The sequence below is a fragment of the Sturnira hondurensis genome, unplaced genomic scaffold, assembly GCF_014824575.4.
Source record: "Sturnira hondurensis isolate 20B ecotype Veracruz unplaced genomic scaffold, ASM1482457v3 Scaffold0019186, whole genome shotgun sequence".
NCBI classification, from domain to species: Eukaryota; Metazoa; Chordata; class Mammalia; order Chiroptera; family Phyllostomidae; genus Sturnira; species Sturnira hondurensis.
This window is the reverse complement of record NW_028091817.1, coordinates 1,367,078-1,511,256: the sequence shown is the minus strand read 5'-3', so window position 1 is coordinate 1,511,256 and position 144,179 is coordinate 1,367,078. Positions and strand designations below refer to the sequence as shown.

Sequence of the window (144,179 nt, the reverse complement as noted above, 5' to 3'; positions counted from 1 at the left end):
TCAATATAATAGAGGCTACATATATAAAGCCTAGAACAAACATCATATACAATGGAGAAAGACTGATAGCTTTCTTTCTAAACAAGATAGGAATGTATGCTTTCACTTTACATGGTTTTTGAAGTTTTAACCAGACCAACCAGACAACAAAAAGAAATGAAAGGCATCCAAGTAAGAAATAAAGAACTAAAATGATTTTTGTTCAGAGATACCTTAATCTTATATACAGAAAAGTCCTACAATTTCTCAAAAAGCTCTTAGAGGTAACACATTCAGAAAAGTTGCAGGACACACAATCAACACTCAAAATTTGGTTGCATTTCTATGCACTAGTAATGAAGAATCCAAAAGATAAATTAAGAGAGCAACTTCATTTACAATATCATCAGGAAGTATATAATAAGACAGGAATAAATTTCACCAGGGAGGTTGAAGACTTATATGCTGAACAGTATAAAACATTGCTAAAAGTAATTAAAGAAAACTTAAGTACATAGACATCTTCTGTTCATGTATAGAAAGAACTTAATATTGTTAAGGATGACAACATCACCCAAAACACTCTACAGGTCCAGTGCAATCCCTATAGATCCCAAAGGCAGTTTTTTTTTTTCAGAAATAAAAAAAAAATCCATCTTAAAAGTCTACGGAATCTAAAGAACCCTAAGCAGCCAAAGCAGTCTTGGAAAGGAAGAACAAATTTGGAGAACTCTAGTTTCTGATTTCAAACTACAAAGCTACAGTCATCAAAACAGTGTAGTAGTCCTGGCGTAAAGACAGACATATAGACCAATGGTATAGAATAGAGATCCCAGAAATAAAAACTCTCATACACGGGTCCCAACTACTCCATGGGAATGGACAGTCTTTCCAATAAATAATTCTAGGAAAAGAGATAACCACAAAAGAATGATGTTGGACCCTCCCCTTATATCACATATCAAAATTAGCTCAAAATAGGTGAAAGACCTAGGCTGAAGGGCTAAATTATCAAATGCATAGAAGAAAACAGAGGGGAAAATCACCATGACATTGGATTTGACAATGATTTCTTTGATATGATACCAAAAACATAGACAATTAAAGAAAAAAACCAGATAAATTAGACTTCACCAAAATTAGAAACTTTTAAAAAAGATTTTATTTACTTATTTTTAAAGAGTGGGGGAGGAAGGGAGAAAAACATCAATGTTTGCAAGAAACATTGATCAGCCAGTCCTCTTGCTCTGACTGAGGACTGAACCTGAAACTCAGGCATGTACCCCAACTGGGAATCAAACTGGTAACTCTTTGTTTTCAGGGACAATGCCCAACCCACTGAGCCACATCGGCCAGGGCTAAATTAAGAACTTTTGTACATCAAAAACACTATGAAGAGAATGAAAAGACAACTCACAGAATGGGAAAATATATTTGCAAATCACATACATAATCATATATCTCATAAGAATTATATAAAATCATATATGTAATAAGAATTAATATCCAGAATATATAAAGAACTTCTACAACTCAAGAACAAAAATACAAACCACCTGCTTTAAAAATAAAAAAAAAGACTTGAATAAACATTCCTCCAAAGAAGTACAAATGGCCAATAAGTACACGAAAAGATGCTCAGTGTCATTATTAACTTAGGAAATATAAATCAAAACCACAATGGGAAACCACTTCACACACATTATAATGGCTACTATAAAAGAAGGACAAACGGAAAACAGCAAATGTTGGTGAAAATGTGCAGAAACTGGAACCTCTGCACATTGCTGGTGGAATATAAAATGGTGAAGATGCTTGGGAAAACATGTTGGCAGTTCCTTAGAAAATTAAACTTAGATTCATCATATGATTTAGCAATTCTATTTGTAGGCATATGCCCAAAAGAACTGAAAGCAGGTACTTTTAACAGATACTTGTACATCAATGTTCATAGCAGCATTATTCACAATAACCAAAAGGTAGAAACAGCCCAAGTGTCTATCTTGGATTGATGACTAAATAGATGAAATGTGATGAAATGTGATTCTATAACGAGTGATGGAATATTATTCATCCAGAAAAAAAGAATGAAGTTCAGACACATGTCACAATGAGGATGAATCTTGGAAACATCATGCGAACTTCAATAAGCCAGGTGCCAGAGGACAAATATTGCACGATTCCACTTAGATGAACTGTCTAGAACACACAAATTCATAGAGACAAAGAGTAGAATGGAGGTCACCAGGGGCCAAGGATGGGAAGGCATGGGGTGTTAGCATTTACTGGGCACAAATTTTCAGTTTGCGATGGTGAAAATTTTCAAAAATAAACAATGGTGATGGTTGTACAGTATTGTGAATATACTCAATGCTATTGTTTATACCCTTAAGGTTGTAAATTTTATGTTATGTATGCACAATAAAAAAGAAGTGAAGGGAAGAAGACATGTATGAATCCATGACTGAGTGACACAGGAAAAGGCAGAAAGGACAGGAAAGCCCAGGATGGCAATGTTGGTGGCAGAAAGTGTCAATGGAGCAAATGAAAGTGGCTCATTTGCAGAAGGGTGCAATGGTAAAATGATTAAACTCCTGGTGAGGGTGTCAGTAAATTTAGTAGTGGCTTCTGGGAGGTTGAGGGCAAAAGATATGTTAATTGAGCTATTTCTGACTTCGAGGAGTCAGGATGCCCCCATTAGCTTGGGTGACAGGAGTTATGTAAGAACTGTTAGACAAGGGGAGGTGCAAGAGGCACTCTTCACAGCCACCCCAACACGTCTCCAGATCTAAGCACAGTGACCCCATCGGGACCCATAAGAGATTTCACACACTCCTCTCACTACCTTCAGTAGCGAGAACCCAGTGCTGCCTCCTCTTGTCTGCTCTGTGACCACACCATCCCGTGTGTCTGCCTCTGCCTCCTCTCCCTGCTGTCTGCCTCGCACAGCTTCCAGCAATGATGCCACTCACTCTAGCTCTTCATGCTCCAGCTCAGCAAGCCCCTGCCAGACAGAGCTGTAGTCCTCACCCCTTGAAGGATGGCAGGCAGCCCACAGCTCTCTCCTGCCATCAGCTGTGGCTTGCAGCCTGCATGGCACAAGAACAAGCACCTAGTCTGAGTAGACAGACAGCCTGTACTACTTCCATGGACACTCGGGGCATAGTGGCCAGAGGTGTAGCTTGGTTTTTCTAGAAAACAGAACTTTCTGTTTCAGAGCTAACAACATATCTGAGAGGCAAGCACATGCGGGTGCAGGCAAGTGGCAAGGGGAAGTGAGGTGAGGGAAGAGAAGAGGGAGATGTTACTTCATGGGCGCTTACTTCCTGAAGAGCTTGGAAGGGGTGGGGTGGGTGTGCAGGCAGGCTTGCTCACAAGCCTCCTTCAGAAGAAGGTCCATGGGAAGGGGTAGGTTGTGCCTTCCCAGTTTCCTTCTTCACTGGTTTCCTTTTGTCAAGGTCCATCAGTTGGGAGTTATCTCCTCACTCTTCCAAATTTTGATAGGAAGCCAGGTCTTAGACCCTGCAGTGAGGTGTGTTTGTGAAATGGGATAGCTGCCATGATTTGGTGGTCTTCCAAAAGAGGTGTCTCCCTGATACCTCTGGAAAAAGGGTCATTACAGGTATAATTAAGTTATAAATCTTAAGATGAAATCATCCCTGCATTCAGGTGGACCCTAAGTCCAATGACAAGTGTCCTTATAGCATAAGGGGAGGAGACATGGAGAAGGTCATGGGAAGATAGAGATTGGAGCTATGCTGCCACCAAGCAAAGGCCACCTAGAGCTATGAGAAACTGAAGGAGGAACAAACAGGTCCTCCCCCAGGCTCTGCCCAAACCTGGATTTTGGACTTCTGCCCTCTACAGCTGTGGGCGACTAAACCCCGCTGTTTCAAACAGCCGAGGTTGGGGTAATCTGTTACGGCAGGCCTAGGAAATTTATACAAGGGGTGGGTAGGCATCGATGGATGGGGCTGTCCACAAAAAGAGAGAGAAAAAGGGAAGTTGCAGAAGTTTGAGGTGAGCCAAATGTGTATACCAATACAACTGCTTTTGCAGATCTGTGTGGAGGGCACAGAGCACAGTATGGGGTGCAGCCCTGCTTGTGGGTGGCAGGTGGAAAGTGGAGCTGGAAATCAAGTGAGGCCAGGAGGCGGGGAGCTGGGAGATCAAAGGCAGTTACTGGTTCATTAAAAATGGATGCTGTTGTCAATGAGGATTTATGGCCAGGGATGTAAAGAGAAAAAGCAGGATAAATGGATAAATACAGGGTTGGAATGAGCTAAGGGGTGGAGATGAGTTCCGGTGTTAAGGGGCTCTCAGCAGCCATGATTTGGCAAGAAGTGAACAGATGAATGTCTTGCATTTCAGGTGGTGATGGGGGACTGGGAGAGGTTGGTCTAGGTGTGGGGAAGGGTGGAGAACTCTCCCATTTGAGCCCCGAAGGAGGCTGGGGGAGGGTGCAGTATGTCTCTGGTAGGTAGATGCCACTGGGCATGTTTCAGTGATGGTGACAAGCTGGGGGAAGCAGAGAGAGGTTTAGGGTAGGAAATAACCCTGGGCAGGACTCGGAGTTCCACCAAAGCTGTGAAGAAGAGGAACAGGTATGTCCAGGGTAGAGGGTCTAAAGGTTACCAAGGACTGCAGCTAACTTAAGCTTTAAATATGGTGGGAATTTTTTCCTGTTAAGGATGCAATAGCAAACTTCATGGAAGTCCATGGGTAAGAAACAAAAAGGAGGCTGATCACAGAGGGAACTATTGGACAACCAGAAGCCTTCCACATTTCAGGGGGCTAAAGGGCTGCCCTGTCCAAGCTGTCAAACATTTCTTCCTGTCTCCCCACTCAGTACCAGCCCTCCGGCCACCTGGGTTGTTCCTACCTTTAGCTTGCACTCAGCTGGATAAGGCTTGCCGCTTCCTGCCCTGTGTGTACTATGTTAACGCGTGGGTCCAAATGGCTAATGGACTGTCTTTGGCAGGAATTTGACCCTGAGCCCCGGATACCGGACCAGCTTGGCTCCCTGTGGCCTTTAGACTCTTCTCCTGACTCAGGAGTCCACCCCCAACCAGTCGGCCGGGGCTGAGACAGGGCCACTGACCAGGTTGATAAGGCTGCCTAGAATAAACAAGGCCACCCGGGCACACCCCTTTCATGGTGCTGTCTGTGTGTGGTAGGCTGAAACATGCCACCCAAGACATCAGGTCCTAGCCCCAGGAATTAGGAATATTGTAGAACCGAAGAGGGGATTAAATTAAGGATTCTGAGATGGGAGATTATCTATATGGGCTCTAACTAAGGATATATGTCTTTACATGGGAGAGAGGTGGAAGGAGAATTCACACACACACACACACACACACACTCAAAGGAGAAGGCTCTGTGGCAAAGGAAGCAGAGTAACATGGCCATAAACCGTAAACCAGGGAATGCCAGCCAGCAGCCACCAGAGCTAGAAGAAGCGAGGACCTTCCTGAGGGGCACAGTCCCAGTGACACTGCCACCACAGCCCAGGGAGGGCTGCCAGCTCCAGACTTCTGACCTTCAGAACTGTGAGAGAACAGATTTGTGTTATTTTCTGCCCCAGTTTGTGGTGACTTGCTGCAGTTGCAGCCACAGGGAGCCCCTGCATCCGAGGGAGGGGAAAGAAGGGTGGACTAGGCACCAACACCAGGGCTCCTGAAGGGAGGAGAAGCCAGCAGACCTTGGGGATGTGTGCAGGGGCTGGTAGTGAGGATTCAGTCCCACAGACGTGCTGTTGAAGGCCCCGTGGGATGCCCCTGAAGGGCAGATGCTTGCCCTTGAAAAACAAGGACAGGAATACGATGTACTAAACGCTACAGTAAAGATTTTAGGAGGCAACAGGGTGAATAGAAGATTTGGGGCCCCTTCAGGAGATCTTGTTATCTTGTTGTGTGAGGATGGAAATGGTGTGTGTAGGAGGAGAGTCATGAACTCAGCACTTAGAAACAGAGAGGACCAGATGCCTAGAGTGAGTTGGTGATGCAAACAAGAAATCCCAGCCAGGCACTGACATGTGAACACACACACACACACACACACACACATGCCCACGCACGTGCTTGTGTGTGCTCGCGTGCCTACACCCTGCCCTTGGAGGTGTTAGGATTTTGTTTTCAGTATTGTTTTACTTTGCAGCTGCAGGCTGTGTCTACATAAGGCCAACACAATTGGGCAATTCAGTAAAATCATTAGTCAGACTAAAAGTTCAGCAAGGCAGAGCGTATAGAGCAAAGAGCATGAATTATTTACTCCAGTCCCTCCCCCTTTACTTTCAAAATGCCTGGGTATCACATTATGTACAGAGCAGGAGACAGGCTGGAGCCAGCAGCAGTGGTAACACATCTCTACCCTCACACAGTGGAGTGTATGACACACAGGCCAGAATTAGAGTTTGGATCTGTCTCACTCTGAAAAGCATGATTTTTCCACCAGTATTGGGACTGAACAAATACATGCACTCTTTGAGACTTCTGAAGCAGTTTGCCTGAGATAAAACACATCTCAGGAGAACTAAGACACTTGGAAAGGTGAGGGAAGAAGTTGGGTAAGAAGCACCCTCACTGTATTAGAGGCAGCCTGCTTTCTGTACAGACCCCACAGATAGCCTGGAGCTGTGTGCCAGGTGTGCAGGCACAGACAGCATTCATTCACTGGGTGGCAAGGGCTTTGCCCTCTATGGCAGTCTCAGAATACAACAGTCTCCCTGCTCTAGACATAGAAGCCGTGTCCGGTTTCATGAGGAACCCGCTTTCTAAGTGTAAGGCTCGCTGCCCATATTCCACAAGTAAAGACAGTGCTCTGAGAAGCAACTGTCAAACTGACACAACAATTGTTTTCTTTTTCAGCTTAGGCACTTCTGTGTGGGTAGTTCTAGTCACATGCTGCCCCCTGCCTCGGCCCCCAAAAGCAAGCCCAAGGGTTACCAAGTCATTCACCATTACATAAAAACTCTATTCAAATTCTCGAAAGCCTGGTGTTGACATGCCCTACTCATTTTACTGAGACTTTCTGAACCACTAGGATCCCTTCTCAGAGTGGTGGCCAAGGTTGATTAACAGGGTAACCTCCCCTACATCAGAGAAGTATAAATAAGTAAGGGAGAGGACACATGAGCTGTTGGGGGGGAGCATGAATTTCCTCCCTAGCCATTTGTTCTGTCAAACCTATCTGTGTTAATCTGGGTTCTCTGGAGAAACAAAACCAATAGGACTAATCAATGGATGACTGATTACAAGGAACTGGCTCGCACAGTTATGAAGAAGTCCCTGGCCTGCAGTTGGCCAGCTGGAGACCCTGACAATATAGTTCTAGCTTCAGTCAGGCCTGAGAAGCAGTCCCAGTTCAAGTTCAAAGGCAGGAGAAAACCAAGGTCTCATCTTGAAGACAATCACGCTGAGAGAGCAAATTCTCCCTTCCTCCATCTTTTTCAGGCTTATTCAGGCCTTCCCCAGATTGGATGTGTCCCATCCCCTTAGGGGGTGGGACATCTGCTCTATTCAGTCTACCCATTCAGATGTTCCTCTCATCCAGAAACACCCTCACAGACACACCTGAAATAATGTCTAACCAGAAGTCTGGGAATCCCCATGGCCCAGTCAAACTGACACATAAAATTAACCATCACATCACCTGCTTCTTTACTTGTTGGTTTACCCTACTCTTCTGATCCAGAGCAAGAGGGTCCCATTTCCTCCAGGTGACATCTCTTACTGTCCTCATCCTTGCCTCTCAACCCCTAAGCATCCTTGAAAATTCCCTCAAGGCAGGGAAACCAGCAAAAAGAGAAGTTTCATCTTCTAGATATCTATAACCATTGTGCAGAACAGGCTGTGGATACAGGGAAGGGGAAACAAGATTATAGATGGCAAGCAGATCAAACCACATCAAATACTGCGATGAGGATTCTTTGCAGGAGAGAAAAAAACACAGCACAAATGGCTTAAGGCCAAAAGAAATCAATTGACTCATATAAATGGAAAGTCTAGAAAAAAAGCACCTGGCATCAGATGTGGCTGCACTTAGGGGCTCAGATAATATTGCTAAGGTTTAGCCTGTCCCCTTCTCTTTGCTCAGTGTTCATCTGTGGTGGCCACTGTCTCACAAAGTCCCTCTCTTAGGTCCGACAAGATAGCAGCCAGCAATTCCAGGCTTGTATTCTCATATATGTAAGTTCAACAGTTCAATTAAAAGTCCCAGACCTGACTCTCACAGTAGTGACTTGAACCCTATGACCAGTCCTGAACAGACCCCCATGGTCAAGAAGATGCCATCCTGCCGTCAACCAAGCCCAGATCATGTGTCACTGTGGTAGCTGGTTTTAGCTTCATCCCAACACTGTGGGCTGAGAGCAGAGGGGCTATTCTGAAGAGAAATCAGGGTGCTACCAAGGGGAGGAAAGTGAATGACAGCTGGTGGTGAGAATAAGAGGTTGTCTACTACATACAGTTTTAAAAAGTATGTGTGGGTACTTGAGAGTAATTCTAAGACAGTTGTACTCACAGCAGGGCAGGAGCACTCGGCTACGTGGGCACACCTTGTTGTTTTTCACAGCTAGGTGCTGCTACTAGCATCTCGTAGAGATGTTGCTAAGATACCATGATACCCAGGACGGATGCCCACAACAAGGAATTATTTAGCTCAAAAGGTCAGCGGCACTGAGGATGAGAAACCCTATTCTAAGATCTGGAATGCAGCCGTGAACATTGTGGCCTGTGTCATCAGAAAGAGAGGTTTCTGTCTGTGTGTGCTGAGAATGCATGTGCCCTTGCAGTTTAGGGAGATTTGTTGGCCTTTGAAGTGGGAACAAGGCCCTGCCTGGATCTCTAACTTTCCTGTGACATCCACCTGGACATCAGGAATTGTGACCATTGCAATGGCCATACTAGATTCCCAGTGACTGGGTAGAAGAGTCACAGAGGATATCTTACAAATCACGATTGTGGGCGATAATTAACAGCAGATGGTGAGCACTGGCCTGTGATCTGGGAGAAGGCTGGCCCAGTGGCTCAGCATATTCTATCCATTCTATCACATAGTGTTTGGAGGAAGCCCTCTACCCATCTGTACTTTTTGTCCTATTCCTTCAGGCTGGCAGGAGTGGCCCAGGTTTGGAGCTTCTGGACTACATGCCTTGGGGCAGACGTGCATCTCAGGAAGGCAGGGGAAGGCCCACATCATCGCCCTCTGTGTCATCAGTTAGGATGCATTTAGCTGCCAGTGACTGAAAGCTCTCCTCACACTGTTTTAAGCAGCAGGCAATTTATTATTTCCAATAACCATCAGCCCAGAGGTCCAAGTTTTAATTCACTGTAGGTCAATAATTGCAGGCATCCCATTCAGGTACCAAATGCCCAGAGCAAAAGGAGGGACCCATTTCTTACAAATGAAGACCTTGCCCAGAAGCCACCTAGCATACCACCTCATGTCGAGTCGGTCAGGATCAAGGAACGGACTCATTTCTAAATCAATTCTTTGCGAATGAAATGGGATTGCAGTAGTCGGATTGGGAGCCTAAACACTTGGAGCAGAGTGGATACAGGGTATCCCCCTAATGAGCACAGGACCCGTTTTGTAGAAGGCCTGTGATGACCTTGGCAAACCCAAATTGCCCTCCTTGGTATGTGAGTAGCAGAGTGAGGGTTGCAGCTAACAACCAAGTCTGTTGTTATTGTTGAATCTTATAGGAGAAAATTTGTAAGTTTGAGTCATAATGGGATTGGGCAATATTTGGCTATGAATAAAGAACTAGTTTAGAGCAATTCACAGAGGTGGGGGTAAAATGAGCATTTGTCTTGCTGGCGATACATTAAAGAATTCCTCAAGGATGGGCATAAGCAGAATATTTAAGAATATCAGAGTTAAAAGAAACTTTAGATTTTATATCAGATATATGTATGTTTTTTATCTGTCCAGTAAGTCTCTGGAGAGTAGCCCAAAACTCTTAGTTTCTATAATTCTACAGAGTAAATTCCAATATATCAAAGGCAGAATTTAACTAATTACTGTGCTGCAATGTAACAAATATGCCCCATGGCCTGATGGGAGACAGAAGGACCCTGCTCACTTTGACTGAGAGGATTTCACACCTAGGGGTTGTCATTTGTGATATTCCATTCCCAGTACTTCTGCATTCTTTGGGAGCACTGAGAACACAATAAGGATATAACCTGGCAAGATGCTCAGGAAGCTAAAGTTTGGACATTTGTGGTACATTTTTTAAAAAGTGCAAACACAAATGAAAAACCAGAGCCCTGAAAAAGCAGCGTGCCCATTAGGTGCAAATAGCCATCCCTTTATTAATTTTTCATTATTACCAATACTGAATAACCTAGCTCTAATTTTTAAAAAGATTTTATTCATTTATTTTGAGAGAAGGAAAAGGGAGGTAGAAAGAGAGGGAGAGAAACATCAATGTGTGGTTGCCTCTTGCCTGTCCCCCACTGGGGACCTGGCCTGCAACCCAGGCATGTGCCCTGACTGGGAATTGAATTGGCGACCCTTTGGTTTGTAGGCCTGTGCTCATTCCACTGAGTCATACTAGCCAGGGCTGGGTCTAATTTTGAACGCAGGCACACCTCTTTTAATTGTGCTTTGCTTTACTCTGCTTCACAGATTATTGAATTTTTTACAAATTGAAGGTTTGTAGCAAACCCTGCATTTAGTCTATTGACACAATTTTTCAATAGCATTTGCTCACTTTGTGTCTGTGTCCTATTTTGGTAATTCTTATGATATTTCAAATTTTGTTATTACTGTTGTATTTGCTATGGTGGTCTGTGATTGATGATCTTTGATGTTACTGTTGTGATTATCTTGGGCACCACGAGTCACTTCCATATAAGGCAGTGAACTGTGTTCTGGTCGCTCCACTGACTGGCCCTTCCTCATGTATCTCTCTCTCTTCAGACTTCCCTGTTTCCTGAGACACAACAATAGTGAAATTAGGCTGATTAATAACCCTACACTGGCCTCTAAGTGTTCAAGTGAAAGGAAGAGTCATATGTCTCTCACAGTAAGTCAAAAGCTAGAAACGATTGAACTTAGTGAGCAAGGCACAGCGAAAGCCAAGACAGGCTGAAAACTAGGCTGCTTGTGCCGAACAATTAGCCAAGTTGTGAATGCAAAGGAAAGTTCTTGAAGGAAATTAAAAATGCTACTCCAGGCAACACATTAATGATAAGAAAGCAAAACAGACTTATTGTTGATAGGGAGAAAGTTGTAAGTGGTCTGGATAGAGATGCAAACAGCCACAGTATTCTGTGAAGCCAGAGCCTAATTCAGAGCAAGGCCCTAGGTCTGCAATTCTGTGAAGGCTGAGAGAGGTGAGGAAGCAGCAGAAGGAAACGTGGAAGCTAGCAGATGCTGGATCATGAGGTTTAAGGAAAGAAGCTATTTCCATACATAAAAGTACAAGATAAAGCAGTAAGTGCTGGTATAGATGTGGCAAGTCATCCAGGAGATCTAGCTAAAACAATGAAGGCAGCTACACTAAACAATATATTTCCAATGTAGACAAAGAGTCTTTTAATTGGAAGAAGCTGCCACCTTGGATTTTCATAGCCAGAGAGGAAAAGTCAATGCCTGGCTGCAAAGCTTCACAGCTTAAGTGCCCATCAGTAAATGAGTGGGTCAAAAACTGTGGTACATTTACACAATAGAATACTATGCGGCAGGCAGAAAGAAGAAAGAATTCTTTTGTGACAGAATAGATGGAACTGGAGAGTATTACGCTAAGTGAAATGAGCCAGTCAGTGAAAGACAAATACCATATGATCTCACTTATAGGAGGAATCTAATGAACAAAATAAACTAATGAGAAAAATAGAACCAGAGGCATGGACACATGGAACAGAGCGACAGCTGCTAGAGGGGAAGGGGGAAGGGGATAACGGAAAGAAGGGGAAGGGACTAGTCAAAGAACATGTATGAATGACTCATGGACATGGACAACAGTGTGGGGATTGACTGTGGGGGTTGGGGGTAGGAGTAGGCTGGACAGAGGAGGGCAAAGGGAGAGAAACCGGGACAACTGTAATAGAATAACAATAAAGAAAAGCTTCAAAGGACAGGTTGATTTCTTGTTAGGACCTAATGCATCTGGTGACTTTGCATTGAAGCCAGTGCTCAGTTTCCATTCCAAAATTCCTAGGGCCCTGAGAGTTCACTAAGGCTGCTCTGCCTGTGCTCTATAAATGGAACAACAAAGCCTAGATATCGGCACATCTGTTTACAACATGGTTTACCAAATATTTTAAGCCCACTTCTGAGATCTACTGCTCAGGAAAAAAGATTCCTTTCAAAGTATTACTGCTCACTGACAATGCACCTGGTCACCTGAGAGCTCTGACAGAGGTAGGTGTTCAATGAGGTTGGTGTCATTTTCATGCCTGCTAACACAGCATCCACACTGCAGCCCAGGGGTCAGGGAGTAATTTTGACTTTCACATCTTATATGTAAGAAATACATTTTCTACCCTGGCTGATGGCTCAGTTGATTTGGAGCATCATCCTGTACCAAAAGAGTTCGACTCCCAGTCTGGGCACATGCCTAGGTGGCAGGTTCAGTTCTCAGTCAGGTTGTATATGGGAAGCAATAAAGTGATATTTCTCACCCTGGCTGGTGTAGCTCAGTGGATTGAGCATGGGCCTGTGAACCAGAGGATCATGGTTCAATTCCCAGTCAGGGCACATGCCTGGGTTGCGGGCCAGTTCCCAGGAGGGGGTGCAGTTCCCAGCAGGGGGCACACAAGAGGCAACCATACATTGATATTTCTCTCCCTCTCTCCTTCCCTTCCCCTCTAAAGATAAATAAATAAAATCTTTTTAAAAAAGTGATATTTCTCTCTCATACCAAAATGTTTCCCTCTACCTTTCTCTCTCTTCAATAAGCATATGTGAGGATTTAAAAATATATATACCTTGTAAGGCTAAAGCTGCCACAGATGCCACAGATAGTCATTCCTCTGATAGATCCAGGAAAAGTAACTGAAAACCTCTGGGCTGGATTCACCATCCCAGACACCATTAAGAACATTTGTCATTCATGAAAAGAAGCCAAAATACCAACATTAACAGGAGTTCAGAAGAAGTTGATACAACCCCACACGGATAACTTTGAGGGGCTCAAGACTTCAGTGGAGGAAGTAACTGCCCATGTGGTGGAAATAGCACAAGAATGAGAATCATGGGTGGAGCCTGGACGTGTGACAGGACTGCTGCAATCTCTAGATGGAACTTGAGCAGGTGAGGAGTTGCTTCCTGTGGGCAAGCAGAGAGTAGTTTCTTGAGATGGAATCTATTAGCGGTAGAGATGTTTGAAATGACAGCAAAGGAGTTAGAACACTACAGAAGCCTAGCTAATGAAGCAGTGTCAGGGTTTGATAGGGCTGACTCCAATTTTGAGAGACGTTCTACTGCAGGTAAAATGCTCTCAGTCAGCATTATGTGCCACAGAGAAATCACTCAGGAAAGGAAGAGTCAAATGACATGGCAGCCACACCGTGTCTGGACTCCTGAACTCCAGAGATTGCGAAATAGTTAAGTGGTGTTGCTTAAAACTGCAAGTACGTGGCAATTCGTTTGTCAATTTAGTCCAGTTTTCAATCCCAAGCTCCTAAAACAATGCCAGCCCAAAGTTATTCTGAGGGATCCACAATGGTAGACCCTCAATAATACAGTATTGGGTGAGTTATGTTGAGAGAGTGGGGAACCTTCTAACTAGAAAATAATTTCATAGAATGTGTCAGACTTCTATTGCTGCCTAAGATACATGCTCTATGGCAATTACTGTCTTGTGAGGAAAGGAAGGGTGAGGGAGACAGACAACTGAGAACATTATACGGTAAATAAATTAGTAGATAAATAATGCAATATGCTGGGCAGTGTTACATCGCAGAACTTACAATTAGAAATTATACAGCATGTTAGGGGTGCTGTGGGGACAAGTAGAGCAAAGGAAGGGCTGAGATGGGAGATGGAGTTAGACTGCAGAATTCAGAGAAGAGTCATGAGGTGGTATTTGAAGAAGAACGAGAAGGAGAGTTCCAGTTGAAACTTTGAAGGAGAGTTTCTCCAGGTGGAGAAAGAGCCTAGCACAGACCCCAGGGCAAAGCCACCAATGTGGTTAAGGTGGAGACAGCAAGCAAGGGGCAAGTCCTAGATGCTCAGGTCAGATGGTAATGGGGTGTTGTTAACCACTTGGGGCATTACAGGCCATTTCCCCTGTGTGAACTGAGAAACTACTGTAGCAGGTGTGGAGGGAAGGGGTGGGAGGAGCTGACTTGTGATTTCAAATGATCCCTCTGAAAGCGGTGGCACTGAAACAGACTGTAGGGGAGCAAGGTTGAGAGTAGAGAGTGGTTGAAGCCACCCAGGTAAGAAGTGACGATGACTGTGCAGACAGTGAGGTGTGGCCGGATTCTGGATATATTCTCAAAAAAATAGTCAGCAGGATTTTCTGAAAAACTAGACATGGGGTATATGAGGAAGAGGAAGGTGTGACAGTTTCAGCTGGGCCAATGGGAAAAGCAAAGTTGCCACCAACCACATCATGTGGAAAGTTGCCACCTTCCACATGGTGGAAGGCTCTGGGTGAGGAGATCTGGGGGGACAATCAGGAGCCTCACTGGGGTAGTGCCTGTGAGACACCCATACGGAAATGCTAAGGGCGCCGCGGGGCAGGCAGGCCAGGAGCCAGCAGAAAGTCTAAGCCTGAGAGATGTCTCTGGGAGTCACCAGCACTGAGGCAGTAGTTGCAGCCATGTGACTGGGTGGGATCACCAAGGGGATGAGTAGAGAGAAGATCAAGGATGAGCTCTGGAGGCCTCCCATGTGTAGAGACTGAGAAGCAAAAGAACCAGCGAAACTGGCTTCGAGGCAGCAATCAGTGCAGTGGGAAGAAAACCCAGGAGCAGCCTGACTGGAAAGTGACAGGGAAGCGAGAAAGCACACAGCTGGGTCCCAGGCAGCTGAGAAGTCAGAAAAGGCGAGAAGGGAGGATAGGCCACTGGGTTGAGCCCAGTGATGGTCACGGTTGACCTTGACAGGGGCTGCTGTGGCAGTGGTAGGAGGGAAACCCAGTGGATGAGGGTGAGGGCGTGGGAGGACCGCAAGTGCAGGTGACTGTCTCAAATCCTGCTGGAAAATGGAGTGGCACCCCACAAAGGAAGTGGAGTCAAGGGGTTTTTGTTTGCTTATTTTTTTTAAAGTGGGAAACAACATTTTTGTGTATTTTTCAGAACGATTCAGTTTCTTATTAAAAAAACAAGAAATCAGTGTTGAAGGAAAGACAGAGGACATTTCTGGAGCAACTTCTTGGAGCAGAGGAGAGAAGAGTGGGTTAGCGGCACAGACTGAGGGTGCGGCTTTAGGTTGGAGCAGGGACAGCTCACAGGGACAGGGAGCAGACTTCTGGAAACCACTGGTGGGAGGCAGGGTTTAAATGTGTCAGAAGTCTGGAAATTCTGTTTTCAGTGCTTTCATTTCTCAAAGAAGTAGAAAGCAGGGTGGTGAGCTGAGAGAAAGGACAGAGGAGGAGGTGTAGGGCTTGAAGAGCCAGGAGAATGTGTGGAAAGCCGGAGCTGAGGCGGAAATGAGGGAACCTAGGAGCTTAGGGGGGCACCCTTGAGTCCTGGATCCTGAGCTGCAGTGAGGGGGTTCCCATGGTTGCACATTTTTTTTCACTCACCTTTAGCCAGCCATGTGCAGATGTGAGTGGGCAAAGAGTCAGCTCTCACCAGGGTTGAGGTTTCCACCAAGCTGGTATGAGAAGTGGAGGGGCAAGGAGCAGGCTGAGTGATAGTAGGCGACAGAAAGCCAGGGTGTGACCAGGTAAGGAGGCAGAGCAATGCCCTGAATTCGAACCCAGGAAGCCTGATGTGCCCCCAGCACCCACCTGCTGAGTGGGGTCTGCTCTGTTTGGAAGTTGGTCTTTACCAACTTCCTGGTTCAACATGCCACCTTGTCTCTTTTCTCAGCTCAGCCCAACCTTCCTACTGAAGCTGCTGCACAGTTCTGCTCTTTATCAGAGGCTCCTGGGGAGCATGTCCATCTTCAAGTACTGGCTATGGTGGTTGACACTTTAGCCACTGGGACAAGAGCTGTTGGTTGATGGGGCCATCAGGGACTTTCAAGTGACACAGTTGTCCCAACTTATGAGTATCACTGACCCATGGAACATACAAGCTGGGGAGAAAGCAAAGTGAATACAAGGGTCAGGAAAGAGACAGGACTGTGGAAGAGGTGGGAAAATGGGGCCCCTGGTGGCAAGGAGAAGCCAGAAGCCCAGGGAGCGCTGGAGTGGCTTGGGACCCTTCACTGACTAGGCTGGCCACCCTGGCCTCCTGCTGTGCTCTTTTTGATGTTGGGGTCTAGTCACTACCCACATGTGTATCAAAGTGACCTTTGTCTGGGAGTAGGCCTAAGGGCCAGATGGCAGCACCGTCACAGAGAAGCGAGTGGATGGAGTCCCTTGACATGTTGTTCTCCACTTCTCCCGCTGCTGCCATCAAGAACTAAGCCACCAACACCCTCCTACCTGTCCTGCAACCCAGGTAATCAGAGATTAGACTTGGCTGATTCTTTCTTTCTCAGGCTGTCCCAGCCCTTGGCGTGTTGTAGCTGTCTGCTGGCGTGTGGTTGCACGAATACATGTTAGGGCCTTTGATCTCTGGGCACAATGACATAGATTTACCAAATGTTTGCCTACTTCTGCCTCCTTGAAAGGCTGACTTATAGGATGCAGCCTTTGCCTCCCTCCCTTTCTTGAAATATGAAGTGCTTGTGAGTAGCCAAGGTAATATTTAATATTCTGCCAACGAGCCTTTGCACTTGCTAACAAATGAACTACATCCCGGCCAAATGGTCCACAGCTGTTTGGGCTCCTCTCTTTCACTGAACAAATTAGCATGAAAATACCTCACAGAGAATGCCAAGTGTCCCTTTGTAGATGAGGGAGCAGGGAGATTCTGGGTGATAAGACCACTGTCTGCAGGGGCAGAACTGCTGGGGGCAGCTGGCTTCTCCTTCCCAGAGGGTCTGGGCAGGAGCCGAGTGAGGCCTAGTGGTGGCACGCCCTGGGCCAGGCAGAGATGAGGATGATGCAGGGAGGGGAAGCCTTGACCTCTGCTGCCCATGGAGACTCAGGGTCAAGGGCTTCTGTAAATAATGGGCTTGGCTGGCTCCCTTCTGGCTCTCTGATCCAGAATAGTTTCCCTAAATGATTTCTAAGGAAGTAGTCTAAGGAAGTAGAAGTGTCTTCCAAGAAATATTTTATTTGGAAAAGAAGGCTGCTAAAGTTTAAAGGTGCTGGTTTGAGCACTTTTAAAGGGGACTGACTTTAGTTCCGGGGGTGGCTCTGCCTTCCTGGAAGAGGTGCTAGCTTGGAAAGATATCCCAGGGGCATCTGATCCCAGGCTGATTTGTTGTAAAGAGCAGGTACAAAAATGCCCTGGGTTTCCATCTTGTTAATAGCCTTGTAATAAACTGACCTTAATCCCAGCCTGTACATAAATAGAGTCTTTTTTTTTTTTACTATGAATTGGGGACCACAGGTGTAATATGGTCAGGATAACTTTACCAGGAGCAAAACCTCTGGCTTGATGTCTGTGTTAAGGCGGGGAGGATCTGCAAGTCTACATACCACTTGGGCTCCACTTTTGCTAGGACCCTCCCCCAAGGCCTGGGGGCCTCTCCAGGGGCTCCAGCTGTGGGCCCACTTCTCCAGAGCCCTGACCTCAAAGACTCTGAGGAACAAACTAGAGGCCGTTTCCCCTTCTACTCACTTCCTACCAAATTTCCCAAACCTACCTCACGGGAAGAAATGGCTGGCTCCTGATATGGGCTTGGATGGACCTGAACCAGCCTGTGTTGGTCAAGAAGGGGTACAGACCTCATTCTGGACCCTTAGGACCAGCATCTCAACTCTGGGACTTTCTTACTAGGTTGGATAAGAAGTTGTCTCCCAGCCACATAATTCTCCACCCCAGAAGCAACCAGCTGCTGGTTTTTTGGGGGTTTTTTTGTACATTTTCTTCTAGAGCCATTTTAGGCACGAGGGCAGGGATGTTTGAGTGTTTTGTTCACAGCTGCATCCCTACCATCTGGCACAGCACCTGCCACAAGGGAAGTAGTCAATACACACTTGTGAAAACAGAAACAAATAATTGTTCAAGGGGGTGTCTACTCATAATGGAAGACAGCTTGCCAAGAATGATGCCAAAAACAAGTGGAGAGAATAACTTGCATCCTGGATCAAGCCATGCCTGAATCAGATATGCTTCTGGATCTTTCAACTACGTAAACCAACACATTTCTTTTCTTGATTAAGCCAGTTTCACTTGCATTTTCTGTCATTTGCAATTATCAGTCTAAACTGATACCGGAGAGCTGGCTAATAGTTAACTAGTGAGGATGTGCTGTGCTACAAGAATTGCTGTGAACTCTTCTTCTAGTCCAGTTCTGGATAAGATCATCTAGATTCTAGAGGTAAAAAAGTACAAAATGGCACACTGAGGAGCTTGAATGAATGTTAGCCATCATTTGGCTCTGTTATAGAGTAAACAATTTCATTCTTATTTGGAAAGTGAATTCAGATCATCCAGATGAATAGACATGTGGGATACCCAGATTGGAGAGACTCAGGTCAGTGGGGAGAGGAAAGAGAGGGGGTGAGAGTAAGTTCCTGCTCTGAGCCTTGTGGGCAGAGGCACTGCATTGAGAGGGGCTTGGGGTCATGATGCCGAATCAAAGGCAATGCCTACTGTTTCAAGTAAAGCTGGTGCTCCGAGCACACTGCATCATGTGGTGTGACTTCAGCAAGGACTGGCCAGGTTAGACTTTTGTTCAGGGCCATGCAGTGGGGTGAGTTCAGGCCTGGCAAAGGAAGACAGGGGGACAGGACCAATGGAAGAGGACTCGCCTCAGTGAATGGTACCACTTTGCCTCCCAAGCTGGGAACCTGGATCCCAGGATCTTGTTTCTGTGAATCACCCTGCCCAGGCCTGTGGATTTCCCTCTGTGCTTCTGTTCTCCCTCTCCTTCACCTGCCCAGATTCAGACCCATCATCACTCACCTGGTCTCCTCAGTTGTCCCAAACGACCTTCCACAAACCCAGTCATGCTACGTCCGTTTGATCCCTCAGTGTGGAGGGGGAGTCAAGTGCAGACTACTTAGGCATACATGAAGTCAGCCATACCTGGTCCCTCAGCTTCTCTTCAGCCTCGTCCTCTGTCCCTCTCTTGCTCCTGTACATGAGCTACGAAGAAAAACTGCTTATATTCTCCCAGACTCTCCATACAACTTCACACTGGCCCTTTGCTTCCCTTCATCCCTCCATCTAGAATGCCTTCTCCCCTCTCTCTTTCTTCCTCATGTTTGGCCCAATATCCCATGGTCTGTATTGCATTCTCTACTTGGAACACAAAAACCCAGCTGAGGTGATGCAGACACTAGACTGATCTGTGAAGAGCAGAGGGTGTGAGTAGGGCACGGGAGGGTTGTGGGCTGGGTGGAATTCTCAGGGGCACTCCGATCTCCTTAGTGGGGAGTGAGACCTATAGCCAGACCAGCCCTGTGGTGGGTGTGCAGCCCTAAAGAGAGGACCAAGGGAGTCTTTAACTAAAGGGACACAAGAACCAGGGCCACGGAGAAGCAGGTGCTGAAAAGGCCCCAGCGAGGCTGAGCAAAGGTAACCCTGCGGCAGGAGTGTGTGAGAGATGGAGTGCCCCTCCCCGCTGCCCTGCATGGCTGCCCTCTCTCCTACATGTCTGAGAGTTGACTCCTTGGGGTCAGGGCCACGTCTCAGTTCTTCTCTTTGTCCCACACAGGCCAAACACAAAGCACCCTGGTAAGTATTTGCTCAGTGGATAACAGAGTGAATGGCTGTTGAATTAACACACGCCGCAGAAAGTTGCTTCTCCTCTCACTTAGCTTTGTTTTGGTTTATGTGAGTTGTTTGTCAAAGCTGGGAAGGGGTAGGACCCTTGTTTCTGATGTTCTCCCTCAGAGTCTGTCTGAGTCACCTTGCTCTCTTCAGAGGTGCAGAGTAGGGAGGAGTTACCCAGCCAAATACTTGGTTCTTCCTCCTCTGAAGTTTCCTGTAGAGTCCTCTCCCTCCTCCCCTCCCCCTTCCAGTCCCCAGCTCATTTCTTGCTTTGCCTCAGTGAGAGGAACTATTAGCTCAGAGCAGGTGCAGGAAGTGCCCCTGCCTGCAGCGCCCTCTGGGGGCTGTTTGGTGAGAACAGACTGGTTCTTACCCAATGGGCCTAATGGCCCATTTTTACCCACCCAATCTGGCCAATCAGCCTTCTTGACTTCCTCTGCACTTGGGGCCCTCTTCTCTCAGCTTCCACTTCCGAGGTAGACCCCTGATTTATTAAACCAGATTAGGGTTCCATTCCTTTAAAGCTGAACCTGATGCATTATGGCTCCTACACCACAGAGGTAAGCACTGAGCTCATATTTGCAGGGAATGAATCTAAACAACGACTTTAGTGGAAGATGATTAGGGAAGAAGCCAAGAGAAATGATGGCCAAGAGGACAGCTTGACTAAGGACTCTACTGCTGGGTAGTTAAGTCAAGATAGCCCTGAAGATGAAGAAAATAATGAAAATTTACTCTAATTTGGAAAACAAGACTAAATAAAATCAGGAGGAAATAACAGTAACTCATCTTGATTCAACTCTGGCCATTTTCTTCAAAAAACAGGCTGAGAGCTGCATCTGTCCTAGATTCAGACCCTCAAGTGCTGGTCTGTGAGCTGAGCAGAGACCAGGGCTCCGAAGCCACTCACTCATTCCTTCCTTGCATCACTGATGGAGCACCTGCCACATGAGCACTTACTGAGTGCCTTCTGTTCCAGGTGCCTTGACCCAGCAGGGAGAAACAGACGTTTCTGCCTTACTGAGCTTATAGTCCAATGGCGGTGCGGGGGGAGGGTGGGAGGAAGCACGGAACCGGTGAAAAACCAGGTGAGTACAGCTGTAGGTTGCATATTTTGGGGTGCTATGGCAGATGAATGCAGCAGGAATGGTGGTGGGTGGGGTGGTGGTTTGAAGATAGAGAAGGCAAATTCCAGAAACAAATCAGAGCTGTGGGCTGGTGGCCTGGAAGTACTTCCTGGCTGATGCAGTCCTGGGAACACAAGTTGTACCAGCAGCAGGAGATAAGAATGGCTTAAACGCTATTTTTTCATGTAGCCCCATTATAAATGCCTTTCCAAATCCATTCATTCTTGATTGTGACTAACAGACCCTGTCCCTCTGACCATGGAACCCAATGGGGTTCTTCATTCAAAAAGCTTGAATCGATTACCTGCTCTGTGACATGCACCACTTTAGGTGCTGTGGATACAGTGGTGCGCAGATGAAGTCCTGGCCTTTGTGGAGCTTGAATTCTCAGGGGTAGACAGATAATAAGTGGTAACGAGATAAATATACGGGTGGACATAGAACGTCTGATGGTGTCATTCAGTGAAGTCAGAAGGGGATCCTCAAGCAGAGATGGATGGGGCGAGGACTCCAGGCAGAGGGCAGAGGAGACACCAAGGGTCCCAGTGGGGTTGCTCCCAGCATCTGAGGAAAAGCGAGGTGAGTGGGCAAGACAGTGGGGTAGGGGCAAGAGAGTAGTGCCAAGATGGGCAGGGAGCAGGGCCGGGTTGTGTAGGCACTATAAGGACTCTGCACAGCATTCATGGAAGAAAGGAAGCCTTTGCAGGGTGCAGAACAGGGGCCTGATGTGGTGTGCCTGATGCCCTGGCAGGACCACACTGGCTGCTGTCGTGTGGGGCAGATGTGGGAGGAGAATAAATTGGATGCCTGTAGGCATATGGGACATGGGGGGTTAAAGGAAGCCAGCAGCAGTGGTCAGGTGGGGGTACATTTTCAGAGAGCTCAACCTGGTGACCTCAACAGACTGCAAAGTGAGCAGGACCCAGGCTAGGCCCATCGGAACGCAAACTTGGGGTGGTCCGATGCTGCCAGATGCCTTGCCTCTCAGATGGCCTGTGATGTGCACGATGAGGCCCAGCAACTGAGTGACAGAACCTGACTTAGAAATTGAGTGTCAAAGGTTCTTTGATCCAGAACATCACTTTACATATATTTGGTTAGAAAATTGTGGCAAAAAGATGCTGGAAATTACAACCTGTCCAACAGGAGGTCAATTACATTTGGGTTTCCAACAAAGCAGCAAGTATATTGTTCCTGCTTAACATCTATTCTAGGCAGATTAGTAGATATAAACTTATTTCAAAAGTTTCACAGCTGACAGATAAAGACCAAAGGCAGCATGCCAAATATCCAAGCCAACTGTTGGACCCTATGTGGTTTCCACTTGCTTTTATTTGGTTGCCTGGTTGGTTGACACCATAGATCCCACTAGGCAGGTGAAGAAAACGTGCCACTCACAGATGAGGAACTTTGTGGGGAATCACTAACTGGCCTGATTCTGGAGAAAAGACCAAGGCAACACCCCGACCCAGTCCTCAAGGCCGATGGTGTTCTCTTGGGCAGTGAGCATGTCATTAGAAGAGCCAAGTGAGCATTTTCCAAAGGCCTTTCTGCCCTGAGCTCCTCCTGCAGGCAGTTACAGGCATTTCAGCACCCACAGTGTTGGGAGGGGATGGGAGAGGTGGTCGCCCAGGCTGAACTCAGGAGTGTCTCCTATGATGCCAGTTGGCAAGTAGAGAAAGCTGTGCTCTGCCCCTGGTGCTGCCACCTGGCACCTAAGTGCTGGGTCTCAGCTGTTTTTGCAGCAAAGCAAATAGGAAGTGAGGATGCTGGGCAAGATGTGTTGTAGAGGAAAGACTAAGGTAAAGCTGGGAGGTGTCACACAGGGCAAAGGGTTCTGGTTAGTAGGTTTGGGAACCACCAGTCAGGTGAACTCAGACTTTATATTTTTAACCTCGAGTCTTCCCAAGGCCTTACGGTGTACATGCACCTAGGGACTCCCCAGGAGAGCTGTAGTAGGCACCGTCTCCCTGAAATACCTGGTAAAAGCCCTTGGGGGAACATATGCTTCACCCGCACGGGAAGTGCTGACGGGAGTGGGGTCCTTATGATGGAACAACTGTCCGTGCTGGGGTTGTTGGGGTCAGAGGAGTGTGAATTCCACATTCCACCCTGGGACATATAGGGCAGGAGTTTGGGGAGGGCCAGTGCAGCTTCTGAGAGGTGTGAGAAGCAATGAGAAGTCAGCGAAGTGGCTTCACATTGAAGTTTCTTGGAGAGAAAACTGGTGAGTATTCTGGGATTGAGTAAGAAGCTTGGTTTTCACATGTTGGATGGATGACATGCCATTGGTATTTTCTAAGCAGGGGGACAGGTCAAAGACTCCCTCAGGAAGATTCCTTTGGCGATGGTTTTGAAGGAAGAAGGGAGAGACAAGATGATTCTGAGCAGAAGGTAGGGTGGGGACAGGTGGGCCACGGCCCTCTGCTTTTGGGTGCACAGATATCAAAATTCCAGGGGGCTCACTCCCACTACCTGCAAACAGAACCATGTGCCTGCCTTCCAGCCTTCTGCTAGCTCATAAAAGAGGGTCCAACGTTATCAACTCTACCAGGAACTGTCCAACTTCAGCATAGATGACTAAGTAAAATGACATCAGATACTCCATTCTATTACACTCCTTTACTGCAGCAGAAAAAGAGAACCAAAGCATTTTACAAAAGTCAGGGCTGCGACAAATTATGCCATGTTCTTTCCAGACACTCCTGTGCCATGTCCCCACGGTAAACAACCCAGACACTGCCAACAGGTAATATTTCAGATAAGTAGAAACAGGGATCAGACGCTATCTGCAATCATTCCAGAAATTTCTGAGATCAGGTATATTGCAACAACAGTTTAAATGTCGTTTAAACTCTCCAAATTAATTCTTACAGGGAGAGTGAGTAATTAAAACATTCTGTTAAGCTTCAAGACCTTCAGGCAAGTAGAACTGGAGTGGACGAAGGGGCACATGTGAAGGGCTGGTGGAACCGCAGGTGACTGTGTCACATCTGGCTTCCGGGACACTCTCACATCTCCAAACCAGGGGCAGCCTCACCAGGAGTCCAACTCGTGCTCTGGCTCTCAGAGCTGCTGGACATGTGGAAGCTAATTACTGAATTCAAAAGAGGCCAGGATGAGAATATGTTTCTCACTGAAGGGACAAGAACATGAGCTCCGCTCACCTTTTTCTGGCTTCCCTTTGTAGACGGGCTTGGATGAGCTGTGCAGCAAAAGGGCGCTGACCATGTACACAGGACTAAAGAGAACAGTGAGGAAGTTGAGCCGGAGGGGTTTCTACCCTTCCAGGAAGCAATGCTTCAGGCTCCCCCAGTATTTGACAGTGAACTATAAAGATGCCTTTGACTCCTTGGAGTTTTTGAAATGCTGATATGTGCTGGGGGTGTGCAGGGACTGGCAGTTCAGTCTGAGACTCCCTAGGCAACCATTTGGAATTCCTCCTCTGAACAGCATGCGACAGCCCGTCCTTGGTATTCTGTCATCGTCTGAGGGGATATGCGGTTGAGAATATGTATGGGGCAGAGAGAGCTGGAACTGGGGGCCCTGGCTCATTCACAGGGAAGGGGGTGCTGCAGCCAGCAGTGTGTATGTCCTTTGACATGGTCCTCGAGGGACCCGAGGCCACAGAACCACAGATACCAGAGAATGAGTGTTCACCCTGAAAGGTGGGGCTGGCAGCTGGGGCTGTGTGCGTGGTCAGGGGCAGACGAGGAGGAGGCACACCTGTTCATCTATACGAGGAAGAAGAAAACCGAGAGGGGTAGGGCTGGAAAAGAGGTACATAAAGCCCCTCTAAGAGAAAAAATATTCTCTCCTTGTGTTAATCAACTGAGTTAACCCATTTCTTACTTGAGGGGCATTTTGTATATCATCATTAAAAAATGTGTCATATGACCATTAACCACCAAATCATTTTACAACCCTGTACTAAATCCTGGTAATTCTCTTGCTCCAGAATTACCAAAATATTCTTGCCTAACAGCAAAGGGGAAAAGTTGTGCATCTCCTGGTGTTTTTGTTTTTTTCCCACATGCCATTGTGATTTCAACCCTAAGGTTCTCTCTTGTCACTCTTCCCACCTGGTGGCGGCTGCTTACAGGTGAGCATGAGCAGCAGGAGCAAAGGCAGATGCCAGAGGCTGCAGAAGAACAGTCTCCTGGAACTCTTCCGGTCTGCATCCGTGTAGAACCGGAAGCCCAGGTAGGAAATATACACGTTGATGGGCAGCGAGATGGCAGGGAAGGTCCATGTGGTAACATCCAGGATGGGGGCTGCTGTGCACAGTCCGATCAGGGCCAGGCAGTGGCGCAGGGCAACGCGCCGGCACAGGGCTGGGTGGGTGACCGACATCATGCAGTAGCCCCCTCGAGAGTAGTCCTCTCGGAGGCCCCAACTAAGTGCGTTGAAGTGGGGAAACTGCCAGGAGTACAGGATTCCTCCCAAAAGACATGCTCCTGAGCGAGGGTTAGAGACAAAGGGAAGCAAAGATGTGTCATCAGAAACTTGACAAAGGTACCATTTCTCTCACCCCACTGCCTCCCCGCCCCCCAGGCACTCTGTCTCATTTCACTGGATCTCAGACTCTCTGTGGGCTCTGCTCTTAGCTCTGTTTGCCCAGCGTGGCCTCCCATCTGAGACAGGCAGGGTCAAGGAGCTGAATGCCCTCCAAGACCCCCCAGCCCCAGCTCTCCACCTCAGTGGGGAGGTGCCTGCACTGGGCATGCCTGGCTTCCTAGGTGGGCTGCCCCATTGCAGGACTAAGAGCACCTGAGGCTCCTGCCCAGCACCACAACAATGTAAGAAGCCCCTACACATTTGCAAACATGTTTATGGTGGGCTGCCCCAGTGGGACCTCTGCTGGGCTTTCAGCTCTATGTCCACACACTGGGCCTTGCCAGGGAGGTACTTCAGCATGTGCAAGGACACTCCAAGCCCACCTAGCTTAGCTCCCCAAGGTCCCACCTCAGAGTTGTTGGAAGCTTCCTGCTCAGCACTGACAGAAAAGGTATGTAGCTCCAGGCCTGTCTGGGGGCACTCTGGTTTTTGTCTGTGTACCTAGTGATGATTCCACCAGGCACTGCTGGAGCCCCAGGGCCGGTGCCTGGCACATGGCTCTCCAATTCCCCAGAGCCTGCATGATGTGGCAGGCAGAAGGCACCAGAACACTACACGTTAAATGAATGGACTGGCACAAAGGACCTGGGTTTCAGGGTAGAATAGTAACCTGTCTGTAGTTTTGCAGTTTTCCAACAAGGACACGTTAGTACCTTGAGCACCATTTAGCCCTTTTCTCTAGAGCAGGGCCTCCCCACACCTACACAAGTATAGTGAAGCCTGCTACTGACGGAGCACAGTCATGTGAGACTTTATGGTTGATCTCATTTAACCTGACCATAGGATTGCCGGTGAGTTTCAGGCTCCTTAAACAAACAAACACACAAACAGATCAGATAATGGCACATTCTCCAAAGGTGAAGGAGGAGTTCAAAACGAGCCTCATACAAAGAATGGGGTCCGCTACACTAAGCTGCCTCCTTCAGTGTCAGACAGCAGGGGCCTGAGTCACTACTGAGTAAGAGATTTATTACTCATTCAGTCACATCAACATGTCTACTGAGCGCCCACTAAGTGTAAGCACTGGGGATGAAACAAAGCCATGTGTTCCTGAGGCACTGAGTTACCATCACCTCTCCAAGGCCACATTAGTGGACGCCCATCAGCACCTCGGCGCTGTGCAAGCAGAAAGACATGCAACGCCGGCCTGCAGCACAAGGTCAGGAGACTGGGGGAGACTGCCGTGAAGAAGGCCATCTGAGCTGGGCTCCCAGGGAGAAGAAGAAGCCTAGTCCCGAGAGGGCTCTGCACGGGCCTTAGGGCAGGGAGATGTGCAGTGCAGTGAGGTACTGAAAGGACATGAGTCCTGTAGTAGTGTTCACAGAACTCTACGACAAAAGGGAAAAGGTCAGTTTTACTGTATGATAATTTAAAAAATGAAATAGAAAAGGAAGGCACATGTGGCTGCAGTGCAGAGAACAATGGGAGCGCTCCCCTCAAAGCAGCAGAGTCACAAAGGACCATTCCATGGAAGAACGTGTGAGCCTGTGAGGTGGGGGGACTGTGCCAGGAAAGGAGTGTTGGTGAAGAACACACCTGAGAGGTCCAGACCAAGTAAGAAGGATTTATCAGGAGATGAGATGAACATGGTGGAGCAGATACGGACAGAGCCTGGACTAGCATGGGGTTCGGGTGGCAGCAATGATAGGCCATGTGCACAGAGATCAGGAGCAGAAGGAGAGGGAGCGTCAAGGGCAACCCCTAGGTTGGGAATCCCTGGCAATGAGGCTCACTGAGAGGATATAGGGAAGTGGGGAGGGCAGCCCATGAAGGTGACCTTGGGTGAGCCCTGAGGGAAGACATCTGGGAGAGGAGCTGGGATGGCTGTGGGAGGGTCTGGACAGGATGTGTACCCAGAGCCGCAGCTGTGCTGAGTACCCTGGCTGTGTCTCCTAGCTGACTGTGGACAACTCCTCAAGCATGGGTTCCATCTTCGTGTCTGTGGAGGTGGAGTACCGGAAGTGCTCAGTACTCCTGCAGTGGAGGGCCTGAGATTTCTCAGCGGGAAGCCCCTGTGTAAGAGGAGCTGCTTTAGCACCAACAGCCCCTGGGCCACTGTTTCCAGCACTGGTACGTGAGACCACTGACGGCCAACTATCAGGATGTGGTCCACTCCCCACCTCCTCCCTCCATGGAGGGTCTTAGGTGCTCTGACTCCCAGCCTTGTTTCCAATGCTGAACCATCGCCTGGGGGTCCCCGATCAGAGACCTGACAGTTTATGACCAGTGTCATCTACCCAGGGAAGTGCTATTCCACACAGACAGGCGGGAACTTGTAGCCACAGTCCTGTTTCAGGTAATCAGGCTCCTTGAAACCCTGCATCCGAGGGACTGTACAGAAAAAAGAGAGGGATATGGCTATGGCTACCACAGAATTCACCAGACAGAGAGCAGTTTACATGACTCAGAATCACCCAGAAAGTCAGTCTGGGCTCTACAGCCCAGAAGGGCCCCACAGCCCAGAAGGGCCCCTGTTGTGCAGAAGCCAGTGAGGGTGAGAAACGAGCCCCTCTTTTAATCTCTCCCCTGTCTTCCTCAACAGAGTGAGCTGCAGAGGGATAACAGGGGCAGGCTTGGTGCCATCTAAAAGAAAGAACAGTGATTTTCATTCACAATGTTCTAGGCAGGGCCTTCGTCATTTCTGAACGACGTACACCAGCAGGTGTAATGTGGGGAGGAGGACTTGCATGGGTATAAAGTCTGAAGAGGGATGGGCCTGCTCTCTTCCCCCAGGATAGCTTCCTGCAGGTTCTTGAAAGTCAACTGAGTCTGTCCAGTGTGGGAGGAAACAGAATAAAGCCTTGATTTTAGGGTTCCTTTTCAGTAGAGCCCCCAAATCTGTGTGAACCCTATTTATAAATAACATATAGCTATATCTTAGTTCATGCAAACACACTGCAATTTTAATGCCAGTACTAAGAGAGGGAGCTACTATTTGCTGACTCCACGGGTAGGTGTGTGATGGGGGTCACCACATGCACACCCAATTCTGGGTACTAGAAAGGTGGCAGCCACCAGGACAAGCCCTGTTTAAAGTTTAGAGGGACAGACAGACATAAACACAAGCAACAGCAATGAGCGTTATTTACTGAATCAAAATCGGGTGACAGTGTAGTTAACTGCTCAGGGAAGGCTTCCCAAAGGTGACATTTGAGCCACGACCCAACTGGCTGGAAGCAGAATTCTATCAAATCCTGGGAGGAGACACTGCAGGCCTGTCTGGAGGGCATGGAGGTTGGAGTGAGGGAGGGGAAGCTAACAGACGGGCCTGGGGATTTGGTGGGACTGACGCCAGCAAAGCAGGTCACCATAGGAGGGTGGGCAACAAATGGCAGGAGACAGCGAAGAGTGCTGAGGGGGGCTGACCTGATGACTTTACTTAGGTGGCGCAGTCCGGGGACATGCACAGGTGAGTGTGCTCATGGTGGAGACATGAAGAGTCCTGCTTCTGGCCTTCCAAACTGTCTCTGGGACATCCCAACCAACTGCCTCATGGCTGTCATGCCCTTGGCCCTGTGTAGAGAAGTTCCGCCCTCGTACAAGCTCTCCAATGCTCACGGCAGCCCTTCCTTAGGGGGTTTTACTCTCATTTCATAAGTGAGAAGATGAATCAACTCGCCCAAGGGTGTTCAGCCCAGTGAACCAGCCTTTCTAGAAAACTGCCACCACATACTGACTGTAACATTGGACTGCTAGATGGTGATCCAAACGCCAGTGGAGCCGAGCAGAGGGACACATGCTGGAAGGAGAAATTGCAGGGATGCTTTCCAAAAAGCCCTGGTACCTTCAAAACAGTTTGTTTCAATTGTAGGCATACCTCGTTTTATTGTGCTGTGCAGACACTGCAGTTTTTACAAACTGAAGGTTTGTGGCAACCCTGCGTTGAGCAAGTCTATCAGCTCAGACGATGGTTAGCATTTTTCAGCAATAAAGTATTTTTAAGCTAAGGTGTGTAAATTGCTTTTTTAGACATAATGCTGGTGCACCAGCAACAGACTACAGTGTTTCTCTTGACAGGGAGCAGCCTTGGGGGATCAGAGAGCACAGAAGGGCAGGCCGGACCGTCCAGGCACAACTGAATAGTAAGCAAGGAGGAGCACGGGAGACTGCTCCTTGAATTTCGATGGAAACATTGGATGCTCTCTGGATTTTAAAGGGACCAGTGCAGAGGAAGGGCTGTTAGAGACTCTCAGGGCATCGGGTCACTGTGAGGCTTTGAACGTGAGGTATGTGGCACAGCCAACCTGCAGCTCACCAGCCATCCTATGTCCCAAAGGCAGGACTGTATTACCGCTGGCACTTATGACAGTCACAAGCACAGGAAACCAATGAGACCAAGATGTGTCCATTTGAGCTGTCACCAAAGTGGCTGAGAAAAGGCAACATCAGCTGGGAAACCGGCTTCGAACTGGCGAAAGGATCAGGCCCAAAGGGATTTTCCTTGTCTTTTCTCAAAGCCCTCTTTTTAGTGTGCCAACTGGGGTGTTCCATTTGGTTCAATACACATTTTTCAGTTATGTTTCTGCATAAAACAACAATTTAAAAAACTCCATAGGAGTTGCGTACTGCTTTCTGTGTGAGAGGAAACTGGGTATGGGTTTGGTTCCTGTCAAAGAGGAACCAAAGAGCTTTAGAAATCACAGTTTAGCCTTAATGGACTGTGATCAGAATACCAGCCCCTTCACAGTTCTACTTGATGGGCTGCAACTGCCTCTGCTCATCTACACGATGTAAAACAAACGACTCTCTCCATCAAGATAAGGTGAATGAGAACAGGGAGACCTGAAGTGGTCTAGGGGCAGGGTGCCCACCTTCCTTGTGTGGTAAACATAAAGCACTCAGTTTTCTTGTTCAAAGGTGTCCCCTCTACCCCGGAGCCATCTATTTTTACTGAGCTGATCTTTGCTAACAACAAATACTCATATGCACCCACTAGTGATGGGTGTAGTCTGTTCTCCAGGCCTTCAGCTGGAGCCTGGCCAGGGAGAGATGACCCACAGGATAACAGTCTATGAATGTGAGATCAGGGGCGGGGCGTATGGGACTCATAGGAGGAAGACCAAAATCAGCCTTGGAGAGGTCAGGGAAGGCTTCCTGAAAGAGGAAACCCTCCAATTTGTAAATCAAGATGTGAAAATGGTCTCGGAGTTTCAATCCACCCATACAAACCTATGGTTTTGTGCTTCTATTAAATGCATTTCTTCATTTCCTACTTAACAGCAGAATCTTTGTACATATTTGTTTTAATCACATCTGGAAAAAATGTATGCTTCCTTTATTTTCACAAAATATTTGTTGGTCTATGAATATATAAAATACTGAAAGTTTGTGAAATAGGTGACATATTTGTAGCTGTTGGTTCTCAGAGGACAGCAACTTCCCGAGACCAGGATGCCAAATCCCAGCTTGAAGGCAGCTACGGAGACCGTCCTGGTGTCCAGGGTGGTGTTTATTTCTCTCCACACAAAGGAAACATTAAAGAGCACATTTACTCTGCGGTTCGTATGGTGACAACTACAGAGAACCCTTATCTCATGTCACCTTGCTCTGACAAGGTGGATTTATCAGGGGGCGGAGCTAACCAATGTCTCCTTGGTGACTCTTTGAAAATACATGTATTCCCAAACTCTCTGCCTGAATCTGGAAAAGCTGCCACAGCATACTCCCACCCTTTTGTTGTTGAGCAAGGCCAAGGCAGCTCTGGCTAAGTGGTTTCTAAGAGAATGGAGCCGAAACTTTAAAGTTGGAGCTCAGACTCCACATGTGATCTTCCCAGGAAAACTTCTGGAGTGCAATGCGGTGGTCTCAGCCCGCTCCTCTGTTTGCAGTGGGCTTTCTTACATTCTTTCCCTTCCACCCGAGCCCATTCCCTGCCAGTCCCTGTTCATGCAGGGCCTTGACAAGGATCAGGGAACACAGCTTCAGCGAACCTTGGTGCTGAGTTTGGAGGCCATCCCCCCAGTACAACAGGCTCCCCTAGGTGTGGCCCTTGGTAGCTCATCCATTCCAAGACTGGTTACATTTGTGCTGTCAGGGTTACATGGCTATGTAAACTGGGGGCTAGCTGGAAAAGCAGACCCAAACCCAAAGCTTCATGCTCATGGATTTCAAAGCCTTCCTTTTGAAGGCTAACACAAAGGAGCCTGTGAAACGGATCAGCCTCAATGGGGCAATAGACTTCGAGGGCACCACAAATAAAGGGAAGAGGATGTGGGGCCAGTGTATCAACTGCGCAGCCACAAAAGGGGAGATTAAAAGTCCTCTGGAAGTGGAAAATGGAGCTTGGCAGTAACTGCTTACGCTTGGAGACTTCTGTGCAAGTGACCCAGGAACAATGGAGGGCACAGGAAGGGTACACGAGTGCCCTCCCTCCCCTCACCTTGTCATAATCTTCCTACTGCCTTGTGGAACCACTGGGGGGTGCATTTGAAGGGAAAGACAAAAGTAAAGGAAGCACAAAGCTCTATCTGACTCTAAAAAAAGTGCTTCCCTCTCCTCTTCTCTTCTTACCATCCCCCTAGAGGGCAGTTTTGGACACCTGCAGGTTCTTCCCATCTTATCGCCCAACACTAATCTGTTCTTCAAACCGCACTGGTGAGATGTGCACTCGGTGCCAGGCACTGTGTCCACTAGGCTGCCACACAAGGCGCTGGCTCTCATTTCTTTCAGGGTTGTCACTTGCGGTCAACCCAGCACACTGACAAGACTGGGGTATACTCAGTACCAAAGTTAGCCTTCAATTACCCTGCCAACCTCAGGTCTAGCAATGCATTTCCAGCCTTTTGTGTTTTTGTCTTTGGGGAGGACAGGGCTCTAAATATTGTTTGGCATCCTAATGAAAACATTCCTTCTTCATTCTGTCTTTAAAAATATTTATCTTAGCCCTGGCTGGTGTAGCTCAGTGGATCGAGCACGAGCCTGCGATCCACATGATCATGGTTCGATTCCCAGTCAGGGCACATGCCTGGGTTTGCAGGCCAGTTCCCAGCAGGGGATGCATGAGGGGCAACCATACATTGATGTCTCTCTACTTCTCTCCTTCCCTTCCCCTCTAAAGATAAATAAATTAAAAAAAAGAATTTGGAAAAAAATATTTATCTTAATTCATCTGAGGCTCTAAGGCTAGTCATGAAAAAAAAACACACACAAAATGGACACACTCATTTTTTAGTTTGATTTCAAGGAAAGCACCACTTTACAGGAAATCTTTAAAAGTGCTTAGGTTGAACAGTCCTTGTATTTAGTAGGCCCTCAAATATTTGTTGAATGAAAAAGTGAATAAATTGTCTTTATCCTATTTTCTTATCCTGAAATAAAGGAGGTAAATAAAATAAAACAGTATTTAACATTTTGTAGTTTTCCAGCTGAGGCTAAAAAAACTCATTCTCTTTTTGTTACTAAAACCATCCATCTGCCAAATGTCACTTCCTGATAAGAGCCCATTTCTAAGTCCTCATTTGTAACTGAATGTTGTCTGACATAATTAATGTTTACCACACAACAACATTTGAATTACAAACCAAAGGCAATTTACAAATCAGCTCTCAAGACTGTCACCTAGGCCCATGCCGAAAATTCCCAAGATTTGGGATATATTCAAATTTAGGAAAATCATAAAACAGAATCTGAGCCTTTTTAAGAAATGGGGTTGATGGAAAGAGAGGTGGCCTCAGCAAGGAGGAGGGGGAAGTCTTTAACCTGATCCCCGGAGACACTAAATAGACTCTGGAGATAAACACTGTTGAGGCCTAATGCACACAGCTCCAGGCCTTCTGGGAGCGGGGAAGCGTGCTGTCCAGCGCTGATCTGCAGCGCCCCTTGCCCACCCCAGCAGGCCCTCTGCTGGGCCCCGTGGGTCCCTTCCCTCCCACACACGCTGTCCGCTGTGTGTGGAGCCCACCCAGGCACCAGCTGGCCAGACCTGGGAACAGAGGTGAGACTGCCATGTGGCCTTCCTGAGTTTTCCTGGGTAAGCATTTCTACTATTTTCCAGTTAACAGCAGTTTAATGTAAAAAAAAAAAAAAGGCAACATGTCATTAGACAGGTGGGAGGAAAAGGCCCCACCAGGGAGGGGGAATGGATGCAGAGAAAAACCTTTCTGATGATGATCTTTAGACAAACCGAGCATGTGCTGGGCCGGGGCTGCATTTGAAAGCAAGGCCCTCTCTAAACAACACTTCCACTGAAGCTGTCTGTGCTGCATCCACAGCAAGAAGAGCATGCTGCTTCTCGTTCTTTGTGAAGATATAAAACAGCAAACACCAGGAACAACTAACACTGACCTAGTGCTCCAATTTCCATATGCCAACCAGTTCGATTTTCTTCCTGCTCCCAGTCCTGCCTTGCTCACCCCGTGCTGGGTTAACCAAGGATGCAGCAGTGAGCACAGGTTTGGACCCTGCCCACTGGGGCACCTAAAACAAGGAGACATTGTTTTCACTATCTGATAGGAAAGTACAAAAACGCAGCACAAAACAAAACAAAAACAATCAAGTAGCTGTGGGGGAAAAAATCAGACCCTCAGAGAACCATAATCCCTCCCCACCCTCGTTAGGCTTCAGGCCTTTACTGGAGGAGGGGAGGCGGCAGAAGCTGTCTGGTGCTCAGTCTGGGGTCCTCACCAGCCTGGCAGCCACGGCACAACTCACAGCCAAGCTAGCCACTGGGACAGGGAGAAGGTCCTTCTGAACACCTACTTCCTAACTCCACAAGCCACTGGGACACCCACCCTCTTCTTCTCAAGCTATTGTACTCGCCCTCTGTCCTTTGTCTCCGGACTGGACAGGGAGCTTCTTCAATAGAGAATGCTGGCAGGTTCCTATGTCCCAGCGGCCCTGAGCTCATCCTCTTCAGTCCTGCCCACCATCTACTGAGCCCGAGGAAAGGACTTCTAAACAGGTGCACACGACTGAGTGACAAAAGGCGGCACTGGGTGCATGGAATCCTGGCTGAGTAGCCAGGGAAGGTGGGGCCAAGGCAAGGAACAGATTTGGGTGATCGCCATCCTTTGGACACTTGCCCTTCATTCCCACCTGAGGGTTCTCTTGTGTTCCCAAGCTGCTCTTCCCAAGGACAATCCGATTGATGTTTCATTAAATACTCAAAGGATGACATTTTGACTAGGGAGGGCAGGAGGACAGGAGGTGAGAGAAGACACTCAAGTTTGGGAGGACAATACAGGTGGGCTTCAGCAACTCACTGATTTCTAGCACCATGGAAGAACCAACCAGCTACACACCAATTGTGGTTAGGTCCCCAGCAAGTGGAGCCCTGCAGCTTTCCTGCTCCTGCCTGCAGTGTATCTACCCTGCTTTTCCACAGGGCAGAATTCCTCCAAAAGCCTCTCGCCTCCACTCTGGCTCTCATGCCTACAAACCTCTGTGTACATGCTCTTCTTGCTTCTTGGAAAGCACTTGCCCTTCTCGGGCAAGCTTACCGTGACTTAATTCCAAAATCACTGCACTCCAAGACCGCCTTAGGTTGTCTTGCAACCCTCTCAGAACCCTTTTCCTGCTAAAGGCTTAGTTCAGTCAATATTTCATTACCTACTGACACTGGGTGAGATGTGATCTGCAAGGACTGGATTTTGGTATATTTGCACCTCTCAGTCCCCTGTACACAGCAGCTCTACAGCTGCACAGTGAGGCTGGGAATGAAGGTGGGGAGCCCCAGCAGTTCCTAGTCCAGGCTGTTCTGGGAGGGCAGTCTCCCAGCCTCCCTCACACCCTCCCTCCTGCCCCCTTCTCTTCCTACTATCAGGACGGTTCAACACAGTATTCTCACCCCAACTTCTCTACTCATGGGCTTCTCCAAAGTGATCGGTCTTCGGAGGTTCAAAGATAAAACATTTTGGAGATACCACTGAAGAAAGGACACCCCGGGAGCCATTTTTTTCTTAGAAGGATTCTTTCAAGCAAACAAGTCCCCTATGATAAGAACTCAGATGAGAGGCAGACCCTCTGTGGCTAATACACACGACATCACTCAAGCATCTCAAATAACAACACCTGCCCAGGGCCTTCACCCAACCCTGGGTGTTTCCAAGGCAGCTGGAGCTCTCCACTTGTCTTTTCAGGCTGGTGGTTCTCAAGCTCTGGATTTTGTGCCGGGGCACTAGCATCACCTGGGACCTTGTTAGAAATGCAGACCTGCAGGCCCTGCCCAGACAGTCTGAGTGAGAAACCCTGAGGTGGTTCCAGGAATCTTAGTTTTAGCGAACCCTCCAGGTGACTCTGATGTGCACCAAGTTTGAGCACGGCTGTTTCAGACTTCTACTAGACCACAGGAACAGTCTCACACAAGACCCTACTATTTAAAGCACAAACTCACACGAGGAAGATAGGTGCAGGCTCACAAGGACACCCACTGACCTTTCTGTGCAGTGCTGTCTAAATGAGCTCTCCGTGGGGTGACAATGTTTCACAGCTGCTGTCAGTACAGCAGCTAGTAGCCACCAGTGGCTGTGGGCATTTGAAACACAGCTAAAGGGACTGACACTGAATTTGTGAGTTTATTTAGTTTCAATTTAAATTTTAAAAGCCATATGTGCCTAGTAGATGCCTCATTAGATACTGCAGTTCTAGAAGACAGAAAAACTACATAAAATCATGTTCAACCTAGTTCCTAAAATCCCAGCAATAAAAATCTTAAAACTGGATTCCCTCAGATGCCTTATTTCTTTGTATCACATCCTCCTGTGTGGTACCCTGGGCGACTATTTGGCAATTGACCATGGATTAACCTACTTTTGCCATCTGTAAAATTGAAGGCATTTACATACCCACTCATTCATTCAAAGACTTCATGCTTATCTCAAGTTTGGTCTATCAATACAATGTTTTGAAACTTTCTTTGAAGCAGTTTGAAGCATCATGTGAAGTAGCAGTATTCTTTCAGTGTAAACCCGATGAGACTTTAGGTATGTAATCTGATCTGTGGTCAATTAGAACGGGGACAGTGAACTGTGCTGTTACTGTGTCTGGCGATGCGTCTTTAAGGATGTAAGAAAAAGGATGATACAAGTCCATCTCACACATGGCCAAAGGCACTTCTGTGGCTGCACAGCTCTTAGCTGTCCCTCTTAAATCTGGATTACAGAAAGACTATATCCAAAATTTTATGTAAAATGCACCTATTAGCAGTTTAGCCAAATCCAGATTGTTCCTGAACAATAAGGGCTTCTGCCTGAGTGGCAGCTCCTAAAGGCAGGACTTTGAAAGCTTTTTCCCCCTCTAGGCTCTGAGGACGCAACTCCAGCCCATATGTGCTGAGGCTCCACTCTTCACAGGCAACTGCCAGGGAGTGGGGCAAGGGCACTGAGCCCTCAGCAAGAACCGGGGTCCTGGACCCTGCACAACACAGGTGCCACGTTCTCTATGGCCTGGATGAATCTTCAGGGATACTTGTCCCTGCAGCTGTACCACTTGCCCCTGAGCCTGGCCTTGCCTGGGATTTGCTAGACAGAAAAGGTAGTTTGAGGTGTCTTGTTCCTTTATTCCAGCTTAAAGGAGACTGAATAGGGTTTTGGGCCTCCTGACTGGGTACAGGCCACCTCTAAGGGACAGGCGGGTGGCTCAGAGCAGGGCACCCAAGTGTGAAGTATGAGAGTACAACACTGCTGTGGATGGAGTGATGCTGGGCCATAAATAAAAGTTACTGACTTTTATTTACGGCCCCCACCCTGTATGACTGGGCCATCACTAGAACATCTGGAAGGGGCAGGAGGGGAGAGGAGAGTTGGGTTAGAGAGACAGGGAGTTTGGATCAAGTCAAGGTTGAGGCTCCAGGCAGAAGTGAGGAGGGGGAGAAATCTGACCAGGAGTTCGGTAGGAGGCAGGATTGCTCTTTAAATTTACACTGTATCCTGAGGCTTGGGGAAAACTCAGACATCACTTAGTCCAGGGTTCTCAGACCAATGTGGTCCACCCTGCCTCTCTCACCTGAGACAGACATACCGATGAACCCAGCATTCTTTTCCACCAAAGCCAGGAGGCACCTCAGTCTTCCAAACAATAGCCAGGTAACAATCATTGCTCAGAGTCTGCATACCAATAAAATCTCATGAGTTTTCCTGATCTGTATTAATTTACCCACTGTATAAATCAGTAGTACTTAATAATAATTCACTTAATCCTCACAACACCAGGAGAAGAGACCATTATTAGGCCCATGTAGGGAAGATAAAGCAACAATAGCATAAAGAGGTCAAGTACGTTCTGAAGGGCAGCCAGCTATTGAGTGGTGGAGCTGGACTCCAAACCCAGGTGGCCCTGCCCCAGAGCCACCGCTCTCAATCACTCGGCTCTGTGGCGAGTGAGCCTCTCACGTGGACGAGACCAAACCAGCATGTATGTTGTAGAATTACTGCATTTGCAGATTCATGGAATGCTGACATTTACAGGATATGAAAACCATTCTGAGAGACAATCATGGAAAAGGTGTAATCATCTTGGTAAGCTTGCCAGATCAGAGTCTAAGAGCTTTTGTGAAAAGTTTCAGAAATGCGGCTTACAGGCAACGATTTACGGTCCCCTGCCTCTGATCTCTCATGTGAAAGATATGTACTTGCACACATTGCAGGAAACCTCACCACTTCCTTCCTAAGTGTCGGTCAAACACACTGATTACCTGACTAATTAGGCTGCGAAACTTCCCTTACAGATGGTGAAAATGAGCTATTCCACCCCACAAATTTCGTTGTGACATACCACCAAAAACATGTAGGAAGGTCTCAATGGTTTTACTGTGGGCAGCATGAACAATTTAAGCAAATCATATAAAAATAAATTAGAAACTAATGAAAATAATCTGTTCTTTCCTAAGGGGGGAAATACCCAGAACTGGGGGAACAAGGGAGCTAACACAGCAGGCCCACCAACGTCGGAACGTCCCCTTAGCAGGACAGGGGTGTGGAGGCCTGGGCCCAGGCAGCTCTGTGGTATGGGGCATCCCAAATGCCTCACCAGTGCTAACGTGGCTGGTGGTTTCTAGGCACTTGCTTTTTATTGTACCTGTCTGTTTTCACAGGCTGAGACAGAGCTGCTTCCCCAAGTCTCCAGAGAAAAGCCCAGAAGACCTAGTCTCCCATTAGCTCAGGATTTCAGACCGCCCTGTCTGTGCACTGCCAAAAGAATCAGCACTGAACAGAGGGGACTTGAATGCTGAGTACCACAGGTCAGGGAAGGCAACATTGCTGGCCAGCGCATGCTAATGCTCACAGAAGAGCCTCTGGGCGCCTGGATGAGGCACCTGTGCTGCGTGCCTGCTAGGCAGAAGCTGAGCCATGTGTGAGACACTCACCAGCATCGAGGCTGCCAGTAGCTGCCGTCCAGCCCATGACAGGTGGGATGGCTCCAACGATGGCTCCAACCCACGTGTTGGCAATGCTGATCCTCTTCAGCGGGGTGTAGCAGCAGGTATACAGGAAGATGTTGAAGAGCCCCAGGACTCCTGTGAGTGGGTTCACCCCCCAGGTCAGAAGGGCAACTCCTGGAACAGCACAGCAAGTGGCAAAGGACACAGCAAGCAACGGGCTGGGGAAGAGCAGAGAACACAGAGCTGTCACTTTCCAGGCTGGCGAGCCATACAGTGTAGTCAGAGCTGCTGAGGAGAGACTGCCCCCTATATGACGGAGTGACCTGGGAGGTAGTGCTGACACGGCCTCTCCCTTTTATGGGGCTTCTTCACGAAACTTAAAATAAGGACCCCCAGTTGTGGGACATGTGGTCCTCCCTCAGCTCACCTGTATAGGAGAGGTCGTCGCCTAATTATTGTTTCTCTTCATGGGGCTTTCGTGAGGGGGGACATGTGCCTGTGTTGCACAGCACTGTTTTACAGTCTGCAAAGTGATAGCTATGGATAAAACCCTCAGAACATGGTATTGTGAGATTTGGGCAAAACCACTCTGGAAGTAGTTCTGCCCATTTATTTATACCTCATTGGGAAGCACCACCTAATTAGTGATGATAGCTATGGCAGTGAGCCTGCTCGAGCCTCTGTAGGACATCGCAGGCTCAGTGTGGTGCCGGTGCTGAAACACGCGCCGCTCTGCAGTGCCAAGGCTACAGCTGGGTTGTGGGTACGGGGTTTCCAAGAGGAGGCCGCAGTGTTATGAATGGAAAAGAAAATTGTCAAATAAAATTATAAAATGGTAGTGAGGATTATAAGCCCAATTCTCAAGAGAGTCTACTTTTTCAGCGTAAATGCTGTACAGAACCTTGTGGAAGGCTTTGTGAAAATTTATATAAATTGGATCTACTAGTTCCTAAGTCTATGCATGTTCATTTACTCTTTCTAAAGAAGCCTACAAGAGGTTACTCAAGCCTGCCTTCCCCTTATAGGAGCCATAGTCCTGCTGCTGAGGAGACTGTTTCCACACCACTGAGCCAGGCTGCACTGCCTGCTCACTGGGAAGTGAGGGTCACGGTGTGTAGCTTCTCTGGGGCCTGGTTTTGGCCACAGCCAGTTCCCCAAAGAAGACAACCATCATTCACCCTCCCTCGCCCTGTGCACAGAGCTGCAGTGTTCCCACGGCAGGGCAGAAGCCCCGTGGTTACAAGTTAGAACTCAGCTGGGAACGGGGTTGGAAGAACAGGAAAGCCCATTCGCTGAAAATGCCAAGTGAAGTCAGGGAAATGGAACACAAAGCTGGCAGTGCCTTGACCTCCAGCTCCCACTTTGATATGGTGACCAGCACTCTCCTCATAGGCCTGTAGGCACTCTGCCCTGGAGACAGAGCCCCGAGGAGGGGGGTTTGAGGAAAAAATGGAACCTACAAGGAATATGTTGTTGTCAAGATGCTGACTGCATTGTCAGCCCTGAGGGCCAGTTTCCTCCTCTAGGCCTGGTTCCCTCTTCTTTCAAGACTTGTGGTCAGTGACTTCCACAGCCCTCCCTGCGGCCCCCTCTGTCTTTACTCTGCCTTTTCCTTCCACCACTCCCACCCTGACCGTTCCCATCTCTGAATCTGCTGAATGACCCGCATCTCCACTCCTGCTGGAGACAGCCCTGCGATCACACTAACTAACCCATGTCAAGAGGATGGTGCTTCAGTGGAGTAGGTTTCCTCTCCCATTCCTCGCAAGTGACTGTTTTAGCTCCTCTCCATCCTTTTCCGGTCGCCAGATCCACTCTGGCCCTTGATGCCTGCAGCCGATGTCCTTCCCTCTTACATAACAGAGACAAAGTGCCCTCCTCTTTCCTTGTACACCTTCCTCCTATTTGGGAGGAGGAGAATATCTTCTCTATTTTTAAAGACAAACTCTCCACTTTTGCTCTTATTTAATCCCCTCCTGAATCTGTCCTTATCTTTTATCTACACTGTCTACTGACCTTTTGCATCCTCAGCTCAATTACATTGTTCGTGTTCCCCCAGAGTCCTCACTATCCCTCTTCAAACCCAAGCATCCTGATGAAGCAGACTACGTGTCTTCATTTCCTTGATCCTTCAATTTCCTGTTGGCTCCTCAACTCTGTTTCAGCACCTACTGACACCAATTTCTCACCTGGCTTCCCAGTATAGCAAACAACATAAATGGCACCTCTGTGTTGTTCATCTCACATGTGTGCAGAGAGGCAAATTTTTACAGCACTGCAAATATTACAAATGTCTTCTTCCAATAATGTAGTTTATGGCTTATAAGAACAATTTTTTTTTTGCCCTGGCTGGTGTAGCTCCGTGGATTGAGCGCAGGCCTGTGAACCACATGATCACGGTTCAATTCCCAGTCAGGGCACATGCCTGGATTGCAGGCCAGATCCCAGCAGGGGAATCACGAGAGGCAACCATACATTGATATTTCTCTCCTTCTCTCCTTCCCTTCTCCTCTAAAGATAAATAAATAAAATCTTTAAAAAAAACAACAATTTTTTCCTTATGGGATTCTAAAAAGCTAGTTTTATTTTGGGTGGGAGAAAAAGGTAGTTCATAAATATTTTTATTTCTCCTCAATTGAACCCTGTGTGAAAAAAAAATACAAAATAGGTTTTTCATTCCATGATCTTTGGAAGCCAGCTGGATTCCAAAGTACTAGTGTTATGAAAGCCCATTCAGAAAAGCACACATGAATTTAATTTACTGAGATAGGCAATTTTATGTCTTACTTTCATTTCTGACCCTTCTCAAAATTACAGAAAACCTCATATGAAGCTTAATTTTGGGGTTTAAGTCAGTGTGCTCAGGGGTGTGAATAAAAACTGAGTGGGCTGACAAGGCACGTTCGTGGAAACGAGACCACTCAGGTAGGTAGCCAGGGTCATTCTCAGCACCTTGCTGACCAGAGGAACCCAGTCCCTCCTGGTCCTGGGAGCCTGGACTGGTGGACGCCTAGGCTTTCTCATGGGGTGGGCAAAGGGGCCTCAGTTACAAACTCTGAGAGGTTTATTTCCATGCTATGCTTTATTTTTCCTAAAGCATATTATAAAAGTAATATATGTTCATTTCAGAAAAATTGAAACTACCAAAAATCAAAAAGAAATTCTAAACTATTTACTCAGGGAAACATACTGGTTAATTTCTTTCTAGCCTTTTCCTAGTAATATATCTACTTAAAAATAACAGAACATACTGAATTGTGGTTTTGTTACCTGCTGTATTTCAATAGATCTTAATAATTTCCTATGCCTTTAAGAATTCTTTTTCTTGGTCACCATTAATAATTATACAGCAACCTGTTCTATGGATATACCACAGTGAATTCCATCAAAATACCCTGTTTGGACACTTCCTATTTTTCCATTTCTTTAATTAGAGATAATGTTGGGATGAATACTATATACACAGACTTTTGTTCACAGTGCACCAATCAGGATAAATTCTGAGGATAAATTCCTCCATGTGAGGCTACTGAGCCAAGTTTCAGAGATCTTGCGCACTTTAGGGACTTGGACGTGCGCCACAGGTCTCCACTGCAGAGTTTATACCAGTTGACACTTCCACCGGCAGTATCAGGAAAAGCCTGTTTCCAGAACCTGCATCACTACTGGGTATGGCATTAAAAACAAAACAAAAATTAATGTAAAATATGTTTACTGAGATGGATGATCCTCGTTTTACAGATGAGAAACAGTCAATAAGCAAACAACTTGGAAACAGAACATGTACTCAGGCTCACCTGCTGGCTCATTTAATCCTGAGGTACCCCCACCCCTACTGGTATGTGGGGCACACAGCAGATGTGGTGGAACTTACTGGTTGGTTCCCTTATTTCCTGGGTCTGCTGAGAGCTGGAATCTTTAGGCTGGTTGCAGACTCTGGTGGGGTTTCAAAGCTCCTTCAGTTTACCCCACTGTGTAAGTGGCCTAACTTTCTCCTACATTCCCTGAGATGAAAGTGACTGGGAAGTGAAGGAGGAGAACTGAAGGAGAGAGAGTAGGGGAAGGAGAATGGGGTAGGGGAAGGGGGTGGGGGAAGGAAGAGGAGAAGCAGCAGACCTGGGATGTGATATGAGGAGCAATGCCCTGGGAACACTTGCTGTGTAGTGGGAGACAGCTAACAGGGCAGCAACAATTAGTGTGGTGTGACAGAGGAAACGGCAGCCTGCGGGCACAGATGGGCAGTGTGCGGGCATACAGTGAAAGGTTTTAGAAAATGTTGTTCAAACTGAGACCTAGGGGACAGGTGGGTACCGGGCAGCAAGGGCAGAGAAGCGTGTCTCGGGCAGGGAAGCAGCAGGCAAGAAGGAAGGCAGAGGGCGGAGAGCAGGGCACAGTCCACACACCTGGTGTGCAGCATGAGTGGTGGGCGTGCTAGAGAGCAGGGAGCTTAACAAGGTCACATGGGGACATCTGAATGCTCCTCTGGGGAAGTGTGGAGTCAACAAAGTTTTCTCTGTTTTTGACAGAGGAGAGGAAAAGGATCAGATCTGCTTTTCAGAGGGATGGCTCCACCTGCCAGGGTGACCAGCAAGGAGACAAGCTCCCATGTGCCTACCATTGGAAGTTCATGTTGGGTGTTTTTGAGGAATCATGAACACCACACCACACAATTTTTATCAAATGCTGGTTGAAAGACACAGACCTCACCTATATCCTTTTTTTTTTTTAGAATTTTTATTTATTTATCTTTAGAGGAAAGGAGAAAAGGAGAGAAACATCAATGTGTGGTTGCCTCTCATGAGTCCCATGCTGGGAACTGGCCTACAACCCAGGCATGTGCCCTGACTGGGAATTGAACCGTGATCGTGTGGTTCGCAGGCCTGCGCTCAATCCACTGAGCTACACCAGCCAGGGCTAACTTGTCCTTGAATCTACCTAGGAGATATTCCAAAGTATCTTGGTGGGACAAATCCCACCAGCAGAGAGCAGGCACCGCCCTTTCCCGGCAGCTCTTGGGTAGAGGGACCTGGGGACGGGCTAGGTCTGCATTTTTTGTATCAGTTATTTTCGTCCCTAATTTGTCTCTCCCAAGTCTCCTTTTCATGCGGGCATTTTTTTGAGGAGGGGAGGATAATTTTGTCATGTTTTATATAGCTTTACTAGTTAACTGAAGCTTTGTTTGAAAGGAGGGAGAGTAAGAGTTAGATAAATGAAGCATTTGTCTAGATAAATGGCAGGGCTGTACACAATGAAAATACATCAGTAAAAGAAGCAAAAATTCTTTTTGAAACTGCCAAGTAGGGAGAGAATTTGCAAGAATAATGGTTCTGGGATAAAGAGGATATATCAAGTAGATTATTTTTTAATCCAGCATGAGGAAAAACTAGATTGATCACATGCAAAATATTTTTAAAGATTATTGGTGTGCTTGTGCATCCACAATGATTTCTGTAATGACCTTTATTAAGAAGAGAAATTAATATCTCTGAGGGAGTGGTTCGCCCTGGAATAAATTTGTATAGCAAAGAGCAGAAAAGCAGGTGAAGGGGGCATGATGATACTACAAAGATATTCTAATTTTCAATAAAACAATTAATATGTGACTAAGGAAAATAGCTGTATTTGATGAATGGGGGATGATGACAGAAAAAAATGTAGTTATTTTCTTGAACTAAAAAATTTTTTTCTAGTTATTCACTCACTCATGCAAATAGGTTTATGGCTTATGCTGAGGGTTGAATGATGATCTATTTCCAAACTCATATCCAAAACTGAACTACATTTTAAATTGAGATCTTCTACCAAGCATCAGTGCCTGGGATCTTTCTACTTCTGCCTTTCCTGCCCAAGGCTACTGTAGAAAAGGAACTAATAGACTATGAGTGAGGGAAATCTGTCAACATGTTTCTATGAATTATTTATTCCTCCTTTAAAACATTTCTTAGTTTACTAAACACCAATCCTTAGTAGCTTGATCAAAGTGGAATTTTCTACAAAACTTAGAAACAAATGAGAAGAGATATACAAGCTTTAATTTGATTTCTATTTATTGCACTTAATAAATGTAATTTAAATTACCTGACTTTTAAAATAACTTGCTGGAAAAATATGGCCTTTTGTTTAAGTAATGTATCAGAGAGGGCTACACAATGTTATATTAAATCAAGAAAACTTTATATTTTAAGCAGCTCTGTAGGTAATTGGTTTAAACAAAAATTAATCTCATACTTTTGGGTCATTATTTCACAATAAATAATTTTTAAGCTACAAAATAAAATTTCCCTTCTTCAAAAGCAACCCCCCCCAAACTTTAATCAAACCAAGCCAATTTAGCTTTAATTTCATATGTAAATTTGACACTTGAGCTTTGGTTTGAGTTCTTGGGGAAAGCCTCAACAGATAACTATTCTAAAATGTCTCCCCAGAATTTTATTTAGGAGTTTTCCATTTTTGAAGAAGTCTCAAGTTATAGACACTGCAAGGTAGCAGAGGACTGACATAAAGTCACAATTTAAGGAATATGTGAAGAAAATGAGGACAAGAAATGTATTTTAAAAAATTATACAACAATGTTCAAAAAGCTATCACTTGCATAAAAATGATGGAAACCTACTTAAAAGTTAAACTAAATGTCTAAACATATTTAAAAGAAATTCAAGAATAAGAAAGTATTTTTGACATGGTTATATTCATAACATGGGGACTGTGGCATGTATTAGGAAAACTTTTTTTTCAAGGAGAAAAAGGTTTGAGCTGAATGAGAATTTGAAAATTGCAAGAATGTTATTAATATAGGAGGGAGAGATAAAAAAAAGCTAAGAGATATTTACTCTACTGTTGATCCCTGAGATTCAGCCTTCTAATCTCAGGGATTCTAAAGAAGAATCACAGGGTGACTTAAAAAATTAGGCTATATTAATCCAGTTTAAAGTAAGGATAAACTATTTGTACAAAGACTGGAATTTTCGGAGGACAAATTCCTCTTGTTTGATCCCATTCATGAAAACGAAGTTTCCAGTGGAAGGGTCCAATCTCAGTGCAGTGCCCAAACTCGAGCTCAGGGACTACCGATGAGTCCCTCCATCACCCCAGCTCCCAAGACACCTGCCACATGGGAGACACATGCTTCTCCTTTTTTCTGGTTGAGCCAGATGGTTTAATTCTCCAACTCCCTATCGTTTTAATTTATAAGATTGTATAAAAAAGAAAAAAGCAGCTTAGCTCACCTACGTAAAGTATCGGTGGGCCCATCTCCTGCACCCCACACTGGGAACCAGAGCCTCCGGTCGGGACAGTGCATGAAACACACACCTCCTCAGGGACAGGCTTGGCAGTGCACGGAAGTGGAGCGGCCGCCTGAAAAGTGAGAGAGGTGAGGACCATGGGATCTGCTGCTCAGGTCTGGATGGCAGATACAATGAGGAAATGTGCCAAAAAAGCCCAGGAATCTGGGACTTTATGTTAAATTTTTCTATTTTTCAATGTTGGCAAATGTAGAAAAGCACAGCTGGCCAAATGAAAAGGGCTTCTTCAGGATCTGGCCTGTGGGCTGCTGCTGCTTCTCAGTCTGTGGTCTGGGTGGGGAAAGCCCTTCTGTACACATCAGTTCCTTGGCCTGGTTAGAACAGACGAACACACCCTCCCCCACCCACTCCTCCCTACACCTCTCTCAGTCTTCGGTGTGAGCACTGCCTCTAAGATGCAGCCTAGACATCTACACAAGTCCTCCAGAAACATTCTCCCTAAGCCTCTTTCCCTTCCTCTTCCTCCCACCCTGTGGCTGGCACAGCACTTCTCTGTTCTTAGGACTGCAGGTCTGTGGCCCTGCCTCCCTGCCCGGCCACAGCCTAGCTGTTTCAGTGCCTGTACTTTGTTCCATTCATGTTCATACTCCCCGTACCCAAAACGGGGGCCCAAAATGTTGGTTGAAACAAACTTACAAACGCAAAAGAGAACACTATCTTACGACTCACCATGGCTCACCTAACACCATCAATAAGAAGAGCATTTGATCATGTCAAAACTTTCCCATCACCTTATTTGAAAAGAGAAGGAAATAAAGTATAGGACATCAGACTAAATGACTCCAATTATTAATAAAAGGTGTTTGCTCCTATAACTTCTTAAGTGGCCACAAGTGATCAACTTAGTTACTATGATGTGATTGTTAACTCTTCATATTTATATTTATTAAAATATCCGAATATCTGCAGCTATAAAAAGGGATGAGAACTGCAGAATCCTCCAACTCTAGGACTGCTGTCCATAAATGTTCACAATTCACAATGCTTCAAAATTGTTATAAATGCTTTCCTTTCTCTTGTGACATGGAGAGAAAGGACTATCTTCCAGTGATCCTCTCACACACCTGTTGTGACAACCGGGTGTGACCGATATCCACAGAAACTTTTTGTTGACTCTTCACATTGTGGTTCATAATGCTGAAGGGTTTTATTTTAAGAGCAAAGTTCTCTATGTTCACACTACTATTATTAATCCGAGACCAAATTTGTTCTTCCTGCCACTTCAAATGACCAGTTAATGCTAAAACAAGAAATCTTCATATATATAAAATGTTTATGTTCTTATTACATTTGCGGATATATTCACACCAAGAGACTAATCATAACAATCTCTAGAAGGTCTGCAGAGCCTTAGCCTAGTCTGGGTGCACGTCCACTGGGCTGGTGTGGCTGGTGTGGCTGGTGATGGATAACGTTCCCTGGTCCTCTGCAGCCTGCAAAACGTTTACATTTGCTTAAGTGCTTACTGGTAAAACCTTCAGTAAATTTGAAAAATGTCTCCTGTAAATCCCTATAATACTTAAGCTAAACCCTGTTCTTTAAGTTAATAATGCCAGCTAAATAATCCATTTCATTTTGAAAACTCAATCTTTGTCATTCATTGAAAAGCCAGGTATTGGCCAGCCCCGATTCCAAGTGTTTAAATTTATCCTCTCTAAATAACCTTTCACTCTGCCCTTATCATTCTATCTCTCCACCTTACAGCCCACACTCAAAGCTTAGAAGTTATAGATAACTCTCATCTGATCCATTAAGCTGGAACAACTGATACTGACATGTATTATTTCCCTGTCAACAACACCAAGATGAAAAATGGATAATCAAAGGAGACATAATCAAAATACAGATGTGTTTTAAAATAATAAGAAAGAAGGCCTAGCCCAGGCCCCACTTCTGCAGGAAGGCTTCACTGTCCAGTCTGTCCTCACCCGAATTTTCTTTTCCAACCTCCCAGAGAACTGCTCTTTTGTACTAATTCATTCATTTCACTCAATACATATTTATGGGCTCCTTTGTCCTGTCTGCTAAGCATTTTATGCATCTGGCTAATGTTTTTCACTGAGATTATAAACATTTTGAGCATTATAAAAACAGGATGGACAGTGCTGGTGACATTATAGGTAATCAATAAAGTCTTAATGAATTGAATTAGACATGGGAATTATTTAATTCTAAAATGAATACAGGAAACATTAGGCCTTGACATTCTTAAGAAAGATTAAATTAGAATGGATGAGAAAAAAGGTTATTACTTAAAAAAATACATGTGTAAAATACATTAGAAATTTAGGTCTGAAGGGTCTTAATTTGGATAAACATGGCAGATTAAAGGTGTCTGTAGCCATATGTCCTCTCTAAAAACAAAGAGAAGAACATAAAACAGAAAATTTCCACTTTAAAGGAATCAGGAACCACTCCAAACGTCCCTGCCAAATACAGGGCAGACAGTGAACGAGGGTAAATACCTGAGGCAAAATATGATTCAGTAACAATTACATTTGACCACAAAGGAAGGAAAGAATTTGATATGAAGTGTGTGTACTGGGGTGGGAGCTGGATTCATATACTGGAAATATACAGGGGCTGGAAATATACAGGTGCAGTGGAGCCAGGGCCTGAGATGCCTGACTGGCCAAATGCAGACTTGCCTTAAGCAGACGCAGCCCTGGAAGAGACAGCCTTGGGCACTGTCCCCAGCCCCCAACTGTCCCCATACTCCTTCCACTGCCACACTCCTTCCACTGACTGCACTAAGCTTGGGCAATACAATTTTCTGTCACAAGGCTTTGGAACTGGGACAGAGCATTCAGCTGGAAGACCTTGGGGGCAAAGGCAAGGTTACCATATTGAAGATGCATCCATTTAAGTGAAAGTGGGATCACAAGAGCCAGTGAGAGAGAGAACAATGAAGTGGAAATAAAGAGAAAAGCAGAGATAAATAGTGAGAGTGGGAGCTATAAACCCTGACTGGTGAAGTGGTGAGCACGCCACTCTTTCCAGAAGTCTGGCTACAAAAAGGGGAGAACAGAGGAAACATTATGTGTGGCAGCTGATCAAACAAACTTTTCTCTAAGATAGAAGGACCGCTTGTCCAGATATTCTGTCAAAAGGGGAGACCTTGAAGAGAGGCGGAGAGGAGCACCTGCTTCCAGGCAAGCTGGTGTCTAGGTCTAGAGCATGCAGACTGTATAGTAGAGGCAGGGTCCCATAGGCCCTGCGCACCCTTAACAACTCCCAGACACAGGTGTTAGATTCTGGCAGCTATTATCTGCTGTGGAAAAATGCTTAGTCCTCCTATGAAGAACTGAGATGTATCTTAGGAAGAACTATTGGGGACATTCACATGGAACTACACCTCTTCCTCTGACCCCTCTCCAAAACCACCCGAAAACTATTAAATCCACTTTATCCAATTATCCAATGTGGCAAGTAGACACAGAGCTTCATTAAGTGGAAGGGTTCAAGGAAATGAAAACCTGAAGGACAGAAGTTACTGGTAAGAATGTAAAAATGGCAGAGAAATATAAGTGTTAAACCATATCTTGACTTTGCCTGTGACAAGTTCCTTTATCGAGTGTGTCCAGATGACCAGCAGCATGGATCCCTTAAGCTGGGACAGGCTGTGCTTACAATCAGCCTCAGGGGAACAGACGCAGGAGTTCAGCCATAGGTTAACAAGGATGAACTCTGTGGTGAGGAGCCAAGACCAGAGGTTAAAACAGCGCCATTCTAACTCCAGGGCACTTTTCTCTGGATGTCAAGATGCAAGTGCTGGAGCACGTAGTACCACATGCACCGTGACTCCAACTTCACCCACGAGCATCTGGGATGCATCCTGAGGGCTGTGAGGCACAATGGACTCAAATATACCTAGTGGTCCCAAGCCATTGAAGTCTCTGATAAAGAATTCTACCACAAAGGCCCCAGAGCAAAGTGAAAAGCAGAGAGCCGTGAGGTTAAGTGTTGCCACAGGAACTACATTTGGTAAATAGGAGCTGCAGAAGGATGCTTCTATTAACCACCTGTGCATACAGAAGGCCACAGCGCTCTCCAGACTAGACAATCAGAATAACTAATGTAACTTCTGTGTCCCTGCAAGAGTAGGATGGATTTAAACATGTCATCTTAGTATAAAAAATGCTATTTCTTTTCACTAGTGAGGAAAACAGAAGCAGCAACATTTTCCAAAATAGTTGATAAGGGAGACAATCTTTTCCTTCCTTTCTTCCTCCTCCTCCTGTCCCCCACCCCTACCACCCTCCTCTTCCTTTTTTTCTTATGATACCTTCGACATACAGAATTGGCATTTATGTAGGCAATAAAGTGATAAAGTACTAGCCTTTGAATTCTCCTTGGGAAAATGAAACAAATTACAATGCAATTTCATAGATTATGTTCTCATTGAATGTTACTTTATTTGTAAAGGTTTTTTCCTTTGATTCTCAAAAATAAATTACAGAAAATTTCTGTTGCCTAAAATGTAAAGGGTAAGAGTTATATTGTAATTGACTATTTCAAAAACAGTCAATGACCTTACTATCCCTTTATCAAATATATTCCATGCCATTTTCTCCACTGTCTGGAACAACACAGACAAACGGCGGCAGCCCCAGATGGACAATGACACGGTGAAGGGACTGGATGCATGCACGTTCACCTTCTTGGAACCTGGTGGAGCTGCAGTCTATTTAGCACAGCCCTAAGGGAAAAGTATGTTATATACAAAACTATCCTACAAAATCCCCTGAAGTCACCTATAAAGTACATGCAAGGTTATGTGTGTACAGTTCCAAAAAAAGAAATAAAATAACTTTGTCCACTAAAGCTTGAGAATCACTAAGTTATATTAAAAGGGGAACAGGCCCTGGCTGGGTAACTCAGTAGGTCAGAGCATCACCCCTATCAGAGAAGGCTATGCTTTCGATCCCTTGTCAGGCACAGACAAGAATCAACTGGTGAATGCACAGAGAAGTGGAACAACAGATCAATGTCTCTCTCTCTCTCAAATCAATACATAAAAAATTGAAAAAAGGGGGGAACAAAAGAGAAGTTAACATTGAGAGGGCTGGGTGTTCACACTCTCCTGCCTTTAGTGAGACTCTCAGTGGAGAAGAGATGGAGAATTCTAAAGGGTTCAGGTCCCTGCAGGCTCTATGCCATTCTGTCTTCAAGCTCAGCACCAGCAACCAGATGCAGGCTGTGTTTTTGTTGTGTTGGCTGTGAGTATTTCACTGGGAAGTTGAGCTGCTGCTTTGCTGGAATTACGTTCTCATGGCTCCTTTGCTGTTCTACCTTATACTGAGTTATGCAATACCTATGCAAAGTCCTGCAGACTTTAAGAAAGGTGGACACTCACAGAGACGCACAGAGATACTCTTTAAGGGACAAAAGTTGCAGAAGAAAGAAAAATGGAGACAGTAGGAAGAAATGGACATGAAGAGCAAAGGCAGAGGGCAGAGATGGGCAGAGTCCTTCTTTGGGAGACTGGTGATCCACAGGAAGGCAGAGAACAGGCACAATTTACCTGAATCTGTGGGCCATAGTGGGCAGCCTCACGCTCACCTCCACCGTGACCACCCTAGTCCATGCTCTCACCAGCTCCCCCCACCCCCTGGACCTGTAACAGGTGTCTCTGCTCACTCTCGCAGGCCTGCAAGTTCGCTCTGAGGAACCGCAGTCTTCATCTTGGAGAGACTCCTGGAGGATGGTGATGAAGAGGCACAGGGCAGACACAGCAGAGAGGCTGCTCTGTAGAGCTTGGACAGAGGTGTGCACACAGAGCACAGAGGGGGAATGCCAATGCCACCTCACTGGAGCGTGGAAACAGCTTCCTTCCAGAGGAAGGAACACTTGGCACAACACCTACCCGGGCCGTGAAAGGGCAAGATGAGTACCCCTGGCAGGGATGAGGGAAAGCATGACACCTCTAAAAAATCAGCTGTCCCAGTTAGTCATGATATAACAGTAAAGGGGAGTGCAGTAGGCACGAGGCTGGAAGAACTGGGGAGGGTCAGATCCGAAAAGGCCTTATATGAAACAGTGAAGAACTGAAAACAAGTATTTTTCCTAACTATATTTAGGAAATCCCAAAAGTTTTAAGTCAGAAACCAATGTGATCACTTAGGGAAAACCCACCTGGCAGCTGAGTGGAAGAGCAATGGAAAAGGGTTTGAGAGGAGGCAGAAGGAGCAGGGGGACACAAGCAGTGGCAGTCCGACACAAGAGCAGAGGGTGACAGGGCAGGCACTGCCAGGGTTAGGAGACTGAAAAGACCCAACCTGCTGGGGAGTCAGTGAGGGGAAGAAGAGAAAGTCCAGAATGGCTTGCAGGTGCTGACTTTGGAATGTAAGCTAACAAGTATACAATGAAAAGAACAGTTTGGGAGAGAAAGTGATGAATTGGGATAGATGTTAGGAATCTGAGCCACCTGCAGGGGCATCCCCAAAGCAGTGTTCAAAGGGCCAGGCACAGGAGAGCAGCGTGGGCTGTGGCCACAGACAGTATGGAATGGGGCATCTATGGGGGAGGTAAAGAGGAGGAGGCTGCTGACCATGACCACCAACAAAGGAGCCAGAAGAGGAGGAGAAAAAGAAAAGTCTGGCAAGGGACAGCTGGGGGGCTCAATTCTCACTCACTGGCTCATAGCATCAAACTTCATTCCTTCTATGTCACCCCTGACCCCCTCAGGTCGGGTGACGTTCTCCTCTGTGGACCCCCTGTCACTCAGGCTTAGTGCTCATCACTGCCCCTCTGGTACCCACACAGGGCCTGGCTGGCAGGTATGTTTAAAAAACACACTTGTTGGGTGACCTGTGCTTCTGCTCCACTGAGTCTCCTCATGCATGTGTGCGGCCACCTCCTCCATGAGGCTCAAAGAGGATGGAGACCACGTTACTTCCCTCTTTGTAAGCGTGGCAATGAGCACACTGCTCTGAGGGGGCAGTGTGCCCCACAGGTGTGTCCTGGTAATGACACTGGACAAAGGATTCGGTAACTGCCCACTTTCCACAGAGTGCTTGTGCCAACTGAAGTGTAAGAATGAAAACATGTAACTCTTACTTTCTGAGTTCTCCTGTTTGCCAAGTGTTTTTGCTTTCTTCTTCCCCTCCTCCCTGGAAATTATTCTGAACCACCTGATAAACACTGAAATATTGATTTTAAAGCAAATTTTGAAAGCAGATAAAAGTTCTGCAAACAACTCTAAATTTCTCTAGAGTTTTAAACCCATTCCCCAAGAATGAGCTTTTCTTTACATGATTTTCCTGATCTTACTGCAATCCGCACAATATTATGTATGAGGTGAGCATGGTTGGAATGATGACCCCCTTACATGTGAGAAGGTTGTGGTGTTAAAAGATTCATCCCATGACTTGCCTACGCATAGTCAGACAGCAGTTTTCATTACCATATGAAGAATATCTGAAGACTGATATGTTTTCTATTATACATATTTTAAAAATGGCTAATTAGCTTGATCCACTCACTAAGCTAAAATTAGATTATATCAAATCTGACTGTCTGATAAGAAGGTGAGCTTCTCTGATATTTACCTTCATCACATTACAGGAATTTGACTTAAGTGGGTTTACTCACCTTCAATCTAAGTTCCTGGTGTGGGACATATGAACTCTAAGATGTGTTCTTTGCCAGAGAATAAAAGGGGCACTAAAGCCCGACTTTCCTCAAAAGGATCATTCAGAGCCATGGCATTTTTGCCCGAAACATCCAAACAAGTCAGTTGACCTTATTCATCTTTTCCAATTTATAAGAAAACATGAAGATCCTGAGTGTCACTTTTAAAAAGCAATTTAAGGAGGTCTGCATTAGTGTCACCTGATTTAGATACATCGCACTTTCCATTTACATGTTTTCCTCCTTTGCACAAAATAAGCAGCTGGAATTTGTATGCAATGGCCTTCCAATAAGGAAATTCTGTGATCATAATCCTCACCATCAGATGGCATATCGCTGTCACCCAAACTGGACATTGTTGAGAGTGAGACGGACACTATCAGTGATTCTGCTGTGACACGCCAGGTGTGAAGCAGGATTGTCCTGGGCAAATGCACATCAACAACGACTTGACCTTGAGTGCCCTTTGCAGTCAGATCACGTGGCAGGGCACTTTACTACATCACCTTTTTGATTCCAGCCATCACCAGATACACACATAACACAGGCACTTTCTCCCCTCTTTCCTTCAATGCCTCCGTTTGACCCTCAGAACAAGTTGAGCTGAAAGAGATGCATCCTTGGGCTGTTCTCTTTGGCCAAGAGCTTCCTATTCCCCAGCTGTTTCAAGGCCATACAGTCTAAATGGGAGCTGTTTGCTTTGATATTTTGTCTCTGGCTTACACCATGATGCCTTAGAAATCCATTTCTCTCTTCTACAGAAGTCAGTAGGACATTCTTAGTATATGTGCTGCCGAAGCGAGCACTAGGACATTCTTCTAATATCATCACCAAGTACCCCCGTGTTCCTTCTCACTTTTAAGAAGAGGCAGAAGTTTGGTCTTTCTTGAGTAATGTTTTTTTCTCACTGCCAACACAGTTTTAGAGACAATTACCTATTGTCATTAGGAACTCAGGGTGTGGGATCACATGGCCTAGGCCAATACTTTGCTCTGCCAGTTATTCCTAACACTTGGGTCCACCACTTTCTCACCTGAACACTGAAAGAAAGTGAACATCGTCTGTCTCATGTGCACTATTATGATGTATGTAACTGTGATGCCAGCAGGAAACGTGGGCTGAAATTCACAGCATAATCTTACTTTGTGAATTTGATAGGCTTGCCTTGTGATCTTATCATTTGTCCCAAATTCTATTTTTATAACCCTATCTTTCATCACCTACTTCTCCATTTTACTATGATAGTGTTATGATACGGCTAATCCTTTCTGGAATAAAGAATAAATTAAATGGGCAAACAGAAAACACTATCTTCTGTGTTAGCTCTGTAAGGCATTCAAGTGTCCACCCACTGGCCACGTTTTTCTAGAAGACAGGAGGACTACGAGCACTGAACTGCTGGGCCCCGACAGGTGCACATGAGCAAAGGGCTCCTTTAGATTATTTCTCCAGGTCCTTAAGAAATCACAGAACAACTAGAGCAGACATATGTTCCTTAAATAACACATTTCAAAGTAAACTGCAATCACTTTAACAAGTCAATGAAATATATTTTCCCCATAAAATTTATAGAATATCTTTATAATGGATAGCAACCAAGCTACAGACACAAGCTAAAAGAGCTGTCAATGGCAAGAGTTCCAAGGCTTTCCTTCCCAGACCTGCTCTCCTCCTACTACTGCCCATCGACAGTGCCAGGGACTCAACTCTTACATGCTCAATGGTAAACAAAACCTATGCAGTTACACAGAATCAAAAAGCCTATCAGTCCAAATCAAATGGGGCAGTAAATATCCAGAAGAGCATTTCAAAATAAACTGGCTATACTTTGTACACATATGCCCAATAGCCATTTGAATGAGAGAAACACCAAAGGTGAGAGAGAAATGTTAATAGATACAAGACTTTCTACTACACCCCCACAGATAGCCACTCATAAAATATTTGTGTAGCAGGTAACAGTTTACTGCATTGTAGTATACACTGACAGGATACAAAGTCTTCAGTTTTAAAATTATACTTCTCAATGCAAGATTTCTGCCCCATGCTCTTAACATCTCTTGTACCTATTTAATAAAACAGATCCTAGATATAAAAATAAGTTTGAATCTTTGTTTTCCAGGCCTATAGTTTGCTCTCTAAAATAGAAATTAAGATTATCTACAAGGGAGATTCTGCCTGGGTCATTTTGCAAACAGAAAATGAAGTTAAAGCCTAATACCTATGCTGTGGCCTCTCTCTTTGAAAAAAACCACGCTGCAGACCTCACCCACCAGGGCTCTATCCTGGAAGTGCTGATAGATTTTGCTGCCCTGAGTGCAGGAAGTGACCACCCTGGGCAGAGTCAGATGCGCTCCTAGGAGAATGACTGGTTTTTATCTGATGTGCCTAATAACTACTTGCTAAGTTTATATCCCCTTATATCCTTTGGTTCTAAAGAAGAGTACAATTTGACTGAGGAAAAATGACTGAACAGAGTTTTCAAATAAGTTAAAAACCTACCTGTGACTTAACCAGTGGCGAGAGACACTTTTAGCTTTTGACATGGGTTACAGAGTTTGCATTCTCCCCTAAAACAACTTGTCTCAAAGGTACTCTGACATTTTCTACATATAAACAAAGCAGATAGCATTATTTATATTTCAAAAAAGGAAATAGAATATAAGTAGGTGAGATTTCTGTTCTTATACACTTTCATCTGACTTTATTGCTCTTCAATAAAATGGTATTTTAAAGTCATTTAAGAATTAAGTGGTAAAAACAGCTAATATTAAAAGTCACTTTTACATAGACTTTCTGACTGTATCTGCATTTGTTTCCTTTATTGTTTTACTGAAGTGTGTGACTATTTCATCCACAAGTGTTACCCCACTAAACCTGAGACTTCACAGGGGCATTTCCTGGAAATATGAAGAGAGGCTTCACTGATTTGAAAAAACCATTTGGCTCTTTTTATTCTTCTCAGTTTATGATAATCTATTGGATTAAAAAATATTTTAAATGCCAGTTTCAAGGTCTCCAGGAAGTAAAATGTTTAATTATTAACCATTAGTGGTATTAAAATATTTATATGCCTTTCAGTTCTACTTAATTGAATTTAGTGACATAGAGAGTAATGGAGGCAGTAATTTACTGGGCACCTGGCACACAATGGCAGTATCAGTGCATCTGAAAAGACAAGGCTTCAGAGGTAACTTTCTTCTGTGACCGGCTATGGATTTGTCAGAAATCATTTGTGTGAATGGAATGAGTTTACCACTACAAGTGAAACGAGTCCGAGTCTCAAAACAGACTAAGTAAGAAATCCATTGTCTGGGTTACTCCCACAACTGCAAATCTTAGACTCATTTTCAGTGCTCTGCAGTGCATTCTGGTCAGAGTGGAAAAGTACTGTGTTTGCACACCAATGTGTCCCTTTAGGGGTATATTATTTTCAGTTCACAACTCAAGGCAAAAGACTGGGAAATAATTCAGGATGAACAAGCAAGTGCATTCACTTATATAAGTTTCTGTAAAGTGAAACATATTTATAATTTTACCTGATCTGTCCACGAACCAGAGGTCGGTTCTTTGTCCTATTCATGTTTGAATCAAATGGCACCTCAAAAAACTGCAAAGAAGTTGAAAAAAAGAAAACATTAAATATAAAGTGACACAATTCTTCTGCTTTAGTTCTACAATTTTTTCACAGTAAATCTGATTTTAATTTGGTAGTACAAATTAACACTCTTGGTCCTCTTTGGAGGAAAAGTTTCTGGGACAGACACATTGAAAAAGTATACACATTGTCAGGAATATACACAGTTCTTCCTTTATCTGCTTTGAAAACCACTTGTTAAATGTACAGCTGCATTCTTCCAAGCCACTGTTTCAAGTTATAAGAGGGACATTTTCATCGTGTTTGACATAAAAATGGTTTTGCTATTGCTTTATCTGAAGTTAAATGACTGGAAGCTGTAACTGAGTGCCAAGCCTACCCGGTGAGCCCTGACGGCTGTGATGTGTCAGTTCAGCAATCCTGGAACTAGGCTGCCCGGAATTCCCCTTGCTGTACAGCTGCTGTAGGTTAGGGAGAGCCACAAGGGGTGCTTGCATGAGATCTGGAAGGTGGAAACGCATTGACAGCCAGGTTTACAAGTGGAAAGTTGGTGTAAGGTCAGGCACTAGTACAGCTCACACAACTGTGGATCTGTTGGTTCTCCTTGTTGGCGTGGAGCAGCCACAGCTTCTGTCTGCTTCTCATAGTCCTGGGCCAGGCCTACATGCTGCTCCCTGAGGAAAGGCACTAGCTTTTCTGCACGTCACCTGTATCATTCAAATTGTCAGATAAGAAGTGTGAGACACAAGACAGTTCTGGTCTGTTTTTATGAGATTCAGCTTAACCTTGCAGGTGCCAGGCTGCCCTTGCTTTCTGCTACTTTCCTGATTAATGGCTTTGCTTATGTCAGACCAGAACCAGGCACAGGTTTGCCGATATTCCCGAGACCGCTTAACTTCTGGAGTCACACCAGGCCTAACCCTGTACCTCATCCCACATACTACCCACAGCGATTCTGACCTTCTGATCAAACCCTGACTGATACCAGCTTCTTCTCCATTACTTTCAATAGTGCCACTATTTAAAAGTATTTACCTTCTCAATATGTTCATCTTGTCTTATGATCTAAATGGCACGCTTCCTGATACCTGAATTTGCATTCTTAATGTTAAAGAGAGCTGTGCAAGTAGGCACTCAGTAAGTAGTTTTTAAAATAAACCATCAGTGCAAAAAACACTTATCATTTTAAAATAATACACAATTTTAAGTATTAAAATTTTTTTGCCTATAGGAATCTGTAATCTTTATTGAATAGTTCGAATTACATGCAATTAAATGTTCTGTTTACTCCCTCCCCCCATCCTCCCAAATTCAAACACATTGGATAGGTATTTAAAATAATCTTTCCTAACTATTAACTTAATTTCACAGGACTAATGAGGATTCCAGTTACAGATACCATTATTTAAATGCTGGCAAGGTCAGAAACTCTTGAATAAGTCACTATCTCGGCAGTTCTCAAGTAAGTGTGTGTGCATACATGCAAATTCCTACTTCAGGAATTCTAGTGAATTATTTCATCTAGATGAAAAAAATATATTATGTTTTGCTATATTTCTGGCAAATCAGCCACCCAAAGATGAGAACTGAGGTCTAGAATGTGTCCATTGAACTCCAGGGTGCCATGACTTGGCAGCAGCTTTCGACTCCCGTGAATGCTTCAATTTTTCAGGACGAGCATGTCTGGGGAGAAGGACAGTGCTGACCAAGACTCAAGATTAATGTTAGTGAGGGCTTGGCAGTTCTTCTAGCACCGAGGCACTGGAGCTCATCATGCTATTTCATTCTGTTTTTCATGTATTTTCTACGGCATCTTTCAGTCAGGTTTACTGCTTTGGTTTGGATATTTAAACCAGTTTCAAAACATAAGCACAGTACATTTAGATGAGAAACTTAAACACTCCAGAACCTATAGTTTGCTTTAGTCTATTCACAATTTTCCTGTGCTTTGTAAATTTTTAAAATATTATCATTTCAGCTGGATCCAACTATTTCTGGAATGAGGTAAAACTCCTCTTACAGGCATTGAAAGTGGAATGCAAGTGCAGTATTGCCAACCCTTAGAATACAAAGACACTGTCCTGTCCCTTTTTAATACTTCCTCACTACTTCCAACACCATCAGAAGTAACGTGCTGCAGTGAGCACAACCCGGACAGTGGCCCAGACCGCACTGCTTTGGGGCCGGCCTGGCCCGGGCTAGCCCTGTCTTCTTTTAGGAGGCTCTGTTCTCTGGGTCTCATATAGCCAGATATCTTCTCTCCCTCCCTCTTTACCTCCAGCAGTGAGTGGTTTACTAAGTAGGTATCTGATTCAAACTGGGCTAATGGGAGTTCTTCTGGGGATTTTACAAATTAAAGCCCTGGAAAACATGCCCTCCCTCCTTTTAGGTTGCCTGTGCCCACAGAATGTGACACAAGGGGAGTGGAGGAGAGACCCAATATTGACTCCTTGGAACAAGTTATGTCCATGGCTTCAGCTCTGCTCTTTCCACTTTAAGTCAACCTATATGGGTCCATACCTCTTGCACCCAGTGTCCTAATACATGGAGACTAAACATTTTAAACATCTGAGCAGTATATGGCAAAGAAGTAAATGTCATGCTTTTTCCTTCATAACAAAACTTATTTTTTGCCTATATTACATTTTCTAAAGAAATTTTTTTCTAGTCTCTTTCTTCATAAAAATCCATCAATCTTTTGAAATTATTTTCATTAAAATTTTTTTGTATTCAAGTTCACAACCTCACCATCTTCCTTCCAGTCAATCAGATAATCCTCCCCATTTCTTGCCCTCCAGCAATCTGATGATCTGTTGTTATGTTACTCAGGCTCTTGGGGTTGCAAATTATAAAAACAAAAACCAAAAACTTAAACTAGCTCAAATTAAAATGGGGCTTTATCTCTCACAGCAGGGTTGGACCTACTTTTCCTTATCCTCACCTGAGGACATTTTTCCCCTCACTGCCTTTAAAGAGATAAAGGAAGAAAGAGACAAAAACATTGTGAGATAGAAGCATCGACTGGTTGCCTCCCGTATGGGTCTGAACTGGGGATGCTACCACCCAGACCCAGACAGAGGCTGGGAGATAGAACCTGCAATCCAGGCCTATGCCCTGACTGGGAATCGAACCCACCACCTTTCAGTTACAGGATGATGCTCCAACCAACTGAGCCACATGAGCCAGGGCAGGGCTGTATCAGCTTTTATATATTACTGGATTCAGTATCAAGTGTACTATCAGGACTCTGGCTTGTTCCATCTCTTGAATCTGCATGGCATATTCCTGTGTGCAGGCAAACCGTCACAGACAGCCCCCAACTCTCATCCTCCCAGCAAGCCTGGCAGAGGGTGAGCTCCTGGTGGCTCCACACATCATCGTGGCCACGGCGTGAGGTGACGATCTTGTGCACCTGGGAAGTGTGTTGGTGGAAAGATACAATGACACAGTTCTCCTCTCAAACTACAAGCATTATTTTTTCTACAGGAGAGAAAAATTCTATTACCAGACCAAAGTGGGAGAAGTCAGGCAGACAGATGTAGTGAAACTGTTTATAACTTACTATAGAGCTGACAACCCCAAATCATTTCATTTCACACGTCACATCTATAAAATAACTTGCCTATCATAGAAAGAGTATTCCTATTTTAAGTATCTGAAGGTTAATAATCAATCTAAACATAATACATAATTTATATTAACCTCTGTTTCATAATCGGTTTAATAATTCTACTTAGTAGAGTCGTAAATGGATTATTTCCCCCTCACAGTCACATGGCTAACATACAGGGCACTACTATACCAATGGATAAATATGTATTGAATGCCTATTATGTTTGTTTTTCTATTATAATATGTTTTTGTATTATTATATTACTATTACTGCAAAGAAATGATGCTCAGATATAGCATATGGACAGAAATCCTTCTAAAAGACAATATACACTTAGGATATTATCAAATTTTGTGAGCTAAAATGCAGATACCCATAGTGGAGAGAAATATAACTTGGTCCAAGTGATGAACTTTTTATCCCTACTTTGATTATGCCCTAGGAAAAAGTAGATGTATTCCAGAGATGTTTATCAGGCTCAGAAAATAATGGATGTGATAATAAGGCGCAACTCTTTCTTTCTCTATGCCAAATAATGACAGCAACATTCCTTCTAAATACTCAATAGGAAACCAAACATTTGAACCCTGTCAGAGTTTGTTTTTCCATCTATCAAGTGTTTGTCATTCCAATAGGGCTAACAGTTTCCAAAATCCAAGATAGCATCTCAATCAATCTCAGACCAAGTTAAAGGGATGTTAAACAAAATAAATAAGTAAAGGCCAGGGAGGGGCACCTTTTCCAGCAGGATTCCACATGTCATTACTCTCAGCCTCCCAATCAGTTAAAACACCTAGCCAGCCATTGCTCTTTTATTGTGACGTGTGTTTTATTGCCACACCTAGAGTAAACAGATTAAGGAAGACTCACTGTTCCCTGTGGACATTTGTTCCCCCCATGAGCATTTGAAATAAGAGCGCATATGTGCTTGACATTCCTCAGAAGTGGCTTTTCACCTCATGTGATGACCAGGGCATATTCTCCTTTTCTCATTAAGCTGTATTTAAAAGATTTACCCTTAGAGAAAAATAATAAAAATGTATAAAAGGTCACCCAACACTCATCAGAGGCCCAAAGTACCACATCCTGTAAGTAAAAAAACTCAGGTCACATTGGTTTTGAGCAGCTTCAGAAAAGGCACTATGAGTCACCCTTCTGCTGGAAAGAGCTCAAACTGTAACACTGCTTTGCAAAAAAAGACAAAAGGAAAACACAATAAAATATTTATAATATTTGTCTCTGGGTAGAGACTTGTGGGGATGATTTATTATTCCTTACCTGTTGTATTTTTCAACTGTCTATAAAGCTGATGTATTTTGCACTTAGGTAAATTCTACCTGAATGATACAAATACAACATCTAGACAAACCCCTTTTAGGTTAACTAGTGAGGAATTACTAAAATGATCTAGTATAAAGCCAATTTATACTAGATCTAGTATATTATATTAATATAATATAGGCACAGCCCATTAAAACCCTCCCCATCCAGGAAAAGTCACAGAAAAGACAAAATGTTGATTCTAAGTATTCCTCAGATGCATCCACTTTCCCATCCTCAGTACCACATCTGTGATCCAGGCTGCTATTTTATTTTGCTTAGATTAAAACAGCCTTCTAACTACCTCCTGCCTCCAGCATTGGCCCACCCCCACCAATTTTCATGCAATCCTCAGAGTGATCTTTTCAGATGCAAACCTGATCACATCAGTTTCCAGCATCAGACTCTCCCTAGGCTGCCCACTACCCAGGGAGTGAAGTCCATGCTTTTCTGTGGTCTGTAATGCTCTTCATGAAAACTCTGGCCTCTTCTCACCTCTCCTACGTGGTCCACGCTATGCATTCTGAACTGCCTTTCAGCTCCTTGAGGACATGCTGTCATCTCTTCACATACTCTGCCTGCTGTCTGTGCAGACCCATCATCATATTTGCAGACCACACTGTAACTATCTTAGGACCACTTTCTGCTTTTCTGTGTGTGCCTCAGCAGTGCAGCTATGCTAAAATGAGCAACCCTACAGGGCAAGAGGACTCACTGAACATTCATAATCACCAGCTGCAAATGGGCTTTTTTCACTCCCTGGCAACCTCATTGGACCTCTCAAATCTACTTGATCTTCTCTTCACAAGGATTTCAAATCTCGTACACTCTTAAGCATCTGCTGTCTCCTCTATTTCCACATCCTCCCTTCAATACAGGACAGGGTCTTCAACTTTATTGAACACCAAAGTCTTCTAACAAAACACTCTGGTTTTCCTACCATCACCCCTACCGACAGGTGCAACCTCCTCTCCTCTCCAACCTAAGACTGCTCAGCCCCTTCACCTGCACTGGCGATCCTGTTCCCTCCCACTTCACATTCCATCAATTATCCCTTTTTCTGAAGCATATTCAGTCTGTCTCTTTCCACTGGATTATTCCTATCTATATCTAAGCATGCCTAGTTTTTCCCCCATCCCAACCCCTCTCTCAAACCACACATATCTCAATGCCCTTATCTGATTTTAGCAAAAGAGAGAGAACAGTCTCTTCTAATATACAAGAGGTTTGTTGCCCCCAGTTTAGCCAGCATGTTCAGGAAAATGGTGTGAGGGTGAAGTTAAGAGCCTTCTAAAAATCTCTAAATAAGTTCAAGGGAATTTCCACCCTAACAGCTGCCAAGAAATAGAATTCCATATTTACAAAAACCATTTTAAAAAGTTAATTCTGAAGATCAGTTTTTTTAAAGATTTTATTTATTTATCTTTAGAAGGGAAAAGAAGGAGAGAGGGGGAGAGATATCAGTGTATGGTTGCCTCTCATGTGTTCCTTGCTGAGAACTGGCCTGCAACCCAGGCATGTTCCCTGACTGGGAATTGAACCGCGATTGTACGGTTCGTTGGCCTGTGCTCAATCCACTGAGCTACGCCAGCCAGGGCTGAAGATCAGTTTTAAGGAACAAATAAATGCATTAAAGTCCATTAAAGGGTACTCATGTGAACAGATTGTTTAGATTGCAGAAAGAAAGGATCTTTTAAGCTAGGGCTTAATAAACTAAAAAATCTTTCCTTAGCTAGTGTTACCTCATTATAATCCAATATGGACACAAGACTACCATACTAATAAATTCTTGTGGATCACCCCACAACTATGAAATAAAACAGCCTTGCTTACTGACAACATTTACAGTGCTACAAACAACTACAACAGCCTGACCTCTGAAAGAGTCTCCTAAAATACTACAGAGTTCAAAAGCTAATATTTTTTTTAAAGTAAAACATGAACATTTGTAAAAGGCAAGAAATAAGTAAAATCCTCTTTATCTGGGATTCCATGGCAGAAGAATGACACGATACTCGGAAAGGTTATACCATATGTTGAGCAATAAAACTGGCAAATCGAGAGGTTCAAATGCTGCTGTTACATACACCTGGCCATGAGGCAGTGGGGATGGGGGCCAGAGAAATCATTAAGCAATCTGAGAACTCCCAAACAAAGAAACTGTAAAACTGCACTAGAAAGCAAAGGAAGTGCGCTTAATCCTGCGGGAGCTGCAGTATGTGTTTCAGCTGGGCTGCCGCTCCCCTCCCATGGGCCCAACGCAGCCCCAGAACCTGGGCTGACACAGTATCTGCACCGACGCCGGTGGGCACACAGCCAGCTCACTCCAGCGCTCCTGGCACCTGTTAGTTTAATCAACGCAGTTTTCTACACGACAGAGAGAGACAGAGAGGGGGGAGCAAAGAGGAGGCAGCTGGAAGGAACTGGAGAGAAAATAAGTCTCATTCATTTTGTCTATCAGAGTATACACACCACATTTTTTCTAAGATTACAGTTTATTGTTGAACATCAGACACCATACAACTGGAAAGGAAAGTGATAAGTTTTATTAATAGACACCAACTTTCTACTATATTAACATAGTGATTTGCAGCCACTGGGGCTTTGGTGATGGGGGTGGGGCGGTGGACAATTACAGTGGGCTTCAGCTTCAAGGGACATTTTCACCACTGCCCATTTCCCCACAATCCTAACACATTCTCTTCTTGATTTCCTACCATTATTTTAAAATAACTTTATGAAAATCTCCACGTTTAAAGCAAGTACAGTATATTACGAAATGCAGCTTTATGAATTTAAGTGGAAAAATTGGAATGGTAAATTAAAAAATGAGTATTACATGGAATAATAAGTAATAATAGAAAGAATAATCTTGCATAAAGTAAAAATAACACACAAAACATATTAGAACATTTTTAAAGAAGTCTTAAGGAAACACAGGTTCTGTATAGTAGACATGAACTGAAATACTTCTAACAGCTTTTTACAGTTGTTTCTGTTCCTATATTCCCACTGTTTCCCTCTTACCTCACTTACTGGAAATGCCTTAACTATACTCATATATCTAAGTAGAGAGCTGGACCAACCATGACAGAGAAGGGCCTACAGTTCCTTTGCTGAAAGATAGGAAACAGCTGAAAACTCTTTTAGTTGGGCAAGACATTTGTCGTGTGCAATGGATAGCATATTGGGTAATTTCCCAGAAACCTCGAAAGTTTACATGTACACCTTTTATCCTGAGAAGCCAAACAAAACCCTGTAATGTGTTACAAAGAGAGTCCCTCTGTGGGGAGGGCACGGAGTGTGTGCTTGCCGGCCTTACAGAATGATCCTAAAAAACAAAGTAGTTAGCCCACACGCAAACTCTTCCAGGCTTGCTGAGAGCAAACTGGAAAGAAATGTTCCCTTTTGTAAGGTATGTGGCTAAAAAAATCTTAACTACTAAGAGTTTCTAGAAAAGAAGATACAATAGGGTTCAGAGGTCGTTTGAGTTTTTCAACGGTAGCTTTAAAAACTCGTTTTAATAAAAAATGGCACAAAAAGAATTGAAATATTTTTACCCTTCCCTGCTAAATGTCAATTTAACCATACAAAGCAGACAAACATTACAGATGCCTATGCAGTATAGTAATGCATGTGTGACTATGCATTTACTGGCACAATTATGCAGCTCAGATAAATGTCCTTTGGCCATCAAACCCTGGTTTTTAAAGACTACAGCAAATTGCATGTCTACATGTTTCCCATCTGCATCACAGTTTTCTGTTTCAGAGGCAATTCTGACACTGTAGGGAATATTTATGATTTTCTATGTTTGCACATGCTATCCATGTAAAGTAGCAATCTAATTTTCCAACAGATATGAGTTAAAAGAGTGTTAATGTTTTAATGAAATACTTCCAGATAGAAAAGGTCTTAATTTTACTGACTAAATTTCTTTTAAAATACATTTCAGGCTAGGCATGGGGGTGGGGGGCCTGGGGGCAGCAATTTTCTAAGGGATGCCCTTACTCCCTTTCTTTTTTTTGGTATGGGAAACAGCTAAAGCATAGAATAGCAGAATATCCGGGTTGACAGTAGCAATGGGTATGGTAAAATAATGAATAACGAAAAGGTAGTGACAGACTAAAATCCAAACAATACCCAAAGTTGTGTTTTTCATACAAACCATTTAAAAACTTATTTGAGTGTATTTTTAATCAGAGATTTTACTTTAGAAATGTCAGATGGATCACAAGTCTCAATTTAACCTAATCATCTATTTAAAAAATCTTTCAGATCAGATACTGCTTCTCTTAAGTGAAGGAGAGATTCTAAATTAAATGTACCAGCATAAAGTATGAAGTAATAAGAACCATTTCTACCCCCACAAGTTTATCACAAATGGAATAGTAAATAGACCCTTTATAATTAAATCTGTAATGATATAAACGTGAGATAATAAACGTCTTTATAAGAAAATAGTTTGCAATGCTGAACTATCTAACCATTACTAAATTTATTTTAGCCTATCCACTTGACAGTGACTTTTACTCCATAATAAGAATAATCTAAAATATTCCCCATTCTTTTAAAAGGCAGCCTTTATAGGTACCATACAAATTAATAAGACAGAGGGGAGAGGGGAGAGAATCACAGGGGAAAAGGGGAAGGACTCACGTGAACAAGTATAAAGGGCACATGGACAATAACTAAGGAGGGAGGTGGGGAGCACGGGGGGGGGGGGGAGGGCTGGGAATACAAGACAGAAAACTGTACTTGAACAAGAATTAAATAAAATTTAAAAACCTGCAAATTAATAAGACAAGTCACACTGGGGACAGGAATTGGGATTTTGCCAAATGATGTTTAACAAATAGATAAATTAGCACTCTAATTTATAATTAGCCTTAGAAATCCTAGACAATACCCATGACTAAATTTTTGAAAGACTACATGAGAAACAACACTAAAGTATCACCTAGTTTATATCAAATACAATATTTCAAAATGATAGCTCTAATAATTAAGTATATTTGAGGCACCATTTCCTTCATTTATCATAATGTGATGACTTATAAATTAATTTGATTAAAAGCATTTTTTTTTAGGAATTACTACCACTAGTCAAGATTTTGAGTGTAACCAAGCTATGCAACCAAGAAATCAGATGTAACATTGCGATTAATGAAGAACAGGCTCACTGAAGCTTATTGATCACATATATTTCGTGATATTTAATAATCTAAATTTTTCATTGCCTCATAACAAGTCAGTAAGATGGCTATTAAAATGTCAAGTGCTTAAAATCAAACACAAAAACATAAACAAGAACACAAAAATAACAGGTTATTTCAATATCATTTACAAATTTAAAGAGAAAATGTTCTTACAAAGAATAAAGAACTGTACATGTAATGAGTTTAGTTTATTTCTAATAAACTTCACTTCTGAGACTACATTATTAAAGAAGTGATACATAAGTAGAGAAGAAAACTACCTGCTAAAAATAGAAGAGGCATCTACTGCAGCGCTGCTTCTGAAGAGAGAAGGACTAGAGGAGGGGTTGAGGAGGATGAAATGGTCGGACAATCCGATGGGGGTCAGGCAGTCATTAACATCATGATTAAGAACACTCTCATAATCTGGAAACATGCTTCAAACACTTACATTGTAATTTGTAGTTTCTTTACAGTTTCTATAACAGTGAATCTGTGCTTTTATTGTTTTTGTCAGAATTTTCTTTTATTATAATAAAAAGAAAAATACAATGTGTAAATTATGCAGTAGTATGGCTACATACTTTATAAAAGATTTACATATATTTTAAAAATATTTAAAAAACTTAAATGTTACATTTCCCAAACAACACTAAATCTTTTAGGTTTTCCAAAACACACTGAAGTATAAATTTTTCATCACAAATGCTTTTGAAGGTTAGTTTTGGGGAGAAGAATCCTCATAAAGACAGCAGGTCAAATAGACTTACAAAAAAGTTCCCTGTACAAAAGATTTCTTCACTTTTAAGAACTTTTTTCAAAATGATATTTTTCCATAGTTTTGTTTGTTTATGCATAGCTGCAGCTCACTAAGCCCAGGTGTGTCAGAATTTTTGTTTTGTTTTATTATTATAAAACAAAATAAGCGCATTCTAATTTGCTCAAGCCCTCAGAGGCATTTACTCCAGCAGGCCAGGTGGTAAATCAATAAATACTGGCCAAAATGGCTGAAACCATTTTTTAATACGAAGTCTTGGAGGCAACAGAGGGGTCTTGCTAGGTATAAAGATTTAAATGTGCCCATCTGGAATTTTCCACCTTGAGCTACAATGCCCATGAACGAAATATCTTAAGTCTGCAATTAGCATGCAATTTTATTTTATTGCCAAGAAAGCCCATTGACCTATCTTGGCAACAACAATAAAACATCTTCTGCCTAGGCTATTTCATTTGAAATTCTCAAAAGTTCAGTCATATAATTACAGAACCTTTTATTTTGATCAGCTTTCTACTTGAAAACCAGTGCATATTCTCAGCTATGGATTTAGAAATTCAGGAAGTGTATTTCCTATGAGGTGACCAGCCAAATTCATTATGATAAATGATTGACAGATCCTGGCTAGCATTGTGAGGATTCATATTTTAATGAATCCTTTTGATAACTATTCACAACTTTATTAAAGCAGTTCAAAATCTATAGTTTAGTAGCTGAATAAATATAATAGACAAGCAAAATATAGAACACCAATGGGATAGTGCCTTTTGCACTGGTTTATTTTTCAAAAATCAGGAACAGTGCACTACTATTAGTTACTGAAGGTTTACTATTTCCAAGCCAGTGCTAAGTGTCTTGTGCATTAAGCATTATTTAATTGACTACTCCTCACTACAGCTCCACTAGGTAGGTATCACCATTATCTTTACTTGAAAGATGAGGAAACCGAGGCCTGGAAAAGCACAGTAATTAGCCAAGGTTACAAGATTCAAGGCTTGAACCAGGCAGTCTGATTTCAGAGTCCCTGTGCCCAAGCACTACGCTGTATACCACACAGCTCGCGCACCACACAAGAGATGGCTAGGCTGTGTGGGCAGGCGGGGCAGTGAAGCAGTGTGAGACAAGGACACTGGCTCCCGCTCCCAGGCCAGCTTTGGAGACAAGATACTTACAAAAGAGTTGAAGTAGTAAGAGGCAGTATGACAAGATTCACAGAAACACTGATAATAATTGCCAATGATAACTTCAGAGAAAGGATGGATTATGATCCTCAATACTAATATGCCCCAAATTTGGCCAATCAGGCCTTGGGTACAAGACACTTGAGAACTTCTAGCAAAAGTCTACTTTTGCCTACGTAGCTAGGCCTCAAGAACTGGTACAGTAAACCCTTCACAAAAAATGTGAACTTAAAAAACCAGTTTTGCCACCAATAAAGCAGTTATCATTAGGGGGATAATATAGAAAATGTATTTCTATATTATCCCCCTAATTGTAATTTCTATATTATTTCAAATTATTTTATTATTTTCAAAAAGAATCACCAGTATGATGCCTGTAGTAGAATCACTTATAAATTATTAGGCATAATTCCAATATCCAACAATACGGGCTTGGTTAATGACAAAATATATCCATACAAAATTTTAAAAGCCCTTTAAAAAGCCAACAATTCTTAGTAACCTAGGAAGTTCATGACTTGACATTAAGAGAAAAAAGTCAGATTATAATATGTGACAAACAGGATGATGCCTATTTGAGTGTGTTTATTGCAGAGGACTGGATAAGAGCTACTCCTTCTGTAAGGAAGTTTTATTCACTTATGTCCCTTTGATGATGATCACTTTATGAAATATTTGAAAGAATCAGAATCAGTACTTTATTTTAATGTAGTGAATTGCTAGGTTGTAGAAATGCTAAGGAAATGTATTGAACTGTCCCCACCATGCACAAATATTATGGAATTAAAGAGGTCTGATATGATCATAAAGCTGTACCTGAACACTGACCTGAACCCACTATATAGGGGAAAAAAGGAATATAGGCAATTTGTTCAAGGACATCCAGCTTAATCTAGACTTACAAATTGAACTTGACAACTGAACATGGCAATAATTTTCCAGTACTGAAGTGATTTTTGCCCCCCAAATGTCAGCACTCAGATCCTTCCATCCTTTTGACACCCAATATGGTGGCCTTTCTAGTCTACGTTAGTGCTATTTATTTTTCCTCCACTCACTCATTTGTTATTTTAAAGTGATTTGTACCAGCAAGCTCTTACAGCCCGTAGATAAGCATGCACGGGAATCTCGACCACATACTTTTAACTCTATTGTTAAAATTTGCAGTATTAAAACATTAAAATATACAATAACGCAGGGAGAATTACTTTTACTTTCACCTCTGTTTAGTGTTTTTAAAAAGGTATACATATTTATTGACTTTTACTCTGGACACATTAATTTCCAAAAGAAGAATTACAGATTTAAAAGGCATTAAGGATTTTTAGATCTACGACTTAGACATATACATATTATATACACTTATAATTTGATATATTTTCATTTAACACTCACAAACATCCATGTCATTATTATTTGGAAAAGTGATTTTTAAGATATTGTACAGTATTCCATTATATGGATAAAAAATAATTTTCTTTAACTGAGTTTGTTTTTGTAAGTTGAAATTATACCTATTTATAATCGATAAAATATTTGCATATAATTTCATAATTTATTTAGAAAAACATGTCTACGAATGAAGGGAACATACATTTTTAGGAATTTGAAACTATACTTCCAAGTGTTCCTCCAGAAAGTACTGTCCCAGGGTACAGTCCCAGCAACAGTGAGAAGGCCTGCCTTCCACCATTCTCACTAACTCTGGGTCGACGAACTTAAAAAATAAAGAACCTAAAAACACCTTTACCCATGTAACTAATCATCACCTCACACAGATTTATCTGGCCTTCTCACTGATTTAAAAACAACAAAAACCCCAGAAAACAAAATTCATGGGACAATCTAGGTAAACTAAAAGTTTAAACAATTTTAAATAAAAAACATCACTAATCATGCAAAATTATTTTAATACAGGGTCTAAACTAAACCCTACAACTTTATAAAAAATCTTTAGGGGAATGAGGTGATTTTTAAAATGAAGCAACTGGCACGCATGAACCAAGTACAATCATTCATGTCTTCTGTCTCCTTTTGTTGTGAGTTTCTAATGCTATGAGTCAAGCTGGAGTTCTTGTCTGCTAACCTCACAAAGATGATTTAAAAAGAAACACCCTAGCAGAAAAATGTACTTTGAGGAGATTCACAGTAAAGTTCTGACATGTGCGTATCAAGGAAACAAGTAAGTTGAGTATCCAAGTAGCCAGTGTTTCAACTGTGCTTTACAGTGAGAAATTTCCTGAAACATCAGCCACATCACAGCCAAATCAAATGTAAAAGGTTCAGCAAACTGGAAATAAGCAAAAGCAAATCTAGACTTCTTTGTTAATAGCAAGATAAAATTCTTTTAAAAAGTATTTATAATTACCCAGCTTTTCCTTAGAAATGCCTTGTACTCAAAAGTCAAATGAGTAAGTCGTGTTTCATTTATATGTCATCTTTGACATATAAATGTCAAAAGAAGCATATGCATGAATTTTCTAGATTAATGAACTTACTTTCCACTTTAAAAAGCTATATTTATAAAACTCACATCAGTTTTTAATGAAAATGTTCCTCAAATTTCTCTTATTTCTCAACATGTGCAACTTACTGAGCCCTACTCCCCTGTTTTCAGTGACTGAGCTGGGAGTGCCTGCCTTCTCATTACCAGATCCCTGGATCTCCGGAGCTTTCTAAAGTAAACCACCTTTTTATTTTCTTCCTACCTTCATCTTTTATCATTTAACTTATTACTTTTAACTTTTTCTGTCATTACTTAAGAAGGCTTGATGGCAAAATAAAACCCCAACAACCCACTGATTAAGGAAGGCAGAGCTTTTAGGGTGGCTCCCAATCTCTCTTCCCAGCCCTTTCCTGTGCAAGTAACTACCTTTGCTTCTCCTGAATTCCTGCCCCTCCTTATGGAAAATGTTTTAATTGGAGGACACAGGCATTACTGAACTGCAATCTGAAATCTAAAAATTCTATAGGCTAAGTAATAGGGCTATAAAAAACAGTAATTCCATATTTAAATAAAAATCTGGAAAATAAAAACGCTGTTCTTTATACACATTTAGAGAAAACTATAAACATTCTATTGCTTCTACAATATAATGCTAGATAGCCTCGATATCTAATAAAACCGGAGATGTGTTTGCTACATATGAACACATTTCTGTTCCACCAAAATAGCTGTAGTAGCTCCAAAGAAACCTTATCATTCTGATTACCAAAATCACCTGAAGATTTACACTGAATATAATCTGTATACTATGTACTCTGATTTTAAAAAATCAAAATTAAATCTGTCAATGGACCAATAAATTAAACTGCACAGAAAAACAAAGAGCAGTCCACATAACATTTATAAGATCCAACTATTCAAAAAATGAACATCTTTATAGTATGAATCTTAGTGCCCAACAATAGCAGAAATTTCAGTATATATTTCCAAAGTTAATTTTAAAGACAATGTATACTTATACACTACTCTCCTTTATTAAGAGTAAAAGAAAAAATAGTGCTATGCTTTGGCCCTGTGCAAAGACTAAAAAGGCATTTTTAAATGAAGGAGAGTCAGTGTCCTGGCTGGGATAATATACTAAAATTGTATAAAAAACTGGGAAAAGGGGATCTCTCTCTATTTTTTCTCAGAACTCCAGGTGAATCTATGATGATCTCCAAATATAGATCTTAATAAAAAAAAAACACCAAGAACATATCATTGACCCATGCCCAGTAAAGGAACTACTGCTTTGGAAGCACACTGTCTGCTAGTGAAGTTAAAGGGCACTGCTGGGTTTTTTTGTTTTTGTTTTTTTATCTTATTACTTTATTTCAAAATTCTACCCAATAGTGTACTGCACCACACACAATTTGGGGGAACAGGCTTAATCTTCTTTTTATGTGCTTGCTATCCCTTTCTGGAGGTGAAAACATCTGTGTCCCACATTCAAAGCAAAATCGGGTGTCTCAGTCCTACCCGGTGCTCCCTGAAACACTATCTGACAGAGGCAGATCTGCTTTTCCTCTTCCTCTGTGAACGACGGACGATTAGTAGTTCTAAGACCCCAATAATTTTTCCCAGAAAACAATACTTTCTAGCATATAAGTTGTTTACTGAAGCAAATAGAAAATGCAATTTTGTGTTTTTCTTTATTCATATTCTTTAAGAATATGTTAACAAGCAGTGAGCACATCATTAATAATATTCCTAAAGGTCATGAGTGTCAGAGACAACTCAATGAAATGAGAAAAACTATGTTCTTTAAAGATCTATATGTGATGGATTATGAAGAATTATTGCTTTTTCTTTCAGGCACTAACGTTTGTTAAATCTGAAGACATATGCAATCTACATCACAAAATCTTATAATTGCAAGTAACTGAAAAACCATTATTAATATTTATGGGGTAAAAAGAAATTCTTTAACACCAAAACAAAGTAGAACCAAAGAGAGTTTGGAAGTACGACTCGAGGAACTGTTACGAATACCTGAGTTCCTCTCTGTAAAGGTCAGGTCATTTAGCATCTATGCTACTAAACATGTTTTTCAAAACAAGAGAAAAGGATTCCTATATGGTAACACAGAGTCTCACTTATGTCCTATGAAGTAAGCCAATGCAGATCAAAACTTCACTGATTAAGATTACACTAGAACTAATAAAAAATCTAAGTTAAAAACCGATTTTTTAAAAAAGAATGGGCCTGGCTGGTGTGGCTCAGCAGATTGAGCACGGGCCTGTGAAGCAAAGGGTCACCAGTTCGATTCCCAGTCAGGGCACATGCCTGGGTTGCAGGCCAGGTTCCCCCAGTGGGGGCCACGTGAGAGGCAACCACACACTGATGTTTCTGTATCTTTCTCCCTCCCTACCCCTCTGTCTAAAAATAAATAAAATCTTTTAAAAAAAAGAATGTTTTATTAATTGTAAGTATGATAAAACTTTCATAAAATGTTTTCATCAACCACACTGGGATCAGAATGAAAGCGATCTCCAAGCCTTTCATTGAATACAGGGTATTTCATAGCTTTAATGGTATTTGGTTATTAAGTGTTGGTAATGACGACAGGCGTGTAATAACTAACTGTTTAAATGTCTTCAAGTATATTTTACCATGTACTTCATGCCACACTTTGAATATAATTATAAATGATGTCTGTTAATTCAATTAATTATACTATTAACTACTATAGGCACATAAAACAGATAAAATAACCACTCAAAAATTATTATTAACAATAAGAAAACCTTCAAGGACTCTGTTATCCCAATTTAATTGGAAAAATAACAATATCGAGTTTCTTCAGAAACAGTCCATAATTTGAACCTTTCACAAATCCAGTTAGTACAGATTAGTGTAATTTAACTTCAGCTACAATAATATAGATTACTGAGTAACCAAAAATGCCCCCAAAGCTTTTTTTAATGTATAAATCACAAAAGTATTTTATTAGCAATTCCCTTGTTTACATGTAAATATGCATTTCTAAAATACTTTCAATTACTAACAATATATTCTATAAATGACACACACAGTTACTACATTTTTGATATTTTTCTTTTCATAGAAAGTACAAAATTAAACTGCAGCCCAATCTAATGAATACAGTCCAATAACCGATACAAAGTTTTAAAGTTTTACTAAATCAGTTCTAAAAACAAAACACTATTGACTAAGTGACTCATTTTCAATAAATTGAAAGCAAACTTTAAGAAATTTTATTAAAACCCCTAGCTTTACCTGGTTACTGTGTAGACAGAACTTTACAAACACCACACGTCACCTCTGTAAGTAAGCTACTAGAATTACCTTACCACATTATGTATTTTTAACTTTACAATTTCAGCAAAATCTCTATATTTATTCAGTTGTACCATTTCATTTATGAGTTAAATAAATCTAAAATGAACTAAACTTAAAATAACAGTTAAAGTTCTAATTACATAATTCTTTCAATACCTTATTAGATTAATAAATTTCTACAATAACAATATATAATTTTTCTCTAATACTACCTAAATAATTTTTATGCAATGTTATTGTATCAACAAAAACACAGAAGAAAGTAAAACATAACCAGGAATATTCTTTGACATAGATGTTTCTTAATGCAACAGATTTATTTTCATCGTTCTCAAATAATAGGCTAAAACTATTGTGTATGTTTCATGAAAAATTTAACACTTTATAAAAATATTCTGCAATAAGTGAGTATATTTGTTAAGACTAAAAAAATATATAAAACTTTATTTTTTAAGATTAGGGAAGAGTTATAAATAAAACATTTAAAAACACAAACTATTATGCTCACATATCACTACATCATTCATTAAACTGCTTACAAACTCAAAGTGAAAGCAGAGAATCAAGAGAAGAAATATTTAGCAATAAAAGGATCATACCTCCATGTTGTATAAATCGAATGTCAGTTGTTCAGATGCAGTTTTTTAGGTAACAGATTTGACCATCTACACTGACCCTCCTCCAGAATTTAAAAATAACAAAATGACAGAACCTGGTTTCATATGCATGTCCTAGGCACAAGTAATCGCACAGCTGTGGAAATCTACGTCTCAAATATCAAAAATTCCTGATATAATAAAACAGTGTAAACTTAAACCACCCACTTCTAATCCAATTACTTTATCTCCTCACCTCATCTGCAATGATTTCATAACAGTGGATAAAGAATGATGTGGCATTTTGCTCATGATTAAGTTCTAACAGAGAACACAAGAGGGGGAAATAAAACCAGAACAAAAGAAAATTTAAGTATTTTTAACATAAATATAAATGAAAAAATATATATATTATTAAGGAATGTCTAGTTAGTAGGAAACCACTCCATAAACAACCAGTTTGTTCATCATTTTAAAATTTAATCCTTAAATTTTGTTAAGTCAGAAAATCTTCTAAATGAAAAGGACTTTTGTCAAAAACTACTGACTTTGGTTTCAGAATCTCCAACACAATTACTTTCTGGGCATGACGGTCAGTATGGCAGCATAGCTACAGACACCTGTTATTACACCGAGCTCATCTTGTAATACTCCTATGCATTTGCTACTATCACATGTAACAATACAGGCTGTGGCATAATAATTTATTTTAAGAGAAAAAATCTGTTTTATAATATTTTTCTAATACTGCTGTCTAAATTATTGCCATTAGGATATTTGAAATGAAATGTTTTGAAACAAAATGTCTTACTTACTTGCTGTCTGTCTTACAAAATGTCTGTCTTACTTGCTCCATCCAGTATGTTTCATGGTATAATGTGATCAGCCCATCACATTCCGCCATCTAACACTATTTCACTGTGCTAAGCCCAGGCCATGACAAATACCCTCACAGGGTATTCCACAGTGGAAATAGGTTGAGAATTGGAATCTTCCCTTACCTACTCCTGTGCTTTTTGCTAAGGTATTCTGGCAGACATGGAGACAGTTTTGACATCATCCTAATGTCCTCAAAGAAAAGAAATGTAAAAAAAAGCAGAAGCTCCTTTGTGTGTAAGAATTCAGCCAGGGAATAGAGAGAAAACAAGCTAAGGCAAGGTGTTTTGTGTTTCCCTTAATTGTTTCATTGGGTCTCCAATAGGATAATCATACCTGCCTCCCAAAGTTGTTATAAGGATTAAAGAATCCAAGTAGGTAAATCAGCTGTGTCCAGCACATACTAAGTACTCAATGAAGGACTGCTCTCCTACTTATCGACATCCTGTAATCACCATTCAATGGTTTTTCAGTTGCAATCCATGTATTCTCATGAAACATTTTAAATCTTTCAGCCTCACAGACTTAATAAATTACCCTTAAATAGCATTTCACAACTTGCAGTGATTTTTTCACGTATATTGTTTCACTTGAAAGTGTTTTCTCAGAGACACATTGTTAAATAACCGTAGGTAAAATGCAGTGGGGAAGGTCTTGCCAGTGCTTGTTTCTGTATTAGCCCGTTCAGTTACTTCTAAATTTTTCTTCGGCTCACATTTAACTGCATAAAACTGAAGTCATTCTTTGCTAAAATGAGTGCTGATACAATCTGTTAACTCCAACATGTGCATAGCAAGGGCAATTCAAGATATTTAATAACCAACATAGCCTGGACCAATCTACAGGGATACAGACACCCTGATATCATCACTGTCCTGGAAGCCTCGGGAGTCCTGGGTAAGGTCGACTGTGCAGCTCGAGCAGTATTTACCTACTCGCACTTTAACAAGCGGTAATTGATCACTCTTGGCCCTGCAGAGGCTTTTTGTCCCCGTGTTTGAACCGAACCATTTCACTATACCAAAGAGAGATCAGAATAGGTCCTAGGAAATCATCCTTCTAATTTCATATGTACAGTCTTCAACTTCCATGTTCCTTCTTGTATGTGTTATACATTTTAAATACCCCAAACATGGTCTCTTGTGATACATGTGCTAACTTTTGTACGTCAGCTGACAATCTAGAAATCTGAGCTATTACAAAGTAGGGTTTCTACCTCATCACATTTAACAGCATTGCTGTTTTTGTTTCAACAGCTATATCAGTGTAATTAATTAAAAATTTTATTGAATCTTCTCTCCTTTTTACAAAATGAGAAAAAATTATGAAAATTTTATCTATTTATTTTTAGACAGAGGGGAAAAGAGGGAGACAGGGAAGGACGAAAAAAAATCAATGTGTGATTGCCTCTCACATGCCCTGCACAGGGAAACCTGACCTGTAACCCAGGCATGTGCCCTGACTGAGAATCAAACCAGAGACCCTTTGGTTCATAGGCCAGCACTCAATTCACTGAGCCACACCAGCCAGGGCCGTAGTGAGAAAATCTTTTTTTAAAAAGCATTGGTACTAGTGATCAAAAAGACTGAAAAGGAAAACTTGGGTCTAAAGCTTATACTCTTCAGCTTTCATTGACTGGATTAAGCTAGCAGATGGTGTATTCAATTGTGAAGGAAACATTCCAAATTTTAAAGCACTGAGAAAATTTCTAGAAATACATTATTAAAGACTGTGTTTAATCAGAAACTAAGACAAATGATCACTTTAAGCTTGATAGGAATATTCAGAATTCCTCTTACAATAGGCACAACAATCTATTTACATATTAATATGTAAAAGTTTTCTTAGGCTTTGAAAGAGTGTCACTTTTTGCTGATTATAAAATCAGAAATATAGAAAAAAAGAAAAAATAAAAGATAGGCCATAGTATCAATACTCATACATATAAAAAGTTAACATTTTAATCTATATCTTCACAAATACTGCTTTGTAAGGTTCTTTTACTTAACAATTAATAGTGAACATAATTTGTGTTAGAAAATATAGACAAATAAATAGTTAGAGACAGGTAGAGAGATGGAGAAATAGATATACAGGCAGATAGACAGGTAGACAGACACACAGACAGATCTATATCATCATCTGTAATGGCCGCAGAGTATTTCCTTCAATGGACACGTCAAAATGTATTCAAGCAATGTCCTTTGGTTTTTTTTAAGCTGCTTTGTGGTTACTCTTTTAATTTATACTAACTACCTAAGAAATGCCCTTTGACTTTCTGTTTAATAAACTGCCCTTTTAAGATGTCTAGAAATCAAAGATTGGTTGGCTGTTCATTTAAAGTCTTGAATGCATCCAAATTACATATCACAACAAAAATTCGATCATTCATTTATTTGAGAAAAAATTGTATTAAGCATCTATTACGTGCTGCTGGGGATACAATGGAGACCCAGTTCCTGACCCTGGGGAGCTGATACTTAAGGAGGGCACAATTGCAGACCAGCCTAATGCAGGGGTTTTCAAACTGTCTGAAGAGGCCCAAGATTCTAGGCAAGTTCCTGAAAGGTCTTCTCTTATAGAAGATGATGGGGCCTCTGAGTAGGAAACAGAGGAGCAAATAGAAGAGAAAGGTGGGGAACAAGAAGAATGTTAGAAAAGAAATAAAGCAAAGGAGAGAGAGAAAACAACAAGGTGAGGATGACCAAGAGGAAGATGACCATGAAGATGGGTCACAGCAAAGAAAACCATGACCATGAACATGAAAGTCCAGAAAACACAGGCAATAACAAAGAAGAAAGTTTTCAAATGAACAGAACTAATTTAATTCTTACAGAGAATTCTATGGGATAGATGTTAAAGGCCCCAGTTCCACATGAAAAAGCTACGGTTCACCAAGAGTAAGTTGATTACGTAAACAGCACACCTAGAAACTAGAGCTGGAATTTGATTCTAGGCCTGCTAGACTCCCAAATCTGTAATTTTAACAGTGCATAATTATATGGAGTTTCATCTATTACAAATAACTTGATCAGAAGTCCCTGGTAATTTTTAATTCGCTATGAAGCTGAATTTCACAGGCAGTAATTGGACATCAAATCTTCCAGTCTTCATATCTTTTGATAGACATTATACAGATTTTGCCTTAAAATTACTCAAAACAATCCAGTGCCTATACTTGTCAAAATATTCTACAAATATGGGAGCAATGTTTTCTAGGAAGGGAGAAATTATTCTGACGAAGGCAGGATACATCCACCACAGGGTACTTATTTCTCCAGCGTAATTTAATTGATGATGAAAAACTCAACATTTATGTCCAAAAGATTTCACTCCCCTGATGTTTGTTGAAACTCCAGGCTGGCACTGGCTGGCTTTGGCTCTTTCACTAGAGCCCCAGGAGAATAGGACTCATGAGGAGATGGCAGAGCTCACAGATATACACAGACTGGGATTAAGGAGCATCCCAAGCTAATTTACGTGCTTCTCAATACGTGACTACAGTGTATACTAGACAAGCTGATGCAGAGCCTGAAAAAGGAGAAGTAGGCTTGCAATCTTGATTCTTCAATACCTAAAAACACAACCATCAATCGCATTTGGCCATCTGCACCCAGAGACTTCCTGTCCTTTGGCTATCATCGCTCTACAAAAGTTGACTTTTTACATGCATGCTTCTCAAGGTAAAGGGGTCTAGTTTTTTGAGCAAAAAGAGCCCGTATCTTCACATATTTTGTCAAAGGGACATGAGGACTTACAGCGTTTGCAGTGCAATGAAGAAAATTAAGGTGACTGTAAGTTCTCTCAAGGGGCTTAAAGAAACAGTGAAATCAAACAAATATAGAGGAGGTTGAAAGAGCTGGTTTACCCATACAGACTAAATAAAAAGAGCTCTACTACATAAGCACTTGGAGTAATATCTTGGAAAAGATTACAAAAGATTTAAATACACAGGAAGTGTGAAACTGCTTCAGACAGCATGTATATTACTAGAAATCCAACAATGGAATTCAGGTAGGGGAAACTAAGCACTTGTATAAACAGTTTTTAGTAGCAAAGAGCTCATCAGCTGAGAAAAGGTTCCATTTTTTCACACACTGATGTAGAACTATAACAGGCTATTTCATCAAAGAGAAGAAATTTCATTTCTGCAAACAAAAATTTTCAATTGAAAGTTGAAACCTAGTAGTATCTTAAACCTAAAGCAAAAGATTTATTTTTACTAATGCAAAACGGGTGTCTAAAAAAAAAATAAGTGCAGAAATACAGATTTTAGAAATGTACCTTGAGGTATGCTCTTCTTAAAGTCAAAGGCATTTGTTTAGGTTCTGTGCTCCTGCTGTAACTCAGTCCAGCTGTACAATCATAAATCCGTTCCATGATGTACTTACTTCCCCATCTCAGGGCGCTCCACTCCTCCAATACCCTTTTTATTTAATTATCTAAATATTTGCGGTGAAAGCACTTTTACAAGAATTCATGCATACAAAAAATATAGTAGAGAATCCCTACTAAATGCACACTCTATTAAAAGAATTCTGGATAATTTGTACCATAAGTCACTAAATAGTAATAGTTTACTATGACCAAATGAATATTTGAAAATAGTTACTTTCTGTTCCGAAATATAAAATAGAATAAAAATAACACAAGTATTATTAGCAAGTCATAACTACAAAAATTATATAACTGATAGCTAGCACTTTTAATCAATGCTGGGGTAGCTTTTGTTATATAAGTATTGTTTCCTTCTGATGTTCAGAGTTGATTTTTAACCTCATAAATATATGACAACATAAAAAAATAACAGGTTACAGCTGAACGTGAAAATGCTCAAAACTGTGTCATTTAAATGTAGCTAAAAGGACATAATTCTCCAATGCCTGTGTTTTAAGATCTATTTATAAGCATAAAGTAGTTTGCTTTTTACAATTTTTTTAAGGAAAATAAGAATTCAGTTCAGTGAAATTTGCTTTTTAAATTATTAGAGGTACCACTAAAAAGTCAAATTAAACATAAAATGTCTACACCTTAAAAAAAGATAAACCAGATTTATATACAGCATCTGCAACAAATTTGAGCACTGACTAGGCCTTCAAGGTTCTATGCTATAATTTAAAAACCCCACACATACATATACACACACAGATTCAAATTACTATTATAAATGCAACTTTTGACAAAATTAAAAACACTTCTGAAGGTGGTACTAACTTTGATGTGGCCACGTTACCAGACTTTTGATACTCGAGGGGAAAAAAAATCACTCGTCAGTAGCATGTAATTAATAGAGGAACATCTAAGTGTGCAAAAATTATTACTTTTTATTTTTAAAAACAGAATGGCAGAAAAATCATGTTGATATTTTAACAGCAAAAATGTGTAAATTCTCCACACAGCATGTTCACATATGTATATAAAATTTTTATTTAATAGAACTCACTAATAAAATATTATTTCTTGGTTTTGACATACATAAAGATTATAAACAGAATGCATTTATTGCATTTGAATTCTTGTAAGTGATCTTAAAACCTCCTGTAGGTAAAGAACATTTAAACTGACTATAGATTATTTTTATTCACAAACCGAAGACTTCATCTCAGGATACAGCTTACCCCCACGTCCCTGCCTCTTTGTGAGACTGTATGAGGAGGCTGAGGAAAGAGCAACAAAGAGCTGAGACACGCTTATTGTGGGTGGCTGTCACTAGCCCAGTCAGAGTCTCTCAAGGCTGAGCCTGTACTCAGTAGCAGCACCAGGAAAGTAGATACAGGGAAAATATTCCTCAATAAATACTCTTTTCAAAACATTAAACTAAAAAATAAAACATTTTTATTTTTTATCTCCCCTTCTGCAGGGGAGAAGTCGGTTTAGTGAAGAAAGTAAATAGCTTAAATTTATACATTGCTCCACACTCTGCTTTAAAACTAACTCTCTTTAAAAGAGACCAAGCTAATTCAAGTTATACCACAGTCTTGGTCAAATTAAGCTATTTTCTTTTAAGATTATGTTTCAAAGGTTTAAATATGAAGTCTAGGATTTTTAGTCCTTTGCATCAAATTTATGATTCTATTATTCAAGAAGCATGAATTATAGCTATTAACAATCTATATTTTCTACAGTTAAAACAAGTCAGAGACCAAATCAATGTGACTTAGCATAGTTCAATAATTGTCACAGTAATTAATACTTAAAGTATTTCTTCATAATGTCTAAACACTTATAAAACATTTCACAGAACAAAAAATATAGACTTTAATACTGCAAGAGCTTGAGAGACTTCAATAAAATACCAAGGTACCAGAGGTGGAGCACCAGGCCCCCTGTAACCCTTATTCCCCTGCACTCCCCGACTGGGCAGACGCCCCCAACACCCTCAGAACAAGCTTCACTAAAATGATTTTCATCAACATAGTGAGAAAAACAGAATTGTGACTACTGTCTTTATTCAATACGCACAATTCTATTAGATAGTGCAAATATATATAAAAGTAAAGGACACCGTATTAAAATTTATAGTTATAAAGACATTAATTTAAAGTCTGAAAGATGCAAAGAAAAAAGAGTTTTAGTTTTCAGTTGTTAATTAGCTATGGTAACAGGATGTTTATTAAACTGGATTTATTTTAAAAAATACATTACACATCTTCAAAACTGAGGAGGATTAAAGAAATCAGAAACTTTTAAAAGTGTGTTTAAATGCAGTAATTCAAGAGTTTATACTGAACCTTTATTCAATGGTTTGACTAAAAGAATTTAAATTACTGAGACCCAAATGGTTTAAGTTTAAATGGATATTGATGGAGAAGTAAACATTTGGGTACATTTTAAAATAAAGATGAAATGGTAAAGTGCCTTCAAGCTAAACATATTTAAAATAATAAATAGAAAGTAATGAAAGATGTATCCTTATAAGGAATCAGAAAAAAATTCCAGCAATGAATCAACACAAGTACCCCTTATTAATCGCAGTGTTTTGTTAGAAGCATTTTTCTAATTGACACTGAATTAGCATTTACTATCCCAGAGAGAATTCTCCGTGGCAAACACTTTAATGGAGGTTGTCTGATGGTTTTGGCTCGTATTAGAGGTGTAGCAAAATAGATTTAGTGGGCAGAGCTAGCCCTGGTGGTAAAAATGGCATCGTGGAATAGTTCTCCTCACTCCCAGAACAAACTATGCATGAAGCTCTTGCCCTTGACTAATATATTAGGCTCTTTAAAACAATACATTAATTATGCATTCACTGTGAGTTCAGACACTGTGCTTAATATGATTAGTGCTGCTGTCTACCCTACTTAAGTACTGACATGTATTTTAAAGACTGAAAGTGAATTGGATGCCTTATACTACCCAGAACATTGGCTGTGAAGTCTTCTCAGAGAACATACAATAAAGATGAATGCACACATGCTTCAACTACTAGTATTTGTAGGAGCCCAGCTGTAGTTCTTTAAACTCACAGGCCTGCATTTCCCTTTCTAATCTATTCATAAATTTATTTGCATCCCCAAAGAGGTGCATTTCATCATCTGGCTCAGAAGAGTGGCCTCTGAATATGTTCTAAATTTTAAATATGGTTTTCAGTATTTAAGTAAAAATTTATTTTTCAATAGCCCACATGGCAATGAAGCCCCTTAATACAAGTATAACTCGGCAAAGACTGAATCTAACACTGCAAAACTTACAAGTAACGCTCACACTTCATTCTAGAGAGTCTCATGGCTTCATTACATTTTTATCACTAAGATGACAATGTTGTGTGAGAAGGGCATGCTGTCACTTCCTATGAGCTGGAGAAGGGCAGCCTTCTATTCTCAGTACATGTTGAAAACTGCAGCCTGCATGAAACGCTTCAACTGGAGGTGACAGGACAGAAACATTCCTGAGGTTATTTTACCAATGTGCATTCGTCAGTGACAACCTGCGTAAACACATTTAAAGATGAAGTTCACATTTCACTGTTCACATTTCAGGTGGGGAAACCCAACCAGCATCTCATAAATCAGTTTGTCACCTGCTTTTACTGGCCATTCTCTATTAGATTTCAACCCAAAGTGAGAACCAATAATGCAATACAAAAAAGAATGAGGTTTAAGTAATTTTACACAAAAAGGAATATTTCTAAAATCAGAGAACATCTGTTTCAAAAATAACTTGTAAAATGGTTGTGACTCAATTTTAAACAAATAATAGCCAACGTTTGTCACATTCACAGAGCATTAAAACCCCAAACCCTCACAGGTGCTCCTTACAGTGGGAAGGAAGACTCCGGATTTTGACACATAAAGACACCGAGGTGCAGAGAGGGGGAGCAGAGGGAGCTGAGCATTGCTCCTAGGCATGGAGGGTTCCCTGCACTGGCTCACTAAAGGCAAGAACATGACAGGTCATTTTTTCCCCTCTTTATGTAATTCCCACGAGTAATCACCTAACAACTGGCTGTTGTGAAATGAATATACTACCATAATTATCAAGAGGCCCATTAACAAATTACACAGGCGATGTGCACTGGGAGGACAGATACACACCAACAAAGGAGAGCGGGGCTGGCACCAGCAAGATCAAAGTGAAACATTATGAACAGAGTAAGAAAAAATGATCACCTCTAAGTTGTTCTATGGAAATTGTATTTTAACTTCTTAATTTTATGCTAATGACAATTAAGAAACAAATATGGCTCAATTTCACTAAAACTATCCCTACTTCTCTATCTTTGATGAAATGGCAGTGAAATGTAATAAAGTCTAAATACAAATTCTTCTAAAGTGCGTGTTAACCATTCACAAATGTTGTGCCAAGTTAAAGAGATGAACCCATTCTCTCCATCACTAGAAAAGAGTTGTGCACGTCTAATGGAGCGGTAACCTTGCAATGTTCCATGCAACAACTAACATGTTTACCGCTGAACTGAGCAGTAAGCAGGAGCCAGGTACCTGATTCATTCTTCAGAGAGCCACTGTCACAGGGACAGGAGTGAGAAATATGAGACTAACCACCATGCAATCAACTGTAACTGTTGTAAACATTTTATCTGCGTTTAAGTAACAAAAGGAAGCCTAGTTTCACAGCTGGGTACTACTAATATGGAGCACTGAGAAAAGGGAAAAGTACTTGATACGGAAAGAAAAAAAGTCTGTGCCTGAACATCATATGGTTTGACTTAAACTGGACTGATTAAAGATACTTAAACTACTCTTGAACATAAATTGTATGCACCTGTTGTTCTCATATTGGTAGCCCTTCCATGCCCCTGTGAGCCTGAGAAAGCTTCTCTATGGACAGAAAGCCCCTGCTCCTTCCATCTCATGTTGCCTAACACGGGAGGAGAGTAGATTTATTAATCAATTTTACAGATTCTTTGTGATACATTATTTACATTAAAATGTAACACCAAATAGGCCACAGAAATAACATTTACATTCTCTATTTAATGCCTTTCATTATAAACTGCCTTTCTAATTTTATGATTTGTATACATTTTTCTTTTTAATCAGACAAATTAGTTTCATGTGTTTCCATCCTGCTCTAGGCTACTTTATCCTCACTGGGAAAAAATTCAGAATCTGTAAAACAGTTTTGATTTTCACAGCTCATGCATCAATAACATGCCTATGTAAGTCCATTCTACTCAGTCTTCAGAAAACTACCGAGTTAATGCTGGTGAGACAGACTCGCGATTTGGGGATCCAAATCCGTTATGATGGACTGTGAATCTAAAGCTTAAAGAAAATCTTTGAAGCAATCACTTCCCCAGATCAGAAGCTGACTGTGGGAGCTGGCAGAAACACGAGTAGGGCTATTGACAGAAGAAACCAGAATCTCAGAGTTTGAGCTTTGGCACCCAAGGCAAGGCATTGTAACTCCAGCCTCCATTTCCTAATCTGTAGTCATATGGTGACCCTGCTCTATGCACCTCAAAGAACAGCAAAGACCTGGCCCACAAAATAGCTCTGTAAACTGCAGAGTCCGGTAAAATGTAAGGCATTCCATATCACTCTCCTATCTAGCCCTCTCATGACATCCAACGAACACATCTGTTTCAGTGCTCCTTCATGCCAGTGCTGCATGGTCTTGGCCTCTGCTCTCCAGCTCTTCCTGAGCTGCACATACGACATTAGGGACAGCTCCCCCAAAGGCAAGCACTGCAAACACCATCTCAGTTTTTGGAGCATAGGAAGGATTTAGCTGGTTCCTGGAAGATGCATAATTATGAAAGGTATTAACTTGATGTGGTGGACTTAAGTAATAGTATTTTGGCCAGAGGATTGTCCAGTACTGTGGCTTTCACAGTGTCTGAATGGCAGGGTGGTATGATTTGGGCCAGGGAGCAGGCCAAGCCTCCAGGATCACAGCACCATTTGCCAACCAGCAGGACATCCTTCAGTTGGCCAAGGGCATTTTTCTTCCTCAGAGAATCCCAAGGGTCACTGCCATCAACCACTCAGCCCTGCACCTAGAAGACCTCAGATATATAAGGTAAGGCTTAAATCATCAAGCAGGAAATATCACAGGAACAGGAACAGGGCAGATTCGGAAATCTGCTGCTGGCAAAAAAAAAAAAAAAGTAAGACTAGTAATAGATGCACTATATATTGATGTTTGGTCAAGGCAAAGTTAGAAATCAGGTGGGTAAGTCAAAGTCAAGACATAAAGAGCTCAGGTGCCAGATAAAACTGGCATGTTTTCTAGCTCTGTCATTCGGCCACTAATCTTCCGCATCTCACTTAACTTCTCTGGGCATCTGTTTTCTCACCTGTCAGAGGGTAAAAACAATACCTAGTTTAACTTCATAGGGTTGCTATGACCATAAAATCAGCTGATGTATGTAAAGCGCCTGGAGACTTAAAGTATGCTAGTATTGTTATCATTATCGTCATCATTATGATTATAATTATTTGCAGAGTTGCAAAGCTGGAGACAGTGGAAGCCAAGGCACAGGCCTGGAGGGCTTGCATGCTTCAAGCAGAGCAAAAAGGGAAGATCAAAGTATAACTCACTCGAGTTATACTTTGAGGTATTATAGTGACTGCTTGCCCGAGGCCTGGAGCATTAATGTGGTTCCCATAGAGGCAGGAACCAACCCAATAGAATCAATCTACTAACAGATTAGATAGAATATGAAAGAAGATTATTGCTAACACAAGGGGTTTTTAGGGTGTGAAATGAAGGATGTGGATCATAAGTGGATTGAGAAAAGAAAGAGCCTCTAGCAGGCAAATTTCAACTCTGATAATGGCAAGATTTCTACTGGGAGATCAGTTTTCATAACAGTTCAAGGACACCTACAATGACACAAATTTCCTCTTGTAAGAGACAGATCTCTCACCATCTCACCCCATCCCCTCCTCACCCAATTTGGACAAGTGCCAATTAAAAACCAGAAAGAAATTTCAAAAGGACAGCAACAGGTTAGGTTTACTCTCCACTGATATGGCCCACTGTCCTTAGATCCCATAACAGCCCTATTATAGGCTTAAATAGGAATAAGAACTTAGAAGAAATTATCTTTATCCAGAAAATCTGTTTCATCTGTAACACAGCCACATTTTAACATTCTCAAAATTTGCAGGTCACAAAAGTCAAAGAATTAACTAGTTAAAGAAATAAGTGAGAATTAAAGATTTAAATGCAAAGGCTGGCATTTCTTACATTTTTTCAGTTTCATAAAAAAGCATTACCAATTATTTATTTGCAATTAAAAGCACAGAAGAAATATTTTCTCTCATCACAGTCTTATTTATACATATTAAATTTCTCTTGATTTTCACTATTTTTAAAAAAAAATAACCAAAAGACTATGGTAAACTATATAAGAAGCAGGGAACAAAAGATGTGGGAAGATCACAATTGGATACCAACATATTCAGTGGGCTCACAGTGACCCTCCTTCACTGTAGTGGGCTCACAGTGACTGCCAGAGCATGTTGGATATTTTGCAGCTTCTGTGCTCCATGAGTGAGAAGTCTCTAACCACAAAACAGGGGCTGCCACCAGGCCAATGTGTGCATCTGCGCACTAATAAAGTCATAGCTCAAAGTAATAACTTCCTCAGAAAGAACACCCTTTTCTCTCATTGAATCCGTTTCCTCTTCCACAGTATCACCATTGTTTCTGAGTTCATGTTTACAACCCCTATAGTTGCTGGAGCTGTACTAATAATATCCTGCTGGTCAACAAACCTGTAGGCTTTTCCCATGCCAGTGGCTCTTTATTTCCAACTGAGTGAAATCTCAATCTTTTGCTTTGCAGTTACGACACTCAACTGTATGGCCTTGTCTTATGGCCAACTACTTCCAGTCTGCAATCTGACATTCTAGGTTGCTCCGCCCCATGCACTGGCATGTGTGAACATGTCTTTTCCAGCTTCCTGTTATGGCTCAGATTACTTCTTCTGACTGGAACCATCCTCTCCTCATCTTCTAATCACGCACACCCTACCCAGCTAAAATGTGCCCCCTCTAGCCGCCGTCCCCAGCTCTCTGCTGTACCAGTGATAATCTTTCTTCTAAAACATCCTATACCATTGTATTTCTCTCATTCACTCTCTACCCTCACAAGCAGTTATCTATATATATAGCTTACATTTTCCACTAGACTGTGAAGGTAGAATTAATGGGCTTTTTTGGTCTCCAAAGTCACCACATGGTACAGGTAGATACTATTATGTTTTGATTTCTCCATCTGTCTCCATTTTACAGATGAAGAAATCAAAACATAGAAAGTTTAAGGACTTTGCCCTGTGTCCCACAACTATTATCAGCCAGGACTCAAACCTAACCATAATGCTATCTAGTCTATCAGAGAACTTCAATTGTTGGAAGCCACAATTTTCATTTTCACTTTAATTAACAGGTTACTTAAAGCTTCAGTGGCTAAGTTGTAGCCACTCTCGCAGCAGAACAATAAAATATGCATCTCTAAGCATTAATCTTACTTCTGGCTGAAGTTTTTAATCTTACTTCTGGCTGAAGTTTTTCAATTTTTTCCTTGCCATGGTTCTTAAAAAGTCCCTGGGAATAAATACAAAATTTTTAAAATGGGCATTTAACTCTTAAAGCTTGAAATCACAGGCGAGATGGAACACAGCTGGCTTTAGCACACAAGATGGAAGATGTAGCTAGATGGACATGAACAAATAAATTTTAAAATATAATTATAGAATTGAAATCAATACTAGAAATAATAAAGAACAAATCTACCCTGAAGAAAATTAAGCCATTCATAAGCAGAATGAGCAGGACACATTCACCAGATTACAGAAGGAAAGAACAAAGATATGAAAATGTCAAGGAAGGAAATCAATGGTACAGATGACAGACAATGGAGACAGAAAGCATAACCGATGCTGGACGAGGAGACTCAGTGTTACAAAGATGAGGACTCTCCCCATCATAATTCCTGTACTTCTAAGGATCTAAACTTGAAAGATGTAAAGCCACCTGCTGGAGAGATGAACCTTGGACAAGCCCTGGAACACTATACTCCAGAGGGTGTGCTTTTCCCACCCCATTTTCATGTGGCGTTTCCTGTACTCACTGCCTCTATTTCACCATCTTTGAATCCTCTTTCCAGTCTGGTTTCCCAAGGCTACTGTGCTGTACAACTTCTGGAAGTACTACTCATATTTATGCCACCTAAATGACACCTGAACATCTGCCTCGCTGTAGGCTTGTGGCCCACCCCATAAATCATCAAACAGGTTTCTAGGTCCCCAGTAACCTCCTTGTCTACAGCTCACATAACCTCTGAGCAGCAATCTACACTACTGGCCACTCCCTGCTTCTTAATGGTGCCCTTCTGCTTCCTTGATACCCTAGTCTTCTCCTCTTCCTTTTTAGGGTCTGCTATAAGGTCCCTCTCCTCCACATGCCATTAAACAGTATAGCTCTGTGAAGCTGGTCCCAGGCCCTTTAATCTAGTTGGTGTCCGCAACTACAATTACCACCTCTATGAAAATGACTCAAATTTTCCTCTGCAACACTGCCCTCTATTCTGACCTCCAGACCCATGTAGTCCTCTATCTGGCATTTTTCTCTTTGCTGTACTAAAGGCACCTCAAACTCAACAAGTCCAAAACTGGACTCATGATCCTTCCTCCAAACTTCTTAGAGTAATAATATTATTACTTCTTAGAGTCTTCTTAGAGTAATAGGTCTTAGAGTAATAATATTACTCTAAGAGTAATATTAGAGTCTTCTTAGAGAAATAATATGCCTAATTTTATCAGTCTCTTCCTCCTTCCTGCACTGATAATCAGCCTCTAAGCATTGTTTGGAGAGATGGCTCTTAAATCTCTCTCAAATTTGCCCCATCCAGCATTGTCCTGGCATAAGCCATCATCACTTTTTGCCTAATGTATGGCAAAGCCTCTCAGCTATTCTCTATACCCATTCTGGCTCAAATAACAAACTGGATCCAGTTATCACCCCTTGCTAAAGCATGTCAATGACTTCCAAATGCTTTAAAAAAAAGACTTAATGTAGACTTTAAGAATGTATACATGCTCTGATCTCTGCCCTGCAATGCAGCCCCATCTCACTCAACAGTCCCCTTCCCTGCCCAGTTACAGCACTCTCAGTTTTTTAAACCAGTCTCCTCCTGCTACGGGGCTTGTGCATGTATTATTTACTCTGTTTCGAACATTCACTTCCCTCCCCTATTTGCTTAGTCTAAACTCCTGCTCATCTTTCTGATCTCAGCTGGAGCATCATTTCCATCCCTTTTACAAACTCAAATAATACCAGGTCCTCACATCTGTAGCACTCACTAAATTGATCTTACAATTTTCAAATAAAATGTGTGAGTACATCTGTCTCCTCACATGCCGTTAGGTAGCAGGTCCACTGAGAGCAGAGTTCATGTCTGTTTCTTGACTCCAGTGCATCACCACTGGGATATATAATAGACATGAAGACACAGTAGTTGAACATGAATTGAATGTTCATAAATCAGCTGCTTCAATAAGGGCATGAATTCCAAATTTCCACAATATGTACAGGAAATATCAGCTCAAAGCAGATGGAATTTTCATAGACATCAGAGTGAGGTGACAGGGAGACTCATATCCACTGTGGTAAATCACTAGAGGAAGCCTAAAACCTCAAGCCCTACAGGTTGAAGCAAATACCATACACCCTGCCCAAGGGCAAATACTGTGACTAAACACACTCCGTTGGCTCAGTGGTGGATGAACAGGGGGGAATAAAGCAGCAGGACTGCCAAAACTTCCTAACGTAAGAAGTTGAAAAAAGCACTGACAGGTATTAGAACGCATAATAGAAAAAGACTAACTAGAGAGAAACAAAAGTAAATCTGGTAAGTATTTGCTTTTTACCATATAAGAAGAACTAAAGGAAGCTGTAACAACTATTTGAATGGAAAAAAATAAGCTTCCCTACTACAGACACATGTAAAAAGAAAAACAGGCAAGAAATGGAACTATTTTAAAGAAACTAAAGATCCAATAGCTGACTAACAAAATTGAGGAATGAACATTCACATGCAGTACAAGATCTAAATTTTAGAAATTACATTTCACTAAGAATACAGTGTGAGCTAATGGAAAAAATAAATATACTGTTTTGATTTTTGTATGTGCTTTTCTGCCCCACATTTTAACATCTCTGCAGTTGGTATTTGTGTTCAGACTGACTGGTTTATTTAATGTTATCTAGTGTTATATTAGCAACCCCCCTGCCCTTAGTATTACAGTCTAAGTAATACTTTTATCTTTTTTAATTTTTAAAACAGTATTTATTTGTTTGTTTATTTATTTTTAGAGATGGGGAGAGAAGGAGAATGAGAGGGAGAGAAGCATCAATGTGAGAGAGAAACATCGACAGACAGCCTCTCACACAGGTCTCAACCGGGCACCGATCCTGTCCCCATGACCCAGGACAATGTTCACTTTGCAGGACATTGCCCAGCTGAGCCACACGGGTCAGGGCTAAGAAATACTTTTTGATAAGAAGACTAAATAGTGCAAAGATGTCTACTTTGCCCAAATAAATTTACCTGTACTATGCAGTTCTAACTAAAATCCCAAAGATTTTTTTAATAACTTCAAAATAATGAAGCTCATCTTCACTGATGAGAAGCACCAAAAAGCTCTTAAAATTTAAGTGCACCGAGGAAGACTTGCCTTCTTAGACATTAAGTTATATAATAGAGGTATATGACTTAAGAGGGTGTGGTTCTGGAAACAGAATAAATGCAGAAATAAATTCAAAGTCTAACAGAATGTAGTGATTGTAAGAGTGGCATTTCAAAATAATCCTAGGAGAGCAAGATAACAATTTAGAACCAAATTAATTTAATAGCCCCCTTATAACCTGTTTGAAAAAATAATCCATGTATTAAAATATAGGGCCTTTTCAATTATCCTTCTCCAGGAAGAAACTATTTATTAACTAAAATGACATATTTGAATATTTAAAAATGTAAGATCTCCATATAGTTCAATTCAACATAAACATAAATAAAGGGTAACTTCAAGGATAGGCTGGAAAAATATTTGCAACAATTAATATGCATAAAAAGTTCTTACATATCACTTAAATCAAAAATCTTCATGCTAAAATGGACAAAGGACATGGCAGAACAATCATGACAATTAACAAAGAAAATACAAATAAGTAATAATTCCTTGTAATTAACACATTCGAAAGATAAGAACATTTTCATTTTCTCAGATCTTAATACAAGTAAGATGTAAACAATGTATTTGACACAGTGAAGACACAGAGCTTGGAGGTGGGCAGCATGATGTATGCACAGCTCTGGGGCTTGAGACCCTCCCTAGAGGGTTTAAGCAGAGGAGGGATGTGTTCTCACTTGGGTTTCAGAAGGTATGTTGTGCTGAGAGCAGACTGGAGAAGGGCAAAGTAGAAACAACAACACCAGTCAGGATGTTGTTATAATAACCCAGGCAAGAGACAACATGGTGGTAAGGTGAAGGCTGTGAGAATGGGCTGGAGAATCCAACCATCCTCCAGTCATTCTTCACAGCTGGTGAGGGGTGTGTGTGTGTGTGTGTGTGTGTGCGCGCGTGTGCACGCACAGTGAGCATAATTTCTCGATGCGCTGAACATGGAGTCTGAGAGAAAACCTGGGAGCACGAATGATTTAAAGTCCCTGCCCTGAGCTACTATCATATTAGACTGACTAACGGCAAGCAAGATGGGCAGTCAGAGTGAGATTGAAGAATTAGGTAAGAAAGTTCAGTTTTAGACATGACATTTCTGGTATCTTGCAGAAATCCAAGGGGAGCTGTTGAGTAGGCAGTAAGGATATGTGGGTTTTTTTTTCCCCTCTCTCTGGTAATGAAGTTTCTGATGCGGAAATATATCATTAGAATACATTTTCACTAATAGTTATTTGGTTAAAAACACAGAGAACACATAACTCATCACAATACCTTCAAATAACTTTGGAATGCCAAATAATGAAGAATAATTTTTAAAAGACTTCAAGCCCTGGCCAGATAGTTCAGTGGGTTAGAGTGGCGTCCAGACATGCCAAGGTGGTTGGTTCAATTCCAGTCAGGGCACATACAAGAATCAGCCAATGAATGCATAAATAAGTGGAACAACAAATTAATGTTTCTCTCTCTCTAAAAATCAATCAATAAAAAATTTAGAAGAATTCAAATAATAAAAGATAAAATACATAACTTCATTTCATATTGTATGAATAAAATCTACTATGCTGTCATAAATAACTTTTATATTGTCATTAACCTTTGCTTGATTTTATCTGTTACCTTAGTCTTACCCAATTTTAATTCACATTGATTTATTATAATCTCAATGCTAATTCTTTTAAAAATAATTAATAAATTTCCTAGAAAATCTGTACACTCAATAAAATTATGTTTCTCTCTACCCTGTGAAATGTAATTTCATGTTTAAACAGCAGCTTTCATGAAGTTAGAATAACAAGGGAACAAAGTAACACTGTGCATTTAGGGCCTTTTAACCCCCAAACTTACATTCTCATTTGCTGACATTTTCTCACTCATTTACTCAATAATCAGTCAGTGACAGCCATATTTGCCAAGTACCAAGGACGTAGACAAAGAAAATTCTCCTCTGTAACCAAAGAGGGGCTCACAGACTACTAGAGCATTCAGATGCGTAAAAACAAAATTAAAGGTCAATTTAATAAATGCAGTAACACAGAAATATACAAGGACCTAAGAGATCAATATAGAATGTGTCAAAATCCAGAAAAGGTTAAATTAAACCATATGTAACACATGATGTTTTTGGAAAATAAGCACAAAACCAGTATTGATTAAAGTGACCTTAGTGTAAAAGGTTAAATATAATTAACATGAGAATATTTTTGTGTTACCACATACTAATTTCTGATGACCATCCTTAAGAATATCCCTTTTAGGTGTTTTCTAGTAACGAAGAGTTATAGATGCATGTGACTGCAGTTCTTTCACCCAAACTTAACTCTAGAGTGTTCACCCAACGCCTTGGAGTGGGCCTCTGTGAGATGAGCCCAATGGGGCCAGTGGACTGAGGCGGCCCCCATGCCCTACAGCCTACATAAACCAACCAAAACCTAAGCCTGCAGCACCTTAGGGTTAAGAAACCAAAACCTAATCAACCACGAACAGCCAATCAAATAAGTCTCCAGCTTTGCGACTGCATCTCCTCTACAAAAGTCTTTCCCCAGCTCCTCTCCTTGCCACCTCATTTGGTGCTGCCCAACTTAAATCACTTTTGGCTCAACTGACTCTCGAAAATGTTAAGATGCCCCAGTTTTTTTCAATACCTCTTTTACAGAGCGTTACAGTGTTAGAGTCAACTGCTGGCAGCCTGGGATACTTTGAAGTAAAGCATCAATGGCATATCCAGAAATATTTCTTTGATCAGTGAATTATTAAAAATGCTGAATTCTTTACTATTACACTACCCTACACAGGGATTTAGAAAGCAAATGATGAATTCTATGTTCAACTACTACTTAGATTTCAACTTGATAAAAATGATAAAATTAAGGATGAAAATAAGCATTACAATAAAAACTAAATTTAAATTGATTTTCTCTTCTTGTAAAAAGAATAGTGGAATTAATTGGCTGTCTATTTCAAGTGATTTTTTAAAAGTTCATATAAATTTTTTAAAATTATGCTTAGAAAATAATAGATAATTTACATAATCATACTTAATATCTGTGTGGATATTTGTGGGAAAATGGGCTAAGGAGGGAAAGGATCTTTAAGAAATGTGAATAACTAAATACATAAGCCAACAAATGTACTATTATAGAATGTCACAAAATGTAAATTCACTGTAGGATCTGGTCTTTTAATTTGACAGCTGTTTGACAAGTACAAAATGGAAAACTGACCTCAGACCACCGCAAATAAAGGAGAGACGATTAAGTCAAAGAATGTCATATGGAATGATACAATATACATTGTAGTAACTCCTCACAGGGGAATAGATAAATGCAGGCTGGAATTTTTATTGTCTTTGAAGGTGCTGATATTCAATGGACTTAAATTTCACAAAGAGCTATGTGTTACTCTATTACAATTAATGGCACTTTCTGAAATATAATGCCTCAGTGGAGAAATAATTGTAAACACATTTGAAATCTCCAGGTGTTTCTTGAAGCAATTTTAACTTGACATTCCTTCACTTTACCTTTTGGATGCTAAAACTGTACCATCTCCCCCATTTTAAATTTAAAAATAATGAGCTCTCCTATAACGGAGCTTACGAAGATATACATGCCCACAAGCTAGCAGCTTAATCTGAAAGCTAAGATGCAATACCTACAGCTCGATTCTATCTCAACCACTGAGATATTTCGTGCTTCACTTTTCTCTGCAGGATGAAAATGAGTAGAGAAAACTACATTACACTATTAGTTGTAAAGAATTCTCTTTTCAGTGAAGGCATTTTCTTTCCTTCAGAAAGAAGTTTTTAACATTTTGGTAAATGATGATACCTAAATTATATGTCTTATTTATTTCCAGAGGTCAGCATGGAGGTAAGGGGTCCTCAAAGCAAATTCAACTCACTGACAATGTTTGGTATACACAGTGTTTAAAAAAAACTGAGCCAACATTTAACATTTAAAATTCAGGAAATTTCATCCCCCAAACCCAAATATCTAGTTTGTATTAAAAAAATTGGAAGTTCTTGCAAGACGGGCATGCACTTATCTAGGCTACACAAGGCAGCTGCTCCCCTTAGCCAACACACACGCTTCCCAGTTCATTGAGACCACCATGCAGCCCTAAAGTAGCAAGTAAAACATGAAAGTGAAGGGCCCAAAAGCATTTACCTCTGAAATGGAAAAATTCACTCAGGGTCACAGAGATGAGTTCCACATAACCAGAGAATAGCTTTTAGAAAAATTTATTTCTGAGGCTTGTCAATAATCACTTTGCAGCAAGACTGATTCCTACAAATGCAATTATAGTCCCAGTAACTAAGTAGGTTGCAGGGTTCCACAAGTAGAACTTGCAGCAAGCCGCTGCTCAGCCCAGGCAGACCAAGGTAAGCAATGAGGGCCAAGCATCGATCAGCTGCAGCCTGGTCTTCTACTCCATGTCAATGCTCCAGACCATCTTCTACATGGATAGGTTAGTGTCCTCTGTGTTTTCCTGAATGCCTCAACACTCAGCATCATAAGTTGTAAATTAATCTGAGTAATTTTTTGATTAATGATTGTTTCTCCCACCAGACAGTAAACAACATTCATTTTTCTTTTTTTTAAAGATTTTATTTATTCATTTTTAGAGAGGGGAAGAGAAGGAGAGGGAGAGGAATATCAATGTGTGGTTGCTTCTCGTGCCTCCTTCTCATTGCTTTCATTTCCCTTGCTGGGAAATGGCCTGCAACCCAGGCATGTGCCCTGACTGGGAATTGAACCGCAGTTGTTTGGTTCACAGGCCCGCACTCAATCCACTGAGCTACACCAGCCAGGGCTCAGTTTTCTTTTTTAAAAAATATTTAATTTATTTATTTTTAGATGGAGGGGAAGGTGGGGAGAGAAACATCAGTGTGTGGTTGCCTCTCACATGACCCCTACTGGGGACCTGGCCCACAACTCAGGCCATGTGCCCTAGGCTGGGAATTGAAACAGCAACACTTTGGTTTGCAGGCCAGTGTTCAATCCACTGAGCCACACCAGCCAGGGCTCATTTTTCCCTTACACCTTCATTCATATGCCGAGCTCCTACTACATGTCAATTTTCTAGGCACCAGGGGGAAACTAATAAATAAAACCAAGTCTCTGCTCTCATGGAGCTGACATTCATGAAACACATGACAAACGAAAAACAAAATGTCAGAGGACAGGCAGAGAAGTACAAAAAAGGGTTACTGTGTCCTATCTCTCCCAGGAGGTAATGTTTGAGCCCAGCTCTGAATGAAGTCCAGTGGACATGTAGGAGAGGGCATGGGCACTGCAGAGACTCCCAAAAGAGCAGGGCAAGGAAGCCCCGTGGCTGAGGGGGAGGGAGTCAGGGGGTCAGAGGGAGAAGCACTGTCTGAGGCCAAATAACCTGGAGGTAAGGAGCTGGGATGTGTTCTCTGATCCGTCTGTATGCCATCCACCAGCTTAACGGTACCAGCTCTCAGCAGTTTCATTACTGATATCTCCTGCCAAAATCTCCTGCAATCCAAACAGGGCCCTCCTCATCTCCATCTTGGATGTGCCAAAAGTGCTGCATAACCACAATTCCCATCCCCCAAATACTCAAACTGAGTTATTTTTTTCACCAAGATTTGTTCCTTCTTCTGTATTGTCTGGTTTTATTTTCATCATTGTACTACTCCCTACCTAGTATTTTCTTCTTAACATACTTATTTGCCCATCTCTTGCTAGTCCACTTAAACTCCACAGAGAAGCGACCTGCCTATATGCCCAACACCCGGTACAGTGCCTGGAACATAGCAGGTGCTTAGAGAATATTTGTTGAGTTGATGATACTTTAGCTGACATCTAGGCAGCCACTATGGTCTAAGGTGAGGACAGAGGAAGGAGAGGGGGCTGGAGAAGACACAGACAGGGCAGAGACTGCAGGATCAACCTAGGATTTTTTTCTGTAGCATTAGAGTAACAGAACACCATCAACTGCGGTATGATCTTATTAACATCCACCAGCGGTGGCCTGACACCTACAGGGCAGATCTCAATGCTTCAGCAAGGCACGAAGGTCCCCAATGACCTGCCCTGCTAACTTCTTCAGCTAAAATTCTCAACGCACCCTCCCCACCTTACCAGGTTTGTTGCACTGCAATGTCCACAGGCCCCCATGGTCTCCCATGTGTGACAGGTTCTATTTCCCTGTCTCTGCTCACAGAGTTCTCTCTGCCTGGAGAGTTCCCCTCTCACAGGCCTGGCTGGTAGACCCCCACCTACCCTCTGATACTTCAGTCACTTCTCTAGGACGCTTTCCTGACCTACACAGGTAGAAATAACCACTCCTTACATCTTGCACTGACAGCACCTAAGGCACTGCCTATATTCCACACCAACACCAACACAGTTTATTGTTTTATTGTACTTATTCATACATGTGTCTTTCTCTACCATCCTGTGAGCCACTTCAGAGTAGGGGACCACACTTTATACCACTAGCAAAAGTAACCAATAGATGTGTAAGGACACTTTCTGAAAGGAGATTTCAAGAAATGGCTACAACATAGTGTTAGCACCTTCTACTACTTGTTAATGTCTTGCTTTCTGGTCCTAGGGAATGCAGAATTCCCTTCCAATGGGCAGGTGAACATCAAGAGGATTTCCACAGCTTCTTCCACCTCAACAATTTTATCCTGAGTTAAGTAGAATAAACAAAACTCTGTGCAAATGAGAATGAGTTTAGTCACATTTTCCTGTTTTTCAAAGGCATTAAAGCAAAGTCTTAAAGTCTGAATGTTCACCGAGTACCTAGGAAAAGGGTAATTTTTGATACACTAAATTCAGACCTATTTGGAATAAATGAATATCTGTTGAAAACGCATAAGCTATTTTTCTTTTTGGAGAAAACACATTAGACTTTGAATTATTGGACTATCCACGTGTCTATGGTTAAAATTAACCCCGTGCTCATTTAAACAAGCTATTTTGCCATTCAGTCAGTCATTTGTTCAAGCACAAGTGAAAATCGTTGAGGGAATCCAGGCTCAGAAAATAGTGTCCTTTACCCATATCCTAATTTACAAATCCTTGAATATTTTTGTATGTACTAGGAATCTGCTCTTAAGATATTTTTATATTCTTAAAGTCAGATATTATATTTAATCCCTATTATTTTATTAGGAAATAACATTGGTAACTTTAGGGGAGAAATTTTTGTTTTGTTTTGTTTTTTGTTTCACACATTACTTTATTGTTGTTCAATTACAGCTGCCTGCATTTTCTCCCCCTCACCCCGCAACTCCATCCAAACCCACCTCCCTCCCTTGCTTCTACCCTCCCCCTTGGTTCTGTCTATGTGTCCTTTATAGTAGTTCCTGAAAACCCTTCTCTCCACAGTCCCCTCCCCACTCCCCTCTGGCTATTGTTAGATTGTTCTTAATTTCAATGTTTCTGGTTATATTTTGTTTGCTTTTTTCTTTTGTTGATTATGTTCCAGTTAAAGGTGAGATCATATGGTATTTGTCCCTCACCGCCTGGCTTATTCCACTTAGCATAATGCTCTCCAGTTCTGTCCATGCTGTCATAAAGGGTATAAGCTCCTTCTTTCTCTCTGCTGCATAGAATTCCACTGTGTGAATGCACCATACTTTCTTGATCCACTCATTTGCTGATGGGCACTTAGGTTGCTTCCAACACTTGAACAGACACTTCTCCAAGGAAGACATACAGAGGACCCAGAGACAGATGAAAAGATGCTCAGCATCACCAGCCATCAGAGAGATGCAAATTAAAACCACAATGAGATACCACCTCACACTGCTCAGAATGGCCATCATAAACAAATCAACAAACAGTAAGTGTTAGAGAGGATGGGGAGAAAGGGAACCCACACATTGGAATGCAGACTGGAGCAGCCACTGTGGAAATCAGTATGGAATTTCCTCAGAAAACTAAAAATTGAACTGACTTTTGACCCAGCAATTCCACTGCTGGGATTATACCCTAAGAGCCCTGAAACACCAATCCAAAAAGAACCTATGCACCCCAATGTTCATAGCAGGGGAGAAATTTTTATCCACATAGTTACAGGTAGCTGTTTAAGGAAATCATACACAGCATTGTTTAATCCTTCTTGTTCAGATCACCTGATGGCAGGAGTATAAGCAATGGTATTTTCTAGATCAATCATACTTTTGCTAAAAGCAATACCAGAATAATCATAATTTTACTAACATAGATCAATGAAAACACTGGGATATTATACCAGCCTTTTATTTCAGTGGTAGTTTTTCTTTTCTCATGAGCTAGCAGATAAGTTTTTTCTGGCACTAAAGAAATCACAGGTGGGATAAAAGCTGTAAGTGCATGTTAGTGTTTTAAGATTGCCCAGTGTATTTTAAGGTACAATAATCCTCTAGATTATAAGTACACATAAATCTTACTAACTACCAAATCCTCTCTTGTGTCTCTGAGTATCTCCACACTCCATCACCCCAGGCCCTTGGAAGCCTTTGTTCCCCTGTGATCGCTGCTTCCGGGAGAAATCTGGCATCGGATCTGAAGGAAATGCCAGAGTGAAATTTTCCTTAAGATTAATCACTCAGGTAAGTAATTTCCCTTTGTGCCAAATAATACTTTCTAAAACTTCTTAGAAGATCGATAAGATAGGACTAGGTGGCCGTGAAAATGTGAATTTTAGAGTCTGCCTAATCACTTACACATAATTTTTAAAGGTCTAATTGCTTCCTACAGAAGTCTGGAGCTCCATTGCTAGGTAAAAAGAGCAACGTACAAAGAATTCTCAGAAGCTGCTCTGAGTTAAAGAAGTGTGGGTATAACAAATCTGCCCCTCTCTCTAAACACCCCTACCCAACACCCCAACTGCTGTTCCTATCAACTGTCTGGCAACTCAGTATGGAAATCATTGTCATCAAATAAACCTAATTTTAATGCAATAAACATCAAGGCACCACAATTTTTCATGTATTAAACTTTAAAATCAGTTTATCACTAAGCCAAAGAGGGTGAGTATGAGATAAGGAGACATACAGTCTCCCAGGGATCAACCATGGAGCCAGTTTTTACCTCAGTGGCATCTTCTCACCCAGAAACAGGGGGGGTAGTGTGTGGTTTAGTGCAGAGAACAGACCAGCTAATGGGATTCAGAAGAACAAACTACCAGGAAAGGCAGATATAACTGAATATTAAAAACTAAAAAGATAATATGGCAAAGAAACTCAGCTTGACTTCTGCTAGGATGGACAAAGAGGGAAACACATAGGAAGAAAGCAAATCTCTAAGTCACCCAAAGGAGGTTTTATTACAATATGCTACCCAGAGACAAACCAAGAATCACAATTCCAAAAATCCATATTGGTATCATTTCCATTACATCTCAACTAAGTATCTGCTTTTTAGATTCACCAGCCTTTTCATCAATATTTCTCAGATTTATTGGAACTGACAGAATTCCACAATAAACCAATGAATGGCAGAGAACTAATAATGTCTGCTGAACCTAAGTCATCATCACATATTCAAATATGGAGAATTCACATATAGTCATATACACATCTGAAACAAACACATGTGGCCCTGGCCATGTGGCTCAATTTCTTGGAGCATCATCCCATAGCCCAGTGGTTACAGATTCAATTCCTGGTCAGGGCACACACACAGGTTGCGAGTTTGACCCCTCTTCCTCTCTCCCATTCTGTCTCTCTAAAAGTAATAAAAAAAGTCCTTAAGTGAGGATTTAAATAAATACATACATAAACAAACAAGAAACAGATGCACATGTATATTCATATACACACATATATTATAATTTACAACTGTAACTCAAGTCTCTTAGTACATTAAGGAAAATAAACACATTTTCCCTTCCTATCTTCTACATGAAGACCCTAACTGGAGGTAAATGGAAGAAAAAAGATGCTGAAAGCATGGGGGACCTGTGCCAAACAGACCAAACTTTCATGTTAGTAACAGTAACAACAGCTACCATTAAATGAGTGCTTAGCTGGTAGAGGGCATTAAGTGCTTCAAATCCTCCCAATCTCATCAGAGAAACTGATATTATGGTACTTTCACCTCGAGTATTTAGCAGTAAGAATGTCAGCAGTTAACCTGATATCAGAAAGACTCATTCCAAGGTGATGTCTGGACTCGGACATTTCAGCTGAGAGGAAAAAAATCAGTAAACCGGGAGCCAATGGCCCCCAAGCTCTGCTCCCAACTTGACCATTTTCAGATGTGTGGTGAGAGACATCCCTAAGCTCCACTATTTTCTTCCACAACACTGGAATATTGCCCCCTCACAGAGTTATTGTAAGAAGCAAATAAAATAATGACCACTTAATGTGGCATGTAAAATACAAAATATTATTTACAAATATATGTTCAAATTATCATCCTCTCACATTTACTTGCAAAACTTCATCTAGAGTTATTCTGGTTATAAATACCAATGCCAAGCTCACTCTGCTTAGATGGAGAATTCTGGAGAGTGGAAGTAAATGTAATTTAGGAAGTACCTGGGATTATAAAGAATCAATTAGAGACTCTGAATTTAAAATGCACTTTCTGACATTTTCCAGTAACGCTCATGATGTTCCTATTAGAAACAACACAGTCAGAGGTTCTTTCCTACACGCTATTCAAAGCTCTATGAAAACCTGATCTCGTGCAGTTGCTAATCTGAATCACTGAATACACCAGCCACAAGTTACGGACTTCAGAGGCCAATGAATGCAAGTTGCTCACCAGTGAAAACACCAAAGTCAAACAAATCAGAACACTCAGAAGGAAAATGTAATTATCATATTGACTTTTCATACTCCAATGATGTTCAATACATCACATCACTCGTTATTTGTTAACATCAGTCTTACTCTCCTAGAATATAACACCAAGTTTAATAACCACTTTTGCTCAACATGGAAGATGAACAATTATTGCTCAAAGTGGACTGTATAGTCAAAACAAAAGAAATATCAGAGAAAAGGAAAATGGAAAAAGATGTATTAGATATTAATCTCTTATTCACAAGAAAACAGAATAATCTTCTGTTTCTCCTTCACTTTTAAAAGCTGTGAATGTTGTTTTGCCCTACCCACTGATAATTTGGAGCTCTTTATCCAAAGCCCTTCCTTTTTACCTTATTTCAGCCATGAAAAGTCTCTCATGTATTGTCAGTATCAAACGAAGCACATGTCTCTTCTTGACCCTATTTTATTTCCTTTCATAAAAATTTTTCATTCACAGATACACTAGATCCTAAAGATAACATATTCTTACCAGCTTTATTTCCCTAATTATAACCTACCTCCTAGATCTGAAATTCTACTTATGTTTTGTGCCTTTCTGATAATTTTCTCCAAAATAAAGTCTCAAAGAACATCAATGGTTCTTCTCAGAGCTAAGTCTAGTTTATAAATTTATTCATCATTTATTTGATCTTTCCAAAAAGGCATTTTTTTAATCCCATGAACCTAGACTTAAACAAATGAGCTAATTTATGTAACATGCTTAAAATGTTACTTGGCATATAAGAAGTGTAAAAATAAGTGTTAGCTGTGATTACTGTTATTATTAACACTTCTTGCTACGATGCATAGGATAGTCTCCCATAACAAGGTTATCCAGCCCAAACTGTCAAGACTGGAGAGGCTGAGAATCCTTGTATTAAAAATTAAAGGATTTGGCCGGTGAAACAGATGAAATACCTGCACTTCAAAAAGCCCTTAAAAACTGCAGAATATATTCAAGCCTTAATGACAGAATTAATAATCCAACCTACATATATCAAGACTTGTGGAACAAAAGTGAGTCCCTAATAGTAAAATGGACAAAACTCACTGGTAAACACAAATGGCCAATAAGCACTAAAAAAAATTCCGCAAACAAGAACTAACTCCACCTCCTCAGTAATGAAAACAACCTGATGTGGAAAGACACATCTACGGCCCTCTCCACACCTGGCACAGGTTCTCTATCAGGCAGCACTGGCAATGCCACTCAGAGAGTGGACCGTGTGGACGCTGCCAAATGCACAACTCAGCTGATTTGAAACAAAAGACCTTCTGGGAAGAAATTTATCTGGACTTAAAATACATAACTTTTTAATTTTAACTTTTATTTTGAAAGCTACATACATTTTAAGACAACCACATGACTTTAGAAATCTATTGAAAGAAATAGTTAAGGACATGTTAAACAATTTAGCTACAGGAATTTCAGCTCAGCATTGTTTATTTTGATTAAAAGACTAGAAATTTCTAAAATGTCCAATAAGGAGAAACTGATTAAACAAATCATGGTGTCTCTATATACTACTCTTCAAATCATGTTGTACCAAGTACTGACATGAAGAATGTTTTTGATACACTATTTATAGAAAGACAAATTATTATAGTATATGCATCATTTCTATGAGAAAAATCATAGATATTTGAAGATGTGTGTTCTAAAAGTCAATGATAATATAAATCAATTTTTAATTGGGATTGTATTCATTTTTGTATTAGTTAACTATATTGGGATGACACTGGTTAACGAGATTACACAGTTTCCGAGTGCTAACAAGTGGACCACATAAGTTCTACAAGGGCAGGAATTTTGCTGGCTCTCTGCTGTAACTCTGGCAGAAAGGGAAGAAAATAAAAAAACTGTCGTTATTTTTGCTTATCTATATTTTCTCACTGTTCTGAAATGAAAAAATTATTTGCATAATATGTTTTTTTAAATATTGCTTTTAAAAAGAATAATTCAACAGCAAAACCAAGTGTTTTACAATTACCAGAAATGAAAATGCCCGCTACTTCACAGGGCCATAAGGTTTAAATAATAATTTATGTAAATACTTTTGAAAACTCTGAAGCACTGTACGAATGTCAGAAATTAGTCATTTTGTTAAGATCATACATTTCAGAGTTAAGCCAGTTTCATATACACTTTGGCTGGTAGCCTTCCTCTCACCAGTTCCACCTCCAGGAATTTGTCCTTCACACACAGTTAGAGATGGGAGCAGGGTTATTCTAGAAGCAAAAGTTGCAATCACAGAGAGCTTGTTGAGAACTGCCACATTCATAAAATGGAACAATATGTCACATTTAACATTTATTTTGTAGAAATGTACTTATTGACATATACTCTTAACCTCTATTAAAAATTCATATATATGTAATGTAAGTAAAATAACCCTCAGAACACCTTATTATAACATCTAATATGTCAAATACTAAAGAATAATTATGATTATTCTTATTTATTTCAATTTAATTCATTCCACTTGAATGTACTCAGCTTTTCATTTTCAGTCACTTGTTTCTCAAGATTTGATTAGTTCAGCCTTTTAGAACATTCTATCTTTCAGTTACTAAGTTAAAAGCATTTTATGAATTGCTTTCATCCTTTGAAGGCATACCTGCTTTAAAGCCACACTATAATTTTGAATTAAGCATGTGTATATTTTTAAAACATGTATGTAATTCCTTCCTACATTTTAATGTTAGTGGTTTCATATATACATATATATATCTTTATGCATTAGTCACTACTTCATAAATCAAAAACTGAATATCATTTTAAAACAAATGTAAGAATCGTTTCCCAAAGCTTTACTTTTTCTACTTTCACAGATCATAGAAGTAGGGTACAGAAAAAGAATCACTCAGAACAAAGTTAATAACACCTAAAAGAAAGTATTTTAAACATTTGAACTGGATTGAATCCTTCTATAAATATAGACAGTAGTTACTATTTTTCTCCTGCAGAACTCTATTGGAGGCTGAAGAACTTCTATACATACCAACCACATACAGGACCCGCATTCTTTAAGTTGAACACCAGCTCCCTAAAAAAAGCAGTAAGTTCTTCCATCTCACCAAAGACTGTTTATCCGTTATTCAAAACTCAGTTAAACCCTCATTGCCTCGTATTATTTCAATTAAAGACACTAATGAAAATGGCCTCACAATCCTTTCATTTTATGAGTCTGCCTACCAACACCAGAACTAAAATATTTCCAACATGTTATTTACAAAATATTGTAATTTGGAAAATTGATTGGTAACATAGTAACAATGAATTGTATGATGATGGGAATCATTAAGACATTTAAGGTACTGTGAAGATTCCAAAGGAAATTAGGGCCCAAGAAAAGTGGAAGGAAGCAATATGATAAATATAAGAAGATGAAGCAATTATTCATGTGCCCAACAAGCACCAATTAAGGTTGACAACGCGCCCAACACTGACGAGGCTGTGGGCAGTAAGTGACATGTGGAGGTGCAATGTGCCAGTGTTCTAGAGGAAGAACTGGGGTGTGTGTGTGAGATGCTTCACAGGGCTGCAAAACCTAGGAAATAAAACAGGAGAGAATGGCTTTGCAATTTGTCAGTACCAGAAAGAACCCCATCATGTAGCCTGTGGCTTTCCTTGGGAATAGTTTTAAAATTGACAGACTCCAACTCACTCCCTATAGCAAATAAACTTCCTGCAGACTACAAAATAAAGTAACCATCTAAACTCATAGTCTCTTTAAAGTTTCTAAAACCTTGGTCCAATGTTCAGATTCTATAAATACATGTCTAAATGTAAATCATTCCACTTTTTTCCTCTGGTTACTTTTTTTGCTACAACTGACAGGTATTTTTTCTTTTTCTTCCTTCCCACGATAAATTCTTGAACCCAATTTTTTTAAGGCAGTATACAGGGGATGTCGCAGCTTCAAGTCAAGATAGTTCTGCATTACTTTTATAAAATCTTGGCATTTCTGTTGAACCAAATGATGCTTATTAGTTTGTTGTTACTGCTTTGTTTTTCTTGAACCTCCACACTTTTATTTTAAACTTTTATTTGAATCTGTAAAATGAAATAGGAGTCAGCTATTAGTATATTGAAGGTAAATCAGCTCTTTAATTAAAAAAAAGAGCCTGAAAACTAGAATAAGTTCCTGACTGAACCTTATGACTTAGATTTATGACAAAATAAAGATAAATTTTTTTAAATTTTTGAAAAAGACCCCAAATAGCCTTATAAATCCATTTTGCTCATACTGCTTTTCATTCAAATTTTCATTAAAACCATGTTCATTGTGAAACCATAATTATTCTCTTAGCCAAGAAATATGGGAGTGTAGCAAAAGGAAGGAGCAACTTGGAAGAGATTGCATTGTGGATTATAGGAGTGGACAATACTGTTGGTAAAGTGGTAGGGCTATTTGAACCTCTCACAAGATCGTTTTGTCTTTAAAAATAATAAAAAGTAAATCTTACTTGAATTAGATTCATACTTCTCCAAGTAGCTGATAATACATTACAAAACCACAATGATTTTTGGCATTATCAAACTAGAATTCCCATATTTTGTGGACTACCAACTTATATATCCACTCAGCCAAGCTGTTTTCCTGCTGGTAACTCGAATTCCTGTTCTATATCTGTGCCAATTCCTCTTGGGTGTTCTGGTGATGAAAGCAACTTTCCCTTAAGTTTTAGCCAAGACTTTTTCACTAAAGTATCTTATGAAAAAGCCACAGGATTGGAGCACACCACAATGACCAGGCAGAGGAAAAACTATTTTAGAGAATTATTTTGATGTTTAAAATAATGGGGGGGGGGGAGTGAGGGGCAATGCATTAAAAAGAATATGCTAATTAAAAATAATATGCTAAAGAAACAAGATGCTGAAAATAATTATTTAATTCATAATATGCTAATTTTCATATATCTCGATGCCATATACCAAGTGCACTAATACTGATTTACTTATTTTTAAAAAATTGAATGTGAATTCTCTTTTGTGTAATAGTGATTTAAAATGCAAACAAACCAATCCAAAGAAAGAGTGCTCAGGGGAATGTACCTAAGTAACAACACTAGGCATCCTGGTCACTTGAAGCAGGTACGCTACTACTCTCTCACCCGAACAAAACTGAAAACCACTCACCTCCTAAGAAAAGACAAATTGGTTATGTAACACATAGACCTCTATAGGATACACAGTGTTAGAAGTTCTGAGTACCTCCTCATGTACATATGATTTTGGAAGTTTTTTTAAAAAATGTGGTAATACCACCAATTAGGAAAAAACAATACCAAAATCTAACCGAAAGGTGACAAGCCGACCTGATTGATGGAGTTGGCAGCACAGGATGCGAGGCCTGTTCCGACAGAGGTAAGCAGGAAACAGGACCAGTCGAACGGCCCCGGAGCCAGTGCAAATCCAGCGGAAGTGGTGCCAACGACTAGGGCTGCAACAGAGAAACAGAGCCGAGTCTCGTTACCATGCAGGTTCCAGATTGTCAATGCCCAAACCAAGCCGTCTTCCACATAAACCAAAGGATTACCTTAATAACACAAACCAAGGCTAATCTTTCACTTAAAAAAAACAAAGAACATTTTTCCTATTATAAAAATTATGTGTTCATCACAGAAAAATGCTCATTTTCCTTTAATTCCATTATATGCTAGAGAACAAGTAAGGTTGGTGTTTTAGGCTGAATCATTCATTCAACAAACATTTATGGAATACCTCATTCACAACCAGTACCATGCTGGGCATTAGGCATTGTACAGGACAAAGGATTGAAAAAGGTCTAATTCCTGCCCTTGGAATTTATCTAGCAAGGAGATGACAGACATACACTTATAACTATATAACACAAGACAGCAAATAATGAGGGTCTTAATTCGACCTGAGTAGAAGGCTTGCCCACACAGATGATGGTCTCAGAGTCCAGAAGATGATTAGAGGATGACTACAGGGAAATGACAATCCTATGGCCAGTAATAGAAACAAAAGGAAGAGGCAAGGCGCAGAAGCAAAGCTACGAAATTCCAGCATCCGCTGTTGACTGTTCTCCTTTTTTTAGGCCCTGGTCCTTCTCTCCTGGGGCTGGGGAGCATCTTAAGAGCTATCACCACTGACCACCACCCTCTGCCCTCCATGGAGGATCAGCTGTGCAGGGGCATGGTGGTGGTGTTCTGATGTGCTCTATAACTGCCCACTGGGTGCACAGGCTCTGGGGTTTCCCATGTGGTTCAGAACAAGGTCAGCTCCCCATGTGTTTTGCCCTGGACCACCCTAATTGAGGTATAAAGCAAATTCAGATGGCTGCTACTTGTCCTGGGCTTAAGAGATTCCCAGACAAAGCCAACTGTGAATCTAGACTGGCTGCTACTTGTCCTGGGGCTCACTGAGGCCAGATGATGCTTGTGTGAGAGGCTTTAGGAAGTTGTGAAGCATAAGTTCAGACTAGCCACTCATGTGAAAAAGCAGCTTGGGTGGGCCCATAAATTGGGTGGGTAGAGTCTCTGTGGATCTTCATTGTGGGTCACACAGTGTTAGCAAGTTTGATGGAATCTCAGATATGGCATCAGCTTATGGGCTCTGTGGGGGTAGGGCTCAGCAAAGGAACAATGGCCTTTGACTGCGTTGATGCCAGCTATTTCAGTTCCTCCCTACACACCACTGGTGCCTTTCAAGCAGCCAGTGAGTTCCACCCTGGGGCTGGAACTCAAAAGAAGTGAATCTGAGTAGGTGAGTCTGCATGTGGGTTCTTTAATAGAAGCGTCTTGGGGCTTCAGGAGTTTCTTCCACTGACTCAATCCCCACTGGTTTCTGTAGCCAGAAATTGTGGGGATTTATCTTCCTAGCACTAGAACCCTGGGCTGGGGGACCTGGTGTGGGCTTGGCACTCCTCACTCCCGAGATATCCCTTCTGAATTTTTATCTACCACATGTGGATGTGGGACCAGCCCATTCCACATCTCCGCTCCTCCTACCAGTCTGGATAGATGTGGTTTCTTTAATTCTGTAGTTGTCAGGCTTCCATTCACCTCAATTTCTAATGGTTCTGAGTAATGGTTGTTCCATATTTTAGTTGTAATTTTGATGTGGTTGTATTAGGAAGCGAGCCATGTCTGCCTAGGCCACCAGCTTAACCAGAAGTTTCTCTTTTGGGTATACTCTATTTTTTAAAGATGCCAAGTTTTTTCTCATCCTTCAGATCTCATCTTAAATATCACTTTGTAGAGAGAACCTCCCTGATCATCATATCCGTAGGAGGCCCTCCCCAGTTACTCCCTCACTCACATCATCTTTTATTATCTTCACAGCATTTGCCACCTGTGGATGCATGTGGGAATACAAATCTCCTGAAGGCGGGAGCCCTGACTGTGTTTCACTGCTATATTTTAAGGATTACCACTATGCTAGGTATAGAGTAGCACTTACTGGAGGAAGAGGAGGAATGGTGGCAGCTGTCAGATTGCAGAATATCAAGTTGAGGAGTTTGCATTTTGTTTGATTGGCGGCAGGGAGTCACTAACAGTCTAATGCTAGAACATAACCTGTAAGTGCATTTGGCCTGGTGGCGATGGGCCCCAGGATTCAACCTGAGAGGCTAGACCATTAATCCACTGTGCATTAACACAGCAAAAGTGAGAACTGGAGAGATACAAAGTGGTGTGTAGTTTGATAGATTAATGGTTGATACTTCTTCACTAAAAAGGTAAAGAAATAAAACAAAAAAAACAACAAAAAAAGAATAGCAGGTGAAGGGCTGCACTGAGGAAGAATGATGACATGAATAGAAATAAGGAATCAAGGGACAAGGTGTCTAGCTTGCTGGTTTCAGGGAAACATGCTACTTTTGAGGGACCGTGGGACATCCAGGTGGAAATTTACAGAACATTAAACTGGATCTCAGGGGAGAGACTGGAAACAAGAGGGAGACATACAGCTCTGGAATCATGTGCCTACAGACCATGGCTGAGCCTGAGGGAAGGAGTAAGATCAGTGATGGACAGCAAACAGAGTGAAAAGCAGTATATAAAAAACACCTGAATTTTATGCAGACACAGACAAATGACAGACATGGACAAAGACGATTTGTAGGGAGGAACAGGGAGGATAAGGTGTCATGGATGTCAAGTACACATGTGAGGGGCCACGGGGAAGCAAGGCTGGAAGGCACCTCCACTGACATCCATGAGTACACGCCAGAAAAAGAGATCACTCCTCCTGTGGTCACAGACCAGCGGGCACACCCTTCAGTCTCATCCTACCAGCAGTGTACAGAAACTTTATTTATAGTTCTGCAAGCCCTGACCACAATACCTTGGCTAGGCACAGACTTCTTGATATTTCTATTTCTTTGCTGGGGTAAATGATAATTTGCAAAGGTGACTTAAACACATATGTGGATTTTCAACCTAAACCAGAATTTTCTAGAGAGTGTGTATTTGGCAAAGGAGTCCTTCCTTTAGCCTGGCAGCCCCCACATACATTGCGCATCAGAATCTCCCAGGGGGAGATCTAACTCCAGAAAAGAGGATGGGGTAAGGTTTAAGCAGACTGAATAAGGTCCAGGAATGAGAAGACTGATCTGGAAAAAGACGACAAGCAGAAGACTAGCAGGTAAAAGCAAACAGGAGGCTTATGGATAGTCACAGAGACACTTCGAGGAGAAAGTGGACTGGCTTAGGCCGGGAAGCACGCACTGTCCCCTCTCCCTCCTGCGCCTGCCCTGCCCACTTACTTCGGTACACAAGTCAGAACACGGCGACTTCACCTACGTACAGAACAGAAGCAAACAGCAGCTGACCCAGGGCAGCAACCTAAGACTAAACACTATTTCAAAGGAAACAGTCTGAGGAAATTTTTAGCTCTCTAATTCTCTAACAACCTATGCCCAAAAGAAAATGCCACAGTGATTCCATGCTTTGAAAACAGTAGTTGCAGGTACATGTAAAAGGATATTTTACCCAAGTAAGACAGGAAGAGCATAGCCTCTTGTATAACAGCCATACATGCGCACAGTTAGTGACCATCCAGAAAAGCACCATTTTTTTAGAGCAAACAAAACTCCTTTCAGGATGCTCAAATAGCACCGTTTTTGGAGTAGGCTTTTTCATATTTTACAGCTACCACACCACAAACTACAAAGCCTCACAGACAGGTGCTGCCGTTCCACAGTGCGAGTTGTCTCGTTTTGCACCACTCACCAGCTCTCCAGGTGGGCTGGGTGACTCCCTGCACAGGCCCGGAGTGTTTCAGCAAGCCAGGACAAGACGCAAAGCCCCAACCCCCAGGCTGCTCCTCAGCTGTACTAGAGGACTGCTGCCACCCAGGAAGAAAGAAAGGCTGGGAAAGGGGGATCTGGGGGGAAAGAGACTGAGTGGTGTTCCCTCTCAAAAGGAGCTAAGTAAATTGCTTTTATTACAGAATAAATCATTCAGAGTAATTCATGACTATTTTAAGGCCTTGAACCTTAAATCAAAAATAGACAGCTTATAAACATCTGTGGTGGCTATAAGAGCATAGAAAATCCCTTCTCAATATGTAATTAGCAAAAGATAGTCACCAAAATAAGAACTACCTTAGGTATCTCTAAATATCAACTTCAATATTTTGTATTGTGCCTTATAAACAAGTAAGAAAAGTCAATCACCACCACAGTGGACAAGAAAACACCATCATCATTGAACTGTCAAAATAAAAATGTAAAAAGAAATTTAAAATCAAAGAGTATGTAGTTACATGAAAGTAAAAGTGTTAATTCAGAGAAGTATCTTGTTTTTCTTTTTATTCACCTTAGGTCTTCAGTGAGTGATGAACCATACAGAAAGCACATTAAATTTTTAACTAATGGGGTCAACTGACAAGCTGAGAAATAGAAAGTGGTGTGCAAAAAACTGAGAAAGAGAAAAGGTAAGACATAACAATGACTAAATTTACAAAACAGAAATACTACCTAATATAAAAATGTACAAATTGTAAATGGTAATGTATATTAAAAAATGATAGGAGTCATTATTATAGCAGAGAAAATTTGAATTTTGGGCACATTTCCCCAAAAGATCAAAAGCTAACAAAGGATGGATTTATACTTCACCAAAACAACTACCTTAAAGAAAGAGAAAGGTGGAGGTCTCACAAGTGGTGCAAGCAGAACTGACTGAAGCGATGCCCCCACACAGCACAGCCACACCTGTAATTCAGCTTCTCAATGATTTCCTGGGGTTCATTGCAAGGGATCGTTTTACACCACCAGGATCTCATTAAAATGAAGGTAATACGTTCTTTCACTAATAACACTTGAAATTATATTTATTTGGTGATCTCATATTCTGTCCTTCACAAATAAACATAAAATCAATGCTGCCAACGAAGCATGACCCATCCAAGCTGAGGCCCAGAGGCACTGTCTGCAGGCCTAAGGGTGACTCTGGAGGCCTGGGGAGAGTAATCTCCCTGTCCGAAACAACCTGCGCCATCGCCACCCCGCTGCTGGGGGGTGTCCAGCCAGTCCACATGCACCCCACACAGGTTCACTAATAGCCTGTGACGGTGCTTAGAGATAAAGGTCATCCTGACTATAAGCCCCAAGTTTTCACTGCTCTAGCCTCACCAGTCGATCTCTCCTGAACCACAAGCCTTGGCCTAAGACAGGCCAGGGCCACTGCCTTCCACATCCCACCACTAACTGCACTAAAAAAATACCATCTCTGGTCTGTCTGCCTTCTCCAGGGAGTTCTTATGTTTGCTCTCTCTAGTTTAAAAAAATTATTTTGAAATAGTTACTATTAGGCAAGTCCAACTGGCCTGAAAGTAGGCAAGCATCCCTAATGCGAAATGCCCACAAGAGCCTTGTGGCAGAACTACGGAGGCCTCCGAAAGCAGGGCAGTCCACAGCTGACTGCTGGAAGTGAAACAGGACCTCAGTCTAGAGAGGCACAGAAATGCACTCTGCCAACCACCAGCGAGCCTGGAAGGGGACCTTGAGTCCCAAGGAGAACCACAGCCCTAAGCAAACAAACTGATTTCGGGCTGGTAAGACTCAGCAGAGAATCCAGCCAGGCCCTGCCTGGACTTCTGAAATAGCAACACTGTGTTGTTTTAAACTGCTAATTGTGTGGTAACATGTTTTGCAGTAAGAGAAAACTAACACATGTTGTAACAAGGATGTCATTTAAGAAAAGCCAGCCTACCAACAACACAGAGGACTGACCCAAGTGGAGGAACACTGACTCAGAGAACTACAGAAGGCCGCTGCCCTGTAGGCAGGCAGTGATGAGGGCCTGGGAGGACAGCAACAGTGCCAACAGGGGTGTAGGTAAGCATTTTGAAGTTGGTGGCATTGTATAAGTAAATATACACAACTACAGCAAAGGAGCTACACATAATTCGGTAACTCAAAAATAATAAAATCTTAAAAGGGAATTTAGGGTTAACTAGTTTAATCTCTGTCCTAAGTTAACATCTCAGATGGATGCTATCCCCAAATCCGGTGACAGGAATTTATTTCTCCCTGGGCAAACTCTTCTACATAGAAGAATTCTAGCCATAGGCAAGTTCTCCTTCAAACCAAGTCAAATCATCCTTCTGAAAAGACCCACCTACCGATGTAATTTCTGTTGTTTTGGGCAACAGTCAATTAATTTTTGCTCAGCACAGCCCTTCAATCATGTCAACAGAACAGGCCCACAGCCTGTGCTTCTCCAAGCTCAGTGTCCCTGGTGACCCAACACCCTTGACTTCCACATTCTTACCACACCAAGGGACAGCTTTTAGAGACACACCGGTTTTTCACTATTAACAAAAGCACTTGGCACAGTGCCTCATAAATGGCAAGGGCTTATTAAATGGTGTTCTTGGTAATCATTAAAACGTGGTTCCTAGAACTCGGGTGACATATTTCTCTGGCTACTAAGCTTAAACCTAAAAGTGGTACGTAAAGGAGGTTCGAGAAACAAGAAAACATTTCATAAAAGTGCCACACACGTCTGTCTTATAATCTAAGCTACCTGTCTGCCTCTCTGAGGGCATGACTGGAAGGTTCTTAATAAATGTGGCGTCAAGATGACAATAAAAAATAAAGATAAATAGAAGCAAACGTGCATTTGTGAAGCACTTTACAATGCTGTGGTGGTTTCACATTTATTTAAATCTCAGAAATACTGCACTTCAAAATGGTGTGAATACCTTGGGGGTATGAGAAGAAAATATGAAACCTTTCATTTACATTTGACTTTTTAATTCTTTCTTTAAAAGCACTCAGTTGGCATATCTTAAAATGAATATAATACACAGGTGTAGGAGTAAGTAAATTTTATTTATAAATAACTACACACTTTCTTAGGTACGACCTTTATATACAATAGTATAAATATTATAAATATATAATGTGCACTTAAAACTTTTTACTGATAAAGTACATGACTAACAAACCTTGGAGAATCCTGCTCTAAAACAAACAGCAAGGCAAGCAAAGTAGGTATTAACATTTAATTTTATATATGGACACCCCCGTGCACATCAGTAGTAGTGAGATCTCATCAGGAGCCACACAGTTTATGCAGAATGTCGGGCTCTCTGCTTTACAGATATTCTTTAACAAGTATTCCAAAGACTCATTTTCAAAAGAAAATGCCACTAAATGAAGGGAAGATACACAGACACACAGACACACACAACCGAGTTGCTGATTACAAAATCAAAAACCAGGCCACTGAAGCTTTAACAACACTGTACATCTACACAGAGCCTGGGAAAAGGTTTCTTACACCACAGGACTTAGGGGGAATTGCAAGTCACAGAGAAGAGAGCAGCACATGAGGCTGGAAGGAGCTTCGCTGCCCAGGCTGATGCTTGCACCTGCGGGCCTTGTCATCCACCCTAAACCAAGGCTGTGCGGGGCCTAGCGTGCAAGTTCACCAGCCTCCCCAGTTCTCACAACACAGTACACTTTCCAGAGCAGCAACACACCCCTTGAAAGGTTTTTGCATCTTGTCCAGTATGTGGGAGGTTTTTTTGAAGAAGCAGCTTTATCAAGAATACCCTTTTTTTTCTATGTCATTGAGTGACAGCTGCCATGGGCACAGTCCCAGGGCAAGGACGCATTCAAGGGTTTTCTTCCAGCACTGGCTGCCAAATCCTGGCCCCACTGCATGCGGGAGGACCTGTGAAAGTGCTAAGGAATATATATATATATATTTTTTTTTAAATGCTCCACACTTTGAGAACTACTGATCTCTGACCATAAGCATAGTGGAGGCAATTTCTTTCCTTTATGAGATCATCAATTAACAGTAAGCATAAGGATTATATTTTAAAACTGTTCATCTACATCCTGCTTCTATCTCTATCTTTTAATGTCTCACTGTTTTTAAAACCTGGCTCCAAATGAATTGAGTTAAAAACAAAATTCCAATCAATTGGGGTAGTTATCAACTCTGATAAAAGATCTGGCAGAAAGATTAAACCACTGGCTAAATGATTTTTATTCTCTATAGGTTTTTAATTAGCCTTGTGATATATCTCATTATCCTTGATAGTGGATATAATGCAATATTATATTTTAAATCCTACAAACCTGAGAGGTATTCTAAGGTTCTTTTGTGTACAAAGCTGATAGCAAGTAAGCAATTAATAAATTTGTACATGCTTCTGTTTACAAATGTGTCCAAGCAAGGGATAGGCTTTTTTAGTTGATCTCAAAGTTTAAAATTATATAATTTAATCAAGAGGCAGGAATTAAGTCTCTTCTGATTTTCAAATGAGCACGTATTTTTTACTTCACAGCTGTACATGTGATTTCCTCCTCTCTCTTCATTTCTATTAACACCTTAAGCTTCAAATAGTTCAATTTCTAGTTTGAGTGTTTTAGGTTCCATGGCTTGGCAGTGTTCTGTGAACCTCCTGAAACAGGCACCTTACCAACATGCATATCAAAGAAGGTGGTATTCTGATGCCTACCGTTAAGTTCAGATGAAAAGTAGACTGATGAGAGATGCGGATTTTTTTTCCTTAGCCACATTAATGAATATCAATCAGAGGCAACTGATTACAAACCATAACCCCTTCTGGTTAAAAGATAAGACTTTATAGAGATTTTTTAAATAACACAGCTACAAAACTAAGAACTTGGGGTGTCTTCCTGTTTTCCTCTTTCTTCTTTTCATATACTTAATGACCATAGCTAGTCTGAAAACTTCTAGGACCAAATTAAAAGTCACAACTTCAAATTTACTGACTGACACTGTTACCAAAATGAAACATTTAAGTACAATCACCAAGACAATTAACAGGAAGCATTTGGCTTGCATTTATAGTCAGCACTCGAAAAAGGGAAATAAATATCCATCATATCTGTTTAAATAAATATATAAATAAAATCAGTTTATAGATGAGTTAATTATGCAACACTGAAGGAAAGCCTAAGATTGTTCTTTCAATTAGTTTTTCCATTGCTTTTAAGCTTTTCTACTTTGTCATCCTATTTTTAGGTTTTCCTCTTCTTTTTTTAAAAAAAGATTTTATTTATTTATTTTTAGAGGGAAAAGGAAGGAGAGAGACAGAAATATCAATGTATGGTTGCCTCAGGTTTGTCCCCTGCCGGGAACTGGCCTGCAACCCAGGCATGTGCCCTGACTGGGAATCGAACCGCGATCATGTGGTTTGCAGGCCCGCACTCAATCCACTGAGCTACACCAGCCAGGGCCTGGTTTTCCCCTTCTAAATAAAGAAACATTCCTTCTCCATATACTTGAGAATGAACACCTTATGTCCTGTGTAATTAGCTAAAAATTTTTTCTATAAAACTGATGCCCATCAAACATTTAAGAAGTAGAAACATGCCTTTTGAAAAATGAGTTTGGCAAAAAGGAATTTCCAGTTGTGCAGTTTTCACTAAAATAATGAAGACTTTTCTCAGTTTCTTATTAGAATTGTGTCATTGTCCAGAGAGCAGGTATTTTATGATAAACACTTAAAATAATAAAGAATTAAAGCCCTGGCTGGTGTAGCTCAGTGGATTGAGCGTGGGCCTGCGAAACAGAGGATCGCAGTTCGATTCCCAGTCATGGCACATGCCTGTGTTGCAGGCCAGTTCCCAGCAGGGGCCAGTTCCCAGCAGGGGCCAATGAGAAGCAACCATACATTGATATTTCTCTCCCTTTCTCCTTCCCTTCCCTTCTAAAGATAAATAAATAAAATATTTTTAAAAAATGCTTACACCAGTAAATTAAAAAATAATAATAAAGAATTAAGATTAAGCATTCATTTAAGTATCCTTCTGATTTTGTGTTTATCTACATTTGAGTATCTTATACAGCACATGTAGCAGGTCAGGAAAATGAACCTACTCACTCGTCCTTGTATCTGGACATAAATGCATGCATGTATTAATGTATCATTATTTTCTTTTGCACTGAGTACTTTCTTTTACTCTGAGAAACCAAATATAGTTATGCAATAATAATGGCTATGTTTTTATTCTAGACATTCAAGAAAACTTTCTACTAAGGAAAATCTTTTAATTACTTTTAAGATGATGAACAACTGGAAAAACTCCATGAATGGTGTTGATGTCTAAACCTTTAACTAAAACTGACAATCAATAATCACCATTTGCCAAACCTAACAGATGATTTACTAGTAACATTTATGTTCACTACTAATCTGAAAAATAAAATCTCTTGGGTAAGGACCCAACAGACTTTCACAAAGTCGAGTTGTTGAAGATCCCTCTGAGCTTAAAGAAGTATAGCTTTTACAAATTCAAAAACCTTTCAGAGAACCACACAGGGCCATTTCAATTTCCCACTTATGCTGAGCACAAAGTGAGGCAGCAGATTAAAACCTTCAGGACACAGTGACAACAGGTAAAAGCAATGCTGTAAGAAGCAGACGGAACTACAAAGCACAGCAGCCTAGAGTCACAGGGCACACGGGGCCTTTTCAGTTCCCACTAAGCACTCAAAGGTGTAGCACAGTAAAATACAGCAGGTCTTTGATTGAATAAGGTCATGTCATTCAATCACCCTTCGTTAAAATGTTGATCAGAAACAAGAAATCAGTTCAAGCAGGGGCCACTGTCTGTGTGGAGTTTGCATGTTCTTCCCATGTATACATGAATTTCCTCCCACATCCCAAAGACGTGAGCCTGAGGCGAACTGATGTGTCCCAACTGTCCCAGGCTGAGTTAGTGCATGTGAGTGGCCCTTTGATGGAAGAATGTCCTTTCTAGGGTGGGTCCTGCTTTGTGCCCTAAACTGTCCCGATATGCTCTGGCCACTGGGACCCTAAAGTGGAATAGAGCTGGAAGATAATTATCTTTCTTTTTTAAATTAAAAATATTAATTTTATTTCACTTTTTATTAATGTATATTAGTATTGAGACAATATATCTAGTATGTATGCTTAAATAGCTCATGTTTATTTCAAAGTTTAACATTAGAAGTGTTTTCAGTTTTTGTTAAGAAGTTTGGTGATTTCTATGGCCAGAACTTAACTGTTGTTTATATCAATTAGCCTAAAGGAAAAATTGTTATGTTGTTTTGCTTAAAGACACAGATTCCAAGTACGTATTGATGACATGCATTGGGGACTTACTATAATTGAATACTTATATTTAAAGGGCTAATCTGTTCAAAATTCTGCAAACAGTGGCATCAAAGTTGATGCCTTGGTACTCATTGTTAATTTGCTCCAGGACTCATGACAAATGCAGAAACCCACCAGTACCAAATGATGAAGCATTTTCTCTTGCTGGGTGAGATGTTGTAACTCATACAAGTTCTAGCAAGTGTGACTAGTCCCAAGCAAGCTGAGTGCTGAAACATTTTTTTCCCTTCAAAATATGACGAGTATTGGGTGATGAGTTCTGAAACCAATGAATACTGAGGTATGACTGTACTTTTTATCCCACTGAGCTTCTATTTTCTGAGCATCTGTTATATGCAAGGCATGAGCTAAGCCATGAGAATGCAACAGCCATCCAAAGCGACATGGTCCCTGCCCTCTTGGCGCTCACACACTGGTGATGATGCAGTCAAGTCAACTGTCATTACATTACAACACAATGTAGTAGCACTTCTGCGGATGGAGTCAAGGATATTGCACAGGATTCAGAAGAACTTCCTAACTTAGAAGGTTTCCCAAACTGGTTTAAACGGTGAAGACTAAGGATAAGTAGGAGTCAGCCTGGTGAACAGTAAAGAGGGTGAGATGTAAGCAAGTGTCAGGAGCAGAAGGCATAGCAAGCACAAAAGCTATAGGGTGAGAGAGTATTCCAGATAAACTTTTGCTCTCTGCCTGCAGAACAAAGTGTAAATAAAGGTAAAGATGCACACTTGTATTCTTTTCACAAAACACTGATATGTTAGAATCCCCCTTTTCATTCTCTACTCCAAATCCACAACCCCCCTTCTTATGATAGAAAGAAAAAAAACTACTGCATAAGAACTTGTTAGTACTTAAAGAGATAGTCTTGTAACATTCTTTTTTAAAATTCTCTTCTGTGTTTCATTCCTTAATCTCAATAAATGAGGCACTAGCATACTTTGCTTAGAACTGGAAACCAAGCTCTTGAAAACAATCAGAATGAAAACGAGGCATCTGACGCATCAGACCTAACTGAAAAGCAATCACCTATTCCCCTCCGGAGACTCCGATACCACACTCTCCATGGAGGAGGGAGACCTGCTTGGCCTTGCATAATCTAGGAGGACTCCCAGATATCAAGCTGATAGAGCCATCTGCTGATGGGAGGTTGGGGAAGAGAAACAGATCAAAGCAATGACAGGGACCAATCACATCAATTGCATTAGCAGGAAGCTGTGGAGTTTCCACTTGATGAGCACTCACTCTACTTTTATTAGAAATGGGGAGCAATGTAGTTTGCTGAGAAAAGTAGATAGAGCAGATGGTGTTGAATGAGTTCTCCAAATAAGAAGTTTCTCGAAGCATGTTCTGGGACCATTCCAACAAGACGTTCTGTTAAAAGACAGATTCCTAGACCCTGCCCCAGACCCTAAATAAAAAAGTTTAGGGAGTACCTGGCTGGTGTAGCTCAGTGGATTGAGCGTGGGCCTGTGAACCAAAAGATCGCAGTTCGACTCCCAGTCAGGGCACATGCCTGAGTTGTGGGCCAGCTCCCAGCAGGGAATGCACAAGAGGCAACCATACACTGATGTTTCTCCCCCTCTCTCCTTTCCTTCCCTTCCCCCTCTAAAGATGAATAAATAAAATCTTTTAAAAAAAGTTTAGGGAGATGAGGCCTAGAAATTTGCCTTATAATAAGCATTCCAAGTATCTCAGATGGCAAATAAAGTGTTAGGGCCATTGCAGACAGTGAAGTTCTCTGCGCTGGTGGTAGACACAGGGGTGAAGAGGAAAGCTGAGCAAGAAACCAGGCCCTCGGGACTACTGGGGGGCAGCCATGTCTGAGACACTAGTGGATGGTGCCACCTGGCTCGTCTCCTCATTCAGCTGAAGTCTCACCAGCAGCCCAAACTTGTATAACGCAGACGTATACTTGACCTAGTTGGCTTTTCTCTGTTGCACAATCCAGTACCAACAGTCCCCAATACACACTAGGAGTTTCAGAATGTGTATTTCATTATCAAGATAACAGGGAAAAACTACTAACAGATCAGTACACATCTATCAGTCCTGGAAAAGGAAATGTCGAGTTGGAAAATTAGTCTTCATTTAAATATACAATATATGAAGTGCACATATGAGGCTTTAGTCCCAGAGCAGACTGAGGCGTGGTGTTTTGTTTTCTATGGAAAACTGGGAAGTGATGAAATGGGAAGCCTCACATCCTTTTCCTAGAAAGGAACGTACTGCATAAGGAGACAGCCCAGCAGGCACCATGAAGACACAGGGAGTTATCTAGGCTGGATTTTAGAGCTCTGACTTTTGAAATGAGAGAGGTAAGAATTAGGCCATACTTGGCAACCTCTCTTGCAGCTCTAGAGGTAGCCACGAGGTACAGTACTGGTCCATGAGATAAAAGAAGTTCCTATTAAGAGTTTTCCTTCCCAAATAAAAAGGTGAATTCTTGTGAAGAGGTTTCTGCCTTTTCACATTGTCCCCCTTCTTCATCCTTTCTGCCTGAAAGACAACATGGAGATGGGGCAATGGCAGCCCACTTGTGATCTGGAGAACAGAAGCCACTCGCTAGTAAGTACAGAACAAATAGAAGGGACAAGGTATGTTGACTCCATCCTTTAGCACGAGCTCCGCACTCCTATTTCAGACTCTTTGATACAAGAGAAAAATAAACCCTCTATTTGTTTATGTCACTGTTCTTCAAGTTTTCAGTTAGGTGCAGCTGAGCCCATTCTTAACCCACTTTTTTCTCTTCTTTAAAGAGATTATTATCCTCATGAGTGTTGTCTTTCCATTCCTTTACATGCATCTACCACAGCACCTTACACTTACAATCAATCCAATTAACATCAAACTGAATTTAAAGCAAATCATCAGAAAACGGAACTAGCAGAGATACATGTATTTTTCATCTGGACTAGAACACTGGCTCAAGTCTCTACATGGCCCTCCCACCAGAAACCAACTGAAAGAGAGGATTAAAAATAGAAACTAAAAAAACTTACATCAGCAATAAATTAAGTAGAAGAAACTAAAACCCCCCAAAATGCTTGTCAAATACAATACAGATGACATTAAATTGAAAATAGTTGCCAAGAGCTGACTACTACTTTCATTACTTGAATAGCAAAAAATTACACTACCTAAATAAAGAAATAAAGAAATAGATAAATATGAGAAATAAAGGCTATCTGACAGTGTGCATCACTCGCCTGCTGTGAAGAGGTGAGAAGGCAGGTGCAGAGCCCAGGGTGGCCGGTGGGTGTGATGGGCCCACTCTATGGCAAGTCCCATTCACCCTGAAAGCAGGGGTCTTCAGATGCAGCTGCATCGCAGCTAGAGGGAGAGAAGCGTGGTCCCACCAAAAAGAGAGCAGGTTCTCACCTTGCCATGATTCTCAGTGGGACAATGCAGAACCGTTGCTGTATGCCCTAGTCCAGGCAGCAAGCCACCAACTGCCGCTAGGCCCAGCACAGCAAGCGATTCTGACAACTTAGGAGGAAGCAGCACCAGAGAAATGGCTAGGCATAGACACTGTATTCTGAGAGCACAGGCAGACCACACCAACAACCAGGTATGGAAAGTAGGACACTGGCACTATGGGGTTTCAAAAACACAGTGAAAATACCTTAGAGAGAAAAAGTTGCTTTGCTAGTAGCTGACACTACATTCATTTCCTTCAGGCCACAGGAATGTTACATCAGTAATGTAAGCTGATAGCTTCCATCTTTTAGCTTCAATTGCAAGTACAGAAGCCCAATAATGTCCAATAAAATCTGTTAGGTGAAGAAAAATCCCACCAGGCATTCATTCAATCAACACATAATAAGCACCTATTAAGTACGAGTCACTGTTCCAGGTACCCCAGGTACTCCAAGTATGGACAAGACAGTGCAAACAGACAAATCATCCTGTCCTCATACAGCTTATACTCTCTGAGGGACTTACCACTGTCTGGAATTGTCTTCTGTTCATCTGGGAATGGACATAGGTAAAGAGGTAAAATGGGTCAATGCTAACACTTATAAAAAAGATTCTACAGCATCAAAGAAATAAAAGGAGCATGAAAGAAAATGAGGTTGAATATATTTGTAACAGAGATGCGCCACAGAATTCATAGATGATAAGCTTCTCATTAGAGGAAGGCCCATGTGGCAGGGGCTGACGCCCCACCCACCTGCCCACCCTACTCACTGCACTCAGTGCATTCGACCCATGTGGGTGGGAAGGGCACTTGAGACATAATAGGCACTCAATGAACAGCAGGTGAATGAGGAAGAAATCGCCACATGAAACAGATAAAGTGGTTAAAGAAAAATGTACAGAAAGCAAACACTCTCTAACAGAACACTGAAAGTCATGAGAATGAAAATTAGATGGCATAAAATCCAATCAGTGCTGTACATAACATACCTCCTTCAGGATGGAGTGAAAAGTTAGAGTGAGAAAAACAGATGGAAAAGAGTTTAACAGTGAAGCAATTACACCAAAAACTAAATAATTGCTATAAATACCCAAAAAAGGGAGATAATCTCATCATTATCTGATTGGCTACCTAAAAAACTCACAAAAGGGCCAATTAATAAAACAATTTTTAAATACCCCCAAATTAATTTATTCAGTAAATATATATAGCCTATTTAAAGAAAATATAAAATCTGAGAGGCATAAAAAGATTCCTAGATAAATGATAATGAATATGGTAAATATTTCAATTCCCCACCAAGTTAATCTATAAATATGTTAAAATTCCAATTAAAAAATTAATAGAATTTTGGAAAGATAAGGGAGATTAAGATTTGTTCAGCAACACAGCTTCACAAATTCTTAAATTTGTGAATGTGGCATTTAACACTCTCAATGACTAATTAAAAACTGGATAAATCTCCACCTTATACCATTTCCTATTAAGTAAAAATTTTACATGTAAAATATAAAATTATAAAAATGTTTAAAAATATAGACATTTATAAAACTTTTGTGTGGGAGAGCCTAAGCATTGCACAAAAACCAGAAGCCACAAGAAAAAAAATTGATAGATTTAATTACATAAAATTAACATTTGCACATCAAAATAATGGTGAATGAAAACCAGAAGCAAACAACACACAAGAGATGAAACACCGACAACAGGTAAATATAATGGGTTCAGATCCTTTCTATATAAAGAACTCTTACAAACAAGCAACAAAGGCAGACAAGCAATGTAAGCAACGGAAGACAGGACAGAAGTAGACAGGCCATTTAAAAAAAACAATGCAAGTCACCATTCAACAGATCAGAAAAATAACACCTCATCAGCAGTTTTAAACATAGACTTAAGTAGCATTTCCCACCCATCAAATTGGTAGTGTTTAGAAAACTACATGAACACCCATCATTCAGTGGTGAAGGTAGGTGAGTTGGTAGTCACTTTGTTAACTGCATAAGCTGGTCGACCCTTTCTCCAGGGAGATTAGTCAGTGAAAACCAACAGTTTTCAGTGAGCATGGCTTCTGAACCAGCAAGGCCACTCGGAGGCACTGTCCTAGGAAAACTACCACAGACTTAGCTTCGAAGATATTAATTACAGCAGTATTTATAATAATAATAAAAAACCCAAAACAACCTAAATGGTGTGGTGGCCAATAAATTATAGTTTAAACATGCAATGACATGCTACACATGAACTAAAATGAAGGTGTACTTCTAAGGCTCTACCTTTCAGAAATAAATGTGTAAGAACTTACATATGATGATATTAAAAATCATTATTTTAATCCTAAAAACTAGAGACTAAATATTAATTAATATAGAAATGGCTCAATAAATTTGATGTATCTGCACTATGGAATACTAACCAACCTTTTAAAAAAGGAGGTAGTTTTAATCATATTGATGACGAAGCATCTCTACTTAGGTAAGAAAGCAAATTACTGTACAAAATGTATATTATGACCCCATTTTTATAATACAAACACAACAGAAATGATATATGCATTAATATAATATGATATAATAATGTAATTAACCTTTGAACCTTTACTATATGCTGGGTTTGGTACTAACTTGTTTACCCACATTATCTTATGTAATCTTAACAATAATCCTACGAGGCAGAATTATCCCTATTTTACAAACAAAGAACTGAGGCTTAGGGGTTTGAAAAAAAAATGCTCCCATCATCGCAAAGTACTAAATGGAAGACCAGAGAGCCCGGCCTGCCTGCCTGTCCCAGAGCACTGCTGCCCCACTAACAGCACAGCACAGCCTGTGCTGCGCAGAGGAGGCTGGAGGCCAGTGTGCCGAGGACTGGTTACTGAGCAGCCGGAGGAGACTCTTCTGTGTATTATGTTTTTGTTGTAAGGAAACACTAAACAGGGTGCATATATTAACACAGAGTAATTTTTTTAAATTACACAAGTATTTACATGTTGAGCTCACATTTGTTTTAAAAGCAAAAATACATAAATGAGATATGTAGAAAAAAATTCTAGAATATACCAAAGTCATGGAAATGGGTGTTATATTGAGAGGATGGAATTATAAAGGATTCCTTTCTTTTCATTTTTGCTTATCTTTATTTTCTATTTTGCTAAAGCAAACACGGAATAATAAAAACACTACTTCCACATTTAATAAGCATATATTAAGGTAATTATTTCAAAATATAAATTAAAATTCAAGAAAGTATAATTCTAATCAATATCTTTAAGAAAATGTGGAGAATCTCACAGTATCTGCCAGCCAACAAATGCAAGACCCTGAAAACTAAATAAATAATCTAAAATAAAGTTGTATCCTCTATTCCTATTTCTTTTTTTTTTTTTTTTAATAAAAAGCAACATTCTAGGTCCTGGTGGGGGAAAAAGTCCATACATACACTGACAGACTATACTTTATATCAGTTCCATCAACTGCATAATGTATTGGTTCCAATAAACAATCTATTTTAGAGTTCTGGTCTCAGAAAATGTGTTGTAGCTTTTCAGCACAAATGTTACTTAGGAAAGAACTTCTGCTTTTTATTGACCTATATTAAGTATAAATTCAGTTTGGTCACCAAAGCCCCTTATGATCCTAATCCAAAATGTCTTTACTCCAGTGTGGTCCTTGCAACAAACTCCAAACACACATTGTAAATAGCTCAGTTGGCGAGAGAAACTCAGGGGAGACACATTACTTCTTTATACACTCAATCTTACTTCCTAGAAGAAAAATCTTTAAATGGCATTAGCACCAGTGAACATTTGGCCCAGATCCTGGCATAAATGCCAAGGCATCAGGCAGCCACTACCCTGATGTCCTACAAATGACCACTCTTTGGCCTTTCACTTTGTCTACAATCAATTTTCCTCAGTATATTACAGCTATAAACAAAAGGAGGCCAAGAAAGAAAGACCAGTTCTACAAAAGCGATCACTAATTCCCAGATATTTCTGCCTTGGCTATCATTAGCTATAAATGAATTGCCCAAGATGTTAAGAGTCCAAAAGAAATCAATTGGTAAAGAAAAAAATCCCGCTGACTCCAAGACAGTGCAAATTCAAGTAATAAACTAAACAGGAAGGGAAAGGGTCAAATAAAAGGGTAGGGGTCACCTGAAGGGTGCTGCCTCTTTAAATGGAAGACACAGAAGGAAATGACTTTAATTCAATTAGCTCATCTAGAAACCTGGGGCATGGAATATATAAAATGATGCTAGAAGAAATTTACTGCCCCAGGACTTTTCTATGTGTGGTTAAGGGGAGGCTGCTGCTCCCTGTCTCCAGGCGCATCTTGCTGTTGCATAGCTCTCTTGTGTGGTCCAGATCCTGCCCAGCTGGCTCTTCCTGCTGCCCAGGAGGAGGGACTGCTCTGGTTCTCACTAGGTGAGTTCTCCCACATCCAGCCAGACCAGTGGGCCTGGGACCAGTACCCTGACTGTGTAACACCTACTTCACTTTCTCAAAGGGTGGTCCAGGACCACCAAGCATCAGATTGTTTGGCATCCTTGTCAAAAATGCACATCTCTGGGTCTTGTCCCAACCAATAGGATCTGAACCCCTGGGGACAGTGGTCAGAAAGCACCATCTGAACACACTTGCTATGTATGCTCCTTCGCACACTGACACGGGAAGCAGTGAGTTGATGCGCACCCTACAGCACAGTGTGTACTATTAAATGAATAATTTAATCATCACTTCAGTCTTAGACACCATGTTTTGAACACCAAGCTCTGCACCTGCCTACTTAGATATACAACAATATAAGATATATAAAAGGAAAAACCACAAAACAATAGCCAGTATGAAGGTGAGAAAGATGTGGCCACAAAAAGAATCATAAACTAATTATCATACTTTCTTCCTTGGGCCAAAGAAATAAGCATTATATAAATAAACTTTTTAAAAATTACATTAATTATTTAAAGTAGCTCTTTTAACACTCCAAGAAGAGGAAACATTAATAATTATTTCCTTATTTGGCAGTTGGTCAATGCTGACTTCCTAACTGCCAAATAAAATAGCTCTCTGTAGCCAGGCAGCTTAGCATACCTCTACCATCTAAGTGCTGAGCTCGTTCTTCACGAACCCTGTTTTCTATCCTGGCTTCTGTGGGAAAGCCCTTCCCTGTTTTCCTTTCTCTGATCGTGTTCTTTCCTTGCAGGCTCCATAACACACTCTACCCAATTTTTGAAAGGGGATGTACTCCCAAGTCCTGTCCTTGGCTTTCCACTGTACTTCCTCTACATGCTGACTCTCAGCAACCTTGACCTGTATCATGGCTCATGGCCAACTCCACACCGAAGACCTCCCTTTCCTTCTCCTGGCCCAGTGTTCTGAGTGCCAACTGCTCCTGCCCACTGAAGCTCTTCCCTGGACATGCCAGTAGCAACCCAAAGTCCACACGTCCAACACTCAACATCATCTGCCCTCAAACAGGTGTTTCCTTTAGTGTTCCCGTTCTCAGGTCTCAATACCATCATTCATCCAGTCTTCCATACCAAAAGGCTGGGAGTTTTCTAGAGCAGGGGCAGGAAATACCAATACTGTGAGAGCATCTAGGCATTCATTTTTTAATGTAATTAACAGGTATATGGCTCTCAACAGTTATTACTATGCAATTTGCAAATGCTAAGTATAGCACTGGCAAGACTCACATAAGTATACAAAGACTTATGTACAGAGAAGTTAATCACAAAACAGCTTTTAATAGTAAAAACTGGAAAAACCCTAAATGCTTAATAATAGCAGTTCCATACAATGGAATAGTAAGCAGTGAAGTAAATACCGTCAGTGAAAGCTATACTGTTAAGAGAAAATGGCAAGTTGCAGAACTGTGTGTGCATGTTTGTATAATGATTCCATGTCTATTAAAATGTAAGACTGTACCTTTATATCTGTGTATATATAGATATATACACACACATACAAATACACAAATACACAGGGGTGGGCAAAAGTTGGTTTATAGTTGAGTACATGAAACAGAGTTTATTCTTGTATTATTTATTATTGTATTACATATTTGTATTTACTACTATAAACCTACTTTCCCACCCATGTACATGTGCCTATGTGTGTATATATGGAAGGCTACACTTTAACAGGAGTTTATCTACATCAATAGAATGGGTACTGTTTCAGTTTAAGATATATGTTTATGTACTTGAATTTCTTTTTCTTACAATAAATTTATATTAATGTAGTAGTATTTAAAATCCATTTAAAAGACATATAAATAAAACAAAGTATGAAGTGACTATGTTTCTCCAAAAAGCATCTATGACTTTCCAGTGTAGTCTTTAGCATAAAATATTGGGTTACCCAAAAAGTTCATTTGGCTTTTTCTTAAGATGGCTCTAGTAGTGCTTAGTTGTTTTCAACTTCATTTGAAACAATTTTGTCAGACTGTATTGTGACAGCTGCCATGTCAGCATGCATTAAAAAAAAAAAAAACTGCCCTGGCTGGTGTAGCTCAGTGGATTGAGCTCGGGCCTGTGAACCAGATGATCGTGGTTCAATTCCTAGTCAGGGCACAAGCCTGGGTTGCAGGCCAGTTCCTGGCAGGGGCCAGTTCCCAGCAGGGGATGCACGAGAAGCAACCATATATTGATGTTTCTATTTCTCTCTCCTTCCATTCCCCTCTAAAGATAAATAAATAAAATATTAAAAAAAACCTTATCAAAATTGGTGAATTATTGTGTAGCTATTTTAATATTGAAGATGAAAAAAATATGCAACATTTTTAGCATATTATGCCTTATTATTTCAGGAAAGGTAAAATGAACTGAAACACAAAGAGATTTGTGCAATGTATGGAGAAGGTGCTGTGACTGACTAAACATGCCAAAAGTGATTTGCGAAGTTTCTTCCTGGACATTTCTCTCTGGACAATGCTCCATGGCCAGGTAGACCAGTTGAAGTTGACAGTGATCAAATCAAGACAGTAATTGAGAACAATCAACATTACACCACACAGGAGATAGCCAACACACTCATAATATCCCAATCAATAAAGCTATTGATGAACATGAAAAACATGTCCTTTATTTTATGGAAAACAACTAAATGGACTTTTTGGCCAACCCAATATATGCCAACATGATAAAATGACCCTATTCAACTTTTTAACCTCAGTCAGTGCCTTTCCTACCAAACACTCAAGTCACACTTCATTATTCCAGCACACTTCAATTTTCTCAATATGCCAGGATGCCTCTGCTTACAATCTTTGCCTTTTCTGCCTAATAAATATTCGTTCACTTCAACCCCCTCCACAAGAAGAAAGTACACTCTCATTCCTGGGTCCCCACTCTGCCTTATGCACACATCTCTTAGAATACCTGTAACATTAATTTCCCTAATGATGGATACAGCAATAATAAGAGTATTGATAATAGGTAATTAAGTGCCTACTAGGTGCTAGACACACAGGTGTTTTACATAAATTATCTCATTTAATCCTCATATTGAGGCTGTGAAGTAAGCACCACCATAACTTACAGGTAAAAAAGCTAAGACACTTCGAAGGTTAAGAAAGCTCAGATCACATAGGTATTAAGAGTTTTGGGGGGCTTAATATACAGATGTATCAGACCATGTTTTTTTTTTATTTTTATATATGTGCCTATGTATAAAGTCTCCCCATTAGACTATCAACTTATTGAGGACAAAAATCATGTGTGAGTTATCTCTGTACCTCCAGCAACTAGCAGGGTGTGTGTGGTAAATACCCAATAACAAATACAAAAGGCAAGCAGTCACTTGGTATTAAAAAGGGACTGAATTGCCACCATCCAGCCCCACCCACTGCATAATCCCTTATGTAGGGATTAAGGAATCCCTTCTTCAACTTCCCTCAAAGATGATCTGTTTCCACTTAGTCAATGACAAGGAGCATTGCCTTACAAGACAATGTGCTATAGTTCTACTAAGAACTCTCCTCCATACTGAGAGAGAGAGACTCTGCTGCCCTGTTCCCATGTGTGACTCCTAGTTCTGCCTTCTGGACTGTGAATTAGCAGCCTTGTTCCTTTAAATCAATGGAGCTACCTGTGTTTGAAGATGGCTATTATGCCTCATTCTCCTTTCCCTATCTTTCTCTCTCCTTCTTCTCTTTTCTAAGCACAACAATCTCATTCCCCAAGTGACAGGGTTTCCATGTCCCCTCTTTCCTGTGGGTATGCCCTCCTCTGGAGGATGTCAGTCCATCAGTTGTCTCTAAAAGCAAGTCCCTACCATGAAAAGCACTGTACCCAGATAGCCAGAAGTACTCTACAAGTATATGGCATGATTTCTCCCCTCCAATGCCTAGGGAAATATAAAATACATTAAATAGGAAAGCGTTTGCCTGTCATTATTTGAAAACTAACCTTTGAAGGTCTCCCATGTGCCAGTCATGCTGCTGGGTACTTTGAATGCATTATATGATTGAATTCCTAAATGCCTTATTACTATTTTTACTTTATAGATGAGGAAATTATCTCAAGAAGGTCAAGGATGTGCCTAAGGTCTCAATGGAAAGGAAATGTCATAGCCTGGATCTGAACTCAAGTCTGCCTGACCTCGAAGCCATATTCTGAGTTTTGAGAAGGGAGATTTGAGACAAGAACAGGCCAAAGAACGTCTAATGGAGAAGCTGTGAAGGTATCTGACTGGTCTCCCACGAAGGAAAGAGTATGTTGGAGTAGAAGGCAACAGGGAAGGGGAAAAAACATGTTTCCGTGGAGGAGTCTAATCATTTCCATACAGCCCAGGATGGCTATGAATGTGGCCCAACACAAAATCGTAAATTTACTTAAAACATTACGGATTTTTTTTGCAATTACATGTTGCATGCCAAATGTTGGACACTCCTGGCCTTCACTCCTTGCTTTAAAATCAGGCAGAGTTAAAGCAGAAGGCAATTCAGAGGAACTCTAGACTCTTGAGTAGGTTAGGAATACATGAAAACAATGTTTTAGCAAAGCGAGTCTGGCAGCCCTGGGCAGCACTTACTGCAGTGGAAGGAAAGGCAGGCAGAGAGAACAGTTTGGAGCTGCCCCAATAACTGAAGACCTCACAGGGTTGGGACCCGAACTAGGATGGTAGCCTCAGGAATGGGGGTGAGAAATCACACAGGCATTATACAAGATTAGACTGAAGGGGGGAATGGAAAGCAAAGAATGATTCTCAGAATTCCCCTCCAGGAGAAGCAAAGATTGCCAGGGTTGCTGACAGAAATGGGACAATAAGAGAGAACTAATCTTCAGAGTGAGCAGGAGATACAAGGGGACATGTTCAATGATGGTGCACATGGAGAAAGAAATTGCTGCTGACAACAGAGGTCACTGCTTATACCCAAAGACTGAGAGACCCTGTCTTTGGTTGACATCCTAAAACCACATCTATCTACCCTCATTCTCAACAAGGTAACTTCTTTGGAAATGTGATGATTCCTTGCTCAGCTACCAGTAAGCACTAAGATATAACCTGAAAAATATCACCTGAAGTTTGTCTCACTGTTAAAGAGTTGCACCATGTAAGTTCTACTATGATTTTTTGTCAAACTCCTGCTGTCCATATGTCATCCCTCCGAAAAAGATTTACTATAAGTGAACCTGGTCACTGAGGAAAGAAATTGTGTTTGGTTTAATTTCTTTTACTTTGGATTTCTGGCTCAACTGTCTTGAAAAAGAAACAAACACAAGTCACTCTTTCTTCGATCTTCTGTACTCTGAAAAGCCTCTCTGTCTCATCTGTTTACTTGCTGCTTTTGACTCAATAATAGTATTTACCACTTTCTGTCCTCAAAGAGTACCTGCTATACCTTTATCATTTACCCATTTCTTCTTACTCTCACCCAGGAAGAAAAGGAGAAACCAGGTCCTCAGTTGCAGGATGACCCAGAACATGTGAGGTCTAAAGAGTTAGCCCAGAATAAGCTATTTCTAAGTTGAACTATGAGATAGGATGATAATAACAAAGGTCTGCCTGACTCACAGATTGCTGTAACCACCAATGACATAATTATGGACAAATATCTAAATGGATACAACAAAATTCGCTGCGATTTGCTACAAGTAGACAAAAAAATCTGACTCTAAATCTCCTTTCGGAGAAGCACTAGAAATCCCTCCAAACTTGGGATAATCCTAGAGGTGCTATAAGAAGCAAACCAGCAGGGAGCAAGGGGTCCCAGTGGCCTCTGTAGGTTCACTGCACACAACGCACAGCAGTGCAGTCCATCCTGTTTTCAGACCTCAGACATATAGAACTCATCAACTTACAGCATCTTTGAAGGACAGCAGGTGTAAAAATACAGACAAAAAAGAAGCAGAAGTATTCTACTTTAATTGCACATAAAGGAGAATATTTTAGTACAATATGTTTAGTACAATACTTTTTACAATTCTGAGTAAACAGAATTCAGAAAATTTGATTTCGGATCCCAATTCTCTCTAAATTGAAGAGAGAAAATATGCCAAGAGAGGATCTACCATTTCAAAATATTCCTTTAGGGGAAGTGAATAAAATTAGCTTTTTGTTGAACTAAAAATAAAGTTTCAGGTAAAGAATCTAACTATACAAAAAAAACAAAGTACCTGTGAGTTTGATTTTGGACAGTCGAGCCAAAATTCCTGGCAACTCGTCCAAACGCAGCTTCATCTCCTTCCACTGCTTTTCATCTTTAGTCTCTTTCCCCACATCTACTGAGCCTTCAATTAATGAGGCAGATTCTAACGTTAGCAATTCTTTTTCACTTGGCTTTCTGGACAAAGATAGGCTAGAAGGTGAAAGAGGTTTCATCTCATATGTTTCTGCTTTGGCTTCACTCGAAGACGCTTTTTCAAGGAAAGACGATGCCACTGGTTCTGACTTCGGCTTTACTTGCTGGCTGAGGCTTCTGTTCAGCTGTGTGACATACTAAATTTTAAAAGGGTGTGTTACTATATGAAACCCAAGATGCCTATTCAGTTACACCTTCCATCAATCTGACTTTTATAGTACTTAACAGATTTTCCAATAACTTTATAAATACATGGTACATGAACCAATATGAGGAACCAATATGAACCAATATGTGCTTGCTATGTGGAAATGACTAGACTAAGGGACAAGGAGAATATAATCAATGTGTCAGCAAACTTTTCAAGTTCTGTGGTTTAGAAAATCCTAGGAATTTAAGTTCCTTGAATAAAAAGATAAATTTACTTCCTATTCATCTCCTCCAAAATTTCCCCCAACGTAGCACCAGAAACTGGTGGTTAACAGTCAAATAGAATGAAAAAGTTTTCTAGAATCAAGAGTCCAAATAACCTGTTGGCTGTCCATGTTCCTAGCAGACAGTGCAGGGAGGGCTCAGGGGCAGAGCACAACCCAGGGCCCAGTGACATTATAGCAGTGCACACGAGGAAGGAACATGGGCTTTAGAGTTAGACAGTCTCTGTGACTTACACGCAAAAATTACTGCTAGCATTCATGAGGCACAGCCTCATTTTATGTAATGTATATTGTTGTGGTTGTGTAATATATATCTCATTTAAGCTTTGTAACAGTTGTTAAAGAAGATGGAGCATTGTTAGTACCTCTCTTTAATTTACAGATGAGGAAATCAAGACTAAGAAATAAACTGACAGAGCCAACAGTCCAAAACTAGCCAGTTACTGGTGGCCCTGGGGCTCGGAGCCACCTTTCCCGACAACTAGTTACGATACTTTCCCATTACACGTGCTGGTCTTAGGAAGTACAGCCTCATGGAATGAACTCCAAGTTCTGTTTACATAAAAAAAGGCATAATACATATTTGAGTTTCTCTTCTAAATATCCATATCCTTGAACCCCCAGCTTAAAAAGTCTCGACAATAATGGAAATTTAAATCTCTTACCAAAACAGTAAGTTTCATATGACTTTAAGTTTTAAGTTAAAGTGGGCATTTTAAGTTAAAAAAAAAAAGAAGATGAGAGGAATGTCCACTATGACTTAAGATTATGAATTTGTTATCATTTCATGATTGCACAAAATTATACCAAAATGCTAATCAAAGAGTTTTTAGCTATCATTTCTCCATTCTATGATGCTTTTCTATTTCAGAAAATGTCAAATGCCCTCACTGGTAATTTAGAGTAAATCACCATGCTGCCTCCAGATCATGGGGCCAACCTAGACACATGTCCACAAGAAAACTGAGAAGTAGTTCCAATGTCCACTACAAAATGCCTAGAAAATGACTAAAAACTCAATTTGTTTCAGTCAGACATGTGTGTGTTTAAAATTCTTTGAATGCATAGCTAATGTTAAGAAAACAGGAAAGTCACAAAGTTAAAGCAATTATCCCTGTATGGCTGATGTCTTCATAGAATTTTAAAAATTTAAAAAGATGTATTATGACAGTTAAACTTTCCCTAATTTTAGCCTAGTTAAAATATGCCAGAAATTTACAATCTTTCTCCACATTTAATCAGTAAGTTTGAAATTGTACTTCTAAGTTCAAACACCAGAATTATTCTGGTTTTAGTTAAAAATAAGCAAAACAAGTGGTTAAAATGCTGAATAAGCTGAAGAGGACACTAAATAAAAGTCCTTTTCAAACAGTACTTCTTACTCTCCTTGTAACACGGATTTCTGAAATTCCCACATTTAGACAGTAAAGGCAGACAGCAGCTTCTGAACATACCATGCGTTTGAGGAAGGTGAAGTGCTGAAATGTGATCCACTGCTTACTGACGTTCCTGAAAAGATGTATAAACTTGTGAGGGGATTCCTCCACTGCTCTTCTTTCTAGATGCCGGACACATCCTCCTACCCCACCTATAAAAAAGACAGAACGGGGAAAAAATGTTAAACTGATGGATGCTTCTCATCAAATGAAGATTGCATCTACCCAGAACCAGTGCCCACACCATGGTAAACAACACATATGCAATGGGTTGTAAATCTGAAACTAATCCAGGTTTGTAATCCAAGCAAAATTTATCAGTCTTACTCATTGGTTAAGTCAGCAAAATTCTTTGATGGGGCTGGGGAAATCTTCCACTTCAGGATCATATGCTTTTGTTCTACTAAATGCCAAAAAAAACACACTGTAGATATTTTTAAGAAGAAAATATAAAACAATCAGTTCAATCACTTTTTGAAAAGTATAAAATGAGAAGCATAATCTTTCTCAATAAATAACTGCAAACTGAAACATATATTTCAGATTAATATTTTGGCTATGTCGGGTAAGCTAACTAGAGGGGTAAGAAAAGAGTTCTCAATAAAATATGAGTTCATCAATCTCATTAGAAACTATTTTTGTTGGATAGGAATTTGGCTTTTAATCATTGTTCTAAACCTTCTCTCAAATATCCACAAACCCAAGCTTTTGTATAAAGTTCCATTCTAGCCAAGCCTTCAACAGTATAATGGTGCAGACTCCCCTTTGGTAAGACTCTACTCCCAGGGCTTTTGTGACTCATCATGGTTCCCCATTTTCCACTGCTGTCACTCATCACTTCTCACTTTCCTATGCTGTCGACTCCTGCAGTTGTGTTCCTATGGTCTGAACCCTGAGCAAATTGAATTACAGGGTAATTTTAATCTTCAGCACCTTTCTGCAGTCATTATGCCTATTTCCTACGTCTCTCTCAGTATCTCCACCTGCATGGGTTGCAGTATGTCTCTAAGAACACTTTACTCTCACCCATATTGCAGATAAAATCATCCCTTCAGGAATATCTTGAATTCTTTCTTCATTGTTTATTAACCATTAAGTCCAGTCAACTATGAAAGATAGGTCACATTTGTCTACTTCTTTCCATTCTTATTATCCAGGCTCTTATTATATTTGGACTATGGTAGTAATCGTTAGGATTCAAGCCACTCATCCCAACTTCAGTAATTTCCTTCCCTAACTTTAAGTTCCATAAAGCCAAGGGTTTTCTTCCTGAAGTCAAAAATACATATATTACCCACCCAAACAGGTACATAGGAATCACTGCAGCAAGGCTGTCTTGTCATCACACACTTCACTTGTCCCCCTGCTCGCAGCTTTGTGCCTCACCTATCAAGGTTCCAAAGTCTCTTTCAACTACCCTATTATTTCATATTTTTATGGCACTTCTTAACACAAACTGTTTCCATCATATTTTTTAGTTTCTTGGCAGCAGAGTGTTACTCACTTTTGCTACAACAGACAGCAGACTGCTTTCGGTATAAAAATGAAATATTTGATGACCGGACCACCTCCACAGCTGACTTGAACAGTGGGAAGAACCATCACTGCCCCTTGGAATTTATGGCAATTATCTTGGACTGGAGATAAATCTGAAATCAGATTCTCAAAGCTCAATTAATTATGAAATGCTTATTTTCCATATATGTGAATGTGTATTTACATGTATGTCTATATGAAGGAACAGCATGAAGGAAATTTGCTTTTTGAAATTTCTTGAAATCAATCCTCTGATATTTCCGTTTTATCTATAATTTTGATGATGTATATTTTCCTTTTTGGCCTTAACATTGTTCTCTAAGATAACAGGATTTCAATATTAAATAATTATGTCTGGAAGACATCAAGGTTTTGTTGTTCTGGGCCTTAGTTTTAAAACCAGTTTTCAGTTCTTCAGGTCCAGTGAAAAATGCATGCTGATGGAAAAATATCTCTCATGACTAAGTGGGTGAAACAGATTTTACAGAATGGTTGTAAGAAAGAAAAAAAAACAGCTAGGAAACTGCACTTTTAAATGATGAAAACACTTTTCATTTTGTCAAAATATGTTACATTTGTATCAATTGGTGCCTAGAAATACAAAGACACTTCAGCCCCATGTAAACCAATTTAGGTTCGAAGCTATGCAGGATTAACAATAACTACTTTAAAAATCTGGAAACACATGGCCCCATCCACTACTCATCATAAACAATGAGTCAGGACTGCAAGGGCTTTCAAATGAGGTAAAGATTTTGAATCTGATTTTTCTTTTAGTGGTTATCAAATACTTGAACTTCTTAGAAGCAAACTCAGACACAACCACTAGATACCAAATGCAGCCCCAGATTACCTCTCTGCCCCCTATTCTCACCATGCAGCTTCCACATCAAGCTCTGGTTAGAACCTTCCAAGTGGAGCAAAGTAAGTCAGACAGATGACTTATTAGCTGATTTTTTGGCAATTAAGTTCATAGCTTCAAGAAGCTAAGCTATCTATTGACTCCTTCCCAGCACTGAAAAGACTGATCCAGGAGCAAACCATGTGGACACTGCCCACATACTGGAACTGGGGAATTATTGGCAGGCAAGGGGCACTGTCTTAGAGACAGCTGGACGTTCAGAACACAAAGGTAGAAACATAGCTAGTCTGATGAACCTGAACTGGAAAGCCCTCCACACATAGGTGATAATTCAAGCACTAAGAAAGGCTTAGCTCTCTGAGAACGAGTGTGTAGGGTCAAGATCAAAGAAGACACACATTCACGGACAAGAGAGGTAGCTAGTAATTCTACAAGAATCACAGACCTAAAAAAATTTTCATTATGGAAAACTTCAGTCGTAGACAAAAGCAGAAGAATACAACGAGCTCCATTACTTTACCGTCAGCTTCAACAATTACCAAACCAAGGCCAGTCTTGTTTCATCTATACTCCCTCCCACTTCCCACCCTCTTTCCCATTTTTGAACCAGAAGGCACCTCTGAAATCATTCAAGTCAATTGCCTAATCTCATATATGAGTAAATCTAATCCCAGAAATGTCAAATTATTTGGCCTGAAATCACATAAACCAGAAAAGACACATAAAATAACAATGCCACGAGAAAAAAAGGAATCTCACACATTCACAGCACTCAATACTGCCACGTGCTACAGGGAACTTGTAATATGTGGGGCCTGGAAGTTTCTGGCATTTGACTAAAAAGGAGTCCCTGGATTCTCCTATACATCCCCAATACCGGCCAGTAGCAACACATTCCTCATCGAAACTACTGGGGGCAAAATAATTCTTAACCTCTTCTTTTATATCAGGGGAAAATTCATTCATTCACAAACAGTTACTGAGAGCCAGCAATGTCCGGCCAAGTAGGGCACAAAGGTTGCAGAGGTGATCTAGAGAACTCTCCCTACATTCACAATGTTTATATTCCAGTTGGGTGAAACCTTTGATGAAGCGGTATATAAATAAACAGTTACTGTCTGTGCTAACCATCATGAGAGAAACAGGGTGATGTGAGAAGCTTTGCTTTAGACAGGGCAGGCAGGGGAGGAGGCTGTGAAGAGAGGACATTTGACCTAAGACCCCGCCAAGGGCCTAGGAAGCGCACTTCACCTTTAACATAAGGTTGTTACATGTTTTTCAAGGGGAACACAAGGTTTTCAAAGGTTACAAGAGGGAGCACACTGAAGGGTACAAAACTAAAAGTCTGAAGCTACGGCCCTCTATCTTCAGCGGTTATCATCATGACCCTTTTACATTGGATGCAGGCTTCTGAGTAAGGGCACAGAGCTTCTGCTGTCCCCACACGCCAGTGGCTAGGAACTGATGCTCTAAGCCAAAAAGCTGGTGGAGCTAAGATTCTGTCTCTCCAGCCTCCACTCTACGAAAACTAAAGAAGCACCAGACACCGACTCCCCTTGGAGAGCAGGACAGAAGCGCTGTGCACCACCAGAACCGCACTACAAGATTAGACCCTAGATTAAGCCTAGTTTGACCTAGTTTCGTGGTTTCTTCACTTCAAGCTACTCCAAAGGTCATATCCCCGCCACCGATGCCAGGCGACCTCGCCAAGGGCTCCCAAGGTTGCAGCCAGCGGAACCACGCTATAGAATGTAGCAAAAAAAGAAAAAGAATTTCCCCAAAGTCGTGCCCTAGAGCGGTGCAGTACCTGCCAGGAGGCGTGAGGAGAGAGTGTGCGGGGATGTGGCCATAACGCATGAGTCTGGCCGCTCGCCGGGATCCCCGTGTCCTCTCTCCTCACCGGCTGCTGGGCGCCGCCATCTTCCTTCCCCGCCCCCGTCGGAGAAAGACGCTTCCTTCTCGTCACTTCCGGCAGGCGGGACGCGAAAGTGAAGGACTGTAGTTGGAAGGTATTCCGAGTGGGACCCGTGTGAGAATGTTGGACTGGAGGTCGGAGGCCTGGGGTTCTTGCAGGAAACGCGAGGAACTCGGTGTATGACGACGTGTTCCGGGAGAAAAGGTCCGAGGCGGAAGGCAGGCGCCCGCCTCCCGGAGGTTTCCAGGCGTCCTCCGGCCAGATCTGAGTATTGTCATATGATGGGCTGGACCTGACTGCCGAATACTCGCGGGCAATTTAAAGTTACTTTTGGGATGTTTGTTGGAGCCCAAATAGCCAAGAGGAAATGGTTCTTGGGACGATGCCTCCACCCTCCAGTCTGATCACAATTACAGCTTTGCTGTATTCGCCATCAATCGGGAGGACCGATGAACTCGAGGCTGCGTGCTCCTAGTCCACACAAGGATAGAGACTCAACAGAGTATCTTACGAGGAAGAAGGTGCGGATGGATAGTGGTTAAGATTTCGGGGTCTGGAGTGAGCTCTGCATTTGAGTCTTGGCTCCACCTCCTGACCTGTGACCTGCTTGAGCAAATTGCTCAAGTTCTCTGAACCTATAGTTGTACAACAGGAAATACATTATATATATTATATATTATATTATATTATATTATATTATATTATATTATATTATTAAGAGAGAGAAAGTGGGTGAGAGAAATAATTCTGTGCAGGGGATTGCCAGGTGCCTATCACATATAAGCACTGATAAATTATCACTAGGATAATGATTACTAAGGCAGATCTCAGCAGCCCTCCCCTTATCTGTATTTAATGTTGAAGTTCCACAACTAAAGTATAAGGAAGGAAAAAGGTTCAGCTTTTGAAAAAAAACCAGGTAACTGGTGTCTGTAAGGGCCTTCAGTGATAAGGTGATAGCCATTTTGGTTCACCTCTGCTGCCATTGCTGGGCACAGGGGATACTGAAAAACACAAGGTTCCCCTGATTCTGTAGGAGATGACACTACCAGTGGGGGCAAGGGGCTTGTCAATTAAGGAGTCAGTGTGCTGGAGTGATGTAGAAAGTGCTGCGGTAACACAGAGATAGCAGTCCTGTGTAGTTGGGTCTGGTGAGGCCTCAGAGATTTAAACTTGGCACTCAGTTGGAGAAGCACTAGATTTTTCCTGCGTGCAAGGAAGGGAAAAGGTACTCCATGAAGAGAAAAAAACAAAAGGCATTAAATGCTATGTTAGAAATTTTGAAACTCCTTAAAATTTTACATATGTTTTTATAAATGTCATGTTTATATCTGCAGCAAATGTTATCCTCTTTATGAACAACATGTTAAGGCTCAGAGATTTTAGTGGTGTGTCCCAAGTTACCTAGCTGCTGAGTGCTATACCTGTTACAGGGTTATTTCCACCATGCCATACGGCCTTACTCACCTAAGCATCTTGAAGGGTCACAGCTTTTGTGATTTATAAAGCTCAGTGTTTCAGCCTTGGCTGTCTGTCAATCACCTGTACATCTTTAAAAATTACAGATGTCTGAACCACCTCCAGACCTGTTCAATCAGAAGGGGTGTGGAATGGATGGAAGGGACTTGGACTTTTCTTTTTAAAGCACTACAAGTGATTTAGGCACATAGAACTGAGAACTACTGGATTTCAGCTTAAAAAAAACAAATGTAACAACACAGTTATGACTAAACAGTTGATTTACATGAATGTTTTATTTCATGTACTCAGGAAATATGAATTCTCAAATTCTCTAGGCTTATAATAGACATGGGGTTTAATAGACATTGTTCTTCCTTAGCCAATCAATTTTAGCTTCATTTAAAATCCTTTCTAAATACAGATCCAAGGTGTGATCAAGTGCACAAATTAATGTGTAGGTTATTATTTATTGAGAGAAACCAAAGTAAATGTTTTATGGGAGAAATACCTAAAAGATGAATACATTTTGGCTTGCTTGTTCAGGAAGTGCATTCGTCTATGTGATGTTTGTAATCAAGTTAGCCTAGGTCAGCAGTACCAATCACACTCCTGAAAAGTAATCCCTGGAAATAATTCTGGAAAGAGAGTTTCATGGCTGTACACATTGAGTTGACCATGCATACCTGCAAGGAAGGCTGAGAAGACAAGAAAATTTCAGTGATGATCTTGACCCATCACAATCCATTACTGTGGACTCAGACACATTGCTGTCAGCACCATGAAACCTTGGGGATACTAGCCTGGCACACACACGAAGCCAAGCATGTGAATAAACACTTTAGGAGGTTGGAGTACATTTGTATTGACAGTTTTTGTTCTCTAAGGTAAATCAGACTTCCTGGTTTCAAACTTGCTTCATTAGACTTAATTTTCATGGACAAGTTCCCTTAAAAAATGCTGTATGGTCGATGCCCTTTAGTCAGTGTGGAGTAATAGGGCTTATGGACTAGGCCTCATATCCATACAGCTCAAACTTCTCATTTCATAAAGATTTAGAAACTTAGGTATAGGCAGGTTAAGTCAGTTACTCTTAAGTGATAAAACTTTGTCTCTAAACCTCCAGGCCAGCATTTTTTCCATCTCACTGTCTTTTTTTGTTCCTCATTCTACATGTATAGCTTTTTTGCTAATTAAATAATGTAGGGTCCCATAATTACACATATTTATTTAACTTTGGATTTTTGGATATTTACATTTCAAGTAAAATATACTCTGTAGATTATGTTTTTAATTATCTGTTTATTTTGTTAGTATTGCTTATGGAAATAAAAATATTTTTAGCTTACAGGATAATTTTAATTATAATTAGTGAAAATTGAGTTTTATAATTTTATGTTAATGTGGTAATTAACTACAGTTATTACTTACTAATGTATTTTTAAACATGATTTTAAATAATCAATGTAAAGCTTTGTATCTTGTCTCTCAAATTTTGATGTTATTAAATGGCTTCTCTATTTTCCTTAATATTTCAGCACTTAATTAAGACCAGGCTGTTTTTTTTTTCTTTTTTTAAATATATTTTATTGATTATGCCATTACGGTTGTCCCATTCCCCCCCTTATTCCCCTCCACCCTGCACACTCCTCCCCCCACTTTAGTTCATGTCCATGTGTCAAAGTTCTTTAGCTTCTACATTTCCCATACTATTCTTGCCCTCCCCCTGTCTATTTTCTACCTACCATTTATGCTACTTATTCTCTGTACCTTCTCCCCCCTCACCTTCTCCCACTCCCCTGTTGCTAACCTTCCATGTGATCTCCATTTCTGTGGCTCCACTCCTGATCTAGCTGTCCACTTAGTTTGCTCTCATTTTAGGTGTGGTTGTTAATAACTGTGAGTTTGGGACAGCTCACTGTTCATATTTTGTATCTTCTTTTTCTTAGATAA

The 144,179-nt window shown here is 41.3% G+C and overlaps 1 protein-coding gene and 1 non-coding gene across 2 annotated transcripts; both read right to left on the bottom strand.

The window, feature by feature from the left end:
* Positions 1-23,613: 23,613 nt before the first annotated feature.
* On the bottom strand, positions 23,614-140,941 carry COX10 (cytochrome c oxidase assembly factor heme A:farnesyltransferase COX10). Its single transcript, XM_037070932.1, has 7 exons — positions 140,661-140,941; positions 136,474-136,607; positions 134,401-134,722; positions 109,076-109,200; positions 57,418-57,488; positions 38,928-39,160; positions 23,614-25,467 (listed from the first exon to the last, which is right to left on the bottom strand). The coding sequence occupies exons 1-7, from the start codon at positions 140,701-140,703 to the stop codon at positions 25,064-25,066; spliced, it is 1,332 nt and encodes a 443-aa protein (XP_036926827.1). The 5' UTR covers positions 140,704-140,941; the 3' UTR covers positions 23,614-25,063.
* Positions 116,801-116,929, bottom strand: LOC119004221 (small nucleolar RNA SNORA30/SNORA37 family). Its single transcript, XR_005070150.1, has one exon. It is a non-coding gene; the product is annotated as a small nucleolar RNA SNORA30/SNORA37 family (small nucleolar RNA).
* Positions 140,942-144,179: the final 3,238 nt, after the last annotated feature.

Coding starts and splice junctions, on each gene's coding strand:
- COX10 (XM_037070932.1), bottom strand. CDS start 140,703: ATGGCCACATCCCCGCACACTCTCTCCTCACGCCTCCTGGCAG. Junction 136,608..140,660: donor CTCCTCACGCCTCCTGGCAG/GTACTGCACCGC, acceptor TCTTTTTTATAG/GTGGGGTAGGAGGATGTGTC. Junction 57,489..109,075: donor CTGCCAACTCCATCAATCAG/GTCGGCTTGTCA, acceptor ACTTCTTTGCAG/TTTTTTGAGGTGCCATTTGA.